Raw genomic sequence first — 144,179 nt, forward strand, 5'->3', positions numbered from 1 at the left:
CCACAAAGATCTCCACCACAGCACAAACCAAGGGGGGGCGCCAACCCAGACAGGAAGATCACGTCAGTAACTCAACCCACTCAAGTGACGCACCCCTCCTAGGGACGGCATGAAAGAGCACCAGCAAGCCAGTGACTCAGCCCCTGTAACAGGGTTAGAGGCAGAGAATCCCAGTGGAGAGAGGGGAACCGGCCTGGCAGAGACAGCAAGGGCGGTTCGTTGCTCCAGAGCCTTTCCGTTCACCTTCACACTCCTGGGCCAGACTACACTCAATCATATAAATCATTTAAACACTGTTTCCCATGCTTGTTCAATGAACCATAAACAATTAATGAACATGCACCTGTTGAACGGTCGTTAAGACACTAACAGTTTACAGACGGTAGGCAATTAAGGTCACAGTTATGAAAACTTAGGACACTAAAGAGGCCTTTCTACTGACTCTGAAAAACACCAAAAGAAAGATGCCCAGGGTCCCTGCTCATCTGTGTGAACATGCCTTAGGCATGCTGCAAGGAGTCATGAGGACTGCAGATGTGGCCAGGGCAATATATTTCAATGTCCGTACTGTGAGACAGCGCTAAAGGGAGACAGGACGGACAGCTGATCGTCCTCGCAGTGGCAGACCAGGTGTAACAACACCTGCACAGGATCGGTACATCCGAACATCACACCTGCTGGACAGGTACAGGATGGCAACAACAACTGCCCGAGTTACACCAGGAACGCACAATCCCTCCATCAGTGCTCAGACTGTCCGCAATAGGCTGAGAGAGGCTGGACTGAGGGCTTATAGGCCTGTTGTAAGTCAGGTCCTCACCAGACATCACCGGCAATAACGTCGCTAGATAGGACTGGCAAAAAGTGCTCTTCATTGACGAGTTGCGGTTTTGTCTCACCAGGGGTGATGGTCGGATTCGCGTTTATCGTCGAAGGAATGAGCGTTACACTGACTCCTGTACTCTGGAGCGGGATCGATTTGGAGGTGGAGGGTCCGTCATGGTCTGGGGCGGTGTGTCACAGCATCATCGGACTGAGCTTGTTGTCATTGCAGGCAATCTCAAAGCTGTGCGTTACAGGGATGACATCCTCTTCCCTCATGTGGTACCCTTCCTGCAGGCTCATCCTGACATGACCCTCCAGCATGACAATGCCACCAGCCATACTGCTCGTTCTGTGCGGGATTTCCTGCAAGACAGGAATGTCAGTGTTCTACCATGGCCAGCAAAGAGCCCCGATCTCAATCCCATTGAGCACGTCTGGAAGCTATTGGATCGGAGGGTGAGGGCTAGGGCCATTCCCCCCAGAAATGTCCGGGAACTTGCAGGTGCCTTGGTGGAAGAGTGTGGTAACATCTCACAGCAAGAACTGGCAAATTTGGTGCAGAGGATGAGGAGGAGATTACAAAATTCAGAAAATAGGCCGTTCTTACAGTATTCTCTCTGTACACCAAGTTAGAACCGTTGGATAAATAAAGGTGGCATATAAGCAGACAATAAAAGCTCTTACAATAGTCAATGATGACATTTCTCTAAAACAGGCTATAGGCTACATGTGCACCACAAAGTTATGAGGGGGAAACTTATTAGGGGGTGAGGCTACTAACAGCTACACAACATACATTTAGTATTACTTTCTTAGCTGCAGTATACATATGGCTGTGGTCCAGACCTTGATCAATCATCTGAAGTGGTAGTCCAGCAACATGAGAGTGGGGAGTATAGGAGAGTGAGGTCAGAGACAAAAGAGTGTTAAGTGTCTCTCTATGTGAGTCTATCGATCTCTCTCTCTCTCTCTCTCTCTCTCTCTCTCTCTCTCTCTCTCTCTCTCCCTCTCCCTCTCTCTCTCTCTCTCTCTCTCTCTCTCTCTCTCTTTCGCTCCACCGGATCAGGGTGAGTTGATTATACTGCACTGAGCAAAGCCTCACTGAATCTCATTCAGAGCTTATGGCTTATTCCTCATAAGTAAGCAGACATGTTTATGACATTCAATAAACATCAATGAGTTCTGGAACGGTTGCCAATCGTGCTGCTCAGAAGAAGAACTGGCTTACTGTAATAACACAGTTGTGTGTATGAAATAGATAGCTCCAACAGGTAAAAACAGAATAATGCCCTCATGAACACAGCGGACATTGCAAAATTAGTTCAATACCAATGGGTTTTTTATTTTGACCAAATATTTGGCATGACGCTATCTGAAATTAAAACTATAAATGATCACCTAATTGGTATGTGTGTAAGAAAGAGCGAGAGAAGCAATAGGCCAGAACCAGGAATTGACTCCTCTACATGGAACAAGAGAGGTGATAAAGTTAATCAAACTGGCATACTGTCATGCTCAATATTCCCTGAGTTTATCTGCAAGGGCGCAGCCGTGTGATATGGAGTGAGTGCAGCTTGACACATTTGAATGGTTTAACGAGTGATTGTTAATGTAAATGGGTAGTCGTGAGGCATGATGATCTCTAGCAATAGGCCTATCCCACCTCATGTAGGCTATCTGCTGTTCTTGTAAACAAATACAACTTAGAGTGAGTACCAGGTAAACAACAATGTAACATCAGTGGGGTGAGAAAATGAGTTATCATCAATATACATTATGACAGAGAAATGTAATTGTATTATGTCAACCAACTTCCGCTTGCACTGATGTTGGTTGAGGGATGACCACTGCAAAGAAGTGACACCACGTGTCGGAAGAAAATTTGAGAAATATATGTATTTCAAATAGATTAATAATGACTGTTTATTGCAATATAGCCATTATGACACACATTTCCTAAAAAATCTTAAAATGTAAAAAAGTATCCCTAAACCTCTCATCGCTGCTCTCCACAAAGTGCTTCATAACCAGCACAGTGGGAAACCTAGGTGATGACACAATACATTTAGCTCAAGCACTGTTTGTGTTGTTAAAAGTGCTTGACAATATCAATTAAATAACGATAGAGCTATACAGCAGACACTACAGGGATCTGAAAAGAAGCTGCTAGTGTGAGTTCATTCAAGGTAGAGCTTTACATCAATGTTCAAAAGGTGCCTTGTGGTCATAAAGATTTATGTGAACAATTCAATGAATTTGCATATCCCTAGTGGAGTGTTTTCCCCCGCATTGCTGATTATTATCTCGTGCATGGTGAATACACATTTGGGTTATTCATATGAACTGTGTATTTATTTAGGCAACTATAATTGCCTTGCTTGTATAACATTCTAATCTGTCTAAACCAGGGGGTGAGGGCCACAAAAATATGAACTCATTCTGATTGTCCCTAGCCTTTTGGGGGCCTTAAGCGGAATTCTTCTCTTTCTTTAAAGTGGACAGAAATATTTGTAGTGTTAGCTATTTTCCTGCATTTCTACACATTTTGCCATGGGGCGTAGAAAAAATGTTTCCGTTATAAGCAAGATTCATGCAATTCTACACATTATCCATGGGGCGGAGAGAAAATGTTGAAATTGTATAACTCATTTCCTTCAATTCTACACATTTTGCCATAGGGTGGAGAGAAATGTTAGCAATTGTTAACATGATATCTGAGTGAGAGTGACTAACAAAATCAATTCGACCATGATTACTACATGTTTAGACAGCTGGCTAGATTTAGCAATCTAAAAAATGTTAGTTGACATGGGCTAATTGTTGACTCCATGAAACTTTCTGCATGGTTGCCAGAGATAGTCAGTCCAGGGGCCTCATTTATAACCATTGTGTAAATTTAACACTAACGCCCGGACACACCTACAGTGTCATAGAGCTAAATGGTATGCAGCATCATCTGGATGTGTTCAACATCCACCTTCTGCTACCATTTCTGTCAAGCCGTCTACGCACACAGTTTGACGCATACGTTCGTTGAATCCAATATATGCACCACACACAACGCACTGCAACTGCCTCTGCAATGCAATGCTGCAAGGCAAACGCAGCATTACATTGGAAATGAATGTACTTCTGGTGTACCAAATTGCAATAACACTGTTGGTGTGATGCCTCGATCACACCGACAGAGTTTACATTTTGGTACACCAGAAGTACATTCATTTCCAATGGAATGCTGCTTTTGCTTTTCTGCTTTTTCAAATTGTGTGCGTAGACGGCTTGACAGAAATGGTAGCAGAAGGTGAATGTTGAACTTTGGTTGCACACATATCCAGATGATGCTGCGTACTATTTTGCACAATGACTCTGTCGGTGGGATCAAGGCGTGATCGAGGACGTAAATACTGTATCTGCGTGGGCCATTTCTGAAAAGACTGCTCACGCACAAATATATTGAGATTTATAAACATGGAGCACACCATACATATGCATGTTTGTCATTATAAATCAGACCTGTTGTGAAACTGTGTGCGTGAACGAGCATTATAACTCTGCCTGAAAAACGCCCATCATTCACTTTTTATGGTAACAATAATGCCCTTATTTTCTGTTTACTTTGGAAGTATTGGAATTAGGCTGAGGCAGTTTTCTAAAGGAAAGAGCAATGCATGGCGAATTGGATCAAATGTCTATGGAGGGGTTGGCAGAACGTTTTCTTCTGCAGTGACATTAGCTGTATCTAAATGTGTCTGAAAGACTAAAACAATTGCACATTGTTGTGGACCTGTAAACAGATCGTTTGAATTCAGTAATGTTTTGCATTTACTTTTTCCCAAACCTAAATAGGCTATGCTTCACTGCCTGCGAATTCTGAAACATTGTCTACTCTAAAGTAGACCTACTTACAGTCAGTGGTGGAAAGTACCCAATCGTCATACTTGAGTAAAAGTAAAGATATCTTAATTGAAAATTACTCAAGTAAAAGTCACCCAGTAAAATATTACTTGAGTAAAAATATTACTTGAGTAAATTTACTTAAGTATCAAAGTAAATGTAATTGTTAAAATATACTTAAGTATCAAAAGTAAAAGTATAAATCAGTTCAAATTCTTTATATTAAGCAAACCAGACTGCACCATTTTCTTGTTTTTCAGCCAGACATCATTTGCAAATGAAGCATGTGTGTTTAGTGAGTCCAAAAGATGAAGAACATACACACATCCAGGTGCTTTCCGCAGGTTCTGGAGTTGTAGGCAAGCTGGACATCCTATCAGTTCTCTGAGATACATTGGAATAGAAATGGTCAAGATGTCCTGCAGAGGAGGGGACATTGAGAGGGAACTTCTTCAAAGGGAATCTTCCTGGATCCACAGGCTCAACACACTGTCTCCTCTTGGCCTTAATGAGGAGTTTCAATATGTCTAAATTGTGTTTTTTTTAATCCTAATTGAATATGTGTATGTATATTACTGTAAATATTGATCACATTCCCTGTGTATGATCATATATTTTGATTATTGAATGTTAATATTGTGAAACTATGTTATACATTTTTTACCTCCTGTTTCAGGAAGTGATGTCACTGAGTACTGCCCCTATATATAGAACCTTCCACCCACACCTGGGATATGGATGCCTGATGAAGACCTAAGGGTCGAAACGTTGTTGTAAATAAATATCACCTGAGAGCATGTTTAGTGAGTCCGCCAGATCAGAGGCAGTAGGGTTGACCAGGAATGTTCTCTTGATAAGTATGTGAATTGAACCTTTTTCCTGTCCTGCTAAGCATCCTTAATGTAACGACTACTTTTGGGTGTTAGGAGAAATGTATGGGGTAAAAAGTACATTATTTTCTTTAGGAATGTAGTGAAGTAAAAGTCAAGTCAAGTACAGATACCCCAAAAAACTACTTAAAGTATTTTGAATTAAGAACTTTACACCACTGCTTACAGTGGTAGCCTACACACTTCAATGCAAAAGATAACCTGTCTGTTCACCTGTTCAATTCTACTGTATGTTATAAACTGTGCTCCTTTTCGGATGCCAAAACTTGAAATGATAATGTCTAATAGGCACAATGACAGATGCGCATGGTAATTTGTTGTATGGCTACTTCAGGAAGTTGAACTATTCATGGCCAGAAAAGGTGAGGAATTTATTCTGCAAAGGTTAGGAATGGATATACAGTATGTATTATGTTTATAAATGAAATATTGTCTACTCGAGAAATTTGACATTACAGTATTTAGATGTAATAGCCTACAAACGTCAATGGAAACGGTGAACCGTCTGTTCTACCGTTATACTGCTTTCGGATTGGTCCAAATAGAGCTGAATACTTGAACTAGCTTGTCCATTTACTACTGTGAAGTGGGTCCAATTAAATGAGAGATGGGATGAATGGTAGCCTTCTCATAACTTGTTGTAGGCCTATAGGCTATTTAGCTAATATGAAACCATCACAGTCAGAAAAGGTGAGGAATTTATTCTGCAACGATCATGGACATGGAATACATAATAGGAAATAAATGCCTATTACTAATTATTTTAGAATGCAAAGATAAAGTAAATCGATTTTCGCTCTTCACACTAACAGCAAATGATTGCATCTTGTTATTATATTTAGCTACCTGTTTTTTTGTTATGAATAAGAGTGTCATTATATATTCCTGCACATTCTCGTGTCAGGTTCAGTTTTTATAAATTCCAACTTTTGCTTGAAAACTGGAGCACGGATATTTTGGGGCCTATTTTGTGCATATGCAACGTTTATATATGGGCCCCAGGTGGGAGTGCTCTGTATTGTAATGGTAAAGACAGCTGTCTTTCCTGTCTCATTCCAGCACTCTCAGGTGTGTTGCCAGCATTGCCAAGCTGTCTGGTGATGTGAGCGCCATGGTGCAGCAGATCATCAGGATCCAACAGGAGGTGTCAGAGGTCAAGTCAGGCCTGGGAGAGAGATTGGGAGAGATGGACACCAAGATGAGAGACTCTGAACAACCGGACTGCTTGTAGGTCACACTCAACCTGACCAAGCACGTCACAAGAAGAGGCATGAAGGTATCTCCCTTTCATTTTATCTTCCTTTACTGAAGGAATCAACGTTTTCTCTTGCTGAATATATAAAGTATAGTATAGGGATGAGGACTGCAGTAAAAACTGAATTTTTGTGCTGGACAAACAGTGAAAGGGGATTTTAGCCTAGTCCACCACTTGGGAGCCAGGCCCAGCCAGTCAGGAGTTTTTCCCCACAAAAGGGCTTTATTACAGACATAAATTCTCTAAAACGATATTGAAGGTGGCTTATGGTAGAGAAATTAACATTAAATTCTCTGGCAACAGCTCTGGTGGACATTCTTGTAGTCAGCATGCCAATTGCACGCTCCCTCAAAACTTGAGACATCTGTGGCATTGTGTTGTGTGACAAAACTGCACATTTTAGAGTGGCCTTTTATTGTCCCCAGCATAAGGTGCACCTGTGTAATGATCATGCTGTTTAATCAGCTTCTTGATATCACACCTGTCAGGGGGATGGATTATCTTGACAAAAGATAAAATGCTCACAAACAGGGATGTAAAGAAATTTGTGCACAAAAATTGAGAGAAATAAGCTTTTTGTAATAAGCTTTTTTTGGAACATTAAGTAGTGATGTAGTCAGTGACATAGTTGCTCTGTGCCAAAAGAGTCCATCATTGGAACCAGACCCTAGTCACTGTTTTGTCAAGGTTCAGGTTTTCCAGACTAGTCCCTGCATGCCCTACTCTCTGGGCAGTAGAGCCGAATTGACACATTATGCCATTCTAATCATGCACACATGCAGGTCACTATACAGAGCACACAGCACAAACAACATGTACAGGTCACGCAGGGGCCGGGTTTGAAGTCGCAGTAGTCTGTCTGGACTCTAATTTGCCTCACAAGTGTTGCTGAATATGTTTTCATCCTTTGTGTTTGTGTGTGTATGGAGCAGGCCCAGGGCCAGAGAAACAGCTGACCTGCACAGCCACATCACAGCTCCTGGAGGCCCAGCAGGCCTTGTCTAGTGCTCTTACAGTAACTCCTCTTAACACACACAACACGGACACTAACCTTTACAATCCTTTAGAGAAACAACTGAATCATACTGTTTATCGGCAGATGAAGGTAACATCCTCTGGCTCCACAGTGTGAGGGGGACTGCGTTGTGGTGTATGAGCTTTGTCTGAAGGTTATTTCATTGAATGCCTCTGTGGTTTCTGTCTGTCTCAGCAGCAGCTGAAACTCAGTGAGAGGGACTGAGCTATTCTGATAGATGCCCTACTCGAGACTGTAACCTAAACCACGAATGAATGATGTACCATCAATGGTACAGCTATAGTTCACAGATGCAGTATTACAAATAGTATCATGCTGTTTTCTACGCAACAGAATATAACAGTAATACATACTGTATTCCACCTAAAACATTGACCTGTTGGTAACTCCATCAAGGCACTAGGTCAAAGCCCCTACATCAAGGAGGCTTGGTCCAAGCAATATAAGATATACAGTAGCTCTCTCCTTGGGAAATGGGAAATGTAAGCCATTATAAGTGAATAGGCAAGATCATTATTTTATGTTTAAGCCCTCTTGTTTTTTTACAATGGTAAGATCTTGTCACTTTACCACTACCCATATGTACATATCTTTCCTTTATTTATCTCATACTGCTGCACATTGACTTGGTACTGGTACCCCGTGTATATAGCCAAGTTATCGTTGCTCTCTGTGTATTTATTGTACATAACTTGGCTATCGTTATTCCTCGTGTTAACCTTCTATTTTATTATTTTTGTTGGGAATAAAAAATATTTGATCAGGCCCAAGCAGGTAATCCATCTGTGTCTATTCCGCCATGGCCTGGCTCTGGGAACAGGTCATGAATGAGGCAGAGACTTAGAAAAATACTTCCAGGGTGAGGATCATTGGTAGCTTGAGCACGTCCTGTTGCACAGACCAGCCCCTTCAAACCACTCACTCACACACACGCACGCACACAGACAGACACAGATATATACAAACACAGACACCCTAGAGGCTTCCTCATTGCCTCTTTGTCTAGAGGAAACACTCAATGAGAGTAATGAGGCATTCTGTATTTGAGAAGCTATGGGTTAAGACATAACATCGCACCATTGAGGCATCCTGTATTTGAGAAGCTATGGGTTAAGACATAACATCGCACCATTGAGGCATCCTGTATTTGAGAAGCTATGGGTTAAGACATAACATCGCACCATTGAGGCATCCTGTATTTGAGAAGCTATGGGTTAAGACATAACATCGCACCATTGAGGCATCCTGTATTTGAGAAGCTATGGGTTAAGACATAACATCGCACCATTGAGGCATCCTGTATTTGAGAAGCTATGGGTTAAGACATAACATCGCACCATTGAGGCATCCTGTATTTGAGAAGCTATGGGTTAAGACATAACATCGCACCATTGAGGCATCCTGTATTTGAGAAGCTATGGGTTAAGACATAACATCGCACCATTGAGGCATCCTGTATTTGAGAAGCTATGGGTTAAGACATAACATCGCACCATTGAGGCATCCTGTATTTGAGAAGCTATGGGTTAAGACATAACATCGCACCATTGAGGCATCCTGTATTTGAGAAGCTATGGGTTAAGACATAACATCGCACCATTGAGGCATCCTGTATTTGAGAAGCTATGGGTTAAGACATAACATCGCACCATTGAGGCATCCTGTATTTGAGAAGCTATGGGTTAAGACATAACATCGCACCATTGAGGCATCCTGTATTTGAGAAGCTATGGGTTAAGACATAACATCGCATCGTTGAGGCAGCTATATTGAGTCATTGAGAATATTGTGCCACTACTCACAGAAAGCCTTTGTGGGAAGCTAACTGCATATCCAAGGTGACAGCTTTCACTGATCCCGTTTGTTGGGGGACTTTGCTCTGCAACCAACTTTTGGGTTAGTGTGAATGCAGTGGACAGATGGCTGTCTCTCTCCTCTCCAGTGGACAACGCCTGGTAAAGAATTTCTGTTGAGGAGGCAGTATCTGAGTGCAGCTGAATGAAGTGCTGGCATGCAGGCCAATCAAAACAGTGTGTGTGAAAGGCTGTTACTGAGATGGTCACTGGAATAATTACCCTAGAGAGCCCACTTGGAGCGCCTCCTCCCATCCAAGTGCAGGGCCTGCTAGAAAAACACACTCATGAAATGCTGAAAATCCTTGACACCCAGAACCTTAATTAACAAATGAAGATGTAACAGGCCCTTCCATAGAGCCTTCAAGCACGGAGTTGTTGGAGGCGGATGGTAGGCTCTGTGGCAGACTTACCATTAGGCAGAAAAGGCAACTGCCTCAGGCCTAACATCCGGTGGTGTGTATTCATGGATGACAAGGGAACCCAGGTTTCTCCAAATATTTGACCAATAAAAAAATAACAATTATAAAATCATTTATCTTTCGTCTCTCTGTGTTTTCATAAGAATCTCACCGGAGAAATCATCAGAGAGAGGGAAACAGCACCCCTCTGTTTCAGTATGTGTAGCCCATGTATCTGATGCTGTCTGGACCAAAAGAGTATGACATTGTGCCGCCCTAGCATTTGATTGATTGATGCCAGCAAGCATTTGGCATGCCTTGATAAAAAATATTTAAAAAAATTAGCCAATCAGCGTTGAGCTGAGCTCAACTGTGGATTGTCCTGGTGCAGCAAAACGCCCCCCAAGGGAGGCCAGTTTGGATTTGGCTTCACACCAGTCAAATCACATCCAAAGCAAAACGTCATTGTCAGAAAAAGGTGTCTGTTTCTGGTCTGCTTGTGTTGTTGTCCTGCAGTAGCTAGCTTGCTAAATCGGCCCTTTCCTAAGCCATGGATAGAGATGGGGATTTGGACTTGTGGTTTTAACTTAATTCCCTGTACAAGCCGATGGTTATGATGGTGATTCTGATATATCCATAAATTCATATGTTGTGCCACTGTCCTGAGATGATTGAAGTTCAATGTAGCCTAGATGTAGACTAGTAAGCTCACATTAACTAGCTAGCTAACTTAGCTGGTTCATTGTTGCCCATGCGAGGAAGTTAGGCTAGCAAGCAATTTAGCTAGGTAGACTATGACAACAAAAACTAAAAGCGTATTGTATGACATACACACACACATGATACATGCACATTTGTGGCCTGCTGGAGGTCATTTTGCAGGGCTCTGGCAGTGCTCCTCCTTGCACAAAGGCGGAGGTAGCGGTCCTGCTGCTGGGTTGTTGCCCTCCTACAGCCTCCTCCACGTTTCCTGATGTACTGGCCTGTCTCCTGGTAGCGCCTCCATGCTCTGGACACTACGCTGACAGACACAGCAAACCTTCTTGCCACAGCTCGCATTGATGTGCCATCCTGGATGAGCTGCACTACCTGAGCCACTTGTGTGGGTTGTAGACTCCGTCTCATGCTACCACTAGAGTGAAAGCACCGCCAGCATTCAAAAGTGACCAAAACATCAGCCAGGAAGCATAGGAACTGAGAAGTGGTCTGTGGTCACCACCTGCAGAACCACTCCTTTATTGGGGGTGTCTTGCTAATTGCCTATAATTTCCACCTGTTGTCTATTCCATTTGCACAACAGCATGTGAAATGTATTGTCAATCAGTGTTGCTTCCTAAGTGGACAGTTTGATTTCACAGAAGTGTGATTGACTTGGAGTTACATTGTGTTGTTTAAGTGTTCCCTTAATTTTTTTGAGCAGTGTATATTTTTTTACCTACAGGGGTTTTAAATTGAAAAATCAAATAGCAAAATGGTCCTTGTATGACCATCTTCAAACAATTCCAGATCTTAGCTTAGTAGAAACCCAGCCCTGGGTCTATAGACTCTCGGTCAGGGATCCCCAACTGGCGGCCCGCGGGTGGTTTTATTATGGCATGTCATACTCTTTTTTGGCCAGACAGCATCAGATACATGGGCTACATATTGTAAGACAGAGGGGCGCTGTTTCGCTCGCTCGGATGCATTCTCCAGTGAGGGTTTCAGCCACTTGCGAATTGAAGGAAAGTTGGCGGGTGCACAGTGCACTGTTCAGATGCTGGAATTATTTTGGATGAACGTACATTACAGTTAAAATACATGTCTTTACTATAAATCCCATAAAAAAGATTAACCTCTGCCTGGGTTTGGTCCTTATGCCAATTTCCTGATGCCGATTTCTAGCTCATTGCTCCAAGGAGCTGGCACTTGCTCTACCCAGCTAGCACATAACATTCTGAAAACCATATATGTTTCTTAGAGCTTGGTGAGAGCATGATTGTCTCATGGTTATTTTGCATACAACCTTCCTATAACGTTTCCTACAGGTTTCCTCATGGTTCTATTTAAAGCAATGTTCTCAAATTGTTCACGTTAAGAAACAACATTCTTCTGTGGGAATTCCATTACTTCAGAATAACATTTTCTGCAGGTTTCCTCGTGGTTTTATTTGTCATGTTCTCAGCACATTAAGTAAACTTTCCATAAAAAAAACACAAGAAACATTTGTAACGTTCTAAGAATGTTATTTAAAAACATATACATAATGTTCTCAGCTCAACAAAACTCCCTCTGTCCTCTATCTTGTTAACTGTGTTCAGGTGTGTTGGTCACACCCACTACTTGGCCACACCTGATCTTAATGAGTGCTTGTTTCCTTTGGAATGGGGTCTGTTTGAATAGACTAAAATGAACAGCTTTGTATGAGTAAAAAAAAAAACAAGGGCATCCTGGTGGACAGTGGACTAATTCCATGGATAGAGCGCAGAAGATCAATGGTTTTGAATCTCACTGACGCCATGCCACAATAAAAAATACATGTGTTTGCGTGTTTAATACCTAAACAAATTAAATTCCATGTGTTCTATCTGTGCTTGGAGTTCAAAACAGTTAGCCTAAGCTAGCAGAATTATTGAAACATGTTCTCAGAACGTTATTTAATTATCTTCATATAACCTATAATTTCCGTTCTCAGAACGTTAATAAAACCAAAATAATTACTTTATGGGAACCATAGAAAAACATTTGCAAACCTAACTGCAACCTAAAAGGTATAGTTCCCAGAAATGGTGAAATTTTCACTTCTATTCTCAGAATGTCTAAAAAACGTTCAGTTTTAACAGTCAGGAAACGTATGGCTTCATTCCTAGAACCAATGGGAAACAAAAAACGTACGTTCCCACAACTTCTAAGGAACCAAATGTGCTAACTGGTAAGGCCTTCCCTCTGCAGGGATTCTGAAGCCCTTGACAAACAGGAATAAACCTAGCCATGAATCACACCCCAGTCTCAGCTTTATACAGCTGTGAAGCTAGCTCTTCAGACCCTTCAATCCTTCACTCTGTCTTTGGAAGGGGGAAGGGGGAAGTAGGGGGGAGGACATGGCATAATTGACAAGGTTCTTAATGTCCTACACAGCAGCAGCCAGCATAGCCTATAGAGAAGTCTATGAAGGCTGTATGTCATGTTGCAGGGACTGACTCTCCCTATCCAGAATATCTTTAGCGACTTCGTCAAGAGGTTTGGACCTTTTGGCGTAACAGTTAAGTTGCTGCCTTGATAGTCGCTGGACCAGGGTGGCTGAAGTCACGGTTGGTGCTACCCCTTGAATTCGCTACATTGGTGTCAGAAGTGGGATGGTGGGTGGGGCTATCGGAGAGCTGTGTACATGTGATGGACTTGGTATAGAGAAGCATGGAGACACGCTCTCCCAAAGGAAGGGGGTAATGGTAATGTAGCAACTTTAACCCAACATGTAACAACCTTATCAAGAGGCTTGGACCTCTTGGTATAAATGGTTAAGGTGTTGTCATGACAGTCGCTGGACCGGGTTTGAGTCCCGGTCAGGGCTACCCCTGAATTTGCTATATTATACTCCAGCACCTTATTCACTATTTGATATAAGCTTATATTAAGGTGAGGAGGGGAGGAAATAGTTCCACTATTGATACGCAGCCCAAAAGTGTCCTCCAAGTTGTTAGTTGCCGAGTTGAATTTGCAACTGTTGCAATAATTAATTCTAGAGGAATTCTCTATGAGAATCGTATGCATTACGAGTTCTAAGATATAGGCCCAATTCTGTGGTCTGTACTGCGTCTAGCTCTATTATTGTGGCACGTTCCCGTTTCCGCTGTTTTTAGAACGTAGTGTAATTTCATTAGCTTAGGCTACTTTCAATTTTGTTATACAGAAAGCGAAAGGATTGCTCAGATCGAACGATTCACTTGGCCGACGCATTGCTGTACAGGTAAGGCAAGAAAAACACTAATATACATGTAATACTAATTTGGAAACCTTTTTGATAGGACTTGGCTGAACCTAAACTAATATTTATTTTATTTCTGTCTGTTATGGTTATGCCATTGTCTGTGGTCCATACAGTTTCATGTTTAGCAGCTGTGTATAATGTATAAGACATAAATGAAATATGACTTTATAAATATGACATTCTAGCGTCATTTAAATGTAGGCTACAGTAGGCTATATCTGTTAGGGTCCACTGTAGGGATAGACAGGGATGATGAGATCAGGATGCAGTGGTGGAAAAAATACCCAATTGTCATACTTGAGTAATAGTAAAGATACCTTACAGTTGCACTATGCGGAATTAGCTCCGCCATTTCCTGGTTGCTAAAACTCTAGTTTGGCTAATTTCAGTTTATGTGACAAAATAAGCTAGTATAGTGTAGATAATCATTGTACCATCCAAACCGCTGTGAAATATATTTTCCATAACCAACATTATTGCTGTTTCAGCTGTTTGAAGCCGGTGTACAAAACCGAAAGACAAAGACCCCAAAACGAAACTTAAGCACGGAAAGCATAGAAATAACAGAGCGACCACTTTAGACTTGTTTTCAAGTAACATTATAGATCTACGACTCACATGTGTATGTGAATTTGTCGGTTGCTCAAAAAGTTACATATTGACACTAATAGAAAAGGACTCAAGTAAAAGTGAAAGTCACCCAGTGAAATACTACTTGATTAAACGTCTAAAAGTATTTGGTTTTAAATATACTTAAGTATCAAAAGTAAAAGTAATTGCTCAAATATATCTAATTATCAAAAGTAAACATAGAAATAATTTCGCATTCCTTATAATAAACAAACCAGACGGCACGGTTTTCTTGTTTTAAAAATGTATGGGTAGCCAGGGGCACACTCCAACACTCAGTCATAATTTACAAACAAAACATTTGTGTTTAGTGAGTGACAGATCAGAGGCAGTAGAGATGACTAGGACATTGTCTTGATAAGTGCGTAAATTGGACCATTTTCCCAGCCTGGTAAGGAATCATTTGAAGTGTAACGAGTACTTTTGGGTGTCAGGAAAAATGTATGGAGTAAAAATAACATTCTTTTCTTTAGGAATGTAGTGGAGTAAAAATAAATGTTGTCAAAAATGTAAATAGTAACATAAAAATACCCCAAACAACTACTTAAGTAGTACTTAAAAGTATTTTTACTTAAAGTTGCACTATGCAGAAATCACTCCGCAATTTCCTGGTTGCTGTAATAGTTCTCCTAATTTCAGTTTGTGACAAAATAAGCTAGTATAGTGTAGAGAATCATTGTACCATCTAAACCGCTGTGAAATATATTTTTCAAAACCAAAAATATTATATTTTCAGCGGTTTGAAGCTTGTGTCCTAAACCGAAAGTAAAAGATGCAAAAACAAAACTTAAGAATGAACAAGAACAAACTTGCTTTCAAGTAGAATGATAGATCTATAACTCACGTTTCTATGTGAATTTGGTCGGGCCGCCCAAAAAGTTACATTTTGCCACTTTAAAGCACTTTACACCAATGCCAGGAAGTAGGCCTACACTTAGCAGACAACTCAAATCCTTTTAAACCGTTTCATTCATTTGAAGTACTATTTGGCTCCCATATACACCCTGTAGAATATATTTTTTTGACTATCCAATTAATTTAATTCTAGGATGTCGGTGACGTTCTTTGGCTGGGACGTGGTGTACGATGACAACACCCTGGTGTTGGAACTGGGGGCGGAGCAGGAGCCTCAAAAGGGGGATGCTTACACTATGTACCATGGCACCAATGTCCAGACTGCTCGGCTCATCATCACCAATGGCTTCCGCCAGTCCCCTGATGGCATGTTGGGCCCCGGTGTGTACGTGAGCCGCAACCAGCAAAAGGCAGCGCGCTACCCGCTAAAAGCCCCCCCCTCCGACCGCGTGGTGCTGCAGCTGCGTGTTAACACTGGCCGCGTGAAACGCATCGACAAAGACAACCACCCTATGCAGAAGAGCTGGAACGCAGCAGGGTACGACACCGCGTGGGTTCCCCCCAACTGTGGCATGCAATCCGTGCCCAGCGGCCTGGAGGAGGACTGTGTATTTGACCCCCAGCGTGTCGTGGTCACTAGCATCGCCAAGGCGCCCAACCCCACCATCATGGCTGAGCTAATGCAGTTGGTTTCACAGAAGCGGGCTGCGACTGGAAGGGGTGGAGACATACAGGTTGCGGTGGCTGGGGGTGTGTGTACCCTGTGCAGGAGGAAAACCACACCAGATCACACACATACGCTGCACCCGTGCTGGGGCTGCGGACAGAACATCTGCACCCTCATGACCAAACACACCTGCTCTGCCAGTGCCTGACGGGGGGAATTTTTCATAGGGCAGTGATGTGTCATGGTCTAATAGTCTTCGGTGGTGTGTTATTGCATACACGTGTCTCAGGGACCTAATATTTTTTTCTCCTGTAAAATATATGCTGTACATCATGTGGCCAGAATGTATCTCCTGAACAAACCTTTTATCTCCACATGTAGGCTTATGTTGCATGTGGCTGATTATGGTGTGCTATTTTGGTGCACAATGATGTGCCAGAGGGGATCAACGAAGACACATAGCATGTTCTTGTACAGTACCAGTCAAAAGTTTGGACACACCTACTCATTCCAGGGTTTTTCTTTATTTTTATTATTTTCTACATTGCAGAATAATAGTGAAGAGTGTTAAATCAAAATCAATTTTACGAGATTCTTCAAAGTAGCCACCCTTTGCCTTGATGACAGCTTTGTACAGTCTTGGCATTCTCTCTACCAGCTTGATGAGCTTGAAATGCATTTCAGGTCACCTGAAATGCATTTCAATTAACAGGTGTGCCTTGTTAAAAGTTAATTTGTGGAATTGCTTTCCTTCATGCATTTGAGCCAATCAGTTGTGTACCACCCCTGTATACAGAACATAGCCCCTATAAGTCTATATTATGGCAAGAATAGCTCAAATAAGCAAAGAGAAACTACAGTCCATCATTACTTCAAGACTTGATGGTCAGTCAATCTGGAAAATGTCAAGAACATTCAAAGTTTCTTCAAGTGCAGTCGCAAAATCCATCAAGCGCTATGATGAAACTGGCTCTCATGAGGACCGCCACAGGAAAGGAAGACCCAGAGATACCTCTGCCACTGAGGATAAGTTCATTCGAGTTACCAGCCTCAGAAATTGCAGCCCAAATAAATGCTTCACAGAGTTCAAGTAACAGACATCTCAACATCAACTGTTCAGAGACTGCGTGAATCAGGCCTTCATGGTTGAGTTTCTGCAAAGAAACCACTACTTAAGGACACCAATAATAAGAAGAGACTTGCTTGGGCCAAGAAACACGAGCAATGACATTAGACCGGTGGAAATCTGTCCTTTGGTCTGATGAGTCCAAATTTGAGATTTTTAGTTCCAACCGACATGTCTTTGTGAGATGTAGAGTAGGTGAACGGATGATCTCTGCATGTGTGGTTCCCACTGTGAAACATGGAGGTGCTTTGCTGGTGACACTGTCAGTGATTTATTTAGAATTCAAGGCACACTTAACCAGCGTGGCTACCACAGCATTCTGCAGCGATACACCATCCATCCCATATAGTTTGCGCTTAGTGGGACTAGAATTTGATTTTCAACAGGACAATGAACCCCACACACACCTCCAGGCTGTGTAAGGGCTATTTGACCAAGGAGAGTGATGGCATCAGATGACCTGGCCTCCACAATCACCCGACCTCAACCCAATTGAGATGGTTTGGAATGAGTTGGACCACAGAGTGAAGGAAACGCAGCCAACAAGTGCTCAGCATATGTGGGAACTCCTTCAAGACTGTTTGAAAAGCATTCCAGGTGAAGCTGGTTGAGAGAATGCCAAGCGTGCACAAAGCTGTCATCAAGGCAAAGGGTGGCTACTTTGAAGAATGTAAAATATATTTAGATTTGTTTAACAATTTTTTGGTTACTACATGATTCCATATGTTATTTCATAGTTCTGATGTCTTCACTATTATTCGACAATGTAGAAAATAGTACAAATAAAGAAAAACCTTTCAATGAGTAGGTGTGTCCGAACTTGACTGGTACTGTATATTGGCCTTTTATTACTGCAGTATCACTATGTATATTTTCACTATGTAATATTGTCTTCTTCTTGAACTGCACTGTTGGTTAAGAGCTTGTAAGTAAGCATTTCACGGTAAAGTCTACACTTGTTGTATTCGCCGCATGTGGCAAATAAAGTTTGATTTGATCCATTTCATATGAAATACATGAGCTCCAAAGTAAAAATACTTAATCCTCATAGGGTTTGTGGTTCTTAGATATAGCTATGGCAGTGGTTACATGATATAATTTGGCTGTGTTGCATAGTGTGACAGCATTCACATGAAATAAAGAAGCAACAAATAGTAAAAGCAGGTTCAGGACGGCAGCTTAATTTCCTTCAATTATATTTATTGTTGATGCGTTTCGGAGAAAGCGCCTTGTTTTAAACTCAATTTCCTCAGTATGCACGGTGCAAACTACACTGGAATCTAAGGAGTTTGAGACCCAGTGGCGTGTGATGTGATTTCAACCATCTTTACTCTTCAGTCCTGACTCATGGGCAGGCTTAGAGCATATACATCAAGGGTGGCCTTCCGCACCAGTGGGTTGGCTTTGAGCGCAAATTAAAAATGTTATTAAGTGATACATCTTTTCTGTCTTAAGGCGACACCCAAAAGCAGATATGTTAATATAGCTCATGCTCTGAAGGCACTTTCCTACATGATAAACAGCATAGTGCAATAACAAGATGACAAAGCTTACATTCTTAATTAGCCAACTACAGAATTGAAACACTATCTTGTTTGTCTGTCAATATCACAAGTGTCAGTCAAGGCATTTAGTAACTGATCAGTTAAATATGGGTTAACTAGTGAGCATTCACCAGAAGCTGTAGGGAGACCATACATATGTTTTGGAATGGTCAAAAGTGCTGAATCTGAAGGTGTAGGTTTTGGTGCATCCAAATGTACCCATTTGTTTTTTGTCTGAATGTGTTTCTGGTACTGTGAGTTGCCACTGGAGAAATGAATTTAAAGCTACAGAATGCACCTCTAAGGATTTGAAGTTAAACTGTTAAACCCTGGAAGTAAAACATTGTGACAGGAATGTGTTTACTGCTTACCACTACCTTGCCTCCCTTCTACCTACATAAAGAATACCCTTTGAACATCATGGCAGGATATAGAGGAGTGGTCATCTCATGCATACGATCATACATAGGCGACAACATAACTTATGCATGATATGACCACTCCTCTACATCCTGCCGCGCTGCTCAAAAAGTTAAGATACCATTTTCAGAGGCTAGTGTTTTGACCCTCAGCGCCTCCCGTTGGTGTTATTCCCAAATCTCAATATCCCATAGTAAGAACTGATTGCCTAAACTAATCTATTGCATACAAATACCATAAGTACTGTAAACGTTTGACATGATTGTGAAAGACAGAGACAGCACAAGAGTCAAGCAGTGAAGGAGATGTAGGAGATACATTGTTGACTTCAGGTCATGCATTGTTTGCGGAGTGAGTGGCTGGCTGTGGATGGAGCTGTGCTGTCCCCTGGTAGTCAGCAAGAGGTGAGCCGTGTGTGGAACTCCAGCAGTCTGCCGTCTCCACTGGCTTTGGCGTCATCCACCAGGGTCTAAAGACACACAAAGTAAAACTGCTGAATAGGAACACTAAACATTGTGACAGGAACATGTTTTAAGGGATGTATTCACTGCGTACCACTACCTTCTACCTACATGCAGCATACCCTTTGAACAGCGTAGCAGGTCATAGTGGTCATCTCATGCATACGAACACACCCTATGCATGATATGACCACTGCTGCGCTGTTCAAAAAGTTTCAAGATACAATCTTCAGAGGCTAGTGTTTTGACCACCTGACCCTCCTCATCCTCTGAGACATTAGGCTAATGATCTTCTGTTACCTGATTGGCAGTCCCTAGCTAACTGCTGCTACCTCAGTGCATCCCACCTGGCTGGCCTGCTCCTTATTGAAACAGTACACCTGACCTCAACTGTGCTCCCTGCTTCGACAGACCAAGCAATCAATACACAGTAAATATACTACCTTCTCCTGTATTAAATATGGCATCTCATTTTAACCACAAATACTGTTACGTTAGTCTTTTTAAACCAATCACACATGTATACTTCTTGGAAATCTTTTAGCTGTAATTGGTTCATTCTGTACTCACGTCCATCAGCTCCAGGTCATCTTTGGCATGCAGGTGGCGTAGGAGGTACCAGCGAGCCACACATGCCACCGTCTCTGGGTAACCTTGGGAGGGGAAGTACACCAGCCTCTCCAACAGACGCCTCGTCTCCCTGGACCACAACAACAATCAGAGCAATCCGACTCAGACGACAGGAGAGTTGTTTGCAGCGGATGTGCACGGGCTTTTACTATTGTGAATGTGTTATGAAGTTGTATCACACAAGAATAAGCTGTCTGGTAATATCAACTGTACTGTTGAACACATTCATTGAAGATTTGCTGTCATGGTTCGAGGGGCGAGAATATGAAATGGAGATTATGGGTACATCCCAATAATATCTCCTTTATCCTGAAGTGTACACTCATTCACTACTTCCCATAAATCCAAAAGCATTGGCTTGGTGGAGACATTGGCTAGTGGGAGTTTTCACCATATTCCTGATTCCTAACTTGAAGGGAAGCTACAGGTAAAGAAGTGAATAAGTCCACACTTTGGGAGGAAGGAGATAATTGGGACATCGCCAGCCACTCTGATGAGTGTAGCAGGGGTTCCCACCTGGCGGCCATCTTGGTGGCGAAGTGTAGCAGGGCCTGGACAAGGAGGGCTACAGGGGAGGGGCCCAGCTTCAGAGCCTCGGTGGTCGCCTCCAGAACCAGCTCCTTCCATTCATCACCAGGGACTTTCGCCTGAAACACACAAGAAAAAACAAAACACATTTCATACCTCCATATAGGTGAGCAGAAGGTGAATGTCCCTTGAAGCTTTATAGCAGTAACTACATTGACAAAAAAGACAATGCAATGTTCCACTGTTTAATCAAGGAATTGTCTAATCTGGAAGGCTTTGTCTGCAATCTAATTTGGGCTCAGCAGGTACTGAGACAGATAATTACCACCCCACAGGAAGAGAACCGTTCATACCCCTCTCACCAAGGTTCACTATGCCTCTTAAAAAGTCACAGCCGCGGGAAGATGTTTGGTTTATTTTTTTCTTCCCTACGCTACAGACTGCTATATTGGTCCACTAATACAGGCCTAGTAAAGGCCCATTGAACTACTTTAGTGGGACATTTGTTTCCTTTAAAAATATATATATTTTCAGGGGGTGCTGCAGCACCATCAGCACCCCTACTTCTCACGGCTATGCTCACAGGCCTGATGCATAACCCAAACCTCCCCTTTTAGAGCTGTACATACACTGGGGCTGTTGAAAGGGACAATGAATACCCTTGGTGCTGTTTGCATTTCCACTTGGCTTTGATCAGTTGTTCCATCATTGTGTGTGTGTCATTCCTCACTAACCTGCCGTCTGTTTGTGTTCTGTTGTTGGTCTCTGTATTTGGGGGGATGGGCCCCTGTGTGAGTGTGTTTTGTGTTAGCAACTGATTCAATACACCGGCTACCTTGGTTTAACCACATTTCAGACATTTTTAGGAAAAAGGGTTCACATGTCAAGGATCACTTGTGTAATTTACTAGAATACAAACAAACTCCGCATTCTTGACTTGTCATGGATGTGTAAATAATTGTACTGCTCAGTAGGCCAGTAGGGCTAGTCCCAGAGGGAGACTCACCATGCCCAGTAGGGCTAGTCCCAGAGGGAGACTCACCATGCCCAGTAGGGCTAGTCCCAGAGGGAGACTCACCATGCAGGGGCTGAGGGCCAGCAGGGCTAGGCGCAGAAGACATGCCATTTTCCCACTGTGAAGGTCAAGCTGGGAGGCCAGCTGCAGGCTTTGTCTGTAGGCCATTACTGCCTGTACCAGCAGACCCTGGGTACGATACACCTCCGCCAGCCACTGAGAGAGGGGAGAGACAAGTGAGGGAAGAAGGACGCAAACATACAATACTTTACAGACATCCAGGCCAATATCTTCAACCCCTCCAGTCAGCAGTGTGTGTGACTCACGTGCCAGGCGGCCACTGAGGTGTGATTGGCTAAGACGGCACTGCTGAGCTGCTCCAGGACGGAAGCTGGCAGGGCAGTACCGGCACTGGACAGGAGGAGGTGTTCACACTGCACCTGCCTCAACAGCAGGACTACAGCGGGGTGCTCAGGAGACACACTCAGGACCTGGGAGAGAGGGAGGAGAGACGGGGTTAGAGGATGACACTTCAGAATTGTCGACCATGAAGAGCATTTCCAAACGACTTGGGCCAGATGGGGGGAGAGGGACAATTGCAGGAGATGAGGAACACCTTCAGGAGATCAAACATGAAAACTCCTTCACTTTCAAATTAGACTCAAAAGCTCAGAGAGATGTATGACGGATGTGGTTTGGAAGTGCCGAGCGTATAGGGGACGTATGACTGCTGCATGTACAGGGTGTATTTGTTTTTGTTATGGATCCCCATTAGTTCCTGCCAAGGCAACAGCTACTCTTCCTGGGGTCCAGCAAAATGAAGGCAGTTTATACAATTTTAAAAACATTACAATACATTCACAGATTTCACAACACTGTGTGCTCTCAGGCCCCTACTACTACATATCTACAGTACTAACTCCATGTGTATAGTGCATATGTTATCGTGTGTGTGTGTGTGTGCGCCTATGTTTGTGTTGCTTCACAGTACTGCTGTTCCATAAGGTGTTTTTTAATCTGTTTTTTAAATCTGATTCTACTGCTTGCATCAGTTACTTGATGTGGAATAGAGTTCCATGTTGTCATGGCTCTATGTAGTACTGTGCACTACCCATAGTCTGTTCTGGACTTGGGGACTGTGAAGAGACCTCGTGGCATGTTTCTGGGGTATGCATGGGTGTCCGAGCTGTGTGCCAGTAGTTTAGACAGACAGCTCGGTGCATTCAACATGTCAATACCTCTCATAAATATAAGTACTGATGAAGTCACTGAAATCTCTCCGCCACTTTGAGCCAGGAGAGATTGACATGCATATTATTAATATTAGTTCTGTGTACATCCAAGGGCGAGATGTGCTGCCTTGTTCTGAGCCAATTGCAATTTTCCTAAATCCTTATTTGTGGCACCTGACCACATGACTGAACAGTAGTCCAGGTGTGACAAAACCAGGGCCTGTAGGACCTGCCTTGTTAAGAAGGCAGAGTAACATTTTATTATGGACAGACTTCTCCCCATCTTAGCTACTGTTGTATCAACATGTTTTGACCATGACAGTTTACAATCCAGGGTTACTCCAAGCAGTTTAGTCATCTCAACTTGCTCAATTTCCACATTATTCATTGCAAGATTTAGTTGAGTTTTATGATTAAGTGAATGATTTGTCCCAAATACAATGCTTTTAGTTTTAGAAATATTTAGGACTAACTTATTCCTTGCAACCCACTCTGAAACTAACTGCAGCTCTTTGTTGAGTGTTGCAGTCGTTTCAGTCGCTGTAGTAGCTGACGTGTATAGTGATGAGTCATCCACATACATAGACACACTGGCTTTACTCAACGCTACCCTGGGGAATTCCTGATTCTACCTGGATTATGTCTGAGAGGCTTCCATTAAAGAACACCCTCTGTGTTCTGTTGGAGAAGTAACTCTTTATCCACAATATAGCAGGAAGTGTAAAGCCATAACACATACGTTTTTCCAGCAGCAGACTATGATCGATAATGTCAAAAGCCACACTGAAGTCTAACAAGACAGCCCCCACAATCATTTTATCATCAATTTCTCTCAGCCAATCATCAGTCATTTGTGTAAGTGCTGTGCTTGTTGAATGTACTTCCCTATAGGCATGCTGAAAGTCTTGTCAATTTGTTTACTGTGAAATAGCATTGTATCTGGTCAAACACCATTTTTTCCAGAAGTTTACTAAGGGTTGGTAACAGGCAGATTGGTCGGCTATTTGAGCCAGAAAAGGGGGCTTTACAATTCTTGGGTAGCGGAATGACTTTAGCTTCCCTCCAGGCCTGAGGGCACACGCTCTCTAGTAGGATTAAATTGATGATGTGGCAAATAGGAGTGGCAATATCGTCTGCTATTATCCTCAGTTATTATCCTCAGTAATTTTCCATCCAGATTGTCAGACCCCAGTGGCTTGTCATTGTTGATAGACAACAATGTTTTCACCTCTTCCACATTGACTTTACGGAATTAAAAAGTACAATTCTTGTCTTTCATAAGTTGGTCTGATATACTTGGATGTGTAGTGTCAGCGTTTGTTGCTGGCATGTCATCCCTAAGTTTGCTTATCTTGCCATTGAAAAAGTAATTAAAGTAGTTGGCGATATCAGTGGGCTTTGTGATGAATGAGCCATCTGATTCAATGAATGATGGAGCAAAGTTGGCTTTTCCCCCAACATTTCATTTAAGGTGCTCCAAAGATTTTTACTATCATTCATCTTTGTTTCAGAGTATAGTTTCTTTTTATTTAGTTTAGTCACATGTTTTCCTAATTTGCAGAACGTTTGCCAATCAGTTGGGCTGCCAGACTTAATTACCATACCTTTTGCCTCATCCCTCTCAACCATACAATTTTTCAATTCCTCATCAATCCAAGGTGATTCAACAGTTTTTACAGTCATTTTCTTAAATGGGTGCATGCTTATTAGTAACTGGAATAAGCAATTTCATAAATGTGTCAAGTGCAGCGTCTGGTTGCTCCTCATTACACACCACAGACCAGCAAATATTATTTACATCAACATATGAATCACTACAAAACTTATTGTATGACCTCTTATACATTATATTGGGCCCAGCCTTTGGAACAGTAGTTTTCCTAGATATGGCTATTATATTTGTTTGTAAATACCCTGGTAGGTTGACTGACAACCTGAACCAGGTTGTAGGCACTGGTTACAGTTTTAATTTTTTTCTTGAGTGGGTAGCTTGAGTGCCAGTCAATATTTAAAATCCCCCAGAAAATATACTTCTCTGTTGATATCACATACATTATCAAGCATTTCACACATATTATCCAGATACTGACTGTTAGCACTTGGTGGTCTATAGCAGCTTCCCACAAAAATGGGCTTTAGGTGAGGCAGAAGAACCTGTAGACATATTACTTCAACAGTATTTAACACATGTGTGTGTGTGTGTGTGTGAGGGTTTTGACGGTGTGTGTACCTGAGAGCAGAGGGCCTCAGCCTGCTCTAGCTGGCCTCCACTTGTCAGTCCTGTCACAGCCTGCTGCAGCACCCAACCCTCCAGAGCCTGGGCCAGAGGCTGTTCCACCTCCTCCACATTCCGCACTGCACACACACAGAGAAAAAGGTTAAAGAAAAAGGTAAACACACGGAGCGAGGGAAAAAGTCTCACATTTAAATACTTTCTTTCGATCCAAAACTTAAATAATGCTACATGTCTTTGCTACACATGTACACAGTCACACACACCTCAGACCAGTGCTGACCTACCTTTCTCTGACACCACGGCCATGAGCACCTGCTCCAAGCCTCGTCTGCCAGGGGTGGAGCCAGAGAGGGAGCAGGCTGTGTTCTCTGTGTGACAAGCAGCCATTAGCCCCGCCCACACCGCCGGGTCATCTGACAGACGGGGAGAGGAACATGTTACATCAGGGAATCCATACACAGTGTCCATACACAGTCTTAAAGGGATTGAGGCTTTGTGTGTAGATGTTAATGTTGGAAAAGGCTGTGTGTGTGTGATCATCATGGCCTTACCGGGGCAGAGCAGCACAGCCCTCTGCATGGTCTTCAGAGCGTTCCTGCTGCGATCTTCTCCAGAGTGCCTGCCACATGCCAGCTGGTTCACTCCACTGTACAGCAGTGCCCTCTGCAGCCACACACAGGTAGTGGCAGGCAGCACACCCACACACAGGGACAAAATAGACACAGTGAGAGGGAGGGGACCAAACCTTCCCTAGAAGATCACTAGTGAAATTTGGGGGGTGTCAAGTAGAGACGAAGGGTAGGGGTGAGGCGTGGGGACAGAGGTGCACACGTACCTTTCCTTGGGTCATGCTGGAGAGACACGCCACGTGGCCTGCCACTGCACCTCCCTGGAACACACAACACAAGCTGAGTGATAGAGTGAAAGTGACAGATAAAGATAGAGATAGATAGATGACATACCTTGGCCTTCCTGGGGTAATACTGTGGCACCAGTCTGGAAAGCAGGGCCCACAGGGAAGGGTTGCCAGGGTTACTGCACCAACACAACAAGAAAGCGTGTTACTATCTGTATCTACATACCTACTCATATGGAAGAGATTCTAGCGCTTTCTTTAATCCTAAACTACAGGACCAGTCAAAATTTTGGAGACACCTACTCATTCAAGGGTTTTTCTTTATTTTTACTATTTTCTACATTGCAGAATAATAGTGAAGACATCAAAACGATGAAATAACACATATGGAATCACGTAGTAACCATAAAAGTGTGAAACAAATCAAAATATATTTTATATTTGAGATTCTTCAAAGTAGCCACCCTTTGCCTTCATGACAGCTTTGCACACTCTTGGCATTCTCTCAACCAGCTTCATGAGTTAGTCACCTGGAATGCATTTCAATTAACAGGTGTGCCTTGTTAAAAGTTAATTTGTGGAATTTCTTTCCTTCTTAATGCGTTTGAGCCAATCAGTTGTGTTGTGACAAGTTAGGGGTGGTATACAGAAGATAGCCCTATTTGGCAAGCATGTGTCTGTTACAGAGTTCAAGTAACAGACATCTCAACATCAACTGTTCAGAGGAGACTGCGTGAATCAGAACTTGACATTTCTGCAAAGAAACCACTACTAAAGGACACCAATAAGAAGAAGAGACTTGCTAGGGCCAAGACACACGCGCAATGGGCATTAGACAGGTGGAAATCTGTCCTTTGGTCTAATGAGTCCAAATTTGAGATTTTTGGTTCCAACATCCGTGTCTTTGTGAGACGCAGAGTAGGTGAACGGATGATCTCCACATGTGTGGTGCCCACCGTGAAGCATGGAGGAGGAGGTGATGTGATGGTACTTTGCAGTGGCCCAGTGATTTATTTAGAATTCAAGGCACACTTAACCAGCATGGCTACCACAGCATTCTGCAGCAATACGCCATCCCATCTGGTTTGCACTTAGTGGGACTATCATTTGTTTTTTAACAGGACAATGACCCAAAACACACCTTCAGGCTGTGTAAGGGCTATTTGATTAAGAAGGAGAGTGATGGAGTGCTGCATCAGATGACCTGGCCTCCACAATCACCCGACCTCAACCCAATTGAGATGGTTTGGGATGAGTTGGACCTTAGAGTTAAGGAAAAGCAGCCAACAAGCGATCAGCATATGTGGGAACTGCTTCAAGACTGTTGGAAAAGCATTCCAGGTGAAGTTGGTTGAGAGAATGCCAAGAGTACACCAAGCTGTCATCAAGGCAAAGGGTGGCTACTTTGAAGAATCTCAAATATAAAATATATTTTGATTTGTTTCACACTTTTATGGTTACTACGTGATTCCATATGTGTTATTTCAATGTAGAAAATAGTCAAAATAAAGAAAAACCCTTGAATGAGTAGGTGTGTCCAAACTTGACTGGTCCTGTATAAGAAAAGGGACCTTGATGCTACTCAAGGGAAGGGGGATGGAATAGGTCTGTAGTACAGGCCGGGATTAGGGGTCAATATTGAGACTTGGGTTGCATACACTAGGAACCAAAAGGAGCCAAGCGGGCTGAAACGTGGAGGTAACTACCTGGACCTACCTAGTATTTGGTCCAATAAGAAACTAGTTTTCGTTGCAAAACGTTTTCCTTTGGACTATTGACTACACCCAGTGGTGTTGAGGTGTACCTGTGGACGGCCCTGGAGGCCTCTCGCTGCACAGCGCTGTAGTTGCCCTGCAGGGCCAGCAGGGTGCAGGTGAGCAGGCAGCGTTGCTCCACGGCAGCCCCTGTGGCCCTGCCCTGCTTCAGCAGCTCAGTGAGGGCCGCGCTGGCCAGGGTGCTGTCCCCATGGACCAGCCCCAGAGCACACAGGCACAGCAGAGACTCTGGCACAGGTTCCTTCAGCATGGAGCTACGGACACCACACACAGACGCAAAGAGACACGCACACACCGTAGGTTTAGTCATTTAGGTCTTCATTCAGTGTGTGAAGGGAGAAGTGTTGAAGCAGTGGTGCGTCAGGAGGAACTGACCATTTGAAGAGGAGTGTTTTAGCAGAGTCCATGTTCCCCAGTCTGTGCTGCAGCAGAGCCAGAGAAGTCAGAATGTAGGCCTTCTCTTTCTCAGTAGAGGCCACCATCAGAGCCTTCTCATAGGCTAAGAGACAGGGCAATGTTGAAAGGCATCCAAACATATAAAAATACACCCCCCCCCCCCCCCGACACTGAATGAGCCACTCACCACTGATGCTCTCTGGGATGAGTCCTGCTCTGCAGTAGGCCAGCGCCAGGCCAGCCAAGTCGTGGAGCACCTCTAGAGATGTGGAAGAGTAAACGTGCACCGCCTCCTCCCATTGGCCTGTGTTGCTGAGGGGTAGAAACACCACACTTACACTACCAAACCTGTTTTTTGAGATCTTTCAATCATTTCGGAACATCTGTACGAGGACAAAGTGTTGTGGTACCAGAGGGCCCGGCCATAGCTTCCCAGGGAGAAGGCCAGTAACTCCACGGAAGGCGTCGCCTGCAGCAACTCCACAGCTCTGAGGAGAAGAGGAAGAAGTCGAAACATATGGCATTAGTGAATTACTTGATGAAAAACAGAAGAGATTAATTTCCTATTCAAGAGATACATTTTCTATTTAACCTGGCATTTAAATAGCAAGTAGAGGGGCACTAACACACAGACACACACAATCCATTTCCAGACAGACACACCTCTGGTAAGCCAGCACTGCCTGTTTCTTCAGCTGCAGGTGCTCGTTGAGGAAACCCAGCATGACGAAGGCATCAGGGTCGGTCTGGATCCGCTCTGACAAGACAGAAAGAAATTAACCATTTCCCTTTAGGCTCTTAGAGCTAATTTCTAAATTTGACAATCAAAGACTGAAGATACAACAATCTCAAGTTTTGCCAATTATGGCATAAGAAGGCCATTGTAAGAAAGCTTGATTGATGACTCAACCACACACCTGTGTACTTGCTCAAAGCCACCTGAGCGGCAGACACCGCGTTCATCTGGACGATGTTGTAGCGATAGAGCTCAGAGTCCCTGTTACTCTTATCCAGCAGAGTGGCACAAACCCAGTAAGCATAGCCCTTTACCCCCTCCGTCTAGGTGTGTATATGTGTGTGAGGGGGGGGGGGGGGGGGGGGGGTCGAGAGAGACAGATTGAGAGTGAAAGGAGAGAGAGTGTAGAGAGCACAAGTGCGAGAGAATAAAACAAGACAGGATAACAGAATAGCAGACAATGAGATGCTACAACATCATTCCAATAGGTCTCAGCTGAGGACCACCAACAGTAGCCTAAATGGAGGAATGAATTGACATACGTGTGTACTGAGCTCTGTGGTGTGTCTGAACAGGTCCATGGTATCATAACTGCCCACCATCTCTGCAATAAGGGCCTGGTACAAAGAAGTAGAAAACGGGACATGGGGAGCAAAGTGATCGACAAGAGGAGAAAAAGAAAGGGATAGGAGGTTAGAACATGTCTGTATAACATGTCTGTATAACATGTCTGTATAACATTGAGCAACACTGGCTTGCATGGTTACGGTCTCTGGTGCCTTGTAGGCATGTCACAAGATACCTGTCCAATCCAGCAGTTGACATACAGTGGTTCCAAAGACTGGGCGATCTTAAAGGCTTCATGGGAGAGCTGGGAAAGCAATGGAGCAGGATTGTTAACTAACAGGGGAATGAAATGAATAATAAAATAACACACACACACTATGGAAGTTGATGCTTTCAATAAACATCAGTAGATAGAATCACAATCAAGTTCATTTACCAGAAATGAGACATTCCTAATACAATGAACCTGACAGTAATACAGACAGAACATAGACATAGGAATTTACACGGTCTAGAGGACACATACCTCAACACTGGCTTTCTTCAGATACAAAGCACCCAGGTTTGTCCAAGCAACAACATTCTAGATTGGGAGGACATTTATTTTTAAAAGACACACATAACTGCACTGGGGACCAGTATGTTTAAAGAGACTGGCCTTTCAGCAATCTCAACGTTCAATATGCAGCTCGATGTATGGCAGAGTTGCTGATTGGTTGTTAAACATAACAAATAATTCCATGACAACATATGGACTCTGGAAGATATAATAAAAATTCTAACAAAGTTGTTGTATTGAGGCTTAAAATCAGAGCCGAGACATTTTGTGGTCGGAATTGCAGGCTGTATTTACTTAAGAGAATTTTGACATGAGCTAGCAGCTTTTGACAGACTGGTCTGGAGAAACAAAAAAACTATACCAACATGTTCTGTGGAGGAAAAAAGTGATAGAGTTCCAATATGTGCCTAATCGTTGTGATTGGATGATCGTTTTGAGGTTTATCAAATCAGGATCAATTCCTCTGTTCTACTCAAGCTCATTAATGATAGAATGTTCATATTTGAAGATGGCAGAAAGGCCAGTCTGTTCAGCATGACAAGGAGTGGCAATAAGTGGAATGATAGCAGCTAAACAGACTGGTGCCCAGACTAAGACATAAGAGATGATTCAATGAAAAGTGAGTACCCAATACTGTGTGATGTGTTGTACTTACATTGGGTTCCACTTGCACTGACTTAATGAAGCTGTGTTGGGCAAGGGCATAGTTCTCAAGTCCTGAAAAGGAAGCGTAAACAGCCATTCTTATTTATAAACAGACCTAAAGACATGGCAACAACATCCCATAGCTCCACCACCAACGAAGGCTCCCATCAACCAGACAAAAGTAAAACACTTGGGTTTAGCCAATTACAGTAACGTCTACATTGTTTTGTGCCAAGGAGTGTAATGATAGCAGAAACAGACTGGTACCCAGGCTACATCTTTCTACCTTTGCTCATGGCGACCACTCCCAGGGCATTCCAGTAGCTATGGTTACTACTGTTCAACATGATGGCCTTCTTCACACACTGAGGAGAAGAGAAAGAGTGTATTACAATGATATTGTATGTTAACTACGAAACGTGTTGGTGTTTAACTCCCAAGAATTGGGCTGAATACATCTCTTCCAACTCTTCCTCCCCAGACAATTGAGTGTTCTGCCCCATCCTGCCATCCATCCAGCCAGGTGAGTTTTGTACCTGCAGGGCCTTCTCCAGCAGCAGTAGCAGGGTGTTGTGCTCCATCTCCTGAAGGCAGGGGGGCAGACAGGCCTGGTGGTAGTAGTTGAGACCCAGGTCATACCACAGGCTGGAGCTCTCAGGCATCAGCTTCAGAGCACGCCCATAGCATCTGTACACAAAGACATGATTCCTGATTCATCTTACAGTGCAGACCAAACCTAAAAATCATGACACCAGAGAGGGATCCTCCTACCCAGTATCCATTAGCCTTGAGATAGAAGCCACGTGATTTGAATACACAGGACAACGCTATCAGAACACTAGTGACTAGCCGCTGTTGGCCCCTCACCTCTCCCCCACTCGGAGGGTGTGTCCTTGGTTGAGAAGGTGGCCCTGGTCTGGGGGTTGTAACCCGGCCAGGGGTCCTGGCACCACAACGCGGGCCCTGTTGGGGGCCACAGTGCTGACTGAGGTGCAGGCGTCTCCCAGTAACTTCCACAGACAGGACAGGTCTGGACGCAGCTCTACAGCCCTGGGAGTGGACAGACACAGGCAAAGGGGATGTTAAGTACAGTCAAGTGTGTTTTTGTATACAATTTCAGTGCAAAACAAATCATGTGTTGAGGCCCTTGACTTTTGTTTAATGAGCAACTTGAGAAACGATGTAGGTTTAAAGTCCTCACATTACATGAAAGCAACAAGGCATTTATCAAATGTAATACTGGTAGCCCAAGTCATTCTCAGGAGCAAAGTGCCCTTTGATACCACAGTGTAATTTTATTATGGACCCAATTAATTCCAATTCTCTCTGATCGCCGATGGTGAGTTCCAGTAATCCTTTTCAATGAGCTGCCTCTCTGGGCTCCTGGGAACGCTGAGTGAAGTGTCTAACCTGAAGAGGTACTGGATGGCCTGTTGGATGAGGTCTATGGCTCCTCCATCTCTATAGTCCTCCATCAGGCCTCTGGCCAAGGACAGCAGACACTCCCCAAGGCCTGGGGGCAGCACGCACACACACACACACGGAAATGGTCGCAATGCTTGGGGCTGGTGGTACAGTTGAAGTCAGAATTTTACATACACCTTATCCAAATACATTTAAACTCAGTTTTTCACAATTCCTGACATTTAATCCAAGTATAAATTCTCTGTTTTAGGTCAGTTAGGATCACCACTTTACTTTAAGAATGTGAAATGTCAGAATAATGGTAGAGAGAATAATTTATTTCAGCTTTTATTTCTTTCATCACATTCCCAGTGGGTCAGAAGATTACATACACTCAATTAGTATTTGGTAGCATTGCCTTTAAATTGTTGAACTTGGGTCAAACGTTTTGGGTAGCCTTCCACAAGCTTCCCACAATACGTTGGGTGAATTTTGACCCAATTCTCCTGACAGAGCTGGTGTAACTGAGTCAGGTTTGTAGGCCTCCTTGCTCGCACATGCTTTTTCAGTTCTGCCCACAAATTTTCTATAGGATTGAGGTCAGGGCTTTGTGATGGCCACTCCAATACCTTGACTTTGTTATCCTTAAGCCATTTTGCCACAACTTTGGAAGTATGCTTGGGGTCATTGTCCATTTGGAAGACCCATTTGCGACCAAGCTTTAACTTCCTGACTGATGTCTTGAGATGTTGCTTCAATATATCCACATCATTTTCCTTTCTCATGATGCCATGTATTTTGTAAGGTGCACCAGTCCCTCCTGCAGCAAAGCACACCCACAACATGATGCTGCCACCCCCGTGCTTCACGGGTGGGATGCTGTTCTTCGGCTTGCAAGCCTCCCCCTTTTTCCTCCAAGCATAACGATGGTCATGATGGCCAAACAGTTCTATTTTTGTTTCATCAGACCAGAGGACATTTCTCCAAAAAGTACGATCTTTGTTACCATGTGCAGTTGCAAACAGTAGTCTGTTTTTTTAATGGTGGTTTTGGAGCAGTGGCTTCGTCCTTGCTGAGCGGCCTTTCAGGTTATGTCGATATTGGACTTGTTTTACTGTGGATATAGATACTTTTGTACCTGTTTCCTTCAGCATCTTCACAAGGTCCTTTGCTGTTGTTCTGGGATTGATTTGCACTTTTCGCACCAAAGTACGTTCATCTCTAGGAGACAGAACGCGTCTCCTTCCTGAGCGGTATGACGGCTGCGTGGTCCCATGGTGTTTATAGTTGCGTACTATTGTTTGTACAGATGAACGTGGTACCTTCAGGCGTTTGGAAATTGCTCCCAATGATGAACCAGACAGGTCTTGGCTGATTTCTTTTGATTGTCCCATGATGTCAAGCAAAGAGGCACTGAGTTTGAAGGTAGGCCTTGAAATACATCCACAGGTACACCTCCAATTGACTCAAATGATGTCAATTAGCCTATCAGAAGCTTCTAAAGCCATGACATCATTTTCTGGAATTTTCCAAGCTGTTTAAAGGCACAGTCAACTCAGTGCATGTACAATTCTGACCCACTGGAATTGTGGTACAGTGAATTATAAGTGAAATAATCTGTCTGTAAACAATTGTTGGAAAAATTACTTGTGTCATGCAAAGTAGATGTCCTACCCGACTTGCCAAAACTATAGTTTGTTAACAAGAAATTTGTGGAGTGGTTGAAAAACGAGTTTTAATGACTCCAACCTAAGTTTATGTAAACTTCCAACTTCAGCTGTATGTGATGGCTGGGATTCAAGGAAAGGTCATCCTCCAACATGATCCATTCAGAGCTTCTGGACATACTGTAATTAGTGTATGCTGTCAGACTGTCACAGTTTCAACAGAACACCAGAAAAGGACAGGCGGCACACACGTGTGAACGCTCAGACACACCCTACCTTTGAGTGCAGGCACATAGTCCTCCTGGGCTATGATCTGCAGGTACTCTGCAGCAGCCTCTTTGAACTTGCCCAGGGTATGTTTGATGGCAGCAGTCTGGTAGAGGCTGTATATAGAGGAGGGGTTGAGCAGCTGGGCCTTGGCAAAGGCCTTCAGGGCCGACGTGAAGCTCCGGCGGTTCAGGTAGGCCTCGCCCAGACATTCCCAGCACACCCAGTCCTGGGGGTCAGCCCTCAGAGCAGCCTGCAGACTGACATAACACATCAATGAGTGTGTGTATGTTCGTATGTGGTGTCAGAGACTATGTTCAAATGAGTGGTCGCCTCAGGGGTCTTACTCTGCACAGGCCTGGGGGTGCTGGCCCACCTTCAGGTGGTAAAGGCCTCGTCTCATCCAGGCCCACTTTGCTGAACCAGGGGTGGCTCTCTGGATCACTGACTGGAGCACAGCCAGGGCAGTGTCCTGGGGAAGGCAGATAGAGGGAACAGGGACAGATGCTTGATACAGCAGCATAGATTACAGTGCAATCCAATGTCCGTAGTCTACACTAGCAAGTAAAACATTTCATCCAGGCACAAAATCAACTGAATCAAACAGTTAGGTAGGCCTAAGTGATATTGATATTACAGTTGAAGTCGGAAGTTTACATACACTTAGGTTGGAGTCATTAAAACTCGTTTTTCAACCACTCCACAAATTCCTTGTTAACAAACTATAGTTTTGGCAAGTCGGGTAGGACATCAACTTTGTGCATTACACAAGTAATTTTCCCAACAATTGTTTACAGACAGATTATTTCACTTATAATTCACTGTACCACAATTCCAGTGGGTCAGGAGTTTACATACACTAAGTTGACTGTGCCTTTAAACAGCTTGGAAAATTCCAGAAAATGATGTCATGGCTTTAGAAGCTTCTGATAGGCTAATTGACATCATTTGAGCCAATTGGAGGTGTACCTGTGGATGTATTTCAAGGCCTACCTTCAAACTCAGTGCCTCTTTGCTTGACATCATGGGAAATCAAAAGAAATCAGCCAAGACCTCCGAAAAAATTGTAGACGTCCACAAGTCTGGTTCATAATTGGGAGCAATTTCCAAACGCCTGAAAGTACCACGTTCATCTGTACAAACAATAGTACGCAAGTATAAACACCATGGGACCACGCAGCCGTCATACCGCTCAGGAAGGAGACGTGTTCTGTCTCCTAGAGATGAACGTACTTTGGTGCGAAAAGTGTAAATCAATCCCAGAACAACAGCAAAGGACCTTGTGAAGATGCTGGAGGAAACAGGTACAAAAGTATCTATATCCACAGTAAAACAAGTCCTATATCGACATAACCTGAAAGGCGGCTCAGCAAGTAAGAAGCCACTGCTCCAAAACCGCCATTAAGCCAGACTACGGTTTTCAACTGCACATTGGGACAATTATCGTAATTTCCCCTGGTCTGATGAAACAAAAATAGAATTGTTTTGCCATCATGACCATCGTTATGTTTGGAAGAAAAGGGGGAGGCTTGCAAGCAGAAGAACACCATCCCAACCGTGAAGCACGGGGGTGGCAGCATCATGTTGTGGGGGTGCTTTGCTGCAGGAGGGACTGGTGCACTTCACAAAATAGATGGCATCATGAGGAAGAGAAATTATGTGGATATATTGAAGCAACATCTCAAGGCATCAGTCAGGAAGTTAAATCTTGGTCGCAAATGGGTCTTCCAAATGGACAATGACCCCAAGCATACTTCCAAAGTTGTGGCAAAATGGCTTAAGTACAACAAAGTCAAGGTATTGGTGTCGCCATCACAAAGCCCTGACCCCAATCCTATAGAAAATGTGTGGGCAGAACTGAAAAAGCGTGTGCGAGCAAGGAGGCCTAGAAACCCGACTCAGATACACCAGCTCTGTCAGGAGGAATGGGACAAAATTCACCCACCTTATTGTGGGAAGCTTGTGTAAGGCTACCCGAAATGCTTGACCCAAATTAAACAATTTAAAGGCAATGCTACCAAACACTAATTGAGTGTTTGTAAACTTCTGACCCACTGGGAATGTGATGAAAGAAATAAAATCTGAAATAAATCACTCTACTATTATTCTGACATTTCACATTCTTAAAATAAAATGGTGATCCTAACTGACCTAAGACAGGGAATTTATACTTGGATTAAATGTCAGGAATTGTGAAAAAAACTGAGTTTAATTGTATTTGCCTAAGGTGTATGTAAACTTCCGACTTCAACTGTATGTCAAACAGTTAGGTAGGCCTAAGTGACATTTAGGTTTTATCCAAATGTATTGAATCGGGTGGATGGACTACTAGAGTCACTTCCACAGGGCTAAGTCTTCTGTTATCGGCTGCAGCCCTCCAGGACCAGAACAAATCAACAGACAACTCACCATGTCCCCCTCCTTCATGCTCAGATCCACAGAGGCAGCCCCGGACTCTGCGTCGTTGCTGTCCAGCTCAAAGGCTCTCTTGTAGCAGCCCCTGGCTCGACCCTGGTCCCTGGCCACCTCCCGGTAGTAATGGCCCAGGTAGCAGAACACAGAGCCCAGGTACGGATCCAGTTTGGCAGCCTGACACAAAACACACCAGCTGTCAGTAATGGCAGTGAGCCAATCACCAAACTAATGTCATACCGTACAGCTGGATGTGAGAAGCACTGTAGTTTAACTGTACCAAAGCTAGAAATGTGCCCACAGCCCATCCCACCCACTGTTAAAGCCTGTTGATCATCCTATGACATTTAGAAGCCATAAGAGTAACAATGCACAGGAACCTCTCATCAATGAGTGTGCATTTCAAAACGGCAGGGAGTTGCTTGGTTGTGGATGTGACAGTCATGCATTCTCCCCATAGTATGATTCTCCAGCTATACAGTGTTCCCCAGACAGAGGCCCCACGGGCAACACTGACCTTCAGTAGATGGGTGTGGGCCTTGCTCCTGTCCCTGCGACTCTCCTCCCCCATGTCCCAGTACAGCCGCCCCAACAGGAAGTAGTACTCTCCACAGGCTGGGCTCTGGGCTGCAGCCTGCAGGAGGCTACAACAGGGACAGGAGAAGACAAGACGAAGGTTGATCTAACTACATGGTCTACTTCAGTCACGCTGTCTCTTAGGAGTAGTGATGAGTTGTTGATTAAAACGGTAATAATAGAGACAGTTATCAATACAGAAGAAGTGTGTGGAATGGGGGATGGGTGCGCACACACACACTTTTACTTTATTACATTTAGTTTTACAGCTACAGTGCACGTTAATCAACATTATAGTAAAAGTGCCAGTTTTAGCCAGCGGGCACATTTTCAACTGCAGTCCCTAAACACACCTCTGTTCTGCTAGTTGGTGATGGCCCTGTGCAATGTGTGCCAGTCCCCTCAGCGCCAGTCCCTCAGCCAGGTCAGGGTGAGAGTTCAGCAGCTCCGTCGACACCTGTTGGGTACAAGGCCAGAGATTAGCAGACATGGGAAAATCAACAAAATAGGCACAAAATATATTTGATACCCATTCACCTGAGGTTACTAACAAGATATGTTAGCGTAACCAATAATTGTTAAGTTACCTGGAGCACTTGGTCAACTTGGCCTTTTTGCAAATACGCTCTTCCTTTTAAGGCTACCAGGACAGGGTCATTGTTAGCATCTGAAAGCTATAAAATAAATATTTTGATGAGCAAACAAACAAATCCCCATACATATCAGTAGATAGTAGTAGTCGTAGAGAATTGGAGCATATTGGTGGTGAGCCGTTGGGGAGCAGCCGGTGAGATGAGGTGGAGTATGAATGCTGTACCTGTGAGAGGCTCTCCAGGGCTTGGTCTGCAGTGTGCTCATCCTCAGTCCTCACAAGGGCCTCTAGTCTCAGCCTCAGGAGCTTTTGTCCCAGTGCCTCTTCTCCAGGCCCACCCAGCTTCAGACCTGAAAGAACACAGCAAGGCCTGTCAACGCACTGAATGCCACATTTCAATACACATCTTTGACTTTGGGAAATAAGGTCTTCAACTAGTCAAGTCACTATAACCTTCAAACAAGGATGAGTAGGCTTACAGTAAGGTCGTTGCCAAGCCCTGATTATGTGGAAAGTACGGTGGGTTTTCGGAGAAAAGGTTTAGGTTAGGATTATAAAACACTGGCCAGATGTGTTAGATGTACCTTGGGAGCAGGATGTTGCGCAGTCGGAATATCGGTGCATTTTCAGCTGGGCCTGAGCAAGGCTGCACCAGCCCACCAAGCTGGAGCGCATTCGCTTCAGTCCTGAGAGCACAACAGACAGTGAGGTGGTGGAGAACACCACAGATCAACAGCCAAACCAGAGCCCCCAAATTGCTCACCTTGGGCCAGATACTTAATGGAGTCGTCACATTTTCCCTCCTCCAGAGCGCTGATGCCCAAACCCAGATGGCCTAAGCCACTGTCTGGGTCCAACTCCAAGAGACGGGAGAAACAACGGCCCGCGTCCTCACTGCAGACCCCTAAGAGACAAATACACACAAGCTGACTACTTAAAAGGTGCAATCTGTCACTTCTTTGTCCACAGAACAAAAGGCTCAATCAAATAATACATACTAATCATTGCACAGTACATTTGACCTTCCCCAGTCCTGCAAGGTCAATCTTTTGTTGTTTTTATTTCACCTAGAGTGAAACTATACACTGCCAATGACTGCACCATTTCTTTACCTATAGTTTGCTAAGTCAGTGATTTCTTACCTGACTTGAGATGATGTGCACCGAGGATCTCCAAAGGGAATGTTTGTGAGGGATAGAGGGCCAATATGGACTCACAGGCCTCTTTCATTTTACACTCTTCATGCGAAAGCTAGAGAGAGGAAAGTTTTTCTGGTCAGTTGACAGCGCAAGATTCTGGCCCTAGTCCTAACCCAGAGTCCCAGCACTCATAACTGTGTGTGTGTGAGTGAGTGAAAAACACAGGGGCGGACTTACTTGTGAAAGGCATTTGAGGTAGTCAGCTGAGAGCTTCCGATGGTCCTCGCCAGGCACATTGTCGGAGAGAACCATAGCCTTCTCAAAGGCTGCAATTAACTGGCAACATAAATATAACATCAACAGTGGGAATGAGCACAAAGCATAGGGGAGAAAAACCTTTAGTAATGACTAGCAATAACACCGAGGCGGCATACCACACCCCCCGTAGGTCCCCCTGGAATGATCTCTAACGGTCTTCAAATGGTAAAAGTCCCAAACATACAATATATAGAGTTTTGCAATTGTATGGTTCTGTGGGTAGCTTTTTAAAAAAAACGATTTGGATGGAAAAAGTTTGGTCCAAATCAGATGTAGGGTACTATATTTATTGAATATTATCTGAATCCTATACATTTAAATGGCCAATTTGTGTGGAACCAATTAGCTTAATTTCTCCAGATAAAATTACAATTCAACCAAACAATGTTTCAGGAATGTCAATCTTACCTGATTGTAACTTTTATTTTATTTTTTATTTCACCTTTATTTAACCAGGTAGGCTAGTTGAGAACAAGTTCTCATTTACAATTGCGACCTGGCCAAGATAAAGCAAAGCAGTGCGACACAAACAACAACACAGAGTTACACATGGAATAAACAAACATGCAGTCAATAATACAATAGAAAAAGACTATATACAGTGTGTGCAAATGAGGTAGGATAAGGGAGGTAAGGCAATAAATAGGCCATAACTACAGAAACAATCTGAGATGGTGGTTGTCGAAATCCTCTTTCCTTTTGTTTTTAGAGGTGGAACGACACATACAATGCTTATTAAAGGGATTATTTGAGTATATTATCTTTGCTCTTACGTGCTGCTGAGTCTCATTGTCGTGTTCCTCTATGCTGTCTGAGAGAAGGCAGGTCATCTGTTGCCATAGCTGCAGCAGCTCTGCCTTGTCAGCACCTTCTCCTTCCTTCAGCTGAATCAGCCTTCGCCACACCCTGGCCACCTAAACACACACATGCATATGTCCACCCTGTGCCACAACAATTAACATATATCCTCTTTCATTTAAAGGGCAACTACTATCTTTACAGACCTGTAAATAGTCCTTCTCCATATGGAAGATGTCTGCCAGTTTTCTGATCACTTCATAACATTTTGTTTTGTCTGAACTGTGTATGCAGAACAAGACACAGTTAAACACAATATTCCAAGAGCTAATCACAGGGGGGAAATTATTGATGTAGAAGAGGTATGAAGATTTCCATGGCTTACCTTTCATAAAGCTCAATGAGTTTCTGGTAGACTTTGGGTAGTTCCGCTTTAAAATCCGATTGGTCACTTTTCTCATACAGGTTTGCTAATCCCTAAAACAGCAACAATAACGGATCACATTTTAGTCAGCATGTTGACATAGTGATATGCCCCATAACACTGCTCTGGAATACTCTGTAAGACAGATGGATAATGTGTAGATAATGTGACTTTTGGGTAGAGCTGGGCGATATGGAATAAAAATCTGTGACGAGAGATTGCCTGAATTGATGTGATAATGATAAATAGAACGATACATTTATAACATTAATGTGCACCAAAGTCTTTCTTTTTTATTATCCTTTAATAAATCCTCTTAGATGTAAAGTCCCCTGTTTAGGGGACCTGCGTGGTTCTAGTACCAGTTCCGACCGACAGTTTTGCTTGTAGGACACCATAGATGGAAATGGCTTGTATTGAGCGGTAGCCCTGATTCTCAGACACAGGAGTATGTCTCTTTTGCCTGTGTCAAGAAGGATGTGAAATCTGACACCACATAAAGCTGGGATGTCCGTCTTACCATTTCATTATCTCTTCCGACTTTCCATCAACTCCTAGCTGAACTCTACAGCACAGCCACTAACATATGCCTGGAATCCTTACATCGTAGCGCAGCAGCAGCTATAGTTTTTTTGTGGCTGTAGCACATAAATAATTTATAGATTTTAAACAAGAAAAACACTGGCATAGACTGACAAAAGTAATATGTGATGAAAGGCGAGTTCCTAATGAGTTCAGGAAGCACTCCCTAGAGCCCTGTGAGAAGTTCACAGAGATGGGGGCAGACGTTTTGATCAAGAGAGACCTTTAGAAAATATGCACATTTTCTAACACTAAACATGTATGTATTTTACAGTTATAAGGAAGGTGAAATCTTATAGTTAGTAGTTTTATAATTTGAGTATACTATATTTATGAAGCATAAGTAATTTCAAGCCTTATTCATATAGTTTTGTTGAATAAGAAATGTATCATAAAATATTTAATATTTGTACTGTGTATTCGAGCTTGTTTTCTCAAAAGTGACTACAGCTCAGCAACTATTTTTACCAGAAAGGTGAGATTTCAACCCGAGTATGCAGCATTACTAGTTACTGTTTATGTTACTGACCCTCTCATGAAAAAGTATTACTTTTGGGGATTACGTAGATTACATTTAACAGGTTTTAAACTACTACCATTAATTTCAGTAACAATCACCCATATTAGCAAATGTATTTCACTTCAAACGTCACATTTCTCTGGTATAGATTACTTATCATAATGAACGATACCAGTGAAACGCCGGTTATAAGTGATTGTGTATGGTCCATGTCGATAATTTATGGTTTATCGTCACAGCTCTACTTTTGGGACACTCTTCACTTGATTGTCCAATATAGAAGCCTATGTCTAGCGAGGGCCTATATTAGTTCAGTTGATCTAGGTGTGATGTATCTCCAGTACCTGCCAGGCCAGCAGCTGCTCTGGCTCCAGCTCCAGAGCCTTCCTGTAGGCTGTCTGGGCCTGGTCTGGTTGCTCCAGCTCGCTCGCGGCCACACCAATGAACACCCAGGCATTGTAATTGTTCTTCTCTAGCTTCAGGGCAGCCTGGTGGGGGAATTTGGTTTGATTTGAGACAGAATACCTTTTTCAAAACAGAAAATCCTACATAATCACCCAGTTTCCCCTCACACTATTGGTGTGTGTAGAAAGAACATAGAGAAATGGGCAAGGGCTTACCTTGCAGTGTTTTAGCGCCTCTTTAAATTCCTTGTTCTTTATGGCATCTCTGGCATTTTTTAGAGACGATTTAACTTCTTTGTTTGACATTGTCTCTATAAATCCAAGTCAGTGAGATGCCAATTAAGATACCAGTCAAAGTTGTCACCAAAATTAAGCAATTGGGCTAAAATTAATAGCAACAGGAGTGGAGTAAAATTAACCAGCTAGCCCAGACATACAATACTTTCAGAAAGTATTCAAACTTTTTCCAAATGTTGTTACATTACAGCCTTATTCTAAAATTGATTAAATAAATAGAAATCCTCAGCAATCAACACACAATACCCCATAATGACAAAGCGAAAACAGTTTTTTGCAAATGTGTTAAAAATAAAGAACTGAAATAACTTATTTACATAAGTAGTCAGACCCTTTGCTATGAGACTTGAAATTGAGCTCAGGTGCATCCTGTTTCCATTGATCATTCTTGAGATGTTTCTACATCTTGATTGGAGTCCACCTGTTGTAAATTCAATTGATTGGACTTGAGTTAGAAAGGAACACACCTGTCTATATAAGGTCTCACAGTTGACAGTGCATGTCAGAGGAAAAACCAAGCCATGAGGATGAAGGAATTGGCCATAGATCGCCGAGAAAGGATTGTGTCGCGGCACAGATCTCGGGAAGGGTACCTAAACAGTTCTGCAGCATTGAATATCCCAAAGAACACAGTAGCCTCCATCATTCTTAAATGTAAGAAGTTTGGAACCACCAAGACTCTTCCTAGAGCTGGCTGCCCGGCCAAACTGAGCAATCGGTGAGAAGAGCCTTGGTCAAGCACCGATTGTCAGTGACCGAGCTCTATAGTTCCTCTGGAGATAGGAGAAACTTCGAGAAGAACAATCTCTGCAGCACTCCACCAATCAGGCCTTTATGGTAGAATGGCCAGATTGAAACCACTCCTCAGTAAAAGGCACATGACAGCCCGCTTGGAGTTTACCAAAAGGCACCTAAAGACTCTGACCATGAGAAACAAGATTCTCTGGTCTGATAACCAAGATTTAACACTTTGGCCTGAATGGCAAGTGTCATGTCTGGCGAAACCTAGCACCATCCCAATGGTGAAGCGTGGTGGCAGCATCATGCTGTGGGGATGTTTTTCAGCAGTAGGGACTGGGATACTAGTCAGGATTGAGGCAAAGATGAACAGCGCAAAGTACAGAGATCCTTCCTGAAAACCTGCTCTGGACCTTAAGACTGGGGCGAAGGTTCACCTTCCAACAGGACAACGACCCTAAACACACAGCCAAGACAATGCAGGAGTGGCTTGGGACAAGTCTTTGAATGTCCTTGTGTGGCCCAGCAAGAGCCCGGACTTGAACCCGATCAAACATCTCTGGAGAGACCTGAAAAATTGCTGTGCAGCAATGCTCCCATCCAACCTGCCAGTGCTCGAGAGGATCTGCAGAGAATGGAAGAACTCCCCAAATACAGGTGTGCCAAGCTTGTAGCGTCATACCCAAGAAGACTTGATGCTGTATTTGCTGCCAAAGGTGCTTCAAAGTACTGAGTAAAGGGTTTGAACACTTATGTAAATGTGATATTTTAGTTTGCAGAAATGTATAAACCTGTTTTTGCTTTGTCATGGTGTATAGATGGAGGTAAAAACGATTTACTGAATTTTATAAGGCAGTAACAATGTGGAAAGTCAAGGGGACTGAATACTTTCAGAAGGGACTCTACATACCCCATTCATAGACGCTAACTGCTTTAATGCATATTGACCATCTTCTGATCGGGGTACTTAAAAGCTCAGACAGTCAAAACATTTTATTTAACTAGGCAGGTCAGATAAGAACAAATTCTTATTTACAATGGACGGCCAAGAAGTGGGTAAACTACCATGTTCAGGGGCAGAACATTAACACGCATCGTTTGCAATGCGTTTTTTGGAACATACCTTTCATATCTGCGAGATAACAAAAGTTATATCACTACACTTTTTACAGGGTTAGTGTTACATCGCTTGTTAAAAGACCACCTGTACTAATTGGCTATCTAGGGTGCTCCAAACACCTGTGTATGCATAACTCGGGAAGTGTAGTTTCGTCAGCTCCGGTGGAGGCACCCATAGATATATGGTTCTGTACCAAACTGCAACACTAAGTGTTTTATTTGAAGGATTATTTATCGCTGAAAGATACGGCCATATGTTACGAAAGCGCTTTATTGACGTTTCTAAACGTTAGAACACAGCGTCGGTATTATAGTTAACACGAGCCAGTCGTGGGCGAAGGTAATCGCTGAAAACGAATTCCGCCCAGTCTCACAGCTAGCCCAGATAGCTTAGACACAGATGAAAGGGGAAACCTTAGTTATATATTCTTTGGCTTAGATCTCGTTGTTTGGGTTACCAGCTAGCAAACTGACTTGGCTAGCAAGATAGCTTGTCATCAACCTAACTACTAACGTTACCAAGTAGAGCTAGCAATAGCCTTATTAAAACTAGTTTGCACTACATCTAGCTACTGTAGTTATTAACTAAATCAAAATAGCTTTGGTAACGTTAGCTAACAGTACTGTTAGACGGTTGTTTACACTAGTTTTTAGGTAGCCTTAGCTTGCTTGGCTCGTTACCACAACACGTAAAGATGACCAGCAACAAAACATAAGCGTTAACTTTACCTGTAGCTTATCTAGATGTTTGTATTCAGTAATTAAAACTTATGTTATAGCTAATTCAGCAACGCCCAATCACAGGTCTTTACTAAAATGTGTTAACCAAGGAGTTTGCCCCGGAAGTGAACTCTTCAATTTCAAGTATTGATTTTTTTTAAATGTATTTTTAACTTTGAAATCGAAAGCCATGATTGTCTCAATTAAATAAAGCCTTTATATATATATATATATATATATATATATTTTTTTTTTTAAAAGGTGACATTAAAAAAAACATATTTTTCCGGGGAAATTTGATTCGGAAGTACAACAATGTGTACTTTCACTTGTGAAACTATTTAAATGCCCAATGAAGCCGTTTTTATATCAAATAACTTTTGCGTAACAATGACGTACCTTACTGTAATATAGTTTCAATAAAATGGGCAAAAATAACTTTAACAAAATATTTCTCAAACAAGTATTTGGCTAGGACTGGGAGTAACCTAACAGGCGTAAATGAAACTCCTCAATTCACTACCTTTACCACATTAACTGACGCATTCCATCCTATTTTATTGTGATTCAGATTAAATTATGGTAATTCAGAGACTAGAGTTGTGTAATAGTATAAAATATAAATGCAACAATTTAAACGATTTTACTATGTTACAGGTCATATATGGAAATCAGTCAATTTGTACCAAATAATTTGGCCCTAATCTATTTCATATGACTGGGCAGGGACGCAGCCATGGTGGGACTGGGAGGGCATAGGCCCACCCACTGGGAAGCCAGGCCCAGCCAATCAGAATTATTTATTTTCCCCCCACAAAAGGGCTTTATTACATAAATAGTTCTCAGTTTCATCAGCTGTCCGGGTGGCTGGTCTCTAGATGATCCTACGGATGAAGAAGCCGGATGTGTAGGTCCTGGGCTGGTGTGGTTACACAGGTCTGCGGTTGTGAGGCTGGTTGGACATACTGCTAAATTCTCAAAAATGACGTTGAAGGTGGCTTATGGTAGAGAAATTAACATTAAATTATCTGGCCACAGCTCTGGTGGATATTCCTGCAGCCAGCATGCCAATTGCACACTCCCTCAAAACTTGAGACATCTGTGGCATTGTGTTGTGACAAAACTGCACATTTTAGTGTCGCCTTTTATTGTCCCAAGCACAAGTTGCAGCTGTGTAATGATCATGCTATTTAATCAGCGTCTTGATACTGTATGCCACACCTGTCAAGTGGATAGATTATCTTGGAAAAGGAGAAATGCTCACTAACAGGGATGTGAACTAAATCTGAAAGAAATAAGCTTTTTGTGCGTATGGAACATTTCTGGGATCTTTTATTTCAGCTCATGAAACATGGGACCAACACTTTACATGTTGCATTTATATATTTTTTCAGTATAGTATCAGGTGTTTTTCTCTTTTCAAAGGGTAGCAGATAGTTTTACATCTTGACAGAATAAAACATGATTGCACAGAGCCCCTTAGGGGCCAGGATGGAGAAGAAAAGAAAACATTCTGGCTAATCCGTTACCACTTCTACATTTTGTTATCCATTCCCTCTGATTTTTGTATTGGTCCATGCTATCCGGGACACTTGGGACGTCCCTAACCCATTGCAGTTGAAATGTAAAATGGTTAAGGTAATGGTAATGGTTAAGTTTAGGGTAGTGAAATCCCAAGGGTCCTGGATAATACGGAAGGAGAAGATGGCGGATCGGGATAAAAAAGGAGAAAAGTGGAACATGTTTTGAGTGAATATGGAGGAGTGGATCACACAGAACTTTTGGAAGAGCTACTGTACAAGCGTGACGAGTGAGGAGGAATTAACTGCGGTGGCAGGTGCGGTGTAGACTGCCAAGTTTGAGCCTTGTCCAGATGATTACAAAGATGATTCTGGTGAGGTGGGAGTGAGATCTTTGGAGAATGGATCCTGAGAGCTTTTGTACTGAATCCATTACAGTGTTTTAGGTGTCAAGCTTATGGTCATGTGGCCGAAGTGCGCAAAAGGGAGATTCCTAGATGTGAGAAGTGTGCAGGAGGACATGAGACAAAATAATGTGTTGTATCGGTGGTGTGTGTGTAAAGTTGTGTGTGTAAACATGGTGGTGTGTGTAAACACGGTGGTGTGTGTGTAAAGTTGTGTGTGTAAACATAGCCGTGGGCAATACGGGTGCTCAAGGTGCTGCAGCAACCCCTGAATTTTTTTAAATATTTTTTTTCACACAAAAGTTGTGCACTGGACCTTTACTAGTCCTGTATTAGAGGACCTATATATCCCTCTGTAGTGCGGGCCAAAAAAAATATCACAGAGGATAGCTGTTGTGTTGGCAGCTGCAGAGTACTTGGGTGTTCAAGTATTTATTGTAGACGAGTTACAAGATGTTTTGAACGATAGTGTCCCGTTCTCCCAGGCTGCTGGCCTGGAGCAGGATCAGATAGGGCCAAAGTAGTGGAATAGTGGTGAGGTTTTACATAATGGGTGCAGGGTTTGTTGGTCTGGCAATTTTTCACAAAGTGTAATGAATTTATACTAGAGAATAGTAGGCTGATACACAGCCAATACAGTAGGTGGCAGCATGCACCTATAATATGTTTGCGGGCCGCCATAATACCGAAGAAAAAGAAGCGGCAAGATCAATTCGACACTCTCATTGACATCCATACAAAAACTATTGGTGAGCGCTTGCACTTCAAGAAGGCTTTACAAGTGGGATGCACTGTTGAGCGCTATGTCCCGAGGGGTTCGTGCTGATTGTACAGAGATTGTGACAGTCAAATGGCGTCCCTTGACAAGGCAAGAACAAGATGTACAGTACCAGTGAAAAGTTTGGACACACCTCCTCATTCCATGGGTTTTCTTTATTTACAATGTAAAATAATAGAGAATACATCAAAACTATGAAATAACACCTATGGAATCATGTAGTAACCAAAAAAGTGTTTAACAAATCAAAATATATTTTATATTTGAGATTCTTTAAAGTAGCCACACTTTTGACATTCTCTCAACCAGCTTCATGAGGTAGTCACCTGGAATGCATTTCTATTAACAGGTGTGCCTTGCTAAAAGTTAATTTGTGGAATTGCTTTCCTTCTTAATGCGTTTGAGCCAATCAGTTGTGTACCACCCTTTTACAAAAGATAGCCCTTATAAGTCAATAGTATAGCAAGAACAGCTCAAATAAGCAAAGAGAAACTACAGTCCATCATTACTTGAAGGTCAGTCAATCCAGAAAATGTCAAGAACTTTGAAAGTTTCTTCAAAAGCAGTCGCAAAAACTATCAAGCGCTATGATGAAACTGGCTCTCATGAAGACCTCCACAGGAAAGGAAGACCTATAGTTATATCTGCTGCAGAGGATAAGTTCATTAGAGTTATCAGCCTCAGAAATTGCAGCCCAAATCAAAATAAATATATTTTTTTGGTTACTACATGATTCCATGTGTTATTTCATAGTTTTGATGTCACTATTATTATACAATGTAGAGAATAGAAAAAATAAAGAAAAACCCTTGAATGAGTAGGTGTGTCCAACCTTTTGACTGGTACTGTATGGCGGCAGAAGTGCAGTATTATCATAATCATAAGGAGACTTATACTTGGAATATGGAGGAGAAATGGATGGAAAAAGATCGGCAGTGGAGGTCTAAGAGAGAGAGAGAGAGAGGGAGGGAGGGAGGAAGAAGGTGAGCTTCAGTTGGTTACTTGGCTTGCACCGAGTGTCAGGATAAAGATGAGTCTGTGACAGTAGGAGTGAAGTTTTTGGGAAAAAGTGGACCCTTGCCTTTTGGCTGATCCATTTGTTGATCCATTTGTGGTTTCAGGGTGGGTGAAAACAGAGTTGGGTGCTATGGAATCGGGGAGGGTAACCAGAAGTGGTCTTGTGATCATTGTTTGTGTTTCTAATGATCAGAGGGAGCAGGCGCTCTGTGTTAAACAAATGGGGTCGAGATGTGAATTGTTTTGCTCTCAAGAAAAGGGCGCCATTGAAAGCAGTGATTACTTGGGTAGTAAATGTGAAAGCTGACCAACTGAAGGGGAAGATTCCCTGTGTTTGTGATGCTCGTCGTTTGGTGCAACACAGACAGGGTGGTGTGAGTGGAGAAACAGAGTCATTGTCTGTTGTTTTGAATTTTGATTTTGAGTCTTTTCCCGACAAAGTGATGTTAGCATATAGAAGTTATCCTGTATGAGTTTTTGTGCCAAATACATTAAGATGTTACAGGTGTCAAGCTTATGGGCATGTGGCAGCAGTGTGTAGGAGGGCGGTTCCTAGGTGTGAGAAGTATGCAGAAGGGCATGAGACAAAGGAACGTGTAGCATTGGGGAAAGTAGTGGTATGTGTTAAATGGAGGGGTGCCCATGGGGCTGGGGATCAGAAATGTCTTGTGCGAGAGAGGTTTGAGGTTTCCAGGGTTAGAGTAGTGCAAACATTGTCATATGCTGAGGCAGTGAAGAAAGTAGAGGAAGATGGGTCAAGGGGGAGGGATCCTGAGAGTGGTGTGAGTAGTAGATATGTACCAGTACAGAGGGATAGGCCAACAAGTGATATGTTTCAGTAAGATTGGATTTTTAGCATTTATAGCAATGGTTATCAACCGTACTGCAGGGGTGGAACATAAGTTGCAGAAAATTGAGGTTGTGGTGGCAGCTGCAGAGAGGTATTTGTGTGTGCGAGACTTGACATCAGAAGAGTTACAGGGTGTGTTAAGTGGTGATGTCCTATCCTTTCAGGTTGTTGGCATGAGATAGGACTAAATAGGTTTAAATAGTGGAGTAGGGTGGTGTTTTTGTATGTATGTATGTGGGTGTAGTGTTAGACAGTAGGGTATTGTTTTATTAACAATCAATCAATAAAGAAAGTACATGGGGGAACACAAGTGTATGTATGTATGTATGTATGTATGTATGTATGTATGTATGTATGTATGTATGTATGTATGTATGTATGTATGTATGTATGTATGTATGTATACACTGCTCAAAAAAATAAAGGGAACACTTAAACAACACAATGTAACTCCAAGTCAATCACACTACTGTGAAATCAAACTGTCCACTTAGGAAGCAACACTGATTGACAATAAATTTCACATGCTGTTGTGCAAATGGAATAGACAAAAGGTGGAAATTATAGGCAATTAGCAAGACACCCCCAAAAAAGGAGTGATTCTGCAGGTGGTGACCACAGACAACTTCTCAGTTCCTATGCTTCCTGGCTGATGTTTTGGTCACTTTTGAATGCTGGCGGTGCTCTCACTCTAGTGGTAGCATGAGACGGAGTCTACAACCCACACAAGTGGCTCAGGTAGTGCAGTTCATCCAGGATGGCACATCAATGCGAGCTGTGGCAAAAAGGTTTGCTGTGTCTGTCAGCGTAGTGTCCAGAGCATGGAGGCGCTACCAGGAGACAGGCCAGTACATCAGGAGACGTGGAGGAGGCCGTAGGAGGGCAACAACCCAGCAGCAGGACCGCTACCTCCGCCTTTGAGCAAGGAGGTGCACTGCCAGAGCCCTGCAAAATGACCTCCAGCAGGCCACAAATGTGCATGTGTCAGCATATGGTCTCACAAGGGGTCTGAGGATCTCATCTCGGTACCTAATGGCAGTCAGGCTACCTCTGGCGAGCACATGGAGGGCTGTGCGGCCCCACAAAGAAATGCCACCCCACACCATGACTGACCCACCGCCAAACCGGTCATGCTGGAGGATGTTGCAGGCAGCAGAACGTTCTCCACGGCGTCTCCAGACTCTGTCACGTCTGTCACATGTGCTCATGTGCTCAGTGTGAACCTGCTTTCATCTGTGAAGAGCACAGGGCGCCAGTGGCAAATTTGCCAATCTTGGTGTTCTCTGGCAAATGCCAAACGTCATGCACGGTGCTGGGCTGTAAGCACAACCCCCACCTGTGGACGTCGGGCCCTCATACCACCCTCATGGAGTCTGTTTCTGACCGTTTGAGCAGACACATGCACATTTGTGGCCTGCTGGAGGTCATTTTGCAGTGCTCCTCCTGCTCAAAGGCGGAGGTAGCGGTCCTGCTGCTGGGTTGTTGCCCTCCTACGGCCTCCTCCACGTCTCCTGATGTACTGGCCTGTCTCCTGGTAGCGCCTCCATGCTCTGGACACTACGCTGACAGACACAGCAAACCTTTTTGCCACAGCTCGCATTGATGTGCCATCCTGGATGAACTGCACTACCTGAGCCACTTGTGTGGGTTGTAGACTCCGTCTCATGCTACCACTAGAGTGAGAGCACCGCCAGCATTCAAAAGTGACCAAAACATCAGCCAGGAAGCATAGGAACTGAGAAGTTGTCTGTGGTCACCACCTGCAGAATCACTCCTTTTTTGGGGGTGTCTTGCTAATTGCCTATAATTTCCACCTTTTGTCTATTCCATTTGCACAACAGCATGTGAAATTTATTGTCAATCAGTGTTGCTTCCTAAGTGGACAGTTTGATTTCATAGAAGTGTGATTGACTTGGAGTTACATTGTGTTGTTTAAGTGTTCCCTTTATTTTTTTGAGCAGTGTATATTGGGCTAGGGGGTACAATATCACATTACACAAGGACCTTAAGGGGCATACATACACTTATAATTCTAACAGCTTTTTTGTTAGAGTATTTAATTGTCTAAAAAATATCGTTCAATTTATTTTTGAAAGTTAAGAAAATGTGGTGTTTTGTAAATTTACATTTGTAAATATGAAATTTGGCCAAAAGAATAATGAAATGAATTATATAAAATAGTTTAAACTTATTTCTATTGTAGGTAAAGAATCCAAGCAGTACGTCTGTCCACAATAGTGTAAGATCTTCATAAATGTGTTCAATTATAAATCTACTGATGTCTTGCCACAGTTTCCTTACATTAATACAATGCCAAAAAAGATGCAACACCGTTTCTGGGTGGTCATTACAAAAGGGACCATTTGAGTTTTTCTTAAACTTCTTCATATAATGGTTGGCAGGATCATATTTATGAATAATTTTAAAGGAAACTATCTTAATTTTCTTAACAAATAGGTATGTATGTGGCAACATCCCAAAATTTTCCCAACAGGTATTATCAATAAAACCGTTCCAATAACGCATGACAAGGTTCGTATCGCTCTGTTGTTGAATGGACCAATAGAGAAACAAATCTTTCTACTGATGAGTCAACAGGGTTAATGGCAGGTAGGTTCTGAGGGTCAGGTCTTGACACGTTCCTGAATAATAAAGCAACACCTGAGGGAATGGCATCTAAAACAATTGCAAAATCTTTAGGTGTTACAGGGATCTTGTAAAGTGATACGAATTCCTTATAACCATGTAAAAAACCCTCTGCATTTACAAGTTGACTCACCAATAGGATATTATTTCGGAACCAATATTCTAAAAACAAGGAAGTATTTTTATACAATATATCCCGATTATTCCGTATATATGTGTTGAGAAAAATTATGCTTATAAATTAAGGTTTCACTGGAATTTTGTCAATATTCTAATTCCAAACCAACATGAAGTTAAGGCCACCAAAACTAGAGAAGACATGAGGCTTTTTGGAAGTACATACTGACCGTAACGGTAGTAATGACAATAGTTGATCAACGAAACTCCATTCTTTGATAAGTAACGAAAGTATTTTGATTATATTATGCTTGAAAAACTGGTTTATGGCTTCTTCCCTGTTTTAATGAGAATCGCCATATTCATCGTCTCACTGTAATATTCTGGTTCATACCACGCCCATCGTTTAGACTACATAGTGAAAGAGACTCGCTCCCTTCATAACTTTTGAACATTTGAGTTTCTTTACTATCTCTCCGTGCGCTCTTCTTGAGATGTTGGCTACCGTAAAGAACATTTCCGTAACCTACGACGGTGTAGGCAAAACCTTTAGCAGCGGCGACTTCATTTCGGGGCGAATAACGTTGGAATTAGGAAAAGATTGCAAAATAGATTATCTTTCCATAAAAGCGAAGGGTAAGTCAGAGGTCCGTTGGACAGAACATCATAATAACACAACTGTAACTTACCATTCCAAGGACAAGATGTTCAGCATTGAACAATTTATCATTCGAGAACAAAAAGGCCAAGGTAAGGCATCAAGCACAGCTTCCAGAGTTTTATATGGGACATTTATTTACGAAGTAACGTTATGCCTATTGTAGTGCAGTAGTAGCGTCGTTAGATAGATAGATAATGGTCGAACGACGCTACTACTGCACTACAAGGGGCATAACGTTGCTTCGTGTGTGTGTGTATATATATATATATATATATTAGTACCAGTCAAGTTTGGACACATTCATTCCAGGGTTTATCTTTATTTTTACTACTTTCTACATTGTAGAATAATAGTGAAGACATCAAAACTATGAAATAACACATGGAATCATGTAGTAACTAAAAGTGTTATAAAATATTTTGTTTATTTGAGATTCTTCAAAATAGCCACCCTTTTCCTTGATGACAGATTTGCACACTCTTGGCATTCTCTCAACCAGCTTCATGAGGTAGTCACCTGGAATGCATTTCAATTAACATGTGTGCCTTGTTAAGGTAATTTGTGGAATTTCTTTCCTTAATGTGTTTGAGCCAATCAGTTGTGTTGTGACAAGGTATGGGGTGTTTTTTTATTTGATTTATTTAACCTTTATTTAACTAGGCAAGTAAGTTAAGAACAAATTCCTATTTACAATGTCAGCCTACCAAAAGGCAAAATGAAAAAAAAAGGATTAGAACATTAGGTAAATATTTTTCAATATTACAGTTTTTTTTTGAAAGTCTTAACATTCTCTAAACTGTAAGTTAAATTGTCACAACTGTTTTATGGGGCTTCACAACTCTATTGCATGTCTGCAAAATGTAGTAACTCACCCAAAACATTGAATTCATGCTTCAAAACCTAGTTATTGTCATCGTGTGAGCTGTACTGGTCAAAATGTTTCGATGTTTTTCACCATGGCAGTCAACCCTGGAAATGTTTGTTTTTATACAGATTTCAGTTTGTTCAACTTTTTTGTTGACACTGACTGCTTACTGTACTGTACAAGAATGTCCGTTTTGTCTAGCTGAATGCTATTGTGTATTACTGAGCTTTTTAGATACCGATTTCAACAGTAGATAAAAGTTTACTGGGAAAAGTCAATACTGTAGTACACAGAAAAGGATATGCACATTTGTATGTATCCAGATTATTATTTTTTAGCATTAGATAGATAAACAGAGAATTCACATTTGTATGTCTATTTTTACATATTTCTTACATGTAAAGTCATATGTAGTGAACAGAGAATTTGCCACAAAATTACATCCATGCAGCAAAAAAAAAAAACAGCAGCAATGAAAAAAACTGTGGTAGTTCTGTAAAAAACAAATTGTACCTCCTCACAGTACGTAACATTGCAAGTTCCCATCTTCTTGGTGGACATCCTGTCGCTCTTGTTGGTCTGGCCAGAGATTTTCGTCAACATCACATCTGATGTTTTCCCTTGCGATACACCGGGGGAAAAATCTCCTTGCGTGGCGCAACCATCCCCTGCAATGATCGCCTGTGATGTCCTCACAAGCAGCATTCATGGCATCCACCTCCATGCTGAACAAAACCTCTTCTATCGGATTTAGGAATGAGGAGGATGGTGGAAGGAACTCCATTCTTGTCCTTTCATGCCCAGCAAACCATTCCCTGACAATTTATTTTGATTTTATTTATTTTACCTTTGTTTAACCAGGTAGGCAAGTTGAGAACAAGTTCTCATTTACAACTGCGACTTGGCCAAGAAAAAGCAAAGCAGTTCGACACATACAACAACACAGAGTAACACATGGAGTAAAACAAAAATAGAGTCAATAATACAGTACAAAAATAAGTCTATATACAATGTGAGCAAATGAGGTGAGATAAGGGAGGTAAAGGCAATAAAAAGGCCACGGTGGCGAAGTAAATACAATATAGCAATAAAAACACTGGAATTGTAGATTTGCAGTAGGTGAATGTGCAAGGTAGAAATACTGGGGTGCAAAATAAATAAATAAATACAGTAGGAGATGAGGTAATTGTTTGTCTATTTATAGATGGGCTATGTACAGGTGCAGTGATCTGTGAGCTGCTCTGATAGCTGGTGCTTAAAGCTGGTGAGGGAGATAAGTGTTTCCAGTTTCAGAGATTTTTGTAGTTCGTTCCAGTCATTGGCAGCAGAGAACTGGAAGGAGAGGCGGCCAAAAGAGGAATTGGCCCTGGGGGTGATCAGTGAAATACACCTGCTGGAGCGCGTGCTACGGGTGGGTGTTGCTATGGTGACTTGTGAGCTGAGATAAGGCGGGACTTTACCTAGCAGGGTCTTGTAGATGACCTGGAACCAGTGGGTTTGGCGACGAGTATGAAGCGAGGGGCAGCCAACGAGAGCGTACAGGTCAAAGTGGTGGGTAGTATATGGGGCTTTGGTGACAAAATGGATGGCACTGTGATAGACTGCATCCAATTTATTGAGTAGGGTTTTGGAGGCTATTTTGTAAATGACATCGCCGAAGTCGAGGATCGGTAAGATGGTCAGTTTTACGAGGGTATGTTTGGCAGCATGAGTGAAGGATGCTTTGTTGCAAAATAGGAAGCCAATTCTAGATTTAACTTTGGATTGGAGATGTTTGATGTGAGTCTGGAAGGAGAGTTTACAGTCTAACCAAACACCTAGGTATTTGTAGTTGTCCACATATTCTAAGTCAGAACCGTCCAGAGTAGTGATGCTGGGCGGGCGGGCAGGTGTTGGCAGCGATCGGTTGAAGAGCATGCATTTAGTTTTACTTGTATTTAAGAGCAGTTGGAGGCTATGGAAGGAGAGTTGTATGGCATTTAAGCTCGTCTGGAGGGTAGTTAACACAGTGTCCAAAGAATGGCCAGAAGTATACAGAATGGTGTCGTCTGCGTAGAGGTGAATCAGAGACTCACCAGCAGCAAGAGCGACATCATTGATGTATACAGAGAAAAGAGTTGGCCCAAGAATTGAACCCTGTGGCACCCCCATAGAGACTGCCAGAGGCCCAGACAACAGGCCCTCTGATTTGACACACTGAACTCTATCGGAAAAGTACTTGGTGAACCAGGCGGGGCAATCATTTGAGAAACCGAGGCTGTTGAGTGATGAGGATGTGGTGATTGACAGAGTCGAAAGCCTTGGCCAGGTCAATGAATACGGCTACACAGTATTGTTTCTTATTGATGGCGGTTAAGATATCGTTTAGGACCTTGAGCATGGCTGAGGTGCACCCATGACCAGCTCTGAAACCAGATTGCATAGCGGCGAAGGTACGGTGGGATTCGAAATGGTTGGTAATCTGTTTGTTAATTTGGCTTTCGAAGACCTTAGAAAGGCAGGGTAGGATATATGTAGGTATGTAGCAGTTTGGGTCAAGAGTGTCCCCCCCTTTGAAGAGGGGGATGATCGCTGCTGCTTTCCAATCTTTGGGAATCTCAGACGACACGAGAGGTTGAACAGGCTAGTAATAGGGGTTGGAACAATTTCGGCGGATAATTTTAGAAAGAAAGACTCCAGATTGTCTAGCCCAGCTGATTTTTAGGGGTCCAGATTTTGCAGCTCTTTCAGAACATCAGCTGACTGGATTTGGGAGAATGAGAAATTGGGAAGGCTTGGGCGAGTTGCTGTGGGGGGTGCAGTGCTGTTGACCGAGGTAGGGGTAGCCAGGTGGAAAGCATGGCCAGCCGTAGAAAAATGCTTATTGAAATTCTCAATTATAGTGGATTTATCGGTGGTGACAGAGTTTCCTATCCTCAGTGCAATGGGCAGCTGGGAGGAGGTGCTCTTATTCTCCATGGACTTTACAGTGTCCCAGAACTTTTTTGAGTTTGTGTTGCAGGAAGCAAATTTCTGCTTGAAAAAGCTAGCCTTTTCGAACTGCCTGTGTTTATTGGTTTCTAAGTTCCCTGAAAAGTTACATATCACGGAGGCTGTTCGATGCTAATGCAGAACGCCACAGGATGTTTTTGTGCTGGTTAAGGGCAGTCAGGTCTGGAGAGAACCAAGGGCTATATCTGTTCCTGGTTCTAAATTTCTTGTATGGGGCATGCTTATTTAAGATGGTGAGGAAGGCATTTTTAAAGAATAACCAGGCATCCTCTACTGACGGGATGAGGTCAATATCCTTTCAGGATACCCGGGCATGGTCGATTAGAAAGGCCTGCTCGCTGAAGTGTTTCAGGGAGCGTTTGACAGTGATGAGTGGAGGTCGTTTGACCGCTGACCCATTACGGATACAGGTAATGAGGCAGTGATCGCTGAGATCTTGGTTGAAAACAGCATAGGTGTATTTAGAGGGCAAGTTGGTTAGGATGATATCTATGAGGGTGCCCGTGTTTACGGCTTTGCGGTTGTACCTGGTAGGTTCATTGATCATTTGTGTGAGATTGAGGGCAACAAGCTTAGATTGTAGGATGGCCGTGGTGTTAAGCATGTCCCAGTTTAGGTCACCTAGCAGCACGATCTCTGAAGATAGATGGGGGGCAATCAGTTCACATATGGTGTCCAGAGCACAGCTGGGGGCAGAGGGTGGTCTATAGCAAGCGGCAACGGTAAGATACTTGTTTTTAGAGAGGTGGATTTTTAAAAGTAGAAGTGCAAATTGTTTGGGTACAGACCTGGATAGTAGGACAGAACTCTGCAGGTTTATCTCTGCAGTAGATTGCAACACCGTCCCCTTTGGCCGTTCTATCTTGTCTGAAAATGTTGTAGTTCGGGATGGAGATTTCAGAGTTTTTGGTGGTCTTCCTAAGCAAGGATTCAGACACGGCTAGGACATCCGGGTTGGCAGAGTGTGCTAAAGCAGTGACTAAAACAAACTTAGGGATGAGGCTTCTGATGTTAACATGCATGACACCAAGGCTTTTACGGTTACAGAAGTCAAGAAAAGAGAGCACCTGGAGAATAGGAGTGGAGCTAGGCACTGCAGGGCCTGGATTAACCTCTACATCGCCAGAGGAACAGAGGAGGAGTAGGATAAGGGTACGGCTAAAAGCTATGAGAATTGGTCGTTTAGGACGTCCGGAACAGAGAGTAAAAGGAGCAGGTTTCTGGGGGCGATAAAATAGATTCAAGGTATAATGTACAGACAAAGGTATTGTAGGATGTGAATACAGTGGAGGTAAACCTAGGTATTGAGTGATGATGAGAGAGATATTGTCTCTAGAAACATCATTGAAACCAGGTGATGTCATTGCATATCTGGGTGGTGGAACTGAAGAGTTGGATAAGGTATATTGAGCAGGGCTAGAGGTTCTACAGTTAAATAAGCCAATAAACACTAACCAGAACAGCAATGGACAAGGCATATTGACATTAAGGAGAGGCATGCTTAGCCGAGTGATCCTAAGGGTCCAGTGAGTAGTGAGGTTGGTTGGGGTCACGGCGATTCAGACAGCTAGCCGGGCCATGGGTAGCAAGCTAGCATAAGACGGAGGTCTGTTTTTAGCCACCTCGTGCGTTTTTGTCGGTAGATTAGTGGGGTTCCATGTGGTAGTGGGGACCAATCCATTTGGCAAAATAGTTATAGTTATAGTGGCCCAGGAAAATTGTCCGATAGACCTATTCAGCTAGCAGCCGATATACTCAAGACAGCTAACGAATAATGGGCCGCAGTTAGCAGATGGGCGTTCAGGTTACGTCGCGATGGAGGGGCCAGTTGAATAACTCCCTCGGGCAGATAACGTTGGTAGTCCAGTCATGAAGGCCCGGTGGTGCTCCGCATCGGCAGTAAAACGGGTCCGGGCTAGGTGATTGTAGACCAGGAGTGGCTGATGGAACTCTTCAGCTGGCTAGCTCCGGGATAATTGGTGTTTGCTCCGGGACCGACGTTAGCCAATAGTCACTCAGATAGCAGCTAGCTAGCTGCAAGATCCAGAGCTTGCGGTAGGAATCAGGGGGTATGGAGAGAAAATAGGTCCAATGTTGGTTTGGTGTAAGCTGACATTATCCCACACAATTACATAATTTGGCAAATCTGGTCTAATTTAACCTCTTTCGTGTTCTGGTATTAGGTCTCTGTAAAATGTATTTAGGAAGGACAGGAGAAGTTGTGTGTTATAGAATATTTGTCTTCACACCATTCTCAGAAATGGCAGCACACATTGTAATATTGCCCCCAATATTATGATCAATGTGGCTCGGTGTCCAATGAGATTGCGGCTACTCCTGCCTTTGGCCAGATTGAACCCAGCCTCGTCCACAAAAACAAGAATGTGGGTAATTTCATGTCCTTCCAGCTCCATAATTCTCTATATAGTAACACAGAAACAAAATATAAAGTTAGTTTTGCATAGCCTATTCTAGAATCAGACAGTTTATTAAAGTATAAATGTTTTCTGTTCTTATGGGCATCTACAACTTCAAGAAGTATATACAGGCATCATTGAAGTACAGAAACTCCCTGTACAATATACCATGTGCACGCCAATGGTTTACCTGGACATACTGCAACCGTAGCTCCTACACTCTGTCACTATTCCTCTCAAATGGCACCTTGTAGAGTTGTTTCATAGTCTATAGTGGAAATGCTGAGAGAATTGATATTTGTGAAGATATTGTTGTCATTTATGATTGCACTTTGGATCTCTTAGCCTGATCATTTATGATTGCACTTTGGATCTCTCTTAGCCTGATCATTTATGATTGCTCTTTGGATCTCTCTTAGCCTGATGGAATTTTTGGCTTTGACCATGTTGCAAATTTCTTGTTGTTGCTGATTGCTGAATACTGCTGCTCTGCCACCAGCATGAGGTCGTGGTGCAGTCCTATATATGACATGTCGAATTCACCAATAGATCACGTTACAGATAGTATATTCTATTCAAATTGTGCTGTATTACTTTATATTCCTCATACCTATCTTACGGTACATTGTGATTTTCAGACTTGCGTTTACCTTTACAATAGTTGCTGTATTGTTGTGAATGAAATGCTGTAACAAAAGTAAAGAACGAGTACATAGAGTGAGGGGGGAAAGTATTTGATCCCCTGCTGGTTTTGTACGCTTGCCCACTGACAAAGAAATGATCAGTCTATAATTTTAATGGTAGGTTTATTTGAACAGTGAGAGACAGAATAACAACAAAAAAATATTCAGAAAAACTCATGTCAAAAATGTTATACAGTAATCCCTCGTTTATCGCGGGGGTTACGTTCCGAAAATGACCCGCGATAAGTGAAATCCGCGAAATAGAAAACTTTTTTTTTTTTTACAATTAGCAACTATTACATGTATACAAATACAGTGACTCACGTGTAGGCCGTTTCGTCGACATTATGGGTTTAGGAGATGTTCGAAATTACAAGATAATTTGGCCAACTTAATGTAAATTTGCCAAGCTGTTTTATGTACGTACACATAACTGCACGAGACGACAAAATGATAGCACAATTCGTAGCATGTTTTGATACAAGAAGCGGGAGTGAGTTTTTAGCGAATCAGAATGCAGAGCACAATGCACCAAAAAAAAAAAAAAAATGCATTATGAAAATCCGCGAAATAGCGAATCCGCGATAAGTGAACCGCGAAGTGGCGAGGGATCACTGTATATTGATTTGCATTTTAATGAGGGAAATAAGTATTTGACCCCTCTGCAAAACATGACTTAGTACTTGGTGGCAAAACCCTTGTTGGCAATCAGAGGTCAGACGTTTCTTGTAGTTGGCCACCATTGCACACATCTCAGGAGGGATTTTGTCCCACTCCTCTTTGCAGATCTTCTCCAAGTCATTAAGGTTTCGAGGCTGACGTTTGGCAACTCGAACCTTCAGCTCCCTCCACAGATTTTCTATGGGATTAAGGTCTGGAGACTGGCTAGGCCACTCCAGGACCTCAATGTGCTTCTTCTTGAGCCACTCCTTTGTTGCCATGGCCGTGTGTTTTGGGTCATTGTCATGCTGAAATACCCATCCACGACCCATTTTCAATGCCCTGGCTGAGGGAAGGAGGTTCTCACACAAGATTTGACGGTACATGGCCCCGTCCATCGTCCCTTTGATGCGGTGAAGTTGTCCTGTCCCCTTAGCAGAAAAACACCCCCAAAGCATAATGTTTCCACCTCCATGTTTGACGGTGGGAATGGTGTTCTTGGGGTCGTAGGCAGCATTCCTCCTCCTCCAAACACGGCGAGTTGAGTTGATGCCAAAGAGCTCCATTTTGGTCTCATCTGACCATAACACTTTCACCCAGTTGTCCTCTGAATCATTCAGATGTTCATTGGCAATCTTCAGACGGGCATGTATATGTAATTTCTTGAGCAGGGGGACCTTGCGGGCGCTGCAGGATTTCAGTCCTTCACGGCGTAGTGTGTTAACAATTGTTTTCTTGGTGACTATGGTCCCAGCTGCCTTGAGATCATTGACAAGATCCTCCCGTGTAGTTCTGGGCTGATTCCTCACCGTTCTCATGATCATTGCAACTCCACGAGGTGAGATCTTGCATGGAGCCCCAGGCCGAGGGAGATTGACAGTTATTTTGCGTTTCTTCCATTTGCGAATAATTGCACCAACTGTTATCACCTTCTCACCAAGCTGCTTGGCGATGGTCTTGTTGCCCATTTCAGCCTTGTGTAGGTCTACAATCTTGTCCCTGACATCCTTGGAGAGCTCTTTGGTCTTGGCCATGGTGGAGAGTTTGGAATCTGATTGATTGATTGCTTCTGTGGACAAGTGTCTTTTATACAGGTAACAAACTAAGATTAGGAGCACTCCCTTTAAGAGTGTGCTCCTAATCTCTGCTCATTACCTGTATAAAAGACACCTGGGAGCCAGAAATCTTTCTGATTGAGAGGGGGTCAAATACTTATTTCCCTCATTACAATGCAAATAAATTTATAACATTTTTGACATGGGTTTTTCTGGATTTTTTTGTTGTTATTCTGTCTCTCACTGTTCAAATAAACCTACCATTAAAATTATAGACTGATCATTTCTTTGTCAGTGGGCAAGCGTACAAAATCAGCAGGGGATCAAATACTTTTCCCTCACTGTATTTACCTGTTTTCCCTTTGCACAATTGATGACACTGTGGATCTGTTTACAATAGGCTGTACACTCCAGCCAGCCTCTTCCAGGATGTACTTCAGACACCCGACAAGGCCAATATCCCTGTCATTGGCAGGAGAAAGTGACGCAGGTATAGAGGACACAGGGTGGGGTACCTTGTAAGGATGACACTGTGGATCTGTTTACAATAGGCTGTACACTCCAGCCAGCCTCTTCCATTGTAAGACCATGGTTTATGACATGGTCCACAATTGTGGCTCTGATTTCATCGGGGACTCTTATTCTTTGCCTTCTACCTCTTCCTCTATTATGTCTTCCCCTAACACCACCACCACGCATTCTTACACATCTTCTTATTTCTCTTCCATGAGCATTTAGCTGCTGTTCAGGGTGGTGATGTTCCTCCATGCTCAAAAATGGTATTGAATGTGCTGTGGGCAAGCTCCATATGTATGTATGTATGTATGTATATATGTATATGTATATATATGCTTCCAAACTTGATTGGTAAGATTGTGATTCCTATGTCACCTTGCAGTTAATTTGCTAATTTAGCAGACATCAAACATTCCATGTCATAGATATTTATGGAATATACATGTACACTACCGTTCAAAAGTTTGGGGTCACTTAGAAATGTCCTTGTTTGTGAAAGAAAAGCAAAACAAATGTGTCCATTTAAAATAACATCAAATTGATCAGAAATACAGTGTAGACATTGTTAATGTTGTAAATGACTATTGTAGCTGGAAACGGCAGATTTTTTTATGGAATATCTACATAGGCGTACAGAGGCCCATATCAGCAACCATCACCCCTGTGTTCCAATGGCACGTTGTGTTAGCTAATCCAAGTTGGTCATTTTAAAAGGCTAATTGATCTTTAGAAAACCCATTTGCAACTATGTTAGCATAGCTGAAAACTGTTGTGCTGATTTAAAGAAGCAATAAAACTGGCCTTTAGACTAATTGAGTATCTGGAGCATCAGTATTTGTGGGTTCGATTACAGGCTCAAAATGGCCAAAAACATAACTTTCTTCTGAAACTCGTCAGTCTATTCTTGTTCTGAGAAATGAAGGCTATTCCATGCGAGAAATTGCCAAGAAACTGAATATCTCGTACAACGCTGTGTACTACCACAGAACAGCGCAAATTGGCTCTAACCAGAATAGAAAGTGGGAGGCCCCGGTGCACAACTGAGCAAGAGGACAAGTACATTAGAGTGTCTAGTTTGAGAAACAGACCCCTCACAAGTCCTCAACTGGCAGCTTCATTAAATAGTACGCGCAAAACACCAGTCTCAACGTCAACAGTGAAGAGGCGACTCCGGGATGCTGGCCTTCTAGGCAGAGTTGCAAAGAGAAAGCCATATCTCAGACTGTCCAATAAAAAGAAAATATTAAGATGGGCAAAAGAACACAGACACTGGACAGAGGAACTCTGCCTAGAAGGCCAGCATCCCGAAGTCGCCTCTTCACTGTTGACGCTGAGACTGGTGTTTTGCGGGTACTATTTAATGAAGCTGACAGTTGTATTGGTGGCGAGAGAGCGTTCAGTAAGCCACAACTGAAACTATATGAGGTACACTATGTCCCAGGACAGGCTTTGCAGTCTTGCCATGCTGTCCATTGAAAGTCATCTAGCTAGAAAGCTGGACTTCAAAGACTTGATCAGTGACATTGCCAGCAGGAAGGCTCGGTGCTGGGCTCTTGGTGAGTAAGGCTGAGGAAGGGCCAGTGCTAACTGTTAAATGGCATGGCTATGGATATTGGATCACTACACACATGATGCCCACAGGCTGAGAACAAGATACAGTATATCTCAAAGTAATGGCTGAATTGCCATAAAATGTGTTGTGCACAATCAAGACCAAGTGGAAGAAACCTATTGATTTGGTGACCACTTGACCTTTCCTCTAGCGCCACCATCAGGCCTTTTCATTTCCATTTCCACTTTTACAGCTGCTTATTTTTGAGGTGGTATGTATACTTAGTTCAAAAATATGCTGCTGATTTAAAATGTTTTGTTTGTTATATCATTCTATAGATGATAATGTTCATTTATTTTAATTGAAGATGTTAATGTATATTTAAGGTATATTTATTTGAAGTTATTCATTAATGATAAGAGAATTTTCCATTCAAGAATTTTACCAGTAAAATCACATTTAGACTGTAAAAGACGGCCTTTAGCACATTTTTTATAGAAGGTATCAGTCTTGCATCAAATAGTGAATACCACTGTATGTAGAATGTTGCATGCATGTCGCACAGTGTTATATTTTCACAGCTCACTGTCAGTAATTATTGGACTACAAGAGTTGCAAGCCTGCAAAGATAGTGTTATTTAAAGATTTAAATGGGTCAATTGGGTTCTGGAGGTTGTGTGGTTACAGCAATTGCGCAGGGTTGGTGTGGCCTATGGTGGTGGGGCCTAATGTGATATCTTTTATGGGGTCAAAATCCCTGGTGGTTGTATGTGAAGGATGGCAGCTGCAGTATATATCTCAGATAGGGCGAAGTGAGGCCTAAGAGGGTTTTATAAATAAGCATCAACCAGTGGGTCTTGCGACAGGTATACAGAGAAACCCCATGACCTGTGTTTTGGAGGTGTTATAGAAGATGGCGCTGGAAGAAATGACAGCCGTTTTACGGGCGCCTACCCAATTCTGCTATTATGTGGGGTTTTTTCGCGTTATTTGTAACTTATTTTGTACATAATGTTTCTGCCACTTTCTTACGGCAAAAAAGAGCTTCTGGATATCACGACAGCGATCACTCACCTCAGATTAGACAAAGAGTTTTTTCCTCAACAAGCAGAACGCACAGGATGTACTTCAGACACCCGACAAGGCCAATATCCCTGTCATTGGCAGGAGAAAGTGACGCAGGTATAGAGGACACAGGGTGGGGTACCTTGTAAGGATGACACTGTGGATCTGTTTACAATAGGCTGTACACTCCAGCCAGCCTCTTCCATTGTAAGACCATGGTTTATGACATGGTCCACAATTGTGGCTCTGATTTCATCGGGGACTCTTATTCTTTGCCTTCTACCTCTTCCTCTATTATGTCTTCCCCTAACACCACCACCACGCATTCTTACACATCTTCTTATTTCTCTTCCATGAGCATTTAGCTGCTGTTCAGGGTGGTGATGTTCCTCCATGCTCAAAAATGGTATTGATTGTGCTGTGGGCGAGCTCCATATATATATATATATATGCTTCCAAACTTGATTGGTAAGATTGTGATTCATATGTCACCTTGCAGTTAGTTTGCCAATTTAGCAGACATTAAACATTCCATGTCATAGATATTTATGGAATATACATGTACACTACCGTTCAAAAGTTTGGGGTCACTTAGAAATGTCCTTGTTTTTGAAAGAAAAGCAAAACATTTTTGGTCCATTTTTAAAATAACAAAATTGATCAGAAATACAGTGTAGACATTGTTAATGTTGTAAATGACTACTGTAGCTGGAAACGGCTGATTTTTAATTGAATCCGCCGACGGCGAGTGGGAAATCTGCTTTTACCGTCAATATTATTTGCCAACGTACAATCATTGGACAGTAAATGAGAAGAGGTACGATCACGAATATCCTACCAACGGGACATCAAAAACTGTTATGTTTCAGCCGAATTGTGGCTGAATGACGACATGGATAACATTCAGCTGGCGGGATATATGCTGCACCGGCTAGATAGAACAGCACACTCCGGTAAAACGAGAGAGGGGGGGGGGGGGGTCGGTCTGTGTATATTTGTAAACAACAGCTGGTGCACGAAATCAAAGGAAGTCTCTAGATTTTGCTCGCCTGAAGTAGAGTATATCATCATCAGCTGTAGACCACACTATTTGCCAAGAGAGTTTTCATCTATATTTTTCGTGGCTGTTTATTTACCACCACAGACGGATGCTGGCACTAAGACCGCACTCTGTCAGCCGTATAAGGAAATAAGCAAACATGAAAACGCCCACCCAAAGGTGGCACTCCTAGTGGCCGGGGACTTTAACTTTTTAGGGATAGGGGGCAGCATTTTCACTTTGGATGAATAGCATGCCCAGAGTGAACTGCCTCCTACTCTGTCCCAGATTCTAATATATGCATATTATTATTACTATTGGATAGAAAACACTCTGACGTTTCTAGAACTGTTTGAATGATGTCTGTGAGTATAACAGAACTCATATGGCAGGCGAAAACCTGAGAAAAATCCAACCAGGAAGTGGGATATCTGAGGTTGGTCGATTTTCAACTCATCGCCTATTGAATTCCCAGTGGGATATGGATCTGTTTGCACTTCCGACGGCTTCCACTAGATGTCAACAGTCTGTAGAACCTTGAATGAAGCTTCTACTGTGATGTGGAGCTGAATAAGAAGGGAATGAGTCAGTGGTCTGGCAGAGAGCCAGGTCCTGGTCACGCGCATTCCACATGATATCGACTTGCGTTCCATTACTTCTATAGACACAAAGGAATTCTCCGGTTGGAACGTTATTGAATATTTATGATAACAACATCCTAAAGATTGATTCTATACTTAATTTGACAAGTTTATTCAACCTGTAATATAACTTTTTGAAGTTTTTGTCCGACGTTCACCTGGACCTGCACGAGCGTTTGGATATGTGTACTAAACGTGCTAACAAAAGTAGCTACTTGGACATAAATAATGGACATTATCGAACAAAACAACAATTTATTGTGGAACTAGGATTCCTGGGAGTGCATTCTGATGAAGATCATCAAAGGTAAGGGAATATTTATAATGTAATTTCGTATTTCTGTTGACTCCAACTTGGCGGAGAAATGTTGTTTCTATCTGAGCGCCGTCTCAGATTATTGCATGGTTTGCTTTTTCCGTAAAGTTTTTTGAAATCTGACACAGTGGTTGCATTAAGAACAAGTGTATCTTTAATTCTATGTAAAACATGTATTTTTCATCAAAGTTTATGATGAGTATTTCTGTTATTTGATGTGGCTCTGCAATTTCTCCGGATATTTTGGAGGCATTTCTGAACATGGCGCCAATGTAAACTGAGATTTTTGGATATAAATATGCACATTATCGAACAAAATATACATGTATTGTGTAACATGATGTCCTATGAGTGTCATCTGATGAAGATCATCAAAGGTTAGTGATTCATTTCATCTCTATTTCTGCTTTTTGTGGCTCCTATCTTTGGCTGGGAAAATGGCTGTGTGTTTTTTGGACTTGGCGGTGATCTAGCATCATCATATGTTGTGTTTTTGCTGTAAAGCATTTTTTTAATTCTGACACGATGGGTAGATTAACAAGATGTTTATCTTTCATTTGCTGTATTGGACTTGTTAATGTGTGAAAGTTACATATTTCAGAAAAATATTTTTGTATTTCCCGCGCTGCCTTTTCAGCGGATTGTTGTCGAGGGGTTCCGCTAGCGGAACGTGTGTCCTAGAAACTGAAATCAATCGTAGCTAAATTCTATCAGCATGTTAAATGTGCAACCAGAGGGAAAAAAACTCTAGACCACCTTTACACCACACACAGAGACACATACAAAGCTCTCCCTCGCCCCCCATTTGGCAAATCTGACCATAATTCCATCCTCCTGATTCCTGCTTACAAGCAAAAATTAAAGCAGGAAGCACCAGTGACTCAGTCAATTAAAAAGTGGTCGGATGACGCAGATGCTAAGCTACAGGACTGTTTTGCTAGAACAGACTGGAATATGTTCCGGGACCCCAGTGGCAAACATCACAAATGCTCCTTTTGTTCGATAATGTCCTTCTTTATGTCCCAAAAATGTCCATTTATTTGGCGCGTTTGATTCAAAAATACACCGGTTTCAACTCGCCCAACATGCCTACAAAGTATCTAATAAGTTACCTGTAAACTTGGTCCAAACATTTCAAACAACGTTCCTAATCCAACCTCTGGTACCCTAAAACGTAAAGAATCGATACAATTTAAAACGGAATAAACTGTTTCTAATACCGGATAAAAACAACGTGTAGCGCGCTCGAGTTCACGTGCACCAAAAAAGTGAAGTCCACCTGGAGTGCCACTTACAATGATTAGGACTACTTCTTAATTTCTCAAAAGAAAAACATCGAACAATTTCTAGACTGTTGATATCTAGTGGAAGCCATAGGAACTGCAACCAGGTTCCTAATAATAAGGGTATCCCATAGAAAACCATTGGAAAATCCTATGACCTCAATTTTTTCCCCTGGATGGTTTGTCCTCGGGGTTTCGCCTGCCAAATCAGTTCTGTTATACTCACAGACATTATTTTAACATTTTTAGAAACTTTAGAGTTTTCTATCCAAATCTAATTATATGCATATCCTAGCTTCCCGTGCCTGAGTAACAGGCAGTTTACATTGGGCACACTTTTCATCCGGACGTGAAAATACTGCCCCCTACCCAAGTTAATTGGATTTTTAAGAATTATCTTTGAAAGACATGGTCCTGAAAAGGGACGTCTCTTTTTTTGCTGAGTTATTTATATATATATATATACAGTTGAAGTCGGCATTTTACATACTCTCAGGTTGGAGTTCAAACACTCCACAAATTTCTTCTTAACAAACTATAGTTTTGGCAAGTCGGTTAGCACATCTACTTTGCATGACACAAGTCATTTTTCCAACAATTGTTTACAGACATATTATTTCACTTATAATTCACTGTATCACAATTCCAGTGGGTCAGAAGTTTACATACACTAAGTTGACTGTGCCTTTAAACAGCTTGGAAAATTCCAGAGAATGATGTCATGGCTTTAGAAGCTTCTGATAGGCTAATTGATATCATTTGAGTCAATTGGAGGTGTAGCTGTGGATGTATTTCAAGGCCTACCTTCAAACTCAGTGCCTCTTTGCTTGACATCCTGGGAAAATCAAAAGAAATCAGCCAAGACCTCAGAAAAATAACTGTAGACCTCCACAAGTCTGGTTCATCCTTGGGAGCAATTTCAAAGGCCTGAAGGTACCATGTTCATCTGTACAAACAATAGTACGCAAGTATAAACACCATGGGACCACGCAGCCGTCATACCTCTCAGGAAGGAGACGTGTTCTGTCTCCTAGAGATGAACATACTTTGGTGCGAAATGTGCAAATCAATCCCAGAACAACAGCAAACAACCTTGCGAAGATGCTGGAGGAAACAAGTACAAAAGTATCTATATCCACAGTAAAACGAGTCCTATATCGACATAACCTGAAAGGCCGCTCAGCACGGAAGAAGCAACTGCCCCAAAACCGCCATAAAAAAGCTAGACTACGGTTTGCAACTGCACATGGACACAAATATCATACTTTTTGGAGAAACGCCCTCCGGTCTGATGAAACAAAAATAGAACTGTTTGGCCATCATGACCATCGTTATGTTTGGGGGAAAAGGGGGAGGCTTGAAATCCAGAGAACACCATCCCAACTGTGAAGCACGGGGTAGGCAGCATTATGTTGTGGGGGTGCTTTGCTGCAGGAGGGACGGGTGCACTTCACAAAATAGATGACATCATGAGGAAAGGAAATTATGTGGATATATTGAAGCAACATCTCAAGACATCAGTCAAGAAGTTAAATCTTTGTCGCAAATGGGTCTTCCAAATGGACAATGACCCAAAGCATACTTCCAAAGTTGTGGCAAAATGGCTTAAGGACAACAAAGTCAAGGTATTGGTGGTAGGGAGTTTATGATCAATTTGTTGTTCTTAATGGTTAATATTGTTCTAAATTATATTTTTTGCTCTTATTAAAGTACCGTTTGCTCATTTATTTGTTCATTAACGTAATATGGTCTCATCTACTGTAACATGGATCTCATTACCGAAATGCATCAGTGATAAAATATTCCTAGAATAATATTACAGAATTCAAAATATCTACTCTTTATATTTGTGTTCTTTTAAAATATTAATAATAATTTAAAACATAAATAATAATAAAAGACAACCAGGTTATGAACATGCCAGACGTTACGGTAATTAGATAACTGATTAAAATTGAAATATACTTAATCGTATTCTCACTTTTTTAATGAAATATTGTAATAATTCTCCTTTATCAAAGGTATCTTTTAAAAAATATATATTTTAGAAATTTTCACCTTTCTATGTTTATTTTCTAACTTTACAAGTGTTACGGTAATGAGATTTCTTTACCGTAACTGTGTAAAAAAAATGTGTAATGTGTAAAAAGTCATTGAATCTTAACAATTTAAGATGATTAATTTAACACAGACAATAATTTGAGATGGTATCTTATCCATTACAAAATAAAATGTTTGTCTTTTCAAAAATGTACCAAGAGTAATACCAAGTTGTGAGAATCCCCCATACACACGCACACTCACTGTGGCAACTTTATCAAATACCTAGAAAAAGGTCCATATTTTAGGACATATTTTTTAACTCTTGTAACATAAACGTAACTTGTTGTTTTTCAGATTGTAATGTCGTGGCTCCTGGAACTCACGTTTACCCATTCACAATTCAGATCCCTCAGCAGTAAGTGCCCTGCAAACACACCTGGTGGGCTAATATTTACATCTCTTAGACACTTGATCATGAAGCACAATCAAATAATTAGAGTAGTTAGCTATCTTGTTAACATCAGCAAGGTAATCCTGAGTTGTTTTCAGAATGTTTACAATGGTTAACTTTCTAAGTACTTGTGCTTTATGATTGATTGTCTTACATGCTGATTCAATCATTGCACCCACACTGCTCGTGCGCATCGGCGAGCGTCTGCGGCGCCAGGCGCTAAAATCAAAATTGGTTTTATTTGTGACACTCAACATGCTGCAAGTCCGGCCTCTCCCATCTCCTCATTGGTTTTTAGGAGCATATACCCACGTGGGTGATTGAAAGACGATCCGTTGGTTGTAGTAATGCACCGTAAAGTTGGTTGCCAACCGTCACATTAAGTTCAAAGAAGAAAAAGAAGCGTGAAGGAAGGAGGAGAGATGAGAAACAAGTTTGTTTCACTGTTTTATCTGTGGATTGTCAGAGTAGTAGACTTTGCATTTCAGGTAAAATAACAACCCAATGTTTATTTCCCAGGACAAATTAGCTAGCAACAGTAAGCTAGGTAGCTAAATTGCCATAAATGTTTAATACTGTTTGACCTGTCCCCAAATTAATATAATTGGTTCCGAGTTTGTTTTGATATTTCAACCTGCGTGTCCTCATCGCTTCTGGTGTGGGTGAACAAAATCAACGTGTGCGTCCGGTTTGGTCAGCATGTTAGCATACTTATATGATACACTGAATGAGAAGAAATGAATAATTTAGTCTACATTTACACAGGCAGCCCAATTAGGATCTTTTGCCCAATTATTGGCAAAATATCTGATCTGATTGGTTAAAAGACCAATTAGTGATAAAAGATCAGAAATGAGCTGCCTGGCTAAACACAGCCATATTAAGTCAATAATATAATCAATATATTGCAGATAGTACATGTATATGCAGGCAACTGCCAACATAAAGGAAATGCCAACGTAACGTGTCTTAATGACGTTGGGTCACCATGGGCCGCCAGAACAGCTTCAATGCGCCATTGGCATAGATTATGTTTCTGGAACTGGGATGTGGGATGTGAAACCATTCTTCCACGAGAAATTCCATAACTTGGTGCTTTGTTAATGGTGGTGGAAAACACTGTCTCAGGCGCCGCTCCAGAATCTCTCATAAGAGTTCAATTGGGTTGAGATCTGGTGACTGACACATACTTTAAACCCCCTATGCTCCTTTGAGACCCCTCTTTCAAAGTTACTGAGACCAAAATATTGGGCAACTGGGCATTTTTATGCATGACCCTAAGCATGATGGGATGTTAATTGCTTAATTAACTTAGGTACCGCATTCAGGAACCACATTCAATATTTTTTGTATCCCTCATTTAGACGTGTGTTTCCTTTTATTTTGGCAGTTACCTGTAAAGAGCCTAATTACATATAGGGCAATCCTAGTCTAGGGCTGAAATGAACGCTCAATGGAGATTCTCCTATTAATAAGCTTATTTTGTGTCCTGGAAACCGGCCCATAATGTCTTTGTCTTGATGTATATGTAACTAAAGAGCTACTGTAGCCTAGTTACAGGTCTAGCACCATATACCAATCGGAGACATTTAGTTGCCATTTTACAATTATGACAGTTCACTTGTTTATTTATGGCCCTAATCTGTAGTTACCAAATGGCTTCTACATACTACACCATAAAATATCAACTTTATGTAGAATGTTGACTATGATCTCTCACCATTCTTAGTCTCTGTTTTGTAATTTAAAAAAATAAAATAATACTGATATTCCTTGTTCATAGAGCAATGCCATCATCCTTTAAAGGCGCCTGGGGGAAAATCCTGTATACGTTAGAGGCCAAGTTGAGCAGATCAATGAGGATATCCAGCAAAGCCAGGGCTGAGTTCCCCTTTGTCTCCAAGGCAGACCTGGGCAGCATCCCTGAGCTGATGGTACAGAAACAAACACACACACACACACACATGCTCCCTGTTGACACAATGAGTACTACTGTGTGAGCCTATCCCGATACTAATGTAGTACTGCCAATGCTGTTCTTAAATGTTTTATCCTCCTGATTGTGGTTGTATGGTGGTAGTGTTGTGTGTAGCACAAGTGTCTCTGTTCCTTTTCAGATACCTCAGCATGGAACCAAGGTTAAAAATATGAAGTTTTTCACCTCAGGAAAAGTGGGAATGGACATTCACATAGAGAGAATGGGCTACTACTTAGGTAAGAAAACCAACAGGACTAATGAGAGCTTGGGACATAGTAATGCACCTCTGGTATATAGCCTTTCATACCATACCAATGTTTATCACTGTTGCTTAAGAACATTTTACTGTCCTTAGAAAATATAAGGCATGGAAACATGTAAGCGTGAAGGGAGGGTGTTGTCAGTATTCCAATCTTGAAGGATATGCTTTTCAGATGATTGCATTTTATTCTTTGTCATGCATACACAAACAATACAGCTGAATATTGTCAGTTGCATTGTTGACTTTAGTGGTTAAAGTGGAATTGACAGCATTTTAATTACTTTGCAGATATGAAACAGACATTCATATCAGTCAAAAATATCAAATTCACAGTAAAAAAACGGAGTTATATTTGACTAATAATGTCATGACGTATAGTAAGGCATTGTTGGCAGAATAGAGGGATGCAGTTCAATGCATGATTAATATGGTGGTAGTCTCTATGGGGGTACCACAGGGTTCAATTCTCGGGCCGACTATTTTCTCTGTATATATCAACGATGTCGCTCTTGCTGCGGGTGATTCTCTGATCCACCTTTACGCAGACGACACCATTCTATATACATCTGGCCCTTCTTTTGACACTGTGTTAACTAACCTCCAAACGAGCTTCAATGCCATACAGCACTCCTTCTGTGGCCTCCAACTGCTCTTAAATGCTAGTAAAACCAAATGCATGCTTTTCAACCGTTCGCTGCCCGCACCCGCCCACCCAACTAGCATCACTACTCTGGACGGCTCTGACTTAGAATATGTGGACAACTATAAATACCTAGGTGTCTGGCTAGACTGTAAACTCTTCTTCCAGACTCATAATAAACATCTCCATTCCAAAATTAAATCTAGAATCGGCTTCCTATTTCGCAACAAAGCCTCCTTCACTCACGCCGCCAAACATACCCTCGTAAAAACTGACTATCCTACCAATCCTCGACTTCGGAGATGTCATTTACAAAATAGCTTCCAATACTCTACTCAGCAAACTGGATGCAGTCTATCACAGCGCCATCCGTTTTGTCACCAAAGCCCCTTATACCACCCACCACTGCGACCTGTATGCTCTAGTCGGCTGGCCCTCGCTACATATTCGTCGCCAGACCCATGACCTGGCTCCAGGTCATCTATAAGTCTATGCTAGGTAAAGCTTTGCCTTATCTCAGCTCACTGGTCATGATAACAACACCCACCCTTAGCACGCGCTCCAGCAGGTATATCTCACTGGTCATCCCCAAAGCCTTTGGCCGCCTTTCCTTCCAGTTCTCTGCTGCCAATGACTGGAATGAATTGCAAAAATTGCTGAAGCTGAAGTCTTATATTTCCCTCACTAACTATACAACATCAGCTATCTGAGCAGCCAATCGATCGTTGCAGCTGTTATATAGCCCATCTGTAAATAGCCCACCCAATCTACCTACCTCATCCCCATACTGTTTTTATTTACTTTTCTGCTCTTTTGCACACCAGTATTTCTACTTGCACATCATCATCTGCACATCTATCACTCCAGTGTTAATTTGCTAAATTGTAATTACTTCGCTACTACGGCCTATTTATTGCCTTACCTCCTCACGCCATTTGCACACACTGTATATAGACTTTATTTTTGTACAAAAAAAATTCCTATTGTGTTATTGACTGTACGCTTGTTTATTCCATGTGTAACTCTGTGTTGTTGTTTGTAAAATAAGAATTTGTTCTTAACTGACTTGCCTAGTTAAATAAAATAAAAACGCTGTCAGTTCCACTCTGAGTAATTCATAAATACAAGTGTTATTCATACATGTCGGAATGAGAAAAAAGCACAAGTTGAGGTTTCACGCAAATCATGCACAGACATGGTAGATTTGCTCAAGCATTTGAATTATTATAATTTATCTCATATTAGGGTTTGACCTTAGCACTGAGTATCATGAATCCAGAACAACATTGCTACCATAAATATACCCCCCCTCCCTTTGCAGGTGAAGACCTAAAGGTTGTGGTGTCCATTGAGAATAGCTCGTCTCGTGAGATCAAGCCCAAGTACACCCTGTACCAGAAGGACAGCTTCTTTGCGAGGGGAAAGAGGAGGGTGTCCACTAAAGACATCCTGAAAGAGCTGGGAGAGCCCATCCCGCCATCTGGGAAACTGAAAGTCACTAAAGTCCTTAAAATCCCACAACACATTGTTCCATCCATCTTCACCTGCAGTAATATTAAATGCGAGTACAGGCTGAAGGTGTGTGTCTCTGTGTCTCTCTGTTTGGGTGTGTGTGTGAACTGTTAAACCATGTATTCAGTGTCTATCCAAAGCCACTACTACAATGTGCTTTGACCCTTTATTTACTAAGATACAGAAAAAAGACACCGAGAACCTGTTCTGGGCTTACAACATGCTGTAGTGGGCTTTGTTGCTGCAACAGGAATGATCTGGTGAAACACCTCCCTTTTTATTTTCTCATTGTTTACCAAGGGAGTCATCAGACTTTTGAAATGATTAGAGACCCAGTTTTACAACTTCTGAAATCATGTGGGTTGTTATCATTGATAAAAATGTAGAGCAAAGACTAGAGGCTGGTTACTTTTTAACCACAAACGTTCTCTAAGTATAACTTGCTGTTGGCCAAACCGTTTTCTTATTGAGTCGACGTTATGCAATTGGTAAATCGTTATACTGTTTGACAAAGTGTCACTGATCGATTTATACGAGTCATTTTTTCTAACTCAAATGGAAAAGTTTTTTTTTTTAAACAATTTGCACTTGAAATATGAGTTTGAATATACGTTAAATCCAATAATCAAGGGTAGCAGGTAGCCTACTGGTTAAGAGCGTTGGGCGTAAATGACTAAAATATAAATGTAATCATTTACCTTTTAATTCTAGCTTGCATACTGTGCTTTGTCGTAGGCCTATAGCCTAACTATTGCATTCCCTTTGATTCCAATATCCTTGTTTACATCATAGATCGTCCTGGATGTTCCCTACGCCAGAGACCCAGAAATCAAATTGCCACTGGTCATCCTCCCTGCAACTCAAACGTCTGGACTGCAGCCGCCACCTTACTCTGACTTTGGTTTTGACTCGTTCGGGAACGCAAACCAACCCGGATGGAACAGCACACCACAATTTCCGACAGCCCCAGGAGCCTATCCACCAACGGCCCCAGGAGCCTATCCACCAACGGCCCCAGGAGCCTATCCACCAACGGCCCCAGGAGCTTTTGCGCCTCCCCCAGCCTACGGAATGTACCCATCCCTGTCTGATTTTGGTGGTAAATCCGAGTGGGAGAAAAGATGAGGGTAAATGATAACAAATGAATGCATTGTATATGATAATGTGCAGTTTTCTATCTCTGTAGACGTCCGTTTATACTTCCATACTTCTCTGTTGTTGATGTTTCTTGTCATTGACATGACAACGTGTGTAACTTCAATATCTTTGTGGAAATACCTACTATGAATAATGAAATGGAACAAAGCTCTGCTTAAGTGTGCCTTGTATAAGTTGTCTAAATATGAATACTGCTGTTAAGAATGTAACAATGAATGTTCTATTTTCATGGTGGTGCTGATAATCAAATTTAAAAAAATATATTTTTTTTAAATATATATATATATATGATAATAGTAAAAATTGCTATTTCCAAATAAGTACAAGGAAATAAAAAGCAGGGACGTCCACGACGATAATAGGCCACTTGTCCATTTTTTTTATGATGAGATACATAAAACCAGGAACACCTTATCAACTAAATACCACACCATATGCAAAACATAAACTTCATATAGGACTTTTTATTTTATGGAGAAGAATCACAGAGTTATGCTGTCACAAGTATTGGAAAATTAATCAGACGTGACTCAGATGTGATGTTTAATGATGACATTGCAAATATTGTGGGCGTAGTCCTACTTATTGTCCTCGCCTATTGTAAATATAGACCTCCTCCCTTACTATGTTATATTAAAGACAGTTGTGAACCCTACCAACACTTGTTTTTCTTTCTGTGTTGGCTACGCTTCATTTCGTGGACCAGAATGACAATCCAAATCTTTACCATCAAATATGATGGGCAAAATGTATTTTCAAGGGGAGATACTATCACAGGGAGAATTATTTTGGTAGTTTCAGCTGAAACAAAGATTAAATGTCTTTCTATCAAGGCTAAATGAAAAGCTAATGTTTCGTGGGAGGAAGATTATGGACAATACCTGGACGAAACATACCGTGCCAAATATGAATATTTTTCAATTGAGCAGTGTGTACTGCAGGAAGGGAATGGTAAAGTATCAAAACTTATTTTCTTTATGTATGCATTGCTTATCAGCCATCATAAAGATGAGTAAGACATTTTAGGGAACAGGTAGTAAAGGGGAAATCTGCAGTTCAAACAATAAAAAATAAATGCTGTTTGAGTAAAGTTGAGGGAAGGCTGGGGTGGAGAAATGTAGGCTAACGACACTGAAATTCATAGAGCTCTGAACGCAAGAACTGATCATCCATGATATCAAACTTAGTTTTAACCAGGGGCGCAACTTTCACTGGGGACGGGGGGGACATGTCCCCCCAAGTTTTAACATTGGAATGTGATCCAAACGAGGCAACGGTGTGCTTTAGGACCATGCGGACACCTCCCAGTGGTCGGTTAGGCTATTTGGAGTGTTTATCCGACTGGATTTAAAAAATACATATGTGTAGGTAAATGTTAAGAATAACAGTTACACGTAGTGGAGTTACATTTAGTCATTTCCATATTTATTCAACATTTACCAAATTTTTGGGCAACATTTTAACTGGCTGGCTTTGACTGTAGTAATGTGTATGGCAAAACCTTAATGAGGAGTATTTTGTATGCTGTTAAAGGACTAAATGTTATGAATGGAATGTATTATTATTTCTTTAGTGCTGTACAAACGGATCCCTTAGTTTACCAATGCCTGAGATATAGTACTGAGTATGTCCCCCCCACTTCTAAAACCTAAGTTGCGCCCCTGGTTTTAACCATGTTTTGAGGCTATGCTTATAGTGTTTACAATTTTAAAAAATACAAACAATGGAGTACTGGTGGGGTGCACGTTTATAGTTTACATTTAATCACTCAATTTATGTACAATTTATAGTTTATTATAGTTAGCATTATAGTTATCGCCCTATGCGTGGATGGCCCTTGAACTTTACAATTAAAAAAAAAAGTTATGCAGCTCATGCTCTTCCAATTTTGAGTGAACACTCATGATTTCAAAGCCCATAGGTGTTGATTTTAGGTCTGGACCGGCCTTGATTTCAACATTCATAGACATTGATTATTAGTCCAGTCCGAACTGGCCTTGATTTGACCCAAACATTGACGTCTATGATTGGTTCAGATTTGGTCCGGTCCGGACCAATGGTTCAGAAATATGAGGCACAGACTGTACAACATGTCATTGATTAGACTAGGGTTTAAAAAAGGTGAGTAGCCTAAAGGGAGCAATGTGAAGGGAGGGGGAGGGAGCAGAAAAAGTGCGTAAGTTTTTTCTGAAAGTTTTTTTTGTGTTAAGAAACACATGCACATAACATTATAAGGTTGTTTAATGCACAGGATAGGTGTTCTGGGGGAGTGTGAAGGGCCGGTTCAATCAGGTCACGCAAAGTCCCAAAATGGATGTACCAATCGCAGAATGCCAATAATCAGCCCAGTTACCTTTGATAACAGATGTTGGGAGAGACTACATGGTCAACATTGTTCAGTGTATGTAAATTCTATTTCCATTTCCCCATACTCTCAGGCACCAATGTTCTGACTACAGGAAGACGTGCATCCTTTCTCCTTCCAAATTCCTGACGAGTAAGTATTCAACTTTTTAATGTTGTGAATGTAACCGATGTGAAATGGCTAGCTAGTTAGTGGTGCACATTAGTAGTTTTCAATCGGTGACGTCACCCAATTGGTGAAGCCACCCACTGAGACCTTGAAGTAGTTGTTACCCTTTCTCCGCAAGGGACCCGGCTTTTGTAGAGCAATAGGTAACGTTACTTCATGGGTGATAGTTGTCGACGTGTTCAGATGGTCCCTGGTTTCTAGCTGAGGTTGGGGCAAGGACAGGTACACTTTGGTGATTTGACCCAGATCACTCAGGTGGGCTCTGCCCAGCTGCGGGGTTGCTGTGGAAAATGGGGGGGGGTTCAAAGGGGGATGAAATGGCAAGCTAATTACCAGTGTGCGCTAGTTAGCAGTCCGCTGCGGATTTTGTGGGTTATAGTAGTTTATGTGAGGGTCTCTGTTTCGAATCAAGATTGGGGCAAGCAGAGAGATGGAAGCAACATTGTTACATGAACATTACTTTGATGCAATATGAATTTAATTTGTGAGTTTTACCAAAGAAGCAACTGCTGATGTCAGATTCAAATAGGCCTACTCTGATTTTGGAAGGCTAACCATGCAAGACTAGGCACCACTCATATGCATGATATACATCTACATAAACAAATCATAGCAGTGCAGGAACATAGTATTAAGTAAACCAGAGATATTAGCTTCAGAAAGAGTATATGAGATAAATACAATAGTAATTAACTGGCTATTTCTTTTAAATCATGGTTATGGATAGGAATTGGACATTTTGTTTTAATTTCACTAGACAAATGTGATGGATTCGTGGTCCTACGATGTTATCCTGTCTTCCTCAGGGACATGCCCTCCTCTTTCCAGGGTAAATGTGGTCAAATCCTCTACTCATTAGAGGCTAAGTTGACCAGGTCAATGAGGTTTGACACCAAAGCCAAGACTGATTTCACCTTTGTCTCAAAGGCAGACCGGTCTATGATCCCATATCTAATGGTAAGGACCAGTATTTGGCTATATTGTCACTACTAGGGCCCAGAGTTGAGTTATCACACATTCCTGCCTGTCACATGTTTGTGTTACAACTGACATTGATCAAGTCAAGCGATAACTTCCTGGTCACATGGTCTGGAAAAACTCCTGGCCCTGTCTTTATTTATTAGGATCCCCATCAGTTGTTGCTCACGCAGCAGCTACTCTTCCTGGTGTACACTCAAAACATAAAACATGAAATAATACAGAACATGAATGGACAACAACAGCTCAAGGACCGAACTACATACATTTAAAACAAGAATAATATAAGTAAAAAGTAATTATTGACAAAATATTTTGAAAAGCAGAAGGACTTATACTCTAGGCCTACCTACAGTATCAGCAGTCAATTCCATACATCAAATACTTACAGATCAGCGTACAGTGCATTCGGAAAGTATTCAGACCGTTTGACTTTTTCCACATTTTGTTATGCTACAGCCTTATTCTAAAATTGATTAAATAGTTTTTTCCCCCTCATCAATCTACACTCGATATCCCATAATGACAAATCAAAAGCAGGTTTTTAGAGATTTTTGCTAATTTATAATAAATAAAAACTTGAAATATGACATTTACATACAGTGGCAAGAAAAAGTATGTGATCCCTTTGGAAATACCTGTATTTCTGCATACCTGGATTTCTATCTTTAGGTTACAGCGGGCTGTCATGTGCCTTTTACTGAGGAGTGGCTTCCGTCTGGCCACTCTATCATAAAGGCCTGGAGAGATGCAGAGATAGTTTCCCTTCTGGAAGGTTCTCCCATCTCCACAGAGAAACTCTAGAGCTCTGTCAGAGTGACCATCGGGTTCTTGGTCACCTCCCTGACCAAGGCTCTTCTTGCTCAGTAAGCCGGGCGGACAGCTCTAGGAAGGGTCTTAGTGGTTCCAAACTTCTTCCATTTAAGAATGATGGAGGCCATTGTGTTCTTGGGGATCTTCAATGCTGCATAAATGTTTTGGTACCCTTCCCCCAGATCTGTGCCTCGACACAATCCTGTCTCGGAGCTCTATCGACAATTCCTTCAACCTTGGTTTTTGCTCTGACATGCACTGTCAACTGTGGGACCTTATATAGTCAGGTGTGTACCTCTAATTGAATTTACCACAGGTGGACTGCAATCAAGTTGTAGAAACATGATTAATGGAAACAGAGTGCACCTGAGCTCAATCTTGAGTCTCATAGCAAAGGGTCTGAATACTTATGTAAATAATGTATTTATGTTTTTTTATATATATATATATATATATATATATATATATATATATATATATATATATATATATATATATATGCAAACATTTCAAAAACTGTTTTCACTTTGTCGTTATGGGGTATTTTGTGTAGATTGCTGAAAAGTAAATTTTAGAATGAGGCTGTAACGTAAACAAAAAATGGAAAAAGTAAAGGGGTCTGAATACTTTCCGAAGGCACTGTACATATACAAACAAGTTATTTAGGTCAGACAGGGGAAACACATTCTATAACACATTCCTTTTTGTCACTAAAGAAATCCTCGTTCTTGCTCCCCAAACTGACATGGATCCAGATATAACTTGTGTATCACATTTTTCAGAAACCTCAGCATGGGACCAAGGATAAGGATGTTATGTTCTTTGCATCTGGAAAAATCTCTGTGAGCATTCACACTGAGAGGCAGGGATACCAGCAAGGTAATGATTAATATTGGGCTGTAGATAAAACAAACTTTACCACCTGTCTCAAATAAACTGGTGTGAAAAATACTCAAGTCGGATCTCTGCTAACCAAATAGGTTTAGTTTTTGAGAAGGACTGTGTCGTACCCATCCAGCAGCACTTCCCACTCCGCCGCATCATATACTGGACCTGAACCATTATACACATCCATCCTCATTCAGGTTTTAAATATATTTTTACAGGAGAGGCTCTGAAAGTCAGGGCAATTATTGTCAACAACTCAACTCGCCCAGTGACCCCAAAATACTACCTGTACGAAAAGCAGTGTTTCTACGCCCAGAAGAAGAGGAAAGTCCACACTCACAACATCTTGAAAGAGAAGGGCGATCGGGTCCCTGCTGGCACTCGGCAGACGGTGACCCAAGTTTTGACCATCCCTCCACAACTCCCTGCCACCATCTTCAACTGTCCTATACTCAAATTGGAGTACCGATTGAAGGTAGCTACCTACATACTATGTGATAGGATGAATCTTAACTGCAGAGCTCCAGACACCAAATGAACAACTATGTTTTATGTTTCCAATTATTCAAACAAACCTTTTGTAACACTTGTTGTGTTTCTATTCTTTCAGGTCGTTCTTGATGTTAAACTGGCCATAGACCCTGAGATCAAGCTACCTATCATTGTTCTTACTGCAACTCAAACTCTTGGACAGGAACCCCCACCTTACTCCAGTTTGGGTTTTGAGTCACAAGTCCCAACTGCGTCTGAGCTACCACCCCCCTACGAAATGTTTGCTTCCTCGTCAAATTTCTATAGAAAATTGTAGAGGCATGGAGATTCTCAATTGGGCAAAAGTCTGTCCTCTCCTCAACTCCTCCGTCCTCCTCTCTTCCGTGACCCGGAGACCGATAAGTGGTCGCCATATATGGGAGAGGGTCAATTAGTTAATAAAGGAACAGAGGAGTTTGCTCCTCTCCTTGATAGCCTCCTCTGGCCAAGGATATTGAGGTGTATCCTACCAGAGTACTACATGGAAGAGTTTTGAAATGCGCCACACCCCCTTTGAATCAGTTGTTGTGTTGTCAGAGGAGAAAAGCATGTACCTTTAAATACAATATGCTACCTATCATTTTATCTATAAAACACCCATCTAGTACCGGGTCGGACCCCCCTTTGCCTTCAGAACAGCCTGAATGGATGCACCGTATCAGCAACAATGTTTAAATACTCTGTCGCGTTGAACCGTTGCTCATTTGGTATCAAGGGCCCTAACGTGCCAGGAAAACATTTCCAACAACAGTACACCACAGCCATGGATCCATGGACTCAAGCTGGACTCATGCTCCTTAAGCCAAATCCTGAATCTGCCATCAGCATGACGCAACAGGAACTGGGATTCGTCGGACCAGGAAATGTTTTTCCAGTCCTCAATTGTCCAGTGTTGGTGATCGTGTGCCCAGGCTTTTTGTTTTTAGTTGATAGGAGTGGAATCCGGTGTGGTTGTCTGCTGCAATAGCCCATCCGTGGCGATCCGGCGAGTTGTGTGTGCCGAGATGCCGTTCTGCACACCCTGTTGTGCTGCGCCGTTATATGCCTGTTTGTGGCCCATCTGTTAGCTTGCATGATTCCTGCCATTCTCCTTCGATCTCTCTCATCAACGAGCTGTTTTCACCCACAGGACTGCAGCTGACTGGATGTTTTTTGTTTGTCGCACCATTGTTGGTAAACCCTAGACACTGTCGTGTGGAAAAAGCCCAGGAGGGTGGCCATTTCTTTGATACTGGATCCGGCACGCCTCGCACCGATGTTGATACCACGCTCAAAATCGCTTACGTCACTCGTTTTGCCCATTCTAATGATCGAAACAGTAACTGAATGCCTCGATGCCTGTCTGCCTGCTTTATATAGCAAGCCACAGTCCCGTAACCCACTGTCTATAGGAGCGATCTATTTTTGTGAATGGGGTGGTGTACTTAATAAACTGGCCAGTGAGTGTATGTATTAAAAGTCTAATTTCATACCAGCGTATTTGTTTTCAAGTTTCCTCTCCTTGCCTCCTCTGCCTCGATTACCTTTGACCTTTTTCAAAAAGAAGGGAAGAGAGGAAAGAGGAGATGACGTGAGGAATTGAGCAAATTCTATTGATATTCTCCTGGATAAAGGAAGATGAAGGGTGAAGAATTTCAGAAGAATTAGAATTGATTGTATTGTATTGTCTAACCATTTCCTCCTTCACTTTTATTGGTATTTTTTTGTATGCATTTTTGTGTGCATGCATGACTGTAAATTGCTTTGGATGACAGCTTCTGCTAAATGGCCTATTATATTATTATTATTATTATTATTTAGCATTTATATTTATTGCTAATTTACCTGCCTTGATTTGAAATGTGTGCATGTTGCCTTAGAAAAGCTTTGAGAACTAATAAAAAGCACTATAGAAATAAAATATAATTTATTACTATTTACAATGATCAGCAGTGTCGTGTCTTTGGCTATGCCAGATTAATTGCTATGACATGCTATTCTATAAAATAATTTCTCCGTAATTAATATTACCTGATTGAACTAATCATGTAAATGTTAATTAACTAGAGAGGGACACCACGAAATAATATTTATAGAGCTGTTATGTGATTTGTGATTCCAGACAATATTTCCGATTTATTAAATGTTTTACAGCGAAAACAAAATGTAGCGTTATATTAGCATAGCCACAATAGCCAGAAACACTTGGGCGCCGACGACCAGTTCACATGCACGACAGATATTAGAAATAGCATCATAAAATGTTTCTTACTTTTGGTGAACTTCCGTCAGAATGTTGGACAAGGTGTCCTTTGTCCAGAACAGTCGTTGTTTGGATCTGGAACGGCAAATTTCCCTCTTCATTTAGCATGGGCACTTGCCAAGTGCTACGGATCTCTCCAACGTCAACAAAGTCAGAGAACGGAACACGGCAAAACTCCCGAAAAAATTTAAATAATCTGATTAAACTATATTGAAAAAACATACTTTACGATGATATGGTCACATGTATCAAATAAAATCTAAGACGGAGATGTTAGTCGTCCATAACGAGAGCAAAACAGAAGGCAAATCCATGTCCTCTTTCGCGCGCTCCAGAAACAGGAAGTGGACGGTCACGTCAAACAAAGAGCTTTAATTCCACCTCAGACCAAGATAAACACGAAATTTTTTCTCTCACCGCCTCTTGACAACCAGGGGAAGGTGTATGAAGTGTATGTAGACTCTTACGTATCATGCCCATGTATAGGCAGGAAGTTGAACAGAGCATCAATTTCTGACATTCCACTTCCTGGTCAGGAAGTGTGCTGCAGAATGACTTCTGTTTCACTCAGAGAAATAATTCAAACGGTTTTAGAAACTAGAGAGTGTTTTCTATCCAATAGTAATAATAATATGCATATTGTACGAGCAAGAATTGAGTACGAGGCCGTTTGAAATGGGCACGATTTAACTGGCTACTCAATACTGCCCCTTGCAGTCATAACAGGTTTTAAGTACCACCGCATATGTTCAGTTGGTCGGATTACCAGAATATAGTTCATTTCCCCCCACTTCCGATGTTCCCAGAATCTCTATGTTAACCAAGGGGTTTTCTTATGTCACATCAGTTATAGTAGGGAGAGGGAAAAGGGGGGAAAGAGGTATTTATGACTGTCATAAACCTACCCCTAGGCCAACGTCATGACAGCAGTATCCCCAAACAGTACAGAAAAGGTAGGATTAGCCAACTGAAGACTCGTGTGCAAAGACAATGATTTAATTTATGGAAAACAAATGTGCAGGATAAAGTATAGGCTACACAGAGATCAGGGGGAAAAGGCTACATCGCATACAAATCAGGGATATTTGAGGGAAATTTCTGTATATCAATGTAGCCTCATCGAGAACCAGGCTTCGGAAAGCCTGGTGACGTCAATTGCAGAAAGTAGCCAAAAAGTGGTGGAAATTAAAACCTGAATGAGGTTGGATGTGTATGCATGCTGGTTCAGGTCTTATATGGATTGGGTGTAATAGGAAGTGCTGCTGGATGGGTACAAAACAGTCCCCCTCGAGCCAAGACTGGGGCGAGCAGAGAGATAGAAGCAACATTGTTACATGAGCATTACTTGGATGCAATATGAATTTAATTTGTTAGTTTTATCACAGAAACAATTGCTGATGTCAGATTTAAACAGGTTTACTCTGATTTTGGAAGGCTAACCATGCATTTGTACCAGCATGTCTCTTGCAACTAGAGGCAAAAAAACTCTAGATCACCTCTACTCTACACACAGAGACGCATACAAAACTCTCTCTCGCCCACATTTGGCAAATCTGACCATAACTCCATACTCTTAATTCCAGTTTACAAGCAAAAACAGGATTTACCAGTGATGTGCTCAATACAGAAGTGGTTTGATTCCTATGAAACGGACGCTAAGCTACGGGACTGTTGTTGACACAGATTGGAATATGTTTCAGGATTCATCTGAAGGCATTGAGGAGTTTACCACATCAGTTACCGGCTTCATTAATAAATGACTATCTCCCTGTAGAATTCACATGAAGGACATACTGCTTTCCCAGCAAAAGGCCCAAATCCCCACCATTTGCGTGAAGAGAAGACAAAGAAAAAGAGGATGGAGGTCGGGCTGCCTTCTGAGAATTCGTAGGTGATCGAATAAACCCCCACAGCCTTCCATTCTACTAGCTAACATGCAATCATTGGAAAATAAAATTGACGACTTACGAGGAATATTAAACTACCAACGGGACATTAAAAACTAATATCTTATTGTGGCTGAACGACGACATTATCAACATACAGCTGGCTGGTTATACGCTGTATCGGCAGGATAGAACAGCGGCGTCTGGTAAGACAAGGGGGGCAGACTATGTATATTTGTAAATAACAGCTGGTGCATGATATCTAAGAAAGTCTTGAGGTTTTGCTCGCCTGAGGAAGAGTATATCATGATAAACTGTAGACCACACTATCTACCGAGAGAGTTTTCTCTGTATTTTTCGTAGCTGTCTACATACCACAACAGACTGATGCTGGCACTAAGACCGCACTCAATGAGCTGTCTTCCGCCATAAGCAAACAGGAAAACGCTCATCCATAGGTGGCACTCCTAGTGGCCGGGGACTTTAATGCAGGGAAACTTACATTTGTTTTACCAAATTTCGATCAGCATGTTAAATATGCAACCAGAGGGAAAAAACTCTAGACCACCTTTACTCCACACACAGAGACGCGTGCAAAGCTCTCCCCCGTCCTCCATTTGGCAAATCTGACCATAATTCTATCCTCCTGATTCCTGCTTACAAGCAAAAATGACTCAATGGTCAATAAAAAAGTGGTCAGATGAAGCAAATGCTAAGTTACAGGACTGTTTTGCTAGCACAGACTGGAATATGTTCCGGGATTCTTTCGATGACATTGAGGAGTACACCACATCAGTCATTGGCTTCATCAATAAATGCATCGCTCTCCACAGCTAATGTGAGTAAGACCTTTGAACAGGTCAACATTCACAAGGCCGCAGGGCCAGATGGATTACCAGGGCGTGTACTGCGAGCATGTGCTGACCAACTGGCAAGTGTCTTCACTGACATTTTCAACCTCTCCCTGTCTGAGTCTGTAATACCAACATGTTTCAAGCAGACTACCATAGTCCCTGTGTCCAAGAACACTAAGGTAACCTGCCAAATTGACTACTGACCCGTAGCACTCATATCTGTAGCCATGAAGTGCTATGAAAGGCTGGTCATGGCTCACATCATCACCATTATCCCAGAAACCCGAGACCCTCTCCAATTTGCATACCGCCCAAACAGATCCACAGATGATGCAATCTCTATTGTACTCCACACTGCCCTTTTCCACCTGTACAAAAGGAACACCTATGTGAGAATGCTATTCATTGACTACAGCTCAGTGTTCAACACCATAGTGCCCTCAAAACTCATCACTAAGCTAAGGACCCTGGGACTAAACACCTCCCTCTGCTCCTGGATCCTGGACTTTCTGACGGGCCGCCCCCAGGTGGTAAGGGTAGGTAACAACACACCTGCCACATTGATCCTTAACACTGTGCTCAGTCCCCTCCTGTACTTCCCTGTTCACTCATGACTGCACAGCCAGGCACGACTCCAACACCATCATTAAGTTTGCCGATGACACAACAGTGGTAGGCCTGATCACCAACAATGACGAGACAGCCTACAGGGAGGGAGTCAGAGACCTGGCTGTGATGTGCCAGGACAACAACCTCTCCCTCAATGTGATCAAGACAAATGAGATGATTGTGGACTAAAGGTAAAGGAGGACCGAGCACACCCCCATTCTCATCGACAGGGCTGTAGTGGAGCAGGTTGAGAGCTTAAAGTTCCTTGGTGTCCACATTGGTGGACAACAACAAACTAACATGGTCCAAGCACACCAAGACAGTCGTGAAGAGGGCATGACCAAACCTATTCCCCCTCAGAAGACTGAAGAGATTTGGCATGGGTCCTCAGATCCTCAAAAGGTTCTACAGCTGCACCATCGAGAGCATCCTGACTTATTGCATCACTGCCTGGTATGGCAACTGCTCGGCCTCCGACCGCAAACCACTACAGAGGGTAGTGCGTACGGCCAAGTACATCACTGGGGCCAAGCTTCCTGCCATCCAGGCCCACTATACAAGGCGGTGTCAGAGGAAGTACCTAAAAATTGTCAAAGACTCCAGCCAACCTAGTCATAGACTGTTCTCAAGTCTAGGTCCAAGAGGCTTCTTAACAGCTTCTACCCCCATGCCATAAGACTCCTGAACATCTAATCAAATGGCTAACCAGACTATTTGCATTTCTCGCCCCCCCCCCCCCCCCCCCCCCCATTGTTTACGCTGCTGCTACTCTCTGTTATTATCTATGCATAGTCACTTTAATAACTCTACTTACATGTACATATTACCTCAATTACCTCGACTAACCGGTGCCCCCACACATTGACTCTGTACCGGTACCCCCTGTATGTACTCTTGCTATTGTTATTTTACTGCTTCTTTACTTGTTCTTTTTATTTCTTATTCATATTTTTTAAACTGCATTGTTGGTTAGGGGCTTGTAAGTAAGCATTTCACGGTAAGTTCTACCTACACCTGTTGTATTCAGCGCATGTGACAAATATCTTTTTTAATGATTTGATATGTAGGCATGAAATGCTTTGAAAGGCTGGTCATGGCTCACATCAACACCATCATCCCAGACACCCTGGACCCACTCTAATTTGCATACCGCCCCAACAGAGCCATTGATGACACAATCTCTATTGCACTCCACTCTGCCCTTTCTCACACCTACGTGAGAATGCTGTTCATTGACCACAGCTCAGTGTTCAACACCATAGTGCCCTCCAAGCTCATCACTAAACTAAGGGTCCTGGGATTAAACACCTCGCTCTGCAACTGGATCGTGGACATTATGATGGGCCGCCCCCAGGTGGTGAGGTTAGGCAACAACACATCCACAACGCTGACCCTCGACACACGGGCCCCTCAGGGGTGCATGTTTAGCCCCCGCCTGTACTCCCTGTTCACCAATAACTGCGTGGCCGCACACGACACCAACACTATCACTATCATCTCTTTCTCCCCTCTCTCCCCAGATGAAATCTCGCGTCTTGTGACGGCCGGCCGCCCAACAACCTGCCCGCTTGACCCTATCCCCTCCTCTCTTCTCCAGACCATTTCCGGAGACCTTCTCCCTTACCTCACCTCGCTCATCAACTCATCCTTGACCGCTGGCTACGTCCCTTCCGTCTTCAAGAGAGCGAGAGTTGCACCCCTTCTGAAAAAACCTACACTCGATCCCTCCGATGTCAACAACTACAGACCAGTATCCCTTCTTTCTTTTCTCTCCAAAACTCTTGAACGTGCCGTCCTTGGCCAGCTCTCCTGCTATCTCTCTCAGAATGACCTTCTTGATCCAAATCAGTCAGGTTTCAAGACTAGTCATTCAACTGAGACTGCTCTTCTCTGTGTCACGGAGGCGCTCCGCACTGCTAAAGCTAACTCTCTCTCCTCTGCTCTCATCCTTCTAGACCTATCGGCTGCCTTTGATACTGTGAACCATCAGATCCTCCTCTCCACCCTCTCCGAGTTGGTCATCTCCGGCGCGGCCCATGCTTGGATTGCGTCCTACCTGACAGGTCGCTCCTACCAGGTGGCGTGGCGAGAATCTGTCTCCGCACCACGTGCTCTCACCACTGGTGTCCCCCAGGGCTCTGTTCTAGGCCCTCTCCTATTCTCGCTATACACCAAGTCACTTGGCTCTGTCATAACCTCACATGGTCTCTCCTATCATTGCTATGCAGACGACACACAATTAATCTTCTCCTTTCCCCCTTCTGATAACCAGGTGGCGAATCGCATCTCTGCATGTCTGGCAGACATATCAGTGTGGATGACGGATCACCACCTCAAGCTGAACCTCGGCAAGACGGAGCTGCTCTTCCTCCCGGGGAAGGACTTCCCGTTCCATGATCTCGCCATCACGGTTGACAACTCCATTGTGTCCTCCTCCCAGAGCGCTAAGAACCTTGGCGTGATCCTGGACAACACCCTGTCGTTCTCAACTAACATCAAGGCGGTAGCCCGTTCCTGTAGGTTCATGCTCTACAACATTCGCAGAGTACGACCCTGCCTCACACAGGAAGCGGCGCAGGTCCTAATCCAGGCACTTGTCATCTCCCGTCTGGATTACTGCAACTCGCTGTTGGCTGGGCTCCCTGCCTGTGCCATTAAACCCCTTCAACTCATCCAGAACGCCGCAACCCGTCTGGTGTTCAACCTTCCCAAGTTCTCTCACGTCACCCCGCTCCTCCGCTCTCTCCACTGGCTTCCAGTTGAAGCTCGCATCCGCTACAAGACCATGGTGCTTGCCTACGGAGCTGTGAGGGGAACGGCACCTCCGTACCTTCAGGCTCTGATCAGGCCCTACACCCAAACAAGGGCACTGCGTTCATCCACCTCTGGCCTGCTCGCCTCCCTACCTCTGAGGAAGTACAGTTCCCGCTCAGCCCAGTCAAAACTGTTCGCTGCTCTGGCACCCCAATGGTGGAACAAACTCCCTCACGACGCCAGGTCAGCGGAGTCAATCACCACCTTCCGGAGACACCTGAAACCCCACCTCTTTAAGGAATACCTAGGATAGGATAAAGTAATCCTTCTAACCCCCCCCCTTAAAATATTTAGATGCACTATTGTAAAGTGGCTGTTCCACTGGGTATCATAAGGTGAATGCACCAATTTGTAAGTCGCTCTGGATAAGAGCGTCTGCTAAATGACTTAAATGTAATTAAGTTTCACGGTAAGGACTACCTACACATGCTGTATTCGGCGCATGTGACAAATAACATTTTTAATGATTTGACACAATCCTGTGTCGGAGCTCTACGGACAATTCCTTCGACCTCATGGCTTGGTTTTTGCTCTGACATGCACTGTCAACTGTCAACCTTATGTAGACAGGTATATGTCTATCCAAATCATGTCCAATCAATTGAATTTACCACAGGTGGACTCCAATCAAGTTGTAGAAACATCTCAAGGATGATCAATGGAAACAGAATGCACCAGTGCTCAATTACGAGTCTCATAGCAAAAGGTCTGAATAATTATGTAAATAAGGTATTTCTGTTTTTAATATGTAATACATTTGCAAAAATGTCTAAAAACCTGTTTTCGCTTTGTCATTATGGGGTATTGTGTGTAGACTGATGAGGAAATTGTTTTATGTAATCCATATTAGAATAAGGCTGTAACATAACAAAATGTGGGAAAAGTAAAGGGGTCTGAATACTTTCGAAGGCACTGTATTTCTGTCATGCTGCTTTGTTGACAACTCCAACCACCTTGCACACTGGGTAATCAGCGGCCGCCTCTGCATTTCACTATAAAAAATATGATGGATTCCTGGTCCTATGTTCTTACTTTGTCTGTACTTGGGCCCACACATCACACATTCCTGCTTGTCACATAGCAAATAATGTTTGTGTTACACCCTCAACTGACATATATCAATAGATAACTTCACCTGGGCTGCTATGTGTCCTCAGCAACCTCAGCATGAGACAAGGATAAGGAGGTGTTCTTTGGGTCTGGAACATTCACACTGAGAGGATGGGATACCAGAAAGGTAATGATTCATTCATGTGGGATACTCTAGTTAGGCCCGAGATGATGCTATAATATTTAAGAACTGTTATTAAGGGTGCATGCTTAGGACACTAGTTTGGTCAGGTCATGTGGTTATTAAAAACCCCTGACAACAACAAGAATCACCTCACTCAGGAATGTATTATTGGAGTTGATAATCTGGTGACCTCGTTTAACGTTTAAAGGGATAGTGCGAGTTTGTCAATTAAGCACCTTTTCTACTTACCCAGAGTCAGATGAACTCATGGTTAGCATTTGTATGACTCTGCGTGCAGTCTGAAAGAAGTTGAAGGTATTTCTGTGAGCCATTCTAACTAGCATTAGCGCAATGACTGGAAGTAAATGGGAACAGCTAGCATGAAGTAACACTTAAAAAGGAACACAACGTAGTCGTAAATTTTCTTATTCCAAATGAAAGAGGTAAAAATAAGAACGGGAACAGATTGAAATAACTGAGGAAAGCTTGGCAAAATATGAATTGTCATGGTATGGGCCCAGATAGAGAAATGGGAAGAAATGACCAGCGCTCAAAGTTGAGTAGGGGTATGGCTGAGAGAAAATGTTGCTCTTTTAAAAGGTAGACTCAGCAATATGACATACAGTAGATCGAGAAAGTAAACAGCAAAGTGGGTCAATTTATGCAAGAACTAAGAGCGTTGATCGTGAGGTTCAACTTCCCTGCTGTTTTGGTTCCATGGGGCCTCATTTATCAAAAGTGAGTGTGCACAAAAAAGACTAATCCTTTCTTGTGCAATTTCTCGCAAAGGTTGGTATTTATCAATTTGGAACTTGAGGGGAAAATGTGCGTAGTTCCACGCACTTCTCAAACCATGCATACACACAACTTCTAGTGGTTGATCAATTGTAATGCAAGCAAATATGCCTATTTTTCTTTTTGTGAAAAATGAGCCATTTGATGCACGGGAATAATAAATGTCAGGCTAATAAAAACATGAAAACGTAGGCCTATTGATAAGATGCATTTTCCGTTGGTAAGGAGATCGCACAGCAGCATGTAGCCTCAAATACTTCTTTAACTTTTATTATACAGGCCTAGATCAGAATCTTATTGCAAGACATGTCTCTTTTTTTCGGGCCCAGCTGGTTTAAATGATTCCCGCTACCCAACAAAATGTAGGCTACCTTTATCAATCGTTCATTCAAGAGAGCGTGTTTGTCACACCCTGGTCGAGAGAGATTGTGACTAAACCCAATTCGGTACCATAGCTCCGACTACACAGCCCTAGGTTTAAACCAAGAGCATAGGGAGCTCTGCATAACACTTCTACCATAGGCAACACAGGTTCTTTTACTTTGGGTTTGAGAGGAAGAACATGGAAGGAGGGTCAGAGACAGGTCACAGTTTACTTCATTTATTTTTCTCCCAATCTGTTTCAATGAACCACATTAGCTCAACACAAAATAGAGGGAGGATACATCACAAATAGTGCAGGTGGAGGGAAAGCACTGCAACTTTAACTTACATCTTACACTCATCAAGGTAATACTTATCTTAGCAAAACTATGTCATCCAAAGGAGCTCTCCCACATCTTAACACAAACACAGCATCCCTCTCATCTGCACCTTCACCCAGGGCAGCTTTAAAACAAACACAGCATCCCTCTCACCTGCACCTTCACCCAGGGCAGCTTTAATACAAACACAGCATCCCTCTCACCTGCACCTTCACCCAGGGCAGCTTTAATACAAACACAGCATCCCTCTCACCTGCACCTTCACCCAGGGCAGCTTTAATACAAACACAGCATCCCTCTCACCTGCACCTTCACCCAGGGCAGCTTTAACACAAACACAGCATCCCTCTCACCTGCACCTTCACCCAGGGCAGCTTTAACACAAACACAGCATCCCTCTCACCTGCACCTTCACCCAGAGCAGCCGCCTCTCAAACAAACACACCTTCATCCAGGGCAGCTTTAAAACAAACACAGCATCCCTCTCATCTGCACCTTCACCCAGGGCAGCTTTAACACAAACACAGCATCCCTCTCACCTGCACCTTCACCCAGGGCAGCTTTAAAACAAACACAGCATCCCTCTCACCTGCACCTTCACCCAGGGCAGCTTTAACACAAACACAGCATCCCTCTCACCTGAACCTTCACCCAGAGCAGCTTTAATACAAACACAGCATCCCTCTCACCTGCACCTTCACCCAGGGCAGCCGCCTCTCAAACAAACACACCTTCACCCAGGCCAGCTTTAACACAAACACAGCATCCCTCTCACCTGCACCTTCACCCAGGGCAGCTTTAACACAAACACAGCATCCCTCTCACCTGCACCTTCACCCAGGGCAGCTTTAAAACAAACACAGCATCCCTCTCACCTGCACCTTCACCCAGGGCAGCCGCCTCTCAAACAAACACACCTTCACCCAGGCCAGCTTTAACACAAACACAGCATCCCTCTCACCTGCACCTTCACCCAGGGCAGCTTTAACACAAACACAGCATCCCTCTCACCTGCACCTTCACCCAGGCCAGCTTTAACACAAACACAGCATCCCTCTCACCTGCACCTTCACCCAGGGCAGCTTTAACACAAACACAGGATCCCTCTCACCTGCACCTTCACCCAGGGCAGCTTTAACACAAACACAGCATCCCTCTCACCTGCACCTTCACCCAGGGCAGCTTTAAAACAAACACAGCATCCCTCTCATCTGCACCTTCACCCAGGCCAGCTTTAACACAAACACAGCATCCCTCTCACCTGCACCTTCACCCAGAGCAGCCGCCTCTCAAACAAACAAACACACCTTCATCCAGGGCAGCCGCCTTTCAAACAAACACACCTTCCCCTGGGTAGCTGGACCTCAAACATGCATGCATCAACCAATGGTTGCATGCCACATCATCGACTGTGTCATCGACTGACAGATTGCAATAATATATGATGTGGTTAGCTGATATGTAAAATACCTATCCAGTCGTTGTACGATTTGATATGCGTCAGCAACGCCTGGGCAGAGGAATGCGCCCATTACCAAGTCCCTCACGTGTACAAGCTTGTTCACGTTGGCAGTTTGAAGTGATCCAAATCCTTTTTTTTTGCATATCCAATTGAAATCTGTTATTTTTCCTGCTGTCTGAACAGCCAAAAAGCACATAGAATTGAATATTTCAAGTCACATTTCAAACCACAGTCATAGACAGTCAGTTTTCCAAAACGGATTTGAAAAACAAAACTGATTTGAGCATTAAGGCCTGCAGTGTGAACAAGGCTTAAGATCCATGCCACATGCTATAATTCAAGTTGAGCATTATCCTGTATACAGTTTTGGCATGTTGCAAAACCAGTTTCCTGCACACATAGAGAGTTAAATACCTTGCTTTGCCTTGTGTCAACCATTCAGGTTGTTGGAGTCTCTTTGTCAAGTGTTACCTGAGTGGGAGTTTTCATTGTGTTGATCAGGACCAAACTATTTTTCTCAAGAGAGAATGACTATCAACAGCTTCTCCATTGATTATGATGCGACCAATGCACAGAACATCTTCACCAGTGGGGATCGTCTGACTGGGCGAATCACTGTGGATGTCTCAAAAGAAACTAAGATCCAGTCTCTCACTTTTTTGGCAAAAGGAAAGGCTACTGTGCGTTGGACTGAACATTATGGACAGTATACAACAGTTGTATACTATGCCAGCGAGAAATACTTCAAAATTGAGAACAATATCTTGAAGAAGGGAAGAGGCAATGGTAATGTATGACATTCTCACTTAAGTTCATAATAATATTAGACAATGAGGAATGACTGGACCCAATCATACCATAGGTAGAGTTTGGGATTGTCTGATGGTACTTAACAGTTTGACATGGTAAAATCACACCTATGCCCTTTTTAAACCTAAAAAAAAATACATTTACTTGAACAATGCAGATGCAAAACTTGTGAACAGAATGACGGTTTGTGCTGTTTGTGTCGTCATTCTGTTACCAAACTTCACATCTGCACTGCAAACGTGTTTTTGTAAAATGTTCAGTGGAAATTGTTCAAAGTAGTCCTTATGCATAGAGTTGTATGGTTTGTTTAACTTTGCAATCATTATTATTATTATTTTAGTTTCTCAGCATCACTGTGGAATTGCCCAGGATCTTAATTTGATCACTCTTTTGCTGCAGAAATAGTTTCTGCAGGAAATGCAGATGAGCTTTGTGATTTACATAAATTCACTTAAAACCCACACTAACACACGGTCATAACAACAGCATTGCACTTTTCATGTAGCCTACTTTTGACTACTTTTTGAACTTTCAAATCCTGTTGATGCTGGATTATTTTGCTGTGACAATGTAGGTCAAATTAAGATCCTACCTGTGTAACATGTACCTTTTGTCCAGATCCTGTCCACATTCTGATTGTGCCCACATTTTTTTGACAGGTGCAGATGATTAAAAGACGCATTGTGATCTGATTGTGATCACCTCCAGAGGTAATCAGGGGCATTGTCAAGTGTAAACAGATCTGGATGGTCAAGCCATTCAAATCATCATTATACTGGTCTCTAAAATCATTGATAAGTAGCACAATTGACTTATATGGCAACAATAATTGTCTTAATATAAATAAATGAATATTATTTTGAAAGATTATCTGTCAAATAATCTGCATACATGGAGGTACCAGGAAATCTGGTCACAATGTGGACAGATAAGAGATACATTTGAATACCATGTGTCGACACGACAAACCTTGAACAGATAGTAATTGGATCATATTGATCAGATAATGAAACCCACATGTTAGCGAAAGGTGTAAACGAGGCTGTAGAGGGAGTTAAATACTACCTTTAGATCAAGACAATAATTTAGGTTGTTGGAGGCAGCTGTATACTGTCTCTTAGTCCAGTATTACCTGAACTGTACTTTCATTCTGTTTTTAATTATTTTAGTAGCAGCCAATTTATAAACAAAATTCTCAAGAGATAATGCCTATCAACAGCATCTCCATTAATTATGATGTGATCAATGCAACAAAATATAATCACCACTGGAGATCATCTGAATGGGCAAATCACTCTGGAGGTCTCAAAGAAACTAAGATCCTGTTGTATAGCACACTGTATTACTTATACAACTAATATCAGGACAGGACATGAGACGGGAAATTAACGTGGGCATTGTTTAATAGGTAAGCAAGGGTAGGTTACAGGTGCCCTAAAGGGACAAAACTAGAATATCAATACACAACATATTCCTCCCCCTTTACCTTTGATGACATAAGGAAAAAGTAAATATTCACTGTTTTGCCTATTGTTTTCTTTTTAACATAAGTTCTCTTAATGTAAATAAATTAAGTTTTCAGAATAACCTTTTCTAAATAAGGGAAAGAGGGTAGACTGCCTCAGTTCCCAGACTTAACCCTGGGGTGTATTCTGCCCCAATGTCGGAGGTTAGTCTGAACTAAATAGTCAACCTGTCAGGGGGTCGTCTTTCTCTTGCAGGGTAATGACGACGTACAGGTGAGTCTACAGTCACATTGTCTCTGAGTCTGAGTGGTGATGGTGTATGCCCAGACTGGGGTGCAACAGTACCCTGCGTAGGCACTCTGGCTGGTTCAGGTGAGTCTGGAGCACTTTCCACATTTGTAGGGTGCTGCAGTGGATGTTCAGGTGATGGCTCGTAGTCATGGTAGGTCTCCAGTAGCTGATCTTGGTTTGTCACTTGACAGGAGTCATCTCTGAGGTTGGTTCCTGGCAACAGTTGATCCACGTGTCTCCTCCAGATGATGTTTTCCGGTGTGTGAACTGTGTAGGACACAGGCCCTGTTTGTGCAACCACTGTGGCTGGTATCTACTTTGGACCTTTGCAGTAGTTCCGAGCAAGAACTCTCTCTCCAGTTATGAAGCTTCTGTATTTTGCTTTTCTCCGTCTCTCCACCTGTGCTCGCTGTTGTGTCTGTACAACCTGTTTCGTCTTTGGAGGTCTCAGGAGGTTGAGTCGCGTGCGAAACTGTCTTTTCATCATGGCTGACGCGGGTGCCACTTTGGTTGTAGTGTGGGGAGTGTTTCTGTAGTTTAACAGGAAGGTGTTTAGGCGCTTATTGAGGGAGCCGTTCCTTTGTGATGATTTTAAAGCTTGCTTCATCGTTTGGACAAACCTTTCAGCGAGGCCGTTCGTTGCAGGGTGATACAGCGCTGACTTGATGTGCTGAATTCCATTTGCTTCCATGAATGACCGGAACTCTTCAGACGCCATTATCACTAACGAGTTGCGTTGGCAAGCCGAAGCGACTGAAGATTGACCGCAGCTCTTCGATGGTTCTCTCCGCTGAGGTGCTCTTCATCACTATGACCTCAGGCCATTTGCTGTGTGCGTCAACTACGACTAAGAACATACAATCCTCCAGTGGGCCTGCATAGTCTATGTGGACTCGCTGCCAAGGCTTCTCTGGGAAGTCCCGTGGGTGTAGTGGCACTAGCTGAGGCATGTTCCTCATCTTTTGACATGCAGAACATGACTTGACCTTGTCTTCGATTGCTGCGTCCAGACCTGGCCAGCAAAAGTAGCTGCGTGCAATCTCCTTCAATCACACAATGCCACAGTGCCCTGAATGGAGTTCTTCAAGCACCTGCCTTCTCAGTGCTGGCGGTATGATGACTCGAAAACCCCATAGCAAGCATCCAAACTGAACTGTGAGCTCTTTTCTCCTCACTATGTAAGGTTGTAGGCTGTCTGACATCGCACCTAATTTTCCACGAGTGACAATGTCCACGACCTCAGACATCACTGGATCAGTGTGGGTGAACTTTTTCACTTGGACAGATGTAACTGGGGCGTTCGTCACTTCCTTGAAGTAGAAGATTTCAGCCTGGGAGTGCTCAGTGTGTGCGACAGGTAAGGGAAGCCCTGAGAGGCCGTCTGCATTGCAGTGCTGCTCAGACCTTCTGTACTTGATGTCGTACTGGTGATCAGATAACAATAATGCACAACACTGCATGCGGCTGGCTGCAAGCGACGGAATGCCGGTGTGGGGACCAAAGATGGAGGTGAGGGGTCTATGGTCCGTCAGCAGTGTGAATCGTCGGCCAAAAGGAATCTGATGAAATTTCTTAACTCCAAACACAATGGTGAGTGCTTCACGCTCTATCTGTGCATAATCGCTCTCGGCTTTACTTAAGGTCTGTGATGCGAAAGCAATTGGCCTTTCTTCACCTGATGGCATGATGTGTGAGACAACCGCACCAACGCCATAAGGCGATGCATCACATGCCAACTGTAATGGCAAGTTGGGGTTGAAGTGGGTTAGGGCCTCTGACTGAGCTAAGGCTGTTTTCACTTTCTTGAAGGCTTCCTCACATCAGTCTGTCCACTTCCACTGTTGGGTTTTGTTCAAAAGTTCATGCAGTGGCTTTAACATGCTAGCTATGGCACAAACTTTGTGTAGTATGTCAGTAGTCCTAAGAATGATCTCAGCTGACTCACGTTCTGTGGGGATGGAGCTTCCGCAACGGCCTTCACCTTTGATGGTGCCTTGTGGAGCCCCGAACTGTCGATGACGTGGCCCAGGTACTCAACAGAGGGCCGGAAAAACTTGCATTTGTCCTTCCGGATCCTCAGACCATACTCCTCCAATCTCTGTAGTGTAGCATTCAGGTTTCTCAGGTGCTCCTGCTCGTCTTTGCCGGTGATGAATAGATCATCGAGGTAACATTGGACCCCAGTGAGCCCACTCAGTATCTGGTCCGTAGCTCTCTGAAACAAGGCCGGAGCTGAGGTGATTCCAAAGGAAGCCTCTGGTACCTGTACAGTCATTTGTGAGTCACTATGGTCAACAGTTCTTGTGACTCTTGGTCCACATGCATCTGCAGATAGGCCTGACATAAGTCTATCTTACTGAATTTTTGTCCTCCAGCTCAACCAGAAAAGAGGTCGTCAATAAGGGGTAGTGGATATTTTTCAGCAGTCAAGACTGGGTTAATTGTGACTTTGAAATCACCACAGAGTCTGAGTGATCCATCTTTTTTATGACTGGAACAACGGGTGTAGCCCATTCAATAACATTCACTGGATCCAATACTCCACTCTCCACTAGTCTGTTTAGCTAAATTTCAACTTTTGGTTTTATGGCGTATGGGACAGGTCTAGCTTTGAAGCATTTTGGCTTGCTGTCTGGTTTCACGGTCAGTTTAACTGTTATGTCCTTCATACTGCCAAGTTCTCCTCAGACAGCAAAGATATGACTGCTCCAGTGTCCACTTGCATCCGTACTGCGTTTCCATCAAGTAGCGGTGTCACCCAGTATCCGTATCCGTATCCATTGTCTGAAATGGACAAAACATGCAAAGATTCTTCCCCTTCAGACAGGGTATCACTTTGTTCATCCTCTGTGTGCTCCATTTTATGCACTTTCTTTTTGTACTCCCTGAAGTCGCTTTTCCTTTGTTCAGTACTTTTGTTTGATTGTGTCTTTTTGTTTTTACATGCACGTTCGATGTGACCCTTTTCTCCCACAACTTCTGCAGTCTAAGTCTTTGCACCAACACTCCTCTGCTTGGTGACCTGGTTTCCCACAGCGATAGCATGGCTTGCCAACTCCTGCCTTGTTTTTTAACTCCGTAGACACCTTATGCACTTGGGTTGATGCACTTAGCTGTTGTGCGTCTTTATTTGCCATTTCCATTGACGTACTCACTTCTATTGCTCTCTGCAATGTTAAGTTACTCTCAGTCAAAAGGCATTTCTGAATTGCCTCACTGCGCATGCCACACACTAACCTATCACGTATAGTGTCACTCATTTATCACCCAAATTCACAGTGTTCAGATAACTGTTTCAATACAGCCACAAACTGTGAAATTGATTCCCCCTCCTCTTGATTTCTCTTATGAAACCTGAATCTCTCTGCGATTATCAGTGGTTTGGGAGAATAATGTCCTTTTAAGGTAGCCACAATTTCATCATATGATTTATCACCAGGTTTTTTGGCGTTACTAGGCTGCGCAGTAGATTGAATGTTTTTCCTCCCAAGTCAAAAATGTTGGCACAACGACTTCTGCTTTAATTCCGTTTGCCAACACAAAGTACTCAAAACATTCTGTGTAAGAACTCCATTGTTCCACAGATTCATCAAATGTTCCTATATTTCCAACCAATGCAGACATTTTCGGTTTATTTTTCTTTCTCACTTTTCAGACGGTCCCTTATTCCCAGACCCTTTTTTTCCCTCTTTTAACTAACGCTAACTTCACTTTCTCCCGCAGCGAAACTCTTCCTATCCCTCGAGGGTCTCGTTGCTGTGACATCAAAAGCTAGCGAGCATCACTCGACTGGCTAGCTCCTCGTTTTGTTTGCGTCTTTCTACAGTGGAAAAAAATAACGAATTTAACTCAGACTTTCTGCCGAAGATAATGAGCTCAAACGTGAGAACGTTTCTTCCTCGTCGCCAGTTTTGGTGTATAGCGCACTATTACTTATACAACTAATATAAGGACAGGACATGAGACGGGAGTAGAAATGAACGTGGGCATTGTTTAATGCGTTTCACAGGAAGAACATCCCAAGCATTTCAACATAGGTAAGCAAGGGGGGGGGGGGGGGGTTACAGGTGCCCTAAAGGGACAAAACTAGAATATCAATACACAGCAGATCCAGTCTCTCACTTTTTTGTCTTTTGCCAAAGGAAAAGCTACTGTGACTTGGACTGAATATAAAGCACACTTGAAAACATCAGTTACATACCATGCCAGTGAGAAATACTTTAAGTGCTTGAGAGGATCTGCAGAGAAGAATGGGAGAAACTCCCCAAATACAGGTGTGACGGAGGACGGAGGCTATGGAAACATATGTCTCCAAATCCCTGCGTCAGGGGTACATTCGGTCCTCCACTTCACCCACCTCGAGTTTCTTTTTTGTGAAGAAGAAGGATGGGGGTCTGCACCAGTGTATTGACTATCGGTGAGGTATAGTTACCCGCTACAGCTCATTGCTACAGCGATAGAATCAATGCACGGGTCGCGCTTCTTCACCAAACTAGATCTCAGGAGCGCTTACAACCTGGTGCGTATCCGAGAGGGAGGCGAGTGGAAGACGGCTTTCAGTACCACCTCTGGGCACTATGAGTACCTCGTCATGCCGTACGGGTTGATGAATGCGCCATCAGTCTTCTTTGTAGACAAGATTTTCAGGGACCTGCACGGGCAGGGTGTAGTGGTGTATATTGATGACATTTTGATATACTCCGCTACATGCGCTGAGCATGTGTCCCTGGTGCGCAGAGTGCTTGGTCGCCTGTTCGAGCATGACCTGTACGTCAAGGCCTGTTCTTCCAACAGTCCGTCTCCTTCCTAGGGTATCACATTTCCACGTCAGGGGTGGAGATGGAGAGTGACCGCATTGCAGCCGTGTGTAATTGGCCGACTCCCACCACGGTAAAGGAGGTGCAGCGGTTCTTAGGGTTTGCCAACTACTACCGGAGGTTTATCCGGGGTTTTGGTCAGTTGGCAGCTCCCATTACCTCACTGCTGAAGGGGGGCCTGGTGCGCTTGCAGTGGTCAGCTGAGGCGGACAGGGCTTTTAGTCACCCGAGGGCTCTGTTTACCTCGGCTCCCATGCTGGCCAATCCGGATCCATCTTTGGCGTTCATAGTGGAGGTGGACACGTCCGAGGCTGGGATAGGAGCGGTGCTCTCTCAGCACTCGGGTACGCCACCGAAGCTCCGCCCCTATGCCTTCTTCTCGAAGAAGCTCAGCCCGGCAGAGTGAAACTATGATGTGGGGGACCGGGAGCTGTTGGCTGTCGTCAAGGCCTTGAAGGCATGGAGACATTGGCTTGAGGGGGCTAAACACCCTTTTCTTATCTGGACTGACCACCGTAATCTGGAGTACATCCGGGTGGCGAGGAGACTGAACCCTCGCCAGGCAAGGTGGGCCATGTTTTTCACCCGTTTTGTATTTACTCTTTCATACAGACCAGGCTCTCAGAACGCTGAGGCAGACACATTGTCCCGGCTGTATGATACAGAGGAGCGGCCCATGGATCCCACTCCAATACTCCCGGCCTCTTGCCTGGTGGCACCGGTAGTGTGGGAGCTGGACACGGACATTGAGCAGGCGTTGCGTATAGAGCCCGCTCCCCTTCAATGTCCGGCTGGGCGTCTGTACGTTCCGTCTGCTGTCCGCGACCGGCTAATCTATTGGGCCCATACGTCACCCTCCTCTGGTCATCCTGGTATCGGTCGGACGGTGCGCTGTCTTAGTGAGAAGTACTGGTGGCCCACTTTAGCTAAGGACGTGAGGGTTTATGTTACCTCCTGCTCGGTGTGCGCCCAGTGCAAGGCTCCTAGACACCTGCCCAGAGGTAAGTTACAACCCTTACCCGTTCCACAACGGCCATGGTCGCATCTGTCAGTGGATTTCCTGACTGATCTTCCTCCTTCACATGGAAACACCACTATCCTGGTCGTTGTGGATCGTTTCTCTAAGTCCTGCCGTCTCCTCCCTCTGCCCGGTCTCCCTACGGCCCTACAGACTGCGGAGGCCTTGTTTACACACGTCTTACAGCACTACGAGGTGCCTGAGGATATAGTGTCTGATCGAGGTCCCCAGTTCACTTCAAGGGTCTGGAAGGCGTTCATGGAACGTCTAGGGATCTCGGTTAGCCTTACCTCAGGTTTTCACCCCGAGAGTAACGGGCAGGTGGAGAGAGTAAACCAGGATGTGGGTAGGTTTCTGAGGTCTTATTTCCAGGACCGGCCGGGGGAGTGGGCAGCGTTCGTGCTCTGGGCAGAGATGGCCCAGAACTCGCTCCGCCACTCCTCCACAAACCTCACCCCCTTCCAGTGTGTATTGGGGTATCAGCCGGTTCTGGCTCCTTGGCATCAGAGTCAGACCGAGGCTCCTGCGGTGGACGACTGGTTCCGGCGCGCGGAGGAGACATGGAACGCTGCTCATGTCCATCTTCTGCGCGCCGTGATGCGCCAGAAAGTGGGGCAGACCGTCACCGCAGTGAGGCCCCGGTGTTCGCACCAGTGGATAGGGTCTGGCTCTCGACCCAAAACCTGCCCCTTCGCCTGCCCTGCCAGAATCTGGGTCCGCGGTTTGTTGGGGCATTTAAAGTCCTGAGGAGAGTGAACGAGGTATGTTATAGGTTACAAATTCCCCCCAATTACCCTATTAACCCCTCGTTCCATGTGTCTCTCCTCAGGCCGGTGGTGGCTGGTCCACTCCAGGAGTCTGAGGTGCGGGAGGTTCCTCCCGCCCCCTCTAGACATCGAGGGGGACCCGGCGTACTCCGTTCGTTCCATACTGGATTCAAGACGTCGGGCGAGGGGCCTTCAGTACCTCGTGGACTTTTTCCATTTTTCATTTTCCGTTGGTTTTGTCTTGTCTTCCTACAGACCTGGTTCCAATCCCATCAATTACATGTTGTGTATTTAACCCTCTGTTTCCCCTCATTTCCTTGTCAGAGATTGTTTGTTGTATGTAGGTGTTTATTGTTATTTCTGGTTTGCGACGGGTTTTGCACCCTCTATTTGTTATTTTGTATACTTTGGTTTTCGGAGGTTTTGATGTTTATTAAACAGCTCCGTTTTTTACCAAGTTCATTCTCCTGCACCTGACTTCCGTGCCACCAGCACGCACCACATTACACCAAGCTTGTAGCGTCATACCCAAGAAGACTCGTGGCTGTAATCACTGCCAAGGGTGCTTCAACAAAGTACTGAGTAAAGGGTCTGAATATTATCTAAATGGAATATTTTATTTTGTATTTTTTTATACATTTGTTAAAATGTATAAAAACATGATTTACTTTGTTATTATGTGGTATTATGTGTAGATTGATGAGGGGGAAAAACATTTAATACATTTTAGAATAAGGCTGTAACGTAACAAAATTGAAAAAGTGAAGGGTTCTGAATACTTTCCGTATGCACTGTATATATACAGCCGCGAAGTGGTAGGCCACACAAGCTCACAGAACAGGACCGCCGAGTGCTGAAGCACGTACCGCGTAAAAATCGTCTGTCCTTGGCAGTGGTGGAAAAAGTACCCGATTTGTCATACTTGAGGAAAAGTAAAGATACAGAAATAGATAATGACTGAAGTAAAAGTGAAAGTTACCCAGTAAAATACTACTTGAGTAAAAGTGTTTGGTTTTAAATATACTTAAGTATCAAAAGTAAAAGTAAAAGTATAAATCATTTCAAATTCCTTATATTAAGCAAACCAGACGGCACGATTTTCAGGTTTTTTAAATTTACTGATAGCAATGGGCACACTCCATCACTCAGACACCATTTACAAACGAAGCATTTGTGTGTAGTGAGTCCACCAGCTCAGATGCAGTAGGGATGTCCAAGGATTTTCTCTTTTAAGAGCGTGAATTTGACAATTTTCCTGTCCTGCTAAGCATTCAAAATGTAACAAGTACTTTTGGGTGTCAGGGAAAATGTATGGAGTAAAAAATACATTATCCTCTTTAGCAATGTAGTGAAGTAAAAGTAGTCAAAAATATAAATAGGAAAGTACAGATACCCCCAAAAAACTAGTTTAGTACTTCAAAGTATTTTTACTGAAGTACTTTACACCACTGGTCCTTGGTTGCTACCGAGTTTCAAACTGCCTCTGGAAGCAATGTCAGCACAAGAACTGTTTGCCGGGAGCTTCATTAAATGGGTTTCCTTGTCGAGCAGCCGCACACAAGCCTAAGATCACCATGCTCAATGCCATGTGTTGGCTGAAGTGGTGTAAAGCTCATTGCCATTGGACTCTGAAGCAGTGGAAACACGTTCTCTGGAGCGATGAATCACGCTTTACCATCTGGCAGTCCGATGGACGAATTTGGGTTTGTCAGATACCAGGAGAACGCTACATGCAAGGAGGAATAATGGTCTGAGGCTGTTTTTCATGGTTCATGCTAGGCCCCTTAGTTCCAGTGAAGGGAAATCTTAATATTACAGCATACAATGACATTCTAGACGATTCTGTACTTCCAACTTTGTGGCAACAGTTTGCTGAAGGCCCTTTCCTGTATCAGCATGCACAAAGTGAGGTCCATACAGAAATAGTTTGTCGAGATCTGTGTGGAAGAAGTTGGCTGGTCTGCACAGAGCCCTGACCTCAACCTCATCGAACACCTTTGGGATGAATTGGAACGGTGACTGCGAGCCAGGCCATGTAGTGTAGATTCAACCCTGCAGCACACACACACACATACTTACACACACCAACTGATTAATGGACTGCTGAATGTTTATTTTTTATCTTGCTTTGTTTGCTCTTTTCCATATTATGTCTATAAACATAATAGATTAACTACCCAGGAAAGGGCTGAAAATAGCCCATATTAATATATGTAGTCTTAGAAATTAAGTTAATTAAATCAATAACTTTCTAACATCAGATAACATTAATAGAGTAGCCATTTCTGAGACTCACTTAAATCAAATCAAATCAAATGTATTTATATAGCCCTTCGTACATCAGCTGATATCTCAAAGTGCTGTACAGAAACCCAGCCTAAAACCCCTAACAGCAAGCAATGCAGGTGTAGAAGCACGGTGGCTAGGAAAAACTCCCTAGAAAGGCCAAAACCTAGGAAGAAACCTAGAGAGGAACCAGGCTATGAGGGGTGGCCAGTCCTCTTCTGGCTGAGCCGGGTGGAGATTATAACAGAACATGGCCAAGATGTTCAAATGTTCATAAATGACCAGCATGGTCAAATAATAATAATCACAGTAGTTGTCGAGGGTGCAGCAAGTCAGCACCTCAGGAGTAAATGTCAGTTGGCTTTTCATAGCCGATCATTAAGAGTATCTCTACCGCTCCTGCGGTCTCTAGAGAGTTGGAACTTAGATAATTAATTTGATGATACAGCAGTAGCAATACAATGATATAACATCTGTAGTAGAGACAGGAATGCTTATGGGGGAGGTATTGCTGTATATATTCAGATGCCATATCCCTGTAATGCTTAGAGCATATCTTACCTCAAGTGTTATTGAATTGCTGTGGTTGCAGGTTCACCTGGCACATCTAAAGCCTTTTCTTTTGGGGTGTTGCTATAGGGCACCATGTGCTAACAGTCAGTATCTAAATAATATGTGTGAAATGCTTGATAGTGTATGTGATGTAAACAGAGAGGTCAACTTTCTTGGGGACCTGAATATTGACTGGTTGTCATCAAGCTGTCTATTCAAGACAAAGTTTTCTCTGTAACCAGTGCCTGCAATCTGGTTCAGGTTATTCATCAACCTACCAGGGTGTTTACAAACACTACAGGAACAAGATCATCCACATGTATTGATTAAATTTTTACTAATACTGTATAACTTTGTTCTAAAGCTGTATCTGTACCCATTGGATGCAGTGATCACAATATTGTGGCTATATCCAGGAAAGCCAAAGTTCTAAAAGCTTGACCTAAAATAGTGTAATAGATATCATACAAAAAGTTTTGCTGTGATTGTTATGTGGATGATTTTACAAATATTTTTTGGTCTGATGTGATTAAAAAGGAGCATCCAGACGCTGCACTTGACACATTTATTAAATTAGTTCTTCCAATTATTGATAAACATGCACCTATTAAGAAACTGACTGTTAAGGCTCCATGGATTGATGATGAATTGAAAAACGGTATACTTGAAAGAGATGGGGCAAAAGGAGTGGCTATAAGTGTGGCTGCACATCTGACTGGCTGACTTAACTGAAAATTGAGAAATTATGTGACTAAACTCAATAAAAAGAAGAAGAAACTGTATTATGAAGCCAAGATGAATGGTGGAAAAAACAGAGTACTTTAAATGAAATTATGGGCAGAAAGACAAATTTAACTCCATGTTACATTGAATCAGATGGCGTATTCATCATAAAACCAATTGATGTTGGCAATTGTTTTAATGATTACTTAATTGGCAAAGTGGGCAAACTTCGGCAGGAAATGCCAACAATGAACAGTGAGCCATCATACTCATGTATATACAAATATTTATACTGTATATATTAAAGAAAAGCATTGCAAGTTTGAATTTTGTAAAGTTAGTGTTGGAGAGGTGTAAAAAGGATTGTTATCGATTAATAACTACTAACCTCCTGGCAGGTGTAGAAAATTATAACAGAACATGGCCAAGATGATGGTAGCTGGATGGTAGAGTCAGGATGGTAGCTGACTCTATAGCCACTCCTATCTGTCATATCTTTAATCTAAGCCTAGAGGAAAGTATTTGTCCTCAGGCATGAAGGGAAGCCAAAGTCATTCTGTTACCCAAGAGTGGTAAAGTTGCCTTTACTGGTTCTAACAACAGACCTATCAGCTTGCTGCCAGCTCTTAGCAAACTGTTGGGGAAAAAATTGTGTTTGACCAAATACAGTACTAATTCTCTGTAAACAAATTAACAACAGACTTACAGCAATTAAGAGACAAGAGACATTGTTAATGTTGTAAATTAATTTTTAATTTTTATTTTATTTCACCTTTATTTAACCAGGTAGGCTAGTTGAGAACAAATTCTCATTTGCAACTGCGACCTGGCCAAGTTAAAGCATAGCAATTTGACACATACAACAACACAGAGTTACACATGGAGTAAAACAAACATACAGTCAATAATACAGTAGAAAAATAAGTCTATATACAATGTGAGCAAATGAGGTGAGATAAGGGAGGTAAAGGCAAAAAAGGCCATGGTGGCGAGGTAAATACAATATAGCAAGTAAAACACTGGAATGGTAGATTTGCAGTGGAAGAATGTGCAAAGTAGAAATAGAAATAATGGGGTGAAAAGGAGCAAAATAAATAAAAACAGTAGGGGAAGCGGTAGTTGTTTGGGATAAATTATAGATGGGCTATGTACAGGTGCAGTAATCTGTGAGCTGCTCTGACAGCTGGTGCTTAAAGCTAGTGAGGGAGATAAGTGTTTCCAGCTTCAGAGATTTTTGTAGTTCGTTCCAGTCATTGGCAGCAGAGAACTGGAAGGAGAGACAACCAAAGGAGGAATTGGCTTTGGGGGTGACCAGTGAGATATACCTGCTGGAGCGCATGCTACGAGTGGGTGCTGCTATGGTGACCAGTGAGCTGAGATAAGGCGGGGCTTTACTTAGCAGAGACTTGTAGATAACCTGTAGCCAGTGGGTTTGGCGACGAGTATGAAGCGAGGGCCAACCAACGAGAGTGTAGAGGTCGCAATGGTGGGTAGTATATGGGGCCTTGGTGACAAAACGGATGGCACTGTGATAGACTGCATCCAGTTTGTTGAGTAGAGTGTTGGAGGCTATTTTATAGATGACATCACCGAAGTCGAGGATCGGTAGGATGGTCAGTTTTACGAGGGTATGTTTGGCAGCATGAGTGAAGGATGCTTTGTTGCGATATAGGAAGCCGATTCTAGATTTAATTTTGGATTGGAGATGCTTAATGTGAGTCTGGAAGGAGAGTTTACAGTCTAACCAGACATCTAGGTATTTGTAGCTGTCCACGTATTCTAAGTCAGAGCCGTCCAGAGTAGTGATGCTGGACGGGCGAGCAGGTGCGGGCAGTGATCGATTGAATAGCATGCATTTAGTTTTACTTGCGTTTAAGAGCAGTTGGAGGCCACGGAAGTAGAGTTGTATGGCATTGAAGCTCGTCTGGAGGTTAGTTAACACAGTGGCCAAAGAGGGGCCAGAAGAATACAGAACAGTGTCGTCTGCGTAGAGGTGGATCAGAGAGTCACCAGCAGCAAGAGCAACATCATTGATGTATACAGAGAAGAGAGTAGGCCCGAGGATTGAACCCTGTGTCACCCCAATAGAGACTGTCAGAGGTCTGGACAACAGGCCCTCCGATTTGACACACTCAACTCTATCAGAGAAGTAGGTTGTAAACCAGGCGAGGCAATCATTTGAGAAACCAAGGCTGTCGAGTCTGCCAATAAGAATGTGGTGATTGACAGAGTCGAAAGCCTTGGCCAGGTCGATGAATACGGCTGCGCAGTAATGTCTCTTATCGATGGCGGTTATGATGTCGTTTTGGACCCGGAGCGTGGCTGAGGTGCACCCATGACCAGCTCTGAAACCAGATTGCATAGCGGAGAAGGTACGATGGGATTCAAAATGGTCGGTAATCTGTTTGTTAACTTGGCTTTCGAAGACCTTAGAAAGACAGGGTAGGATAGATATAGGTCTGTAGCAGTTTGGGTCTAGAGTGTCACCCCCTTTGAAGAGGGGTATGACCGCGGCAGCTGTCCAATCTTTGGGAAATGACTATTGTAGCTGGAAACGGCAGATTTTTTTGTGGAATATCTACATAGGCGTACAGAGGCCCATATCAGCAACCATCACTCCTGTGTTCCAATGGCACGTTGTGTTAGCTAATCCAAGTTTATAATTTTAAAAGGCTAATTGATCATTAGAAAACCCTTTTGCAATTATGTTAGCAAAGCTGAAAACTGTTGTTCTGATTAAAGAAACAATACAGCTGGCCTTCTTTAGACTAGTTGAGTATCTGGAGCATAAGCATTTGTGGGTTCGATTACAGGCTCAAAATGGCCAGAAACAAAGAAACTTTCTTCTGAAGCTCGTCAGTCTATTTTTGTTCTGAGAAATGAAGGCTATTCCATGCGAGAAATTGCCAAGAAACTGAAGATCTCGTACAACGCTGTGTACTACTCCCTTCACAGAACAGCGCAAACTGGCTCTAACCAGAATAGAAAGAGGAGTGGGAGGCCCTGGTGCACAACTGAGCAAGAGGACAAGTACATTAGAGTGTCTAGTTTGAGAAACAGACACCTCACAAGTCCTCAACTGGCAGCTTCATTAAATAGTACACGCAAAACACCAGTCTCAACGTCAACAGTGAAGAGGCGACTCGGGGATGCTGGCCTTCTAGGCAGAGTTGTAAAGAGAAAGACATATCTCAGACTGGCCAATAAAAAGAAAATATTAAGATGGGCAAAAGACCACAGACACTGGACAGAGGAACTCTGCCTAGAAGGCCAGCATCCCGGAGAGGAAAAAAATGGAAAATGGAAAAGAAAATAGCTTTTCTTTCAAAAACAAGGACATTTCTAAGTGACCCCATACTTTTGAACGGTAGTGTAGGTACGTGGTTGCAAAGGGCATCATTGTTTTAACAGCGTGATTTGCCTCTGAGCGCAACCCAATCCAGAAATCTGGCAGTGGCTTCTGATTAAATTCAATTTCACAGAACTTCGATGAGGCACTCTTGTTCAGATATCGGTAAGTGGACTGTAGGCAGGGCATGAAAGGGATAACGAATCCAGTTGTTTGTGTCATCCGTTTCAGGAAACTACCTGCGTAATTGCGCACCCAACTCACTCAGGTGCTTCGCTATATCACATTTGACATTGTCCGTAAGCTTGAGTTCATTTGCACACAAAAAATCATACAATGATGGAAAGACCTGTGTGTTGTCTTTGTTAATGCAGACAGAGAAGAGCTCCAACTTCTTAATTAATCATAGATTCAATTTTGTCCCGCACATTGAATATAGTTGCGGAGAGTCCCTGTAATCCTAGATTCAGATCATTCAGGCGAGAAAAAACATCACCCAGATAGACCAGTCGTGTGAGAAACTCATCATAATGCAAGCTGTCAGACAAGTTAAAATTATGGTCAGTAAAGAAAACTTTAAGCTTGTCTCTCAATTCCAAAAAACATGTCAATTCTTTGCCCCTTGATAACCAGCGCACTTCTGTATGTTGTAAAAGCGTTACATGGTCGCTGCCCATATCATTGCATAGTGCAGAAAATACACGAGAGTTCAGGGGACTTCCTTTAACAAAGTTAACCATTTTCACTGTAGTGTCCAAAACGTCTTTCAAGCTCTCAGGCATTCCTTTGGCAGCAAGAGCCTCTCGGGGGATGCTGCAGTGTACCCAAGTGGCATCGGGAGCAACTGCTTGCACACGTGTTACCACTCCACTATGTCTCCCTGTCATGGCTTTTGCGCCATCAGTACAGATACCAACATGAGCAGCAGCTACGTTTGGCTACATATGGACCGTTAGTGGAATTCCCGCGAGAGAGGAATGGTTAATGTGATTGGATGTTAATTATTTGACTAGGCTACCTGTATTGACATTGTGTTGTTATTTCGCTGAACACTAGATGGTTTTAATTGTATTTTTGGAGGTGAAATGAGGCTACTCAGGCAAGAAAAAAAACTCACACAAATGTATAGCCCCATTGGAAAAAAATAAATGGACTGTTTGAAAATGTGAAGGGAAAAAAATATATAGATATTTAAATGTGAATCACATTTTTATTTGGCGTACCCCCGACGGCATTGTGCGTACCCCAGTTTGGGAACAAACTTGGGTACACTGCAGCATCCACCGAGAGGCTCTTGCTGCCAAAGGAATGCCTGAAAAATAGCAGGCCACAATCAACAGCCTGATCAACTCTATGTGAAGGAGATGTGTTGCGCTGCATGTGGTGAGTGGTGGTCACACCAGATACTGACTGGTTTTCTGATCTACGTCACCTTTTTTAAAGGTATCTGTGACCAACAGATGCATATCTGTATTCCCAGTCCAGTACAATCCATCATGATTTTATTTAAATTGACTGATTTCCTTATATGAACTGTAACAGCAAAATCTTTGACATTTTTGAATGTTTATTTTTGTTCAGTGTAAATATTTGTGAACCATGACATTACATATCAACTTCACACAGAGACTGCTTCCAGCTTAAAGACTGCATGACGCCATAGAAACAGCTTTCTGACTGTGGGTTCAAGTGTTCCCAATTTGACCACAGTACAGTCGTGGCCAAAAGTTTTGAGAATGACACAAATATCAATTTTCACAAAGTCTGCTGCCTCAGTTTGTATGATGGCAATTTGCATATACTCCAGAATGTTATGAAGAGTGATCAGATGAATTGCAATTAATTGCAAAGTCCCTTTTTGCCATGCAAAGGAAATGAATCCCCCCCAAAAAATTCCACTGCTTTTCAGCCCTGCCACAAAAGGACCAGCTGACATCATGTCAGTGATTCTCTCGTTAACACAGGTGTGAGTGTTGACGAGGACAAGGCTGGAGATCACTCTGTCATGCTGATTGAGTTCGAATAACAGACTGGAAGCTTCAAAAAGAGGGTGGTGCTTGAAATCATTGTTCTTCCTCTGTCAACCATGCTTACCTGCAAGGAAACATGTGCCGTCATCATTGCTTTGCAGAAAAAGGGCTTCACAGGCAAGGATAATGCTGCTAGTAAGATTGCACCTAAATCAACCATTTATCAGATCATCAAGAACTTCAAGGAGAGCGGTTCAATTGTTGTGAAGAAGGCTTCAGGGCGCCCAAGAAAGTCCAGCAAGTGCCATGACCGTCTCCTAAAGTTGATTCAGCTGCGGGATCGGGGCACCACCAGTACAGAGCTTGTTCAGGAATGGCAGCAGGCAGGTGTGAGTGCATCTGCACGCACAGTGAGGCAAAGATTTTTGAGGGATGGCCTGGTGTCAAGACGGGCAGCAAAGACGCCACTTCTCTCCAGGAAAAACATCAGGGACAGACTGATATTCTGCAAAAGGTACAGGGATTGGACTACTGAGGACTGGGGTAAAGTCATTTTCTCTGATGAATCCCCTTTCCGATTGTTTGGGGCATCTGGAAAAAAGCTTGTCCGGAGAAGACAAGGTGAGCGCTACCATCAGTCCTGTGTCATGCCAACAGTAAAGCATCCTGAGACCATTCATGTGTGGGGTTGCTTCTCAGCCAAGGGAGTGGGCTCACTCACAATTTTGCCTAAGAACACAACCATGAATAAAGAATGGTACCAACACATCCTTCGAGAGCAACTTCTCCCAACCATCCAGGAACAGTTTGGTGACGAACAATGCCTTTTCCAGCATGATGGAGCACCTTGCCATAAGGCAAAAGTGATAACTAAGTGGCTTGGGGAACAAAACATCGATATTTTGGGTCCATGGCCAGGAAACTCCCCAGGCCTCAATCCCATTGAGAACATGCGGTCAATCCTCAAGAGGCGGGTGGACAAACAAAACCTCACAAAATCTGACAAACTCCAAGCATTGATTATGCAAGAATGTGCTGCCATCAGTCAGGATGTGGCCCAGAAGTTAATTGACTGCATGCCAGTGCGGAATGGAGAGGTCTTGAAAAAGAAGGGTCAAAACTGCAAATATTGACTCTTTGCATCAACTTCATGTAATTGTCAATAAAAGCCTTTGACACTTATGAAATGCTTGTAATTATACTTCAGTATTCCATAGTAACATCTGACTAAAATATCTAAAGACACTGAAGCAGCAAACTTTGTGGAAATTAATATTTGTGTCATTCTCAAACCTTTTGGCCACGACTATATACAGTACTGGAATTGTAATGGAATTTTTTCATTGGCTAAAAGAAAATGATTGAGTCAGACCATCTTTTTCAGATTGTGAAATCATCAGTCCAGGGAGACACGTGTTCCCTTTCACGTTTCAAATTCCAGACAGGTTTGTGTTTTTCACACACACACACACACACACACACACACACACACACACACACACACACACACACACACACACACACACACACACACACACACACACACAATGTACATTTGACTGAAAATTAGACTATTTGAGTAAAAACAAATGCATATTTGTCAAATATGTTGTCTGTTATTACCTTATAGTAATTATAATCCTATATTTCTCAGAAATATACCAAGCACCTTCAAAGCCAGGCGAGGCAATATTGTCTACTCGTTGGAGGCAAAGTTGAGCAGATCAATGAAGGTGGACAAGACAGCCAAGACTAAGTTCACCTTCATCTCCAAAGCAGACATATCTCTTCCTGCATTAATGGTATGAACCTGTGGAACTGCTGTATACTGTCATATGATCAGACTGCACTGATCTCCATATACTGTAGCAAAGAGGGTTTCCTAAAGGTCCAATGAAGTCATTTTTTATCTCAATATCAAATTATTTCAGGGTAACAATTAAGTACCTTACAATAATAGTCAAAAAGAAACAAAAATGGCTTCTTAGCAAAGAGCCTTTTCTCAAGCAAAACTTTTGCTAGGACTGTCTGAGAGTGGTCTGAGTGGGGAGGGAAAAGCTGAAAACTAGGTTTGGAGCTATCTTTGTTATTGGTTTATTAACTAATTTACAGCCTGATGATGTCACCAGGCAGGCCAAAACTCCATCCCACCAAAACAGGCTGAAATGTCAGGTGGTCTTTTCAAACAGCTCTTACACTAAAAGGGCATTATCATAATTTTCACAATTCCACAGTACTATTCCAACCTCACAGTGTGGAAATATGTAGAAAACACAATAAGATCATGCTTTTGACTGCACTGGGCCTTTAAACTTTTACTGCACTGGGCCTTTAAACTTTTACTGCACTGGGCCTTTAAACTTTTACTGCACTGGGCCTTTAAACTTTTACTGCACTGGGCCTTTAACCCTTTACTGCACTGGGCCTTTAACCTTTTACTGCACTGGGCCTTTAAACTTTTACTGCACTGGGCCTTTAACCTTTTACTGCACTGGGCCTTTAACCTTTTACTGCACTGGGCCTTTAACCTTTTACTGCACTGGGCCTTTAAACTTTTACTGCACTGGGCCTTTAACCTTTTACTGCACTGGGCCTTTAACCTTTTACTGCACTGGGCCTTTAAACTTTTACTGCACTGGGCCTTTAACCTTTTACTGCACTGGGCATTTAACCTTTGACTGCACTGGGCCTTTAACCTTTTACTGCACTGGGCCTTTAAACTTTTACTGCACTGGGCCTTTAACCTTTTACTGCACTGGGCCTTTAACCTTTTACTGCACTGGGCCTTTAACCTTTTACTGCACTGGGCATTTAACCTTTTACTGCACTGGGCCTTTAACCTTTTACTGCACTGGGCATTTAACCTTTTACTGCACTGGGCTAAATCAGAGTCACACAGAGTGATTCTTGGTAGTCTTAAACAAATCCACTTTGAAACAAAAGTATACACATCCCGCACATGGTTATGGGCTTAAAAAAAAGAAGACAGCTGTACCATGTCAGATATAGAATTACAATTTTGAGTTTGCATTCCTATATTCCCGCTTTATATACATCACAGAAGACTGAAATATAACAAAACTATTGGACAGAGAAACACCGGATTTCCGTCGTAAACAAAAAAACTTGATTAATGATGAAATTATGAAAAATATTAATAACATTCCACCCATGAGGCCAAAGAGGGGCTTTTGGTCATTGACTGCAGGAACGGGCTACGATACACCTAGCACTACTGTCATTGCACAAGAGATCATTATCACATTCTACAGGTATGTTGTGTCAAAACTGTTGCATCACTGTTGCGCCTTTTCAGGAACCTCAGCATGGGACCAAGGATAAGGATATTGTGTTCTTTGCATCTGGAAACATCTCTATGAGTATTCACACTGAGAAGATGGGATACCAGCAAGGTAATGATTCAACATCAACTTGTAGAAATGAGTAGCATCAGCACTACATGATCAATTCCACTACCCTGGGGCTATAGGCCTATACTGTAGTAAAACAAGGACAAGGGTTCATGTTTTGGTGCCACATAAGTGTTAAAATAGTTCCAGTTCACTGTTGTCAGAACACCTCCATGAGTGAATAATCTATCATTTGAACCTTGGCTGGACATAATCTAAAAATCACATTGTTCTATGTCATAGAAATGTATGATGTCAATGGCTATTCAAATTGATAATATGGATATTTCTGCATCTGTAAATATTTTACAGGTGAGACATTGGAAGTCACAGCACATATCACCAACAGCTCAACACGCACAATCAAGCCCATTTTCTACTTTTATGAAAAGAAGAGTTTCTTTGCCCGAGGGGAAAGAAGAGTCGACACGCAAAACCTTGTGAAAGAAAAAGGTGAGTCTATTGCTTCGTCCAGCAGACAGATTGTGACCAAGCTCTTCACCATCTCTGCAGAACTCACTCCAACCATCCTCAACTGCCACATACTCAAGCTAGAGTACAGACTGAAGGTAATTGACAATTGTAGAAATGGCTTGAAAATACTCCAAAACAGGACAAGAAAACAAGCCTAATATTGGAAGGGTAATACAGAGATGATCATAAAGAGTAGCCTCCCCTATAACCATTTCATGGTTTTTAATACATATTATTTTTCTGTTCTTTCAGGTTGCCCTTGATGTTGCCCTGACTAAAAACCCTGAGATCAAGCTACCCATCATTGTTCTCCCTGCAACTCAAGGTCTTGGGCAGGAACCCCCACCTTACACCTTACACCTTACTCACTAACATTGATGGGTCAGCCTCCAAGCAGCTATAGGCACGCGGGATCAAATGAAATACTACTCTCTTCTGATGCATATTCATCTATCAATGTACTGTATACAGTGTATTTATGTGTATGATTTAACCGTAATTTTGGTCCTTTTTTAAATCTGAGATTGCTAAATGTGTTATTTTTTTGTATATTATTTATTGTGTGCATGTAATGTTCACAATTTCTCATATAAAAATCATTATTTCATTATTTATATCATTATTTATGTCAAATATTTGGCAAACGCAGTTAATATTTACCGTGAACTAATATTCAATAAATCCTAAGTGAAGGAGAAAATCATATTGTTCCTGCACCCTAAAAAAGGTCCAGCGTTTATTGATGTCACGTTCTGACCCTAGCTCTTTTTTTATTTCTTTGTTTTAGTGTGGTCAGGGCGTGAGTTGGGTGGGTTATCTATGTTTGTTTTTCTATGTTGGTTTTTTCGTTTGGTCTGGTATGATTCTCAATCAGGTGTCGTTAGTTGTCTCTGATTGAGAATCATACTTAGATAGCCTTTTTCCACCTGAGTTTCGTGGGTGGTTATTTTCCATGTCAGTGTTTGTCCCACACGGAACTGTTTCGGTTTGTATTTCACGTATCGTTTATTGTTTTGTTTCTGTGTTCGTTCGTTAATAAAGAGCATGAACACGTACAACGCTGCGCATTGGTCCTCCGATCCTTGTTACTACTCCTCCTCAGATGAGGAGGAGGACAGCCGTTACAATTGAGTGATTATGTTATTGTTGTCTAGCCATTTAAATATAACCCCAAGCCAAATACCTAACATCACTGTTAGGTATTTTACATGGTAATAAAGGATTAAGGGAGTACAAAAAGCATGTAGCCTATACACATTTATATTATATGGCTCAAGATATATTATGTATTATTTGTAACATAGGTGACGGCAGTTACCCATGTGACTGTGACATAGCCACTTGTAGGCTGAAGAGCCATGGCCCGCGAAACAGATAAAGTAGCCTACTTCCATAATGACCGCTAGATAATGAGGTGCCAAACTGGTTGGTATCCTTGTTCATAGTAAAGAGCACACTTGACTTTTAGCCCGGGGGTAATAACACAGTGAACTCAAAGGGTCTGCTCTGGTCCTTATCCTCCATGCTTCTAGGTAACATCTCCTGTTACACTGTGTGGAATACTGACACTGTCTAGCTTCATGAATCATACATTAGAGTCGTGCACGCCCCTTGTGACTGCTTAGTTCCCAACTCAGTCACAATGGCAGTAAAACACTTCTCAGTCGACTACAACACGATTAATGAACATGGCACTTTTTCAGCTGGGGATACTATCACTGGGCGGGTCACTTTGGAAGCATCCAAGGAGACCTCTCTCCAGTCTCTTTTTATCACGGCAAAAGGGAAAGCTGAGGTGAAATGGACTGAAAATGAGGGTGAAAACCCTGTGGCCTACAGTGGCAAGAAGAAATACTTCAGTATTCAAATATTGTTGCAGGAAGGGAAGGGGGATGGTATGTAACACTTCAGCTTTCTGTGTTTCTGCAACAATTAAGACTGGTTAGGATTAATGCTTCATACATTTAATAGCCTAACTCACAATAATAATTATTGGTGACGCAATGCTATTCCAGAACCATTGTTGAGAATACTGTAGGGTTAGGTTACATACAGTATCAGTCAAAAGTTTAGACACCTCTTCTCATTCAAGGGTTTTTCTTTATTTTTACTATTTTCTACATTGTAGAATAACAGTGAAGACATCAAAACTATGAAATAACACGTATGGAATTATATAGTAACCAAAAAAGTGTTAAACAAATCAAAATATATTTTATATTTGAGATTCTTCAAAGTAGCCACCCTTTGCCTTGATGACAGCTTTCCACTCTCTTTGCATTCTCTCAACCAGCTTCATGAGGTAGTCACCTGGAATGCATTTCAATTAACAGGTGTGCCTTGTTAAAAGTTAATTTGTGGAATTCTTTCCTTCTCAATCAGTTGTGTTGTGATAAGGTAGGGGTGGTATACAGAATAAAGCCCTATTTGGTAAAAGACAAAGTTCATATTATGGCAAGAACAGCTCAAATAAGCAAAGAGAAACAACAGCCCATCATTACTTTAAGACATGAAGGTCAGTCAATACGGAACATTTAAAGAACTTTTAAAGTTTCTTCAAGTGCAGTCGCAAAAACCATCAAGCGCAATGATGGAACTGGCTCTCATCAGGACCGCCACTGGAAAGGAAGACCCAGAGATACCTCTGCTGCAGAGTTACCAGCCTCAGAAATTGCAGCCCAAATAAATGCTTCACAGAGTTCGAGTAACAGACACATCTCAACATCAACTGTTCAGAGGAGAATCAGGCCTTCATGGTCGAATTGCTGCAAAGAAACCACTACTAAAGGACACCAATAATAAGAAGAGACTTGCCAGGAAACACGAGCAATTGACATTAGACCGGTGGAAATCTGTCCTTTGGTCTGATGAGTCCAAATTTGAGATTTTTGGTTCCAACCGACATGTCTTTGTGAGATGCAGAGTAGGTGAATGGATGACCTCTACATGTGTCGTTTCCACTGTGAAGCATGGAGGAGGAGGTGTGATGGTGTGGGGGTGCTATGCTGGTGACAATGTCTGTGATTTAGAAGTCAAGGCACACTTAACCAACATGGCTCCTCAGCATTCTGCAGCGATACTCCATCCCATCTGATTTGCGCTGAGTGGGACTGTCATTTGTTTTTAAACTGGACAATGACCCAACACACGTCCATGCTGTGTAAGGGCTATTTGATCAAGAAGGAGAGTGATGGAGTACTATATCAGATGAGCTGGCCTCCACAATCACCCGACCTCAACCCAATTGAGATGGTTTGGGATGATTTGGACGAGTGAAGAGTGAAGAAAAAGCAGCCAACAAGTGCTAAGCATATGTGGGAACTCCTTCAAGACTGCTGGAAAAGCATTCCATGTAAAACTGGTTGAGAGAATGCCAAGGGTGTGCAAAGCTGTCATCAAGTCAAGGGTGATTTGTTTAACACTTTTTTGGTTACTACATGATTCCATATGTGTTATTTCATAGTGTTGATGTCTTCACTATTATTATACAATGTAGGAAATAGTAAAAAAAAAAAAAAAAAAACCTTGAATGAGTAGGTGTGTCCAAACTTTTGACTGGTACTGCATATGCCTAATATGACTTTGTATTAAGCAGAATCTGAATTTACATTGCCCATTTGAAAATGATTTGTGTTGGGTCTCACCTCCCCTTTTTCAGGCTCTGAAATCATTTCTCCTGGGAGACATGTGTACCCTTTCACCTTCCAGATTCCAGCCAAGTAAGTGTTCTATCCATCACATATTTGTGGGTTTATTTTTTTCATTGGAGGAAACAATAATCACAGATTTTGTTTTGTAAAAAGGCCTTCTAGAGGTTTCCACAGATAGATGATAATGAGTTTTCTTTTTTTCATATTTCCTCTCAGAGAAATGCCTTCATCTTACATGGGGAAATGGGGCAAAATCTCCTACTATTTGAAGGCCAAGTTGATCAGGACGCTTTGGTTGATAGACAGAGCCAAGACAGAGTTCACGTATCTGTCAAAGACTAATATGATCATTCCTGGACTGAGGGTAAAGTGTTCTTATTATCCATCCTGCTTCTTGAACTTCATCTGCTTTTTTACTATTTACAGCCAAAATTACCATGGCAACAGAACGCATATCAACAGTTTACTTTTTATCTCTTGTTTTGTAGGAGCCCCAGTATGGTTCCAAGATTCTATTCTTTGCCTCTGGAAATATCTCTATGGACATTCATATTGAGACAATGGGGTATCTATCAGGTCAGTCTGCAACCAAAGCTACTTCAGCTTGCCTAACAGTGATTCAGGGATGATGGTCATTTTAATATTACATCTATATCCATTCAATAAGGTACAGGGGGGTTGTATTAAATAAAACAGAGATCAGTAAATTAATATACACATTCAATATATTAACATGAAATATGAAATGCAATAAATGAATGGGGGAAAATGTATGAGAGTGAACTATCTCATTTGCTAATGAATTAGGCTACGATGTGATACCCTTCATACACTTCTCCTGAGGAGAAAAATGTCTCGAAATGTACATTCTGTAAACCCAATAACTGAATCAAGTTCCTTTCCTTGTGTTCCCTGTAAGGTGAAGCAATAAAAATCCTTGTTGAGATACACAACAACTCTACACGCACAGTAACCCCCAACTTCTACCTATATGAAGAGCAAAGCTTCTTCGCCAAGCATAAAAGGAAATTCTACACCATTGACATCATTAAAGAGAGAGGAGATCCTGTTACGGCTTCTACAAGACAGACTGTGACCAAAGTATTGACTATCCCTCCACAACTTCCTGTCTCCCTCCTAGACTGCTCCATACTGAAGTTAGAGTACAGACTGAAGGTATATTATGATGAAATACACACATATAATGAACACACAAGACCAGCTAAATTATGAATACAGGGATGTAGAGTAGGAGAGGAAAGAGAGTTTTCAATTCATGAAAAAAACACAAATAAAATATGTGTAATGCAGTCACTTCGTATGTGAAAACTTTACTGTAATTTAACATTTGGGCAACTAAGTGTACGTTCATATATTTTCTGTATTTGTAGGTCACTCTTGACGTCCCAATGGCCAAAGACCCAGAGGTTACACTTCCCCTGGTTATCCTCCTGGATAAATCAATAGCAGCTGAGGAACGGCAGCAGGAATACAGCTGGTCTAAATGAGTTCTCATGCTCTAGAACTTTGGTATTTTTTAAACCTCAGATTTTGGGCTGGATGTGTCAATGTGTAGTTCATACATGCATAATCTATGAGCAGGGGTGGGGAGTAACGGATTACATGTAATCTGTTACATGTAACTGATTCCAGAAAAATATAACTATAATCCATTACCAGCTAAAATATTGTAATCAGAATAAAAATACAGAACAACAACAAAAAACTAGATGATTACTTCTAGGATTAATTTTAAATTCAGAAATTCAGAAATTCAGAAACGTTTTAAATTCAGAAACAAATGTTTGCGAAAAGTTTACAAAAGAACAGGAATAGTTTTTTGTAGGCTACAGTCCAAGCTATGTCTTCCAATGGCACCCAGGAACAGCAGCTGCAACTTTGGCTGTAGCTAATTGGGATCCTAAAAAAACACAAAAATACTAAAATGGCGCGACTGCTGTCGGCATGCAAAGATTACAATTTGAATAAACGCTTGGAGGTAAGGACGACAGCAGTGGTGTAGCCTACGGGCGATACAGATATAACTTTATTGATATCTATTTTATTGATATCTACATAGCACAATGATGTGAATCACACCGCTGCTCTCTCATTTAGTAATTTGCTCCTTATGGATTGTGGTTGTTGTGGATGGCTGTTTACAAATGTACACTGAGTGTACAAAACATTAGGAACACCTGATCATTCCGTGACACTGACTGACCATTTAAATTCAGTTGAAAGCTATGATCCCGTATTGATGTTAAATCCACTTCAATCAGTGTAGATGAAAGAGCGGATCAGGTTAAAGAAGGATTTTTTAAGCTTTGAGACAATTGAGACTGTGTATGTCTGCCATTCAGATGGTGAATGGGTAAGAAAAAAATATTTAAGTTCCTTTAAACGGGGTATGGTAATAGGTGCCAGGCACACCGGTTTGAGTGTGTCAAGAACTGAAACGGTGCTGTGTTTTTCACGCTCAACAGTTTCCCGTGTATATGAAGAATGGTTCACCACCCAGTGGTCGAAAACAGGTCACTGATGAAAGAGGACAAAGGAGGCTGACACAAATTGTGCAGAGCAACAGACGGGCTACATAAAAGAATGCACAACTTGTCGTACATTGACACAAATGATGTATGGCAGCTGATTCCCTTAAAGAGTTCCACTTCTTTCAGCAAAAAACAAGAAACTGCGGTTGCAGTGGGCTAAGAAACGAAAACACTGGACACTGGAGAATTGAAAAAGCATTGCCTGGTCTGATGAATCCCGGTTACTACTGTGTCACGCTGATGGACTAGGGTATGGAGAAATCCACATGAGTACATGCATCCATCCTGTCACGTGTCAACATTACAGGCTGGTGGTGGTGGTGTGATGGTGTGGGTTGTGTTTTCATGGCACACATTGGGCCCCTTGATTAAAGTGGAGCAGTGTTTGAATTCCACAGGATATCGGAACATCATTACCAATCAGATGTATGCCTTCATGGCAGCAGTGTATCCATCTGCAAATGTTTTTTCTCAGCAGGATAATGCCCCATGCCACAAGGCTAGGATTGTCCAGGAATGGTTACACAAACATGACAGTGAATTCAGCTTACTGCCCAGTCACCAGATCTCAATCCAGTTGAGCATCTGTGCGATGATATGGAACAAGCTATTCAGAGTAGAGATCCACTACCAGCCAACTTGACACAACTGTGGGAAGCATTAGAGTCAACATGGGCCAGCATCCCTGTGGAACGCTTTCAACACCTTGTAGAGTCCATGCCCCAACGATATGAGGCTGTTCTGAGGGTAAAAGGGGTGCAGCTCAATATTACCAAGGAGTTCCTAATGTTTTTACACTCAGTGTATATGTGTATTTTAACCGAATAATGGTTTAATTGAAGAAGTTTAAGCTGCCTATCAATCATTGTTTTAGCGACCAGTGGACAGACAATGAAACATTTTATCTTGCAGGAGCTGCATAGTGCGGATCCCAGCCCATGGAATAAAAGTTTGAGGGAGTACCTCCCTTCTAAACTCCTCCGTGGTTTTGTGCTCCACATGCAGTCAAAAACAAGTTCATTTAAGAAGACCACGAGTGAGGCTTTTATTGCTCAAGTGTCTTCTTTTTTTAAGCCCATAACCATGTGTGTGAGGTGTAAATTTGTTTGACTACCAAGAAACACTCTGTGCGTTCATTATTTAGCCCACCGCAGTAAATTAAACAGCTGCAAATTATCTATATATCAAAGTGTCACTAACAAAAACGTAAACAATAGGCCTATAGCAGATGCAGCATATGGCATTAATTTTCAGTGCTCAAAGCATGCCATTCCATGAGAGCAGCATTTAACAATGAGCCCAATCTGTCTTCCATGACAACAACATCATAAACAACAGAGAGGCTAAATCCTTCATTTTTGGGTTATGTTCAGGTAAAACAATTTGGCTCTTCTATATTTCCAAGTCCTATTCCTGAAGATCAAGGGGTATTCTGTTGTCTAGAGCAACTAGGGTTAAGTGCCTTACTCAAGGGCACATCGACAGATTTTTCACCTAGTCTGCTCGGGGATTTGAACTAACAACCTTTTGGCTACTAGCCCAAAGTTCTTTACCACAAGCCTACCTCCTGCCTCTTACATGAATTGGAATGACTGGAAATCTGTCCGTCTTTTTCTAATGCCAATTAAGGGGAAAGTCATCTAAAAGTAACTGAAAGTAATCAGATTATGTTACTAAATTTGGGTAATCCAAAAATTACATTACAGATTACAATTTTGGACAGGTAACTAGTAACTGTAACAGATTACATTAAGAAAGTAACCCACTCAATCCTGTCTATGAGCCAAATTATTGTTTTACCTCAAGTAGCCACAAAATCCCTAGTTTTTCTAGAAGTTCTGTTTTTCTCAAGTAGCCATTTTCCCCAAAAAATGTCCCACATGGGCCAGGCCCCAAACAATTAGAGTTCTAGCCAATGAGCTTCAGCCGCTTGTCATTCTAGTGACAGCTAGCAAGATGCACACACAGCAGAGAGAGAGAGAAAGAGAGCAATGACGTGATGCACATATCTGCTCATATGAGAAGTAGTATACAATTTTCTGGGACCACTTTTGGCTCGTGAGCGCTACTATCAGAACTACTGGCTAAAAAGTATATAAAAGTACCAGAGAATCTCTTTAAGATACTGTGTGAGAAAAGTCATTAACATGACTTCACACCCTTGATATATAATTGAATCAGGTGTGTTAGCGCTGGCCAGGAACAAAAGCCTGCATGCCCTGTTGATTCACAGGACCAGAGCTGAAACAGAAGGACAAATTCATATAAACATTTGTGAATGGTGATGAAGTTGTTCAGATTCTGGGAACATACAAGGAAATATTCAAGCTACTGTACCTCACTTTGACTAACAGCATGTGCTGTATACTGTATAGCTCTCAAATAAATAAAACATCACATTACTTTACTAACGTCTCATTGGTTATGAACAACATTGACTTTACTCACTGCATGTATCTCTTAAAACATACCAGACCAGTTGACAAACTAACAGTAACAATCATAACACAACAGATGGCAGACAGGCACGTGATAATGAAACCAGTTGGTTTCCATGGACTACTTCCAAAGAGGAGGAACATCATGCAGATAGGATAGTGCGGTGCAAAACGCTGATTGGTTAAAACTGCATTCCAGTCAGTGTCTATTCCACAGGTTACCACCAGCTAAATCTAAGATGTTAACATGCCTATTTGCTCTGTTCCACCTAACTGCGCAATCCTTTGTCTCATCAGCCCAGGCAGGGAAGTTATAAACTTCATCTCCGCTATAAAAAAACATCTAGACATTATCTCACATTTCTTTTAGACTGTTTAGTTTTTAACAGCTGAGATTTGTGTAAACCTTGCTGTCTGTCTCTCTGACATTTGCAACATTGTTTCAATATTCAAATTCGATCTCCAGCTGTCCCATAGTAATGAATGTGTCGGGAGTCGGGACAAGACAGACAGGCAGGCAGTGTTTCTCAGCCAGTTAAAATCATGAATCAGCTGGCAGAATTTTTATGGATGTATACAAAGAAATGTAAATATGAAAAAGGTCGAATTAAACAATGTGCAGCTAGTTTGCAGTCTCTCCAGCTTCAGTTTGAAGTGATTGTGTTGGCTGTGTTGTTGGCTCCTCTGAACAACAGTATCCTGACAAGAGAGCACATTTTCTATGCCAGGTGAATTTGCACATCATTAGCTCATTGTTATGGGTGCATCCAAATAAATGTCACTAGAAACAGCTTAAACAAATGCAAATACAGCTATTGTTGTTATTCTGGCTGCACTGTTGACGTGACTGTAAGTTATCCGTAGTTGGCAAGCTAGCAAGCAAGGGATAAGAACGTTTCCAGCCAGTATGGCTATGGAACATTTACAACGAATGACTGGGTCACGTCCATAGATACAGAACAAAATGACTGAACGACTGGGTCGCGTCTCTGGCAACCGAACTGATAGAACCAAGCATTTCCTCAATATATCCTCCAAACACAGGCTTCTCAGGCATTATCACTTAATTATACCATGGCATTGTTGAATACTCCTTTCTGATTGGATTGAAGGGCATTCTAGAGCGTGCATTATTTCACTATAATATAATATACGCGCAGCATATTTGCACAATAGATTTCAATGGCTACAGTTAATTTTTACATGTTTTGTTTGAGCTGCTTTTGAAAGCAAAAGTCAAATTGAAAACAGTATGGTGTTGTTGAATTTGATTTTCATAATAGGCTATTCCTGAGGGCTTGGTTAGCAAAATTAGAAAGTCTGTTTGTGTGGTTACCACAGCAACTACTGTAGCTATCTAGTAAACTTTCTAGCTACTTCAGTGGATGTTGAACACAATTCCACCTGCAAATGAACACATTTCTAGTGGCAAATGTGTTGAATTATAGCGATGGTATGAAAGGGATGAACACCGCGCCAGTGCCTTCCACCAGTGGTGGTCAGTACCGTTTCAGATGAGGGAGGACCAATTCTTTTTCATGAGCATGTCCTTATTTCTGTCATTCAAATTCCATTCACCGAGTTAAATGTAACAGCGATAGGTTTAGGCTACTACATGATATTCAAATGTTCCCTATACCCATCATGAGGTTGCTACAACATAGTTTATGAATTAATGTTTACAACGTAGGTGCACACAGGTCGAGAGACAAATTTGACAGTGACAAATGGACAGACAGTGACATTCAATACCGCCTTGCGCACTCTTTCCTGCATCTAGCTGATAGTGGGTGTAATCATTAGTCCAACAGTTGCAAACAAAAGTTTCTATTGGACAAATTCAGGTATGTTTATCCCCATTTTGTTCCGTTTACTTTTGTTCAAGAAACATTTTCAACAGAATCGGCAGAATGAATACACCCCGATCACGTGTGAACACAGTTCACAGTTTCATAGCAGCCACGTTGTATTCCTTCTCACATCTATGTTATGCGCTCTCTTCCTATCACCTCTTCCCTTCGCCTGTGGACTTCAAGGCACAACACATCAGCTGTATGTGACCAGGCGTAAAAAAACTTTCCAAGCCAAACTGCTACACACAGCCTACATCGTTGTCACCATATTAGCCAAAGTAACGTCATAGTCAGTATAGCTAGTGGAACTAACACGTTAGTAAACCCGCTACAATCATGCAGTAACATTACATTGTACAGTCAGTAAGCAGTTACACCGGCGGGCCCCAGTGGCAATACATTTGTAAAACCAAAAGCTTACCTTGACTTGGATGAGATCCAGTGTTGTGTTGGATAGTCATAGCCAGCAAGCTAACATAGCATCCCTCTGTTTGAAGAGGGTGTTTCGGTAGGCTAAACTAGCAAGCTGCAATTGCTAGCTAAGTAAGTGAAACTGAAAGTGAAAAAAAATTACGAAATCTCTCTCTCTATTTCTCTCTTGCTTCTCCTTCATTTAGGAATAAAATAATTTGTTCAAAACTGTTAAACGATTCTCTTTCTCTCTCTTTGAGTCAACTATTCACCACATTTTATGCACTGCAGTGCGAGCTAGCTGTAGCTTACATTTTCAGTACTAGATTCAGTCTCTGATTCTTTGATTGGGTGGACAACATGTTAGTTCATGCTGCAAGAGCTCTGATAGGTTGGAGGATGTCCTCCTGAAGTTGTAAAAATTACTGTGTAAGTCTATGGAAGGGTGTGAGGACCATGAGCCTCCAATGTTTTTTATTGAAGTCAATGTACCCAGAGGAGGATGGAAGCTAGCTGTCCTCCGGCTACACCATAGTGCTACCCTACAGAGGGCAGCGGAGGCTGCTGTAGACCTTCTTTGTAAAATATTGTTTTAATCAATTATTTGGTGACGTGATAATATTTAGTATAGTTGTATCTAAAAATTATAACTTTTTTAAATGTTTAGAAAAAATACAGTACTGTGCAAAAGTTTTAGGCAGGTGTAAAAAATGTTGCACAGTACTGTATTTTTACAGGGGATGTAATTTTATTTCTCTATTTGGTTAGGTCAGGGTGTGATTAGGGTGGGCATTCTAGTTTTTTCGTTTCTATGTTGGCTTGGTATGGTTCCCAATCAGAGGCAGCGGTCTATCGTTGTCTCTGATTGGGGATCATATTTAGGCAGCCTTTTCCCACCTGTTGTTTGTGGGATCTTGTTTTTGTGTAGTGCCTGTGAGCACTCCATTACTTCACGTTTAGTTTGTTTCTGTATTTGTTTTGGTGAGTTTCATTTATTAAAACGTGGAATTCTACGCACGCTGCGCCTTGGTCCATTTATTCCAACGATTGTGACAGACGGTCCTCCCATTCCTCCTCTGAGGAGTCTCCACTGCCTTCCACGTAGTTCATATTTTCCATAGAACGCATAACACCTTGGTGATTATCCCTTACATATAGGAGAGTCACCTTAGTGACTTTGAATCCCACTGGACATTTACATTTACATTTAAGTCATTTAGCAGACGCTCTTATCCAGAGCGACTTACAAATTGGAAAGTTCATACATATTCATCCTGGTCCCCCCGTGGGAAATGAACCCACAACCCTGGCGTTGCAAGCGCCATGCTCTACCAACTGAGCCACACGGGACCACGGGACATCATTTGAAGAGTCTGCTCTGAACCTGAACAACCATACTCTTGCGTTAGGTTTTTATCTCATAGTGTTTGAACACACTTGCAAACAATTACTGGCAACAACACAATGACAATCAAAAGTTTCTCAGTTGACTACAACACAGTAACTGCATACTGGGGATACTCCTTGGAAGTATCCAAGGAGACCACAGTCAAGTCTCTTGTTGTCAAAGCAATAGGTTAAGCCAAGGTGGAATGGAACGCACATCAAAATAAATTTACTAAGGAGTTCAGTAGCAAGAAGGAATACTTCAGTCTTGAGCAAATATTGTTGCAGGAAGGAAAAATGGATGGAGTGTATAATTGCAGTCAACCTCTGATTTTGATTACTTTCATAAATAGCAAATTATCAGAAATTAACAAGCAGATTTATGATGGTATTTTGTGCCTACTATGGGAGATATGGTGAGATTTTCCTTGAGATTTAATGACATCAATTTGACAATAGATTTGATCAGGATGTGTCATGTTAAGATGGTAATACAACATGTCAATACATTTAATGTATTCACTGTTTTCCAGGCTCTGATATGTGTCCCCTTTACCTTGCAGATTCCAACTGAATAAGAGTTCCATCCATCAAATGATGTGTAGGTATTTAGAAACATTTCATAGACAATGTGTTTTAACAGAATAAAAATCAGTATTACCGTAATAATGATGTTTTTTTCCTCATAGAAATGCCTTCATTTTTCATCAAAATTTGGGAAAATCCCCTACAGTTTGGAGGCAAAGTTGACAAGGTCAATGAGGATGACATGCAAAGTCAACGTTGAGGTCACCTTTCTGTCCAAGTCCGATATGATCGTTCCAGGACTGAGGGTATGGTGTTTATTTTAATGGACTTGTGTTATCGTTTCTGTTTCTCTTATACAAAGGTGTGTTTATACCAGGTACACCCACAACTGGCAGTGGCATTACAAGAGATGTTACCATAACCGTCTACTGTGTGCCTCATACCATCTAGGAACCTCCTAGACTGATCGATCCTGAAGTTACACAATGAAGGTATATTATGATGAGAGTTTTATGCTCTGAATTCAAGAGAAAAGGAGGATAGAACATTATTTGATGCTGCTTAAGTGAGGTGACATTCTTTCACATGAACTTCTCCATATACGTGTGATAACAGTGATGGGAGTAGTAATGTGATCCAGCACCACCATGCTTGAGTGTACCCAAGCATTTTAAAGTGATCAGACAGCAGACCGACCAGTTTTGCAGCAGCACCTCTTGTGTTTTGTTTATTTCAAATCACTTTTTAGTCCACCACTTTGAATAAGGTTAGAGAAAGAGAGCGTGTTTTGTGCTTGAGTGTGAAGGGAATGCAATGCAATTCTCATAAAAACGTATTTAGAAATTCACTGTGTAAATTACACCATTATGAGATCTTTGAGATGTTGAAATTGAACTAAAATGTAACCTCAAAGACTCTGGAAATAGACTGCAAATCAATGTCTCAAATATCAACTCAGTGTGCATTCATCTCTCTATTCTCTACTCCATTAAGGTCACTGTTGACATCCCAATGTCCAAAGACCCAGAGGTTAAACTTCCCCTGGTTATCCTCCTGGACAAATGAAAAGCAGCTGAGAATGGCAGAAAGAATACATCTTGACCAAATGTCCTCCTATAAGATCCTGGTCCTGGTCCTGGTCGTTGATGCCCATAGGATGTAAGACTTGAGCTGGTGGTCTGTGCCTGTATCCATAAAACATCTCAGAACAGGAGTACTGACCTATGACCTGTTTTCCCTTTTAGATCACTATGGACAGGGATTATTATAGACAGGAAGGACCTGATCCTAGATCAGCACTCCTACTATGAGCTGCTTTGTGGATACGGGCCCAGTTTCCCAGAATCTCTGTTGTTTTGAAAGACTGTCTGTCACTGTCACAATGTCTGTAATTATGTTATTTTGTCACATGTATCAGTTATTTCCCAACTCTTGAATTGAACTTATTCTGTTTTTCCTCATTTCTTCCTTATGACACAATTTCTGCTTGTCTCGGATCTTTCAGTTACAGTATAAAATTGTTGAAGTCATTTCTCCTGGTCTCCACTAGATGGGGATGTAGGTAAAGTTGTGTAAGAGCAGTGACAGAGCAGGAACTAGCGTAATCTGATTTATTATCTGATGCTCATTGTTCCTGTCAACTAAGGAAATGTGCCACTTGATTTTTGAAGAATAATGTTTAATTTTAATCTTCATTTTTTTTCATCCAATCACTGGGATTACAGTTTTTTTGTTGAAAGAATAGGGTATACTTGTGATTATTTATGTTTCACTGTTTTTTAAAGTTGTGTGTTCTTCACTCACTCACTTACTCACTCACTTACTCACTAATTTATGGAAAAGTTGTCATACATGACTTTGTAACCCTGTAATATAATTGATTTGAACAAATCCAACCATGTCGATAAGGCATCTCTTTTCTACACAGTGAAAGGCCTGATTGGCATGTGGATATGGTCTGTGGTTCTTCAGATGATATGAATGCTTCCAGATTGTTCTGTGGGTTTGAAAGTGAGGTGCCAATCACCAGGGGACAGCAGGGCCGCTCTCTCCAGCCTGCTCTCAGAGATGGTCCATCCACAGGGGGTACCTCCAACATCAAGGGTACTCTGGGCAGAGCAACATGTGATTAGCATAACCAAAAAAGGTTGAGAACCACTGCCCTACAATCTTAGAAAAAAGTGTTCCAAATGGGTTATTCGGCTGTTCCCATAGGAGAACACTTTTTAGTTCCAGGTAGAACCCTTTTGGGTTCCAGGTAGAACCCTCTGTAGAAAGTGTTCTACATGGACTCAAAAGGGTTCTACCTGGAACCAAAAAGGGTTCTTCAAAGGGTTCTCCTATGGAGACAGCCGAAGAACCCTTTTAAGGTTCTAGAAATAGCTACTTTTTAAAAATTGTTTCTAAGTGTATCAAAAGAGTGCATGATCACCCGTTTTTCAGCTGCTGAGGTTACAGCTGGGGGTCACATCTTGGCTAATGTTACTAGAGTTCAGACAGATATTTGATACATTTTCTTAGGAGAGAAAATCATGTCCCCTGAAGTAAACTCATTTTAGGTTTGGGAGTATGCATCCATCAAACAGGCAAGAGACTTAAAACAACCATTGGACCATAGAGTTCCTTTCTGTGAAATGTCCATGCTCTTCCTTGTCTACCAATGCTTTCAGATAAAAAAAGAGAAAAAACAAAGGACCAGATTCATGATTCACAGTGCATGTGTTACCCAATCAAAGAGCTCTTAAGTGAAACCATGCCCATATTCTTGACAGAGACTCAGGGATCTCTCCTTGCCCAGAAGGAGAGCGTGTAAAGAGCTGAGCACGTTATGGCAGAGATCCATGTTGAAACCTTCAGATCTGGCAATTGGGACACCACCTCCCACACACACACACACACACACACACACACACACACACACACACACACACACACACACACACACACACACACACACACACACACACACACACACACACACACACACACACACACACACACACACACACACACACAGTGAGAGGCTTCAGAGCTCCACTGGGTTCTGACTCAGCAGAAAGATTCACAGGGCCTCACTCTCAAGTTTAACTCAGCTGAGGGAGGAGAAAACTGCCAGTGGAGAACTTTACTTAGTTGATCAATGCGTCCATGTAACATTACAGAAAACATTACAAAAATCTGTCTCTCTCTCTCTCTCTCTCTCTCTCTCTCTCTCTCTCTCTCTCTCTCTCTCTCTCTCTCTCTCTCTCTCTCTCTCTCTCTCTCTCTCTCTCTCTCTCTCTCTCTCTCTCTCTCTCTCTCTCTCTCTCTCTCTCTCTCTGTGTGTGTGTGTGTACCTTTGTGCTACAAAACCAGGACATTTTAAAGTTTTCAACTATATTGTCTAATTTTTAATGCTAAACTTGTGTTTTCATTTTACAAGAGTGCAAGGGGATAAAACAAGACAGAACAGTAGGGCTGTTCCAAGTAAGCTCCAATTTTAGAGTGATTTGCCAGTTACTGTTTACAGTTCTACTTGAGCCTACAGCGTCCTACAGTATAATATTACACCGGCCATAGATCATATTGAAACCTTAACAATACATCAATGATTTAAAAACCAAAAATATATGCATTGTCAGATACAGTATGTGCAGCGAAATGTGTTATTTTACAGGGTCAGTTATAGTAGTCCAGTACACCTGGAGCAAACTAGGGTTGTGCTTTGCTCAAGGGCACATCAACAGCTTTTTCACCTTGTCTGCTCAAGTATTCAAACCAGCAACCTTTCGGTTACTGGCCCAACACTCTATCTACTAGGCTACCTGCCACCCTAATTTCCACATGTATTGTATTCGGCACCATACATACATGGAACCAGTAGGGGCTGGATGGGAACCACATGGGAAGAAACAACATAGTAAATCACACAGCACTGAGAAAACTATTATGGCTGGTCATCCACTTCTAAGTCAGAACATGACATAACATGACATAACATGACATAACATGTGGAACAATAACAATACAGAAGGAGAGAGAAAGGATTAGCCCGTATAGCAGAATAGGATAAAGGAGAAAGGACTAGCCCATATAGCAGAATAGGAGAAAGGAGAAAGGACTAGCCCATATAGCAGAATAGGATAAAGGAGAAAGGACTAGCCTGTATAGCAGAATAGGATAAAGGAGAAAGGACAAGTCTGTATAGCAGAATAGGATAAAGGAGAAAGGACTAGCCTGTATAGCAGAATAGGATAAAGGAGAAAGGACTAGCCCGTATAGCAGAATAGGATAAAGGAGAAAGGACTAGCCCGTATAGCAGAATAGGATAAAGGAGAAAGGACAAGCCCATATAGCAGAATAGGAGAAAGGAGAAAGGACTAGCCTGTATAGCAGAATAGGATAAAGGAGAAAGGACAAGCCTGTATAGCAGAATAGGATAAAGGAGAAAGGACTAGCCTGTATAGCAGAATAGGATAAAGGAGAAATAAAGGTGAAAGGACTAGCCTGTATAGCAGAATAGGATAAAGGAGAAAGGACTAGCCCGTATAACAGAATAGGATAAAAGGGAAATAAAGGAGAAATGACTAGCCCGTATAGCAGAATAGGAGAAAGGAGAAAGGACTAGCCCATATAGCAGAATAGGATGAAGGAGAAATAAAGGAGAAATGACTAGCCCGTATAGCAGAATAGGAGAAAGGAGAAAGGACTAGCCCGTATAGCAGAATATGATAAAGGAGAAAGGACTAGCCCGTATAGCAGAATAGGATAAAGGAGAAAGGACAAGCCTGTATAGCAGAATAGGATAAAGGAGAAAGGACTAGCCTGTATAGCAGAATAGGATGAAGGAGAAATAAAGGAGAAATGACTAGCCCGTATAGCAGAATAGGATAAAGGAGAAAGGACTAGCCCGTATAGCAGAATATGATAAAGGAGAAAGGACTAGCCCGTTTAACAGAATAGGATAAAGGAGAAATAAAGGAGAAATGACTAGCCCGTATAGCAGAATAGGAGAAAGGAGAAAGGACTAGCCCATATAGCAGAATAGGAGAAAGGAGAAAGGACTAGCCCATATAGCAGAATAGGAGAAAGGAAAAAGGACTAGCTTGTATAGCAGAATAGGATAAAGGAGAAAGGACTAGCCCGTATAGCAGAATAGGATAAAGGAGAAAGGACTAGCCTGTATAGCAGAATAGGATTAAGGAGAAAGGCCTAGCCCATATAGCAGCATAGGATAAAGGAGAAAGGACTAGCCTGTATAGCAGAATAGGATTAAGGAGAAAGGCCTAGCCCGTATAGCAGCATAGGAGAAAGGAGAAAGGACAAGTCTGTATAGCAGAATAGGATAGAATTTGGGAGACAGGGATGAATAGATCACCATATCACAACCTAATTAGATGTATGAAAGTGAGGTATTATAAGGTACATTTACATTTACATTTAAGTCATTTAGCAGACGCTCTTATCCAGAGCGACTTACAAATTGGTGCATTCACCTTATGATATCCAGTGGAACAGCCACTTTACAATAGTGCATCTAAATCTTTTAAGGGGGGGGGGGGGGGGGGGGGGGGGTTAGAAGGATTACTTTATTTAGCAGCGAACAGTTTTGACTGGGCTGAGCGGGAACTGTACTGTACTGGTACATTATGGTCCAGGTGGGAATGTTATCCTGAAAGAGGGATTGTGCTGTTCCTCATGACATGCATGGAAAAACAAAGCCATGAAAATATACGGACACTCTACCCAAAATGATTTTGTGTATTTGTTTAGATGAAGCAGCACCAGGTTTGGGGAGTAACGGACTACAAGAAAACTGTACCTGTAATCAGTTACGTTACTAGCAAAAATATTGTAGATTACATATACTTTAAAAAAACAAATGATTATTTCTTGGATTACTTTTAAATTCAGAAAGGATGTTTGCAAAAAATTATGACACCTTTCAGTTTTCTAAATGACATTCAATTCAGCGTTGAAAAAAGGCACAGGTCTAAGTGTGTTCCACCTGAGATAGTCTATCCATAAGCCAGAGACCACTTTGATGACACACCAAATGCTTTTGATGGATCCTTTTCGTCTTCTTCTAATGCCTCATAGCCCTTTCCTGCAGTCAAATGGCCAAATCACCTTCTAGTGGCCTCATGGGTAGAATGTTGTTCATATTTTTCATATTTTCATAATTAATAAACATTATTATTTTTAAAATGGCAGAAATGTGATGTTTCTTTGTCAAATGGAGTGGTTATATTTCAGTCTTCTGTGATGTATAGACCCTTTTCCAGTACACTACAAATTGACGTCACGCACGGATGCGTGCGACTCTGGGCGGCAGTAAGAAAGCCGTCACCATCTGCGCCATTCAACATAGCCTAGATTTACTTTTTTTTGTTCTCATACACAATGTTTTGATTCTTGCTTGAACAGTCATTAAGATTATATTTGGTTGTGATATTTGCAAAATGTTAGCTAGAATGCTAACGCTCATTGATATAGTCTGTAGCAAAAGCTAGTCTAAGAGCCATTTTACTGGTTGAAGTGTTTTTTAAGTATAATCCAGTTGATTATACTTAAATGATGCAAACATTATATTAAGCAGGACATTCATACGAGCCTTAAAATCCAATTATAATCCAAAAGTACTGTGAAATGCACTCATAAGCAACATGCAAATAGAGGCTTTTATTGCTCGCATTCTATGAGAACTCCCCCTTGTTCTGCCACCAACTTGCGGGCATCGCCCTCATGCGGCACATAAAGGAGTCTATATAAAGTGTAATATTGGAATGCAAACTCAAAAGGTTATACATCTGACATGGTAGGTATCTTTTTTTGTTGTTGACCATAACCACGTGTGTGAGGTACTTGCATACTTTTGTTTCAAAGTAGATTTGTTTAAGACTACCAAGAAATCCCGATTTAGCCCACTGAAGTAAAAGGTTAAGGGGTAAGAAATCCAAACTTAACTGAAAGTAATCAGATTACGTTCCTGAGTTTGGGTAAACCCAAAGTTATTTTACTGATCACAATTTGGACAGGTAACTAGTAGGCTAACAGGTTACATTTAGAAGTAATCTACCCAACCCTGCCTCTCACCATCATCTCTCGAAAGGTTACAGCAGAAAAAGACGGACAGCCGTGCTATACATGTATTGCCTGAAGTGTGCCTTGCCTGGTTTTGGAAGGAGCTGGCTACATCAGAAACAGACAGTCAGCCATTTACACTGTGTAGACCTACAGTGTATGCCTCAGCCTTGCCTGGTTTTGGAAGGAGCTGGCTACATCAGAAACAGACAGTCAGCCATTTACACTGTGTAGACCTACAGTGTATGCCTCAGCCTTGCCTGGTTTTGGAAGTAGCTGGCTACATCAGAAACAGACAGTCAGCCATTTACACTGTGTAGACCTACAGTGTATGCCTCAGCCTTGCCTGGTTTTGGAAAGGGGTTGAGGAGGTGTGGCCTCTAGCGCCTGCCGCCCCCGTAGCCAGAGAGAGTACCCATGACAACTGTAAGGGCCTGCTGGCGACTCCCTGTCTTCGCTGGTCGGTGTTGCCATGGCGACTCCCCACGGGGCTCCCATGTATCAGCGGGAGGGGCGTCCAGTTGACTAACCCTCTTCCAGCTGGGGAGCAGCAGAGAGGGAGGGGGGGGCGGAGAGGGGGGGATAGCATGGCAGAGCTGAGAGAGACAGAGAGAACAGCAGAGCTGAGTGAAAGAGTGAGAGAAAGATTGCACAGCACAGCAGAGCAGTGTGTGTGTCGGCCCAGCAGTGCCTGGAGAGCAAGAGACGGTACACCAGAGAGAGTGAGAGACAGAGAGAGAAACAGAGAGAGAGAGGGAGAGCGAGAGAGGGAGGGAGGGGGAGGAAGAGCAAGAAACCAAAACCCCAGGAGGACACACAAGGGTGTTCTGAACTATGAAAACAGGCTCCATCCCTGATTACACACAGACACCCTTATAACTGCAGCCAGATACTGAGTCCAAAATAATATTTTTTTTTTTTTTACTGGAGTAATTATGCAGTGTAACTGCAGTTACACTGCAGTATAATTGCAGTTCAACTCCAGTACACTGCAGTTATTCTGTAATTACTCCATCCAAAATTCCACAGTCGACTGCAGTTACTGCAGTTTCAAAACTGCATTATTTTTTTGTAAGGGCATGTGCTGGCTCCAGGCATAAGCGACATAAGCAGTAGCTTAGGTCCCCCGGCCTCAACACAAAAAGGGGGGTCTCAATTTAGGCTACTGTTGAGTGTGCAGTTACAAAATGTGATTGTGCATAAGCAGTTTTCCTTTTGCTATGTCAGTCAATGACAGTCACTTAATTGTCATTCACAAAAAAAAATTGATTGGTAAGTTAACCTAGCCAGCTATCTAAACTTGTAGTAATCATGCCCAAATGACTGACCCGGTATGAAGGGTACCTGCCCAGAGGCCCTGACCTCCAGGAGGCCCCCATTGATTTTGTAAGCCACTCTCACTCAGATATAATTTTAACATGGCATAAGTCATGGAAAAATGTGTAGAATTTCAGGAAATTTGCTTTAAAACTGCAAAAGTCGATCTCCACCCACTACAGTACTTACTATAGAAGTATGTAGTAAACTGTAGTATACTGTAGAATACTATACTACACACCGTAGTGTTCCCTGATCATGTGTAGTATACTGTAGAATACTATAGTACACACAACAGGATTATACACACAAAAACACTGTAGTAAATACCATAGTCCGCAAAAACACTACCTTTTTTAACTATAGTCAATACTACAGTATTTAATTTGCATATATCCTGCCTATTCCCCTCCCTCATATCCCAATTTGTGCAATCTGTAAATACTACAGTACACACCATTCCATAAAAACACTACAGTACTTACTACAGTATAACATACTACAGTCAGCAAAAACATTACAGTAAATACTACAGCATATTACAGTCCACAAAAGCACTACAGTAATTACTATAGTATATGCTACTCTTTTTTTACTACACTATTTATATTTACTACAGTAAATACTACAGTATATTACAGTACACTACGTTATAAACTGGGTGGTTTGAGCCCTGAATGCTGATTGGCTGACAGCCATGGTACATCAGACTGTATACCATAGGTATGACAAAACATTTATTTTACTGCTCTAATTACGTTGATAACCAGTTTATAATAGCAATAAAGTACCTTGGGGGGTTGTGGTATATGGCCAATATACCACGGCATAGGGCTGTATCCAGGCACGACGCAAAAGAACAGCCCTTAACCGCGGTATATTGTCCATACCACACCCCCTAGGGCCTTACTGCTTAAGTATACTACAGTGAATACTACAGTAAAGTCTGCAAAAACATTACAGTGAAAACCATAGTATTCCTACCATGGTATACACTATAGTGTTTTTTCATGTGGGGCGCACGCCATGGCAAAATGTGTAGAACTGCAGGAAATGTACACTACAACTGAAAACGTTCCTCTCTGTCCCAGGGCAAAATGAGTAGAATTGCAGCAAATTAACTTTAAAAGTTAAAATAAATCTCTCCACTGTCAAGAGGGGGGCCACAAAATGTTTTGCCCACCCAACCAAATCTGGTTTAGGGTATCCCAAAAGGCTAGATCCGGCCCTGCACACAGACTTCAACCGACTGTCCTGTAGCTTTAGCCAAAGCTATTCCAAAGAGATGTAGTTTATGGCAGGGGTTCTCAAAGTGGGGTCAGAGCTAAAATTAAATAAAAAAGTTTGAGAAACGTGGTTTATGGCTTTAGCAAAAATAAATAAACAATAGTCATTGACATTATAACCTTGATTTCCTAAAAACTGTCAAACTAATTATTGCAGTAATTATCTGAGGATTCATATTTGACTGATTCTGCATGTGCTTTAACCAACCTCTGCAACAGATACTGTCTGTACGTTACCCTTCCTCCCCACTCAAACCCGTCTCACTGACAAGCACGGCACATAGGTTTGGGCTGACCCGGGACCCAGGGTAGGCTACTCTGTTCCCAGATGGTTGTGTTGTTCTGTAGTCGTGTGGTTGGGGAGCCTGTGAAATGGCAACAGTGTGTCCGCTGGCTGGGAAATACACAGAGGCTTTTTCTGCCCCATAATTGCTCCAAGCTGTGTCCCCTTGAAGGTCTGTAAACCACTTTTCATGTGTGTGTGTGTGTGTGCGCGCACGCGCGTGTGTGTGTGTGTGTGTGTGTGTGTGTGTGTGTGTGTGTGTGTGTGTGTGCGTGTGCGTGTGCGTGTGTGTTGGGTTGGGTTGGGGGGATTTCTAGTGAACAAGTAGAAATCCATTTGATGTAAATACAGAGTATATACTGTTGGCCTACCTAATTTAAGTTAAAAAAAAATATTCAATCCAAATCGCGGGTTATTGCATCTTTTAAAGGCAATGTTCACCCGTTCACTGCATCTTGCATGTCAGCTCAATCGGAAATTGTCTTTAAAAGCTGTAACGCCTTTAACCTGCGAACAAATTTATAATATGCCATTAAGCAGAAGCTTTTATCCGAAGCAACTTACAGTCATGCATGCATACATTTTACGTATGGGTAGCCCCAGCGGGAAATGGTCAAACGTATTCTTGCAGTAATTATGTGAGGCTTAATATTTGACTGTTAATTTGAATAAAAAATTTTTTAACTTAAAAATGTATAAAGAATATAAATGCCTCATGAGGTTAGTTCAACTAAAAGCTTATTTTACTGTAATGTTTGTAAATAAAGTAAATGTAAACAAACTCTATATAGCATCAAATCATGGTTAAAACTATAATTGTTATATCATCGATGGTCAGTCCTCTGTCTATGAATTGGAGAGAGGTAGAGCCCATTCCTCAGTTTTTTACCAAAACGGGCAGAGAGAACGCTTTGTTATTGTTTCAACTGCTGATTATCCTTTAAGCCTTTAAGTCCATTTCTTTCTTTTTATTTACCAACAAGAGGTTTTAGTCACGAGGAAAGAACCGTGTACAACAATAAAAGGAACATCTTCAGGACACATTTCTTTTGGAAAAGCAGAGATAAACTTCCCACAGTAAACATTTTGTTGATGTAAGTGCAGAAAATGTCTTCACTGTTTTTTTTGTCTCAATTTCATATAAAAACATTATTTTCATGATATAAAAAGTGACACAAGGCATTTTTTGTCAGTGTTACGAAAGGCAATGAGCCAAAGACATTCTATACTAATATAAATGAACTATTACAGTTTATTTTCTCTAGTCATTCGTGCGATAATACTTATTCTATCCTACAACTTTGTGACTAGTCTACTTCTACATGTAATAAAGTGTAACTATAATGTGCACCTGTCATGGTAACCTTTGGATTTACAAATCTTAGCATATAAAAAACATTGTTTTTTGACAGAAGTTAGTTTGTTGACACAAAGACACAAACCACTATCCAGACTTATTTATGGAACTCTGAGAAGCACCCTCCCCTGCACAGGTGAACGTTACATATCTTGCAGCCAAACACGCTCTCATGTCGCAGCCCCTTGTTTGTGCAGTTCCTGCAGCGCCGGGAGCGCTCAGACATGCGGTCCAGTCGGTGCCCGTACTCAATGGGTGAGTCTGCGTGGCGTTTACGTGCCGCCCGCTCCATACCCCTCGCCCCCTGGTAGTCCCCGATGAGCTGCTGTGCCAGGCGGACGCGGAAGTGACGCTGGGTGAACTGTTTCCCGTTGCAGCCAGCCGGAGGGGCGCCCCCGCGGCTCTCTCGTAGGATGACGTAGGCGTTGACGATGCAGAGGTTGACGTAGAACCACAGGAAGTAGCGCCACCACTTCTTGCAAGGGCGCCCCACCTGGTAACACTCCCTCAGCTGGTCACACAGGTCCACCCCTCTCATGTTCTCCTGGTACAGTAGCAGGGGGAGGGGGTGTGGAACCCCAAAAGATACTCCTCCTCCGCCATCACTATCCACCTCCCACTCATGCTGCTGCTGCCTGCCCGGGCTGATACCCACAATCCCTGGCGCCGAGTTGGAAGACAGACAGCTGACCACTTTGGTGTCCCGGGTTACCGTGGCGACAAGGTTGCCACGCTGGCACTGGTAAAACTCGCCCGGCGACAGCTTGCCGACGTTGCATGGGCGGAGGACCTCAGGGTAACCACGGCGACTGGGCTGGGTTGGGCCGCAGGCGTAGAGGCCGTTCCGGAGGAGTCTCTGCATGAGGGGCACAGAGGTGAAGAAGCTGTCCATGAAGAGGTGGTGGTGCTTCCCCTCCAGACCCCTCACCAGGGACGTCACCACTCTGTAGCCCAGGGCAGCCACCGCCGCCTCCTCGCTGGCCTTGCCCACATAGATCCTGGCACGGTGGCAGTAGCCTGAACGGGAATCACACAGCATCCACACTTTGAGTCCTTTCTTTAGGGGCTTGGAGGGCATGCACTGGGTCGGCGAGAAACTACCTTTCACGGCCACGGCACCCTGGTCGATGGTCAGGCAACGGTTGGGCGTGTACGAGTCCCACATGGTGTTCTCAACGACGTCCAGCAGAGCACGTATTTTGTAGAGGCCATCATACCCTCGCTCGCCACGCACAGGCTCCGACTCACGGTCGCATAGATGTAGGTTCTGGGTGAGTTTCTCAAAGCGCCTAGCTGTCATAGTCTTTTTAAAGCCTGCATTGCCTATGAAAATGTCACTGGCCCAGTACATGTCAGCATCAGGAAGCTGGTTGATGCCCATGAGAATGTTCAGTCCTATGTAAGCTTTCATCTCTCTCAGGTCAGTGGGATGCCAGTGGGGGTCGGACTTTCCACTCCTCCTTTGCCGATAGAGGGCGTAACTGTTTGTTTGTTCTACCATGTGTTCAAAAAGAGAATCTGGAAAGAGTAACCGGAAATAGTCACGAGTGTCAGCATCGTCCCCCAGCGAATGCTGTGGGCCACTGACAGCGGAGAATGGCTCTATTGAAATTACCTGATCAGGTTCGCCCCAGAAGTCGGGAGAAGTGCAGTCTTCATCCAAGTCATCATCAAAGCTGAAAAAACTCGTGTGCTCCTCCTCCTCCAAATCGGAGAAATCAATATCCGAGTCGTTTGACGTGGTGTCAGAGCAGTTATTGGAGGTAGAATAATAGCACTCCTTCGTGTACTCCTCCTCCTCGTGCTTGATTCCATTGCCAGTGACCAAAATAATATTGCAGCCTCCTTCCGCGATGTAACTGACTGCGTCTGCAGTCTCCTCCGTTGCTGCTGTGCTTTTGAATCCATTCTCCCCCTCCTCGCCGTCCTCCTGTACTTCGTCTTCCTCCTCGTCCGAGTCTGGCTTTCTGAAAGGAATTTCAAACCACTTTACATCGACTGAAAGATTAAGCGGAGAATCTTCACTGTCGGAGACCGTGGTAGTTTCTGTGTCCGCGTTAGTTTCCAAAATAGTAAAAAGCTCTCTCTTTTTTCTTGCCGCCATGTCGGGGTATAGAACTGTCCCTGCATGAGTCTTGTATTTATTTTTTTCGTGGGGAAATAATCCTCAAATCTAACCTTCAATTCAATATGAGCCGAAATGCACTTAGAGACGTCTTCGTAAAACTTGCTGGTCTTTAAACCATGCGGTTTCTATAAGCTTGAATCTCATTGTTTCCGCTCTTCGGTTTTCTACGCTTTGTAGCGCAGTGTGGCCGCAGACGTCAGAAGCTGCATGCATGTCCTGCTTTGTAGGGCGTTTTGCGACTGCAGCTGGTGGGGTTGCTAGTTCGCTAGGCTGGCAGATGGCCGCTTGCTGTTGTAATGCCCGCTGGCATTCGCCACTATCAATAGCAGGATACCCACCTCCGGGGACACAGAGGGAAGGAAAAGAGTGCATGATATAGTTTATGACTATACAGATTTCCTATTTCTAAATAAACTGTTTTTTAAATTGTATAATGAATGAAGAATGTTGAATTTGTAGCCTACATGAATTAACAATCAATTTACAGAACACTCACTGAGTGACAACATTGCGTATTTGTAGGCTGTTATTACGCACGCAGTAATGCGCACTAAAATTATTGTTCTCCATGATATTATTTAGGTACCCTAAATGTCTGATGATGATATGGTTCTACACCACATACCCCTCTATGTAGCCTACTAGATATATCTCATACAGTTATATACTATTAGAATAGTTCTCTCAGCCTAATGATGAGCTCATTCATTCATAAACATGTTTCCTCTAACGGGTTACTACACGAAACTGCAGTCCCATAGGCTATTTTGGGAATTTAGTCCATCCCTCTTATATTGTAGGAATGTGGGCAGTCCCTATTCTTCACTCAGATGGGAGTATTTGTGTAATGTCAAGTGATGTTTTACCTGGCACTCTTAACTGTTAGCTAATGTATGGTTTAGCCTACTTTCATGTACCTGAGCTGACAGGTACCCATCATTCATCATTTAACACACCATCCTCATACAAGATGAATTATTTCCAGTATTCAATTGAACAAGAATGTTCCTCTGGCCACACCTAGGTACAGTATTACCGGTATGCACTGGTTTCAGCATTGGCTGTGAATACATTACTTTGGGTTAACATTATATTATATGCCATGCAGCCATGGTGAATTGTTCAGTTTCTGTAGTGTTTTACCACTGTAGTCAGTGTACCGCTAGACTCAATGCAGTATACAACAACTGAAATATGCAAATAGGCTAAAGGTGTCGACTTTCCTCGGGATATCTTACTTTAAAGTATTTTTAAGTCCTAGTGTGAATGTAGTACTGAGAAGCATGGTTAACAAGATGTCTAACTAAGGTCTCTGGGTTCAGATGAAACCACTCTGGTCTGGTCTATGCCTTGCACACTTGGGAGGAGGCTGCTGCCAAACTCCTATTATGGGGGAAGGGAGCTACAACCATGGCCTGCCTGACTCTATGGTTGAGTGAACATTTGGTCACTGCCTCTGGGCCATGCAGGAAGAACAGGATTTATGGCTGGTTCTTAGCCTACCCTTGCTCACATTCTAGTAGTCTTTGTTTCTGTGATATCATATTGCCTAGTCCTCT

At 42.5% G+C, this 144,179-nt stretch overlaps 5 protein-coding genes across 5 annotated transcripts; 4 read left to right on the forward strand and 1 right to left on the reverse strand.

Annotated features, from left to right (window-relative positions):
• The first annotated feature begins 14,012 nt into the window (after positions 1–14,012).
• On the forward strand, positions 14,013–16,839 carry LOC120053774 (grass carp reovirus (GCRV)-induced gene 2p). The gene is made up of 2 exons (XM_039001021.1): positions 14,013–14,097; positions 15,797–16,839. Exon 2 carries the CDS (start codon positions 15,798–15,800, stop codon positions 16,476–16,478), a length of 681 nt encoding a protein of 226 aa, XP_038856949.1. The 5' UTR covers positions 14,013–14,097; position 15,797; the 3' UTR covers positions 16,479–16,839.
• Positions 16,840–18,575: 1,736 nt separating this feature from the next.
• On the reverse strand, positions 18,576–45,092 carry ttc37 (tetratricopeptide repeat domain 37). Its single transcript, XM_038993173.1, has 41 exons — positions 44,983–45,092; positions 42,316–42,410; positions 42,040–42,183; positions 40,555–40,646; positions 40,376–40,451; positions 40,145–40,285; positions 39,291–39,389; positions 39,057–39,165; positions 38,678–38,818; positions 38,499–38,600; positions 38,140–38,264; positions 37,910–37,996; positions 37,676–37,779; positions 37,264–37,390; positions 36,744–36,923; positions 34,682–34,806; positions 34,344–34,594; positions 32,407–32,509; positions 31,864–32,046; positions 31,533–31,683; positions 31,283–31,361; positions 31,007–31,068; positions 30,319–30,375; positions 30,028–30,096; positions 29,768–29,842; positions 29,407–29,548; positions 29,153–29,246; positions 28,900–28,977; positions 28,677–28,801; positions 28,469–28,592; positions 28,123–28,347; positions 26,425–26,497; positions 26,298–26,351; positions 26,014–26,125; positions 25,747–25,875; positions 25,457–25,581; positions 22,321–22,485; positions 22,058–22,210; positions 20,968–21,098; positions 20,392–20,521; positions 18,576–19,829 (listed from the first exon to the last, which is right to left on the reverse strand). Exons 2-41 carry the CDS (start codon positions 42,403–42,405, stop codon positions 19,755–19,757), a joined length of 4,707 nt encoding a protein of 1,568 aa, XP_038849101.1. The 5' UTR covers positions 42,406–42,410; positions 44,983–45,092; the 3' UTR covers positions 18,576–19,754.
• A 7,663-nt stretch (positions 45,093–52,755) lies between these two features.
• LOC120053783 (arrestin domain-containing protein 3-like) lies at positions 52,756–76,748 on the forward strand. The gene is made up of 6 exons (XM_039001031.1): positions 52,756–53,055; positions 70,447–70,507; positions 72,327–72,477; positions 72,661–72,757; positions 74,745–75,001; positions 75,728–76,748. The coding sequence occupies exons 1-6, from the start codon at positions 52,800–52,802 to the stop codon at positions 76,058–76,060; spliced, it is 1,155 nt and encodes a 384-aa protein (XP_038856959.1). The 5' UTR covers positions 52,756–52,799; the 3' UTR covers positions 76,061–76,748.
• A 2,688-nt stretch (positions 76,749–79,436) lies between these two features.
• Positions 79,437–83,601, forward strand: LOC120050400 (arrestin domain-containing protein 3-like). Its single transcript, XM_038996991.1, has 4 exons — positions 79,437–79,583; positions 81,200–81,296; positions 81,524–81,780; positions 81,916–83,601. Exons 1-4 carry the CDS (start codon positions 79,437–79,439, stop codon positions 82,111–82,113), a joined length of 699 nt encoding a protein of 232 aa, XP_038852919.1. The 3' UTR covers positions 82,114–83,601.
• Positions 83,602–110,655: 27,054 nt separating this feature from the next.
• LOC120050411 (arrestin domain-containing protein 3-like) lies at positions 110,656–121,527 on the forward strand. The gene is made up of 6 exons (XM_038997003.1): positions 110,656–110,680; positions 113,870–113,930; positions 114,140–114,287; positions 115,802–115,898; positions 120,939–121,195; positions 121,411–121,527. The coding sequence occupies exons 1-6, from the start codon at positions 110,656–110,658 to the stop codon at positions 121,525–121,527; spliced, it is 705 nt and encodes a 234-aa protein (XP_038852931.1).
• Positions 121,528–144,179: the final 22,652 nt, after the last annotated feature.

This window comes from Salvelinus namaycush, chromosome 1, assembly GCF_016432855.1.
Source record: "Salvelinus namaycush isolate Seneca chromosome 1, SaNama_1.0, whole genome shotgun sequence".
Taxonomy (NCBI): Eukaryota; Metazoa; Chordata; class Actinopteri; order Salmoniformes; family Salmonidae; genus Salvelinus; species Salvelinus namaycush.

What these genes read in the sequence shown, in the direction of transcription:
- LOC120050411 (XM_038997003.1), top strand. Translation starts at nt 110,656, where the DNA reads ATGAGGCACTCTTGTTCAGATATCG. An exon ending in ACGTTTCAAATTCCAGACAG is followed by an intron (nt 113,931 to 114,139) that starts GTTTGTGTTTTT and finishes TATATTTCTCAG; the next exon opens with AAATATACCAAGCACCTTCA. An exon ending in GAAGATGGGATACCAGCAAG is followed by an intron (nt 115,899 to 120,938) that starts GTAATGATTCAA and finishes GTTCCCTGTAAG; the next exon opens with GTGAAGCAATAAAAATCCTT.
- LOC120053783 (XM_039001031.1), top strand. Translation starts at nt 52,800, where the DNA reads ATGTTGGCTACCGTAAAGAACATTTCCGTAACCTACGACGGTGTAGGC. An exon ending in ACAATTCAGATCCCTCAGCA is followed by an intron (nt 70,508 to 72,326) that starts GTAAGTGCCCTG and finishes CCTTGTTCATAG; the next exon opens with AGCAATGCCATCATCCTTTA. An exon ending in GAGAATGGGCTACTACTTAG is followed by an intron (nt 72,758 to 74,744) that starts GTAAGAAAACCA and finishes CTCCCTTTGCAG; the next exon opens with GTGAAGACCTAAAGGTTGTG.
- LOC120053774 (XM_039001021.1), top strand. Translation starts at nt 15,798, where the DNA reads ATGTCGGTGACGTTCTTTGGCTGGGACGTGGTGTACGATGACAACACC.
- LOC120050400 (XM_038996991.1), top strand. Translation starts at nt 79,437, where the DNA reads ATGCCCTCCTCTTTCCAGGGTAAATGTGGTCAAATCCTCTACTCATTA. An exon ending in CTATGATCCCATATCTAATG is followed by an intron (nt 79,584 to 81,199) that starts GTAAGGACCAGT and finishes CACATTTTTCAG; the next exon opens with AAACCTCAGCATGGGACCAA. An exon ending in GAGGCAGGGATACCAGCAAG is followed by an intron (nt 81,297 to 81,523) that starts GTAATGATTAAT and finishes ATATTTTTACAG; the next exon opens with GAGAGGCTCTGAAAGTCAGG.
- ttc37 (XM_038993173.1), bottom strand. Translation starts at nt 42,405, where the DNA reads ATGTCAAACAAAGAAGTTAAATCGTCTCTAAAAAATGCCAGAGATGCC. An exon ending in GCCTCCAGGGCCGTCCACAG is followed by an intron (nt 26,498 to 28,122) that starts GTACACCTCAAC and finishes GTGTTGGTGCAG; the next exon opens with TAACCCTGGCAACCCTTCCC. An exon ending in GCCACCAAGATGGCCGCCAG is followed by an intron (nt 20,522 to 20,967) that starts GTGGGAACCCCT and finishes GTTGTGGTCCAG; the next exon opens with GGAGACGAGGCGTCTGTTGG.